The 108685-nt window shown below is 45.9% G+C and overlaps 3 protein-coding genes across 4 annotated transcripts in view; 1 reads left to right on the top strand and 2 right to left on the bottom strand.

The window, feature by feature from the left end:
• ARL6IP5 (ADP ribosylation factor like GTPase 6 interacting protein 5) overlaps window positions 1–9603 on the top strand; it is a 10141-nt gene extending 538 nt beyond the window's left edge. The window contains exons 2-3 of the mRNA XM_018068376.3: window positions 7347–7564; window positions 7876–9603. Of these exons, the coding sequence (XP_017923865.1) occupies window positions 7347–7564; window positions 7876–8048 (391 nt within the window). The 3' untranslated portion in view covers window positions 8049–9603. The remainder of the gene's footprint in view (window positions 1–7346; window positions 7565–7875) is intronic.
• A 1765-nt stretch (window positions 9604–11368) lies between these two features.
• LMOD3 (leiomodin 3) lies at window positions 11369–17106 on the bottom strand. Its single transcript, XM_008925693.3, has 3 exons — window positions 16638–17106; window positions 13514–14887; window positions 11369–11892 (listed from the first exon to the last, which is right to left on the bottom strand). The coding sequence occupies exons 1-3, from the start codon at window positions 16932–16934 to the stop codon at window positions 11866–11868; spliced, it is 1698 nt and encodes a 565-aa protein (XP_008923941.3). The 5' UTR covers window positions 16935–17106; the 3' UTR covers window positions 11369–11865.
• An 8347-nt stretch (window positions 17107–25453) lies between these two features.
• Window positions 25454–106457, bottom strand: FRMD4B (FERM domain containing 4B). Of its 2 annotated transcripts, none has more exons than XM_008925692.3 (23): window positions 106296–106457; window positions 86268–86333; window positions 85561–85655; window positions 83434–83526; window positions 79102–79186; window positions 67481–67537; window positions 66474–66496; window positions 52584–52667; window positions 51316–51381; window positions 50207–50264; window positions 49191–49277; window positions 39424–39500; window positions 38819–38957; window positions 38187–38328; window positions 37928–38061; window positions 37720–37839; window positions 36233–36461; window positions 32999–33055; window positions 31388–31535; window positions 30814–30939; window positions 29342–30147; window positions 28647–28779; window positions 25454–27058 (listed from the first exon to the last, which is right to left on the bottom strand). In XM_008925692.3, exons 1-23 carry the CDS (start codon window positions 106455–106457, stop codon window positions 26938–26940), a joined length of 3108 nt encoding a protein of 1035 aa, XP_008923940.1. In that variant the 3' UTR covers window positions 25454–26937. The 2 variants fall into 2 exon arrangements, with proteins under 2 accessions (XP_008923940.1, XP_029814230.1); XM_029958370.1 differs by lacking the exon at window positions 106296–106457 and adding an exon at window positions 96350–96414.
• Between the last annotated feature and the right edge of the window lie 2228 nt (window positions 106458–108685).

The raw sequence follows: 108685 nt of genomic DNA, 5'->3' as shown, positions 1-108685 counted from the left end.
ACTCCCCTTTCTCCCCTACTCCCCTTTCCCCCCACTTCCGCTTTCCCTCTCATTCCCTCCCCCTTTTTCTCCCCTTTACCCTCCCTATTTCCCCCTTTTCCCCTCCTGCCTTCCCTTAAAGCTCTGGTGTCTCTTAAAAATGCAGGAGGGGCTTGAGAGGAGTCGGGTTTATGACAGTTTATCGGTGCGGTCTCACTGATGTTACTGTTACCTCCCTGTTTCACGGGCTGCTCCTCAAGCCCTTTGCCCGAGGGAGAGGCAGCAGGCACCCAGCCCGGCAGAAGGCACCGATGATTTTTATGTGCAATGTGCAGGATGTCGCTGCTCGCAGAAAACGGAGCTGCATCCTGTGCAGCGACTTGTGCTTCCTCCTGCACCTGTCCAGTGAGGCTGTGCAAGCTCAGACATGCTCTGCTGTGAATTTAAAAAAAATACATAGATAAATTCTGCCTTCTTCAAGACAGGACCATCTGCCAGTATGATGTTGTCTCAGGCCCAACTTTCCTGAAGAGAATTAGAGAATAACCTTATAATCATCTTCTAAATCAAAGCCTATGTGATTCTTGAGGTATTGCTTCGGCATCTTTGGTCAGAAAGCTCTTAAGCAAGACATGCAGCAGAAGCTGATGATTAAGCTTTTAATATGGAAACTGGAATACTCCACTCTTCTCAACAAAGACTGTGCAAATGCTTAAATTGGAGGATTGCCCAGCCACTAGGCCAGAGTGGTTTTGGCTGAAGTACATCTTATCTTTTATGTTGCAGAGTCTTAAAATTATTCCTCTAAATCCATTTTTTTTGGTGTAAGCATTCTGCATCCTGTTAGGGCTTCTGAAGCTATTGACCCAGCATCTCAAGTTGGTGAAGATTCTATGGCTCACAGGGAGCTTTGGCCTGTGCTCTGTGGAAGGATAGGCTCAGAATCCTGCTTTTTCTTCTGGTTGCATATGATGGTTAAGGGTTTGGCATAGTGGCACAGGCTTTCTGCTTTTTAATTTGTTGGGGATATGCTGCAGTGAGCTTTACAGACTACAAGTCTGGTAAAATGACACTTCCATGGCCTTGCCTTTCTTATACCACCTTGCTCTAAACTTCTGTGTTCATTTGCCCCTATTTAGCAGCATGATGCTGTAGCCACCTCCCAATGAATCACAGGTGAATCACAGTGTCCCTGGAAGGCAAAGGGACAAGCTCTTCTGCCCAAGAAGGTTGGGAAAAAATGTAAACAATTTTAATATTTCTGGTCAGAAAACAAGGATAGCAGAAGCTTTTACTCACTCTCCTAAATTCCTCCTTTTGAACTCTGATTGCTTTTCTTCAGATCAAGGGAGATTCATCTCCCACTTGCTTCCCACTGATGTGCTGAGGTGGGAGGTGGAAGAGGAAGAGAGCTGCAGGAGATGCAAACTAATATCAGAACTGCAATTCCAGTACCTTAATACTGAGTGATAACCCTCTAAGTTGAAAACTTACAGATGAACAATGCCTGGAATGGAATCTTGATCTCAAATATTTTTTATAGCATGTCTTAGAGCCTTTGTGTATGATGAACCTGATCCTTCTAACACTGAAGTAAAATCAAATGGTAGAAGAACTCTAAAGGAAACGGGATAATACCTCAATAGAGAAAAAGTGTCCATTTCTTTGAATAAAAATATTTTTCATTTGACCAGACTGTAGCTTTGGGAGAAAGGTAAAGAAAGTTCTCCTGATAAATTTAAATAGATGTTGCACTTAACTCTGTACTGGGCAGGAACCTCTGAGTGATAAATGATGAATCATGGCTTTTTAGGAACTCCAGGGCTGTGTACAGGCCTAAGGGCAGGATTATTGAAACCACTAATGTAGTGGTCTTCCCGTGATCAAAACTAAACTTAGCCCATAACCAACTCTACCTGTTCTTAAACCATCTAACTGTATAGACAGACTTGTAATGTGAAGATAATATTTTTAGCTATTGCAATACTTGGCAAGTGTGGTTGTGTTGGGCTGACTCAGAAATTGTAGCCTGGGGCTTTCTTGATACTGGAGGTACAGTGCTCATTGCCACAGCTTTAGTTTACTGCCTCTCCTAGAGCAAAGGTGACCTCTCCAGCCTTTTACCCTCTCTCTTCAAGGTGTGGAAGAACCTTACCATGAACATAGTGGAATTGCAATGATCTCTACTGCATCATGTCCCTGCCTTTCTCCTTCCATGTGTCTTCTCCCAAAGCTACTGTTACATGTAAATGAAGTTCTGGGCTTTGCAGTAATGTAGATTTTACTTTCAGCCTGCAGGACTGGGTAGAAAATAATAAATCAGTGAACAAAAAACTGAAACTGATAAATTAGTGCTACTCCACAAATACAGGCTGGTGGTAGCAGCCTTGTCTCTTCCACGCTCCCTCCCTGCAAATTCCTTTAAGAATGGCTCTGGACTTGGGTGCTTTTTCTTTTCCCCCCTCTACAACTCAGTTGCAGTAGATCACTGATAAAAACAAGATCTTTACAAAATTGTGCCCTTTCACCCAGTTATAGAGGAACTGGACTCCCCATTCTTACCCTGAGCCAGGGCCTTGTCATTCTGAGTCCTATTGGGATTTTTATTAAAATTGGTGCCTTCAGTGCCTCCCACAACAGCTTGTAACTCCCCTCAAACAGTCAATTTGGTTAATAAGTGGAATTTGTCTCTTCTTCCACCTACTCCAACAAGGCCTCTCTGTCATGTAGTTCAAACTTAACTGCTTAAATTAATATAATTTCATCTAAGCTTTTGTTGCCATGTACTTGCTAAAAATTAGCTTCTAAATCTGACAGTTTTAAAAAGCGTACTGGATTTCAGAGTGCTGTATCTATGTGAACATCAGAGTGCTCATTCTCTTCTGCAATAATGTTCTCCTCGCAGCCTGAGGTTTGATGTCTCTTTTCTTTGCCACTTTTTAAAAACATCTACTGTCCATCTGCACAAACCCAGCAATCAATGACTGCCTGTCTTTTTTCTTCTTTTTTTTCCTTCCCCTGCCTGAGGTACCTGTAGTGATTCCCTCTGCTGAAACAAAAACTCCAGAGCAGCAAAATCTTGAGTTTCTCTGATGAAAGATTAAGAATGAGCGAGCAAAACACATCATTTTAAAACATATATTGCATAATGATATTAGTATATAGCTTCCTAAAGGTCTGGCAGTTCTGCAAGAAGGAATCGGTCTCCTGTTCTCAAAACAATGCAAGTAAACAACAGTAGGTACAGAGGCATTGCTAAATCCATGGATGCTGAGGGCTGTCACCTGAAATAACATGCTATTTATAGTTTTATGTGCTACATCTCATTACAGCTGTATAACCTCAGTGGAGCTCAAAGTATGGGGAGAGAGGAGGCAGAACTTCATCTTTCAAGTTATTTAATTTAATACAAATGAGGGAGGAAGCATTTTAGTGCTCTGACCTTCCCACTGCTTAGGCCGTGGTAGAGCAAAAGGCCTTCTAAAAGGGAATTTTCATGCTTATTTGGTGCAACAGCCTAACTGAGCTGCTGTAAGTAAAAAAACATGGTTCACGATGACTGCCAGTCTCCTACTCAGTGCCTTTGTTCAGACTTCCCTGGTCACAGGCAAAAGAAACAGATGTGACAGCAACTGCTGAATAATCACCCCAATACAGTCATCTAAAATGGAGCCGATTTGAGGATGGAGCTTTTGCTTTTTATGTGGCCTGTCCTATTTCTGGGCTTGTGCTGCTGGAGGCTTCTTGTCTTCCACAAAGGATGTGTCTTGCCAGGCTCTTTTCCCCTACACTACAGCTCTGTGTCCTCCCTGTCTCCTGCTGTAAGGCTGTACAAGCGTGCAGGTATGAAACAGCCTGACAAGGAGAGGTGATGTGGTAACTCACTGAAAGCAGAACTTTTTGGGCTTTCCTGAACCTGTGTGAGAGTTTTAACCTGTGATGCAGAGCCTAGAAACATGAATCTAGTTTAAAATAAGAAAGTATTTCATCTTCATCTGTTTCTGCTGGCCTGGGGTAGCTGCCAGTACTTCCTCCCACACAACTGCACCTCCAGCATTTCATCTCCCCTGAGGCTCCTTCCAGAATACAAAGTGTCCTGCGGCCCAGCTTGGCACAGGACAATACCTGTGTCTCTGCAGCCAGGCAGGATGTGTATTTTATTTATTTTCCCTGTCTCTTTACTTTGCATTGAGGTAGGTGCTCAAGGAAGCCTGGTCTTTGCAGGGCAGCAGGGGGGCAATGGCAGGTCCCACTGTGACACTGTTGAAACTGAATCCCAGTGATGGCTTTTCCTTGTCAGTTTGTCCTGGCTGTACTCGAGGTCACAGCATCCTACCAGGGCTGTACCTTGTCCACCACAGAGAACAAGTGAGGAGATCATCCACACAAGATGCTCTAGGCCATTAGCACACCCAAATGCCATTAGTCCTGCCATTCTAGCTTCTTTCAGGGTCATAGAAGTTGGTGGTTTTCATGTCCAACCCTAAAAGAGTTTTTCCTCCCCTGAGTCATCTGAGCAGTGTAAACTCAAGCCACCACACCCCTGCCATGCTGACAGTTATGTGCATTACATTTTTAGGTATTTGAGAGGTCTCATAAATCCCTGCTAAAGGGAATTATATTTAGAAAGTATCTTGTAACATACTTAATGGCTGGTCACTTACCTTGTCTCTGCAGCATTGAAAGACTTCCAGCCTCCTTGCTTGAGCACAAATTTATCATATTGTGTTCTGACCTCTGGATAAATAAGGCCAATACCAATGTTGGTGGTTCAGCTGTAAGGTGACTTCTAGGGCTGTTACACAGCTTGCTTTTTCCCCACGCCCTGGTGTTCTAAAATAACGCGTCCATTTTTTTTCCTTTCTAGTCTTTTGCTATTGTATTATTGAGAGCAGCCTGCCAACAGATCTGAGTGAAACGATAATGGAGGTCTGCCTTCTTGAAAAATGCCATTGCTGGAGAAGAATTTTCTATATATGAATTTCTAGGGTAATCTTAGTGCTGTAAATTATGCTGTGGGCGAGTCAAGCAATAAAGGGGAGCTTGGCATATGACACCCTATCCAGTACTGCAATCACCAGCAGTGAAGTCTGTGGACACATGGCTGATAACTTGAATACCAGTTTTTAGTGGCAACTGCAATCCCCATCTGTGTTCATGTGGCTCTGAATGCCTTCACTTGATACTTCTGTTCACTGTTCCCTTGTATGCGTTGGAATGCAGCCCACTTCAGAAAACATGTAATTCAAATCACTTTCCTTAGGAAAGTGGGATCTTCTGAATGCATTGTGCCTCCCCCCCACTCCTCTTTATATCCCTTACAGCCAGTCAGTTATACAGAACCTCTTTAATACCAGAAAAAAGTGTAGACCAGAGAATTATTTGGTCTCTTCCTTATAAATATGGAGGGATAGCTCTTCACCACAAGTTTCTGAAGTTGTAATAAGAGTAGAGGGAAAAGCAGGGAAGATAAGGCTTTGAGAGCATTTAGCAGGCATGTGGAAAATGTAGAGTGGAGCTCTGCCTAGCTCTTTGTTGCTTCTAGAATTATCTTGTCTGGAGATTTTTTTGGCAACAAAAAATTATTTACTGCGAGTTGTCTGAGTAAGTTTGGCCATTTCTGCTCCGAGATAGCTGTGATGTGGAGGTGACTTCTGCTTTAGGAATCTCATATGTCCAGTAGTATGTATATAAGCCAGGCACCAGTGTGGTCCAGTCATGAGTCACCCTCCTTCTCCTGCTGCAAAGGAGCACAGATGAAACCGATTTCCTTCCAGAGCAATGCTGTTCACTTTTTCCAGCCTGGAAACTTTAGATTGACAATTCAAAGCTAAATATAAACTGGCTGGCTACAGGGAGTGACTCAGATGCAACAACCAAGTCTGCCCTATCACCACTTCCAAAAAGCCCTGTTGGCTTTTCAGCGTGAGGAGCAGAAGCAGGTGGGGAACTAGTCTGAATTTTAATCTTTTTCTGTCCAGTTGTCCTGTCTCCTGTTGGCACAACTGACTTAAAGAATCAAGAGCCAGTCCTTGCTCTGAAATAATTCTTGGGGATTCTTCCTTCTCTGGGGAAGTGTTCCCTGGCACTGCAGGTGGAGTGTTGACATACCAGCCCATTTCTTGTGCCTGTGCCGGATATGAAGCACAGACCACAAACCAAACTTCCTCCTCAGCAGTGGGGAGGAGTGGTGAATCACTGTGCCTGTTAGCTTTGGAACAGCAAGATGTGCTGCAAAGTCTACAAGGGGAAATCTTGAGTATGTCTGGCTTTGTCAGGGCGGTGTTATCCTGCTGCCATAGTTGTAATAGCTCAGAGCCCTCAGCTGCTGTGTAACCAGAGCAGTGCATGTGCAGGCCAATATATCAGAATGCACATGAAGTCACATAACTTTTTACTCTATAAGTGAAATATCATAGAGCCTTGACTTTGTGTGAGTACAGAAACAAGCTCAGCTAAGCAATTGCTGAAAGCTTGACTCTGAACAAGCTCTAAATAGTTGGGAAAGTGGTTTGAGCAGGTGATGTTCTTGCACTGGTCCAAAAAAGGGACTTGCTGTTTATAGTGCAAAGCTGATCCACTTGGTGGCTTGGTTTGCTTGGAAACTCTGATAGCAATAATAGAACACAAACCTCAGCAGTGACTCTCTTCCCAGGCCTGGTTCCTCTTCCTATAAAACCTTTATCCCATACTCCAGTTCCTTCTGACTCAGGCATGCTTGCTTGGGACTGGGCTTCCATCTCTTGCGCTGATGGTGGCGAGCTCCTTCTGGAAGTTCATACAATTCTTTTGTTTGGTTGTAAACCAGTAAGAAGGTTTATTCAGAAATGAGAAAGAGTAACTTCCTTTATTGTTCTCCTACCTTTCCCATTTCCCATTTTGCAAACCTAGACAAGATACTATAAAAAGCTAGTTCATCTGAAGGCCTAGGCTGATCCTGGTTTTGCCGTGTGGAGGGAAAAGATCAGTCCCTTGGGCCATTGTTGGCTCCATCTGCTCTCTGGATATGTTAACTCTGGGTGTGATATCAAATGAGTTGATTGCAGATGTAGGAGGGGTCCTGGTGGGAAGTGCCTCTGTTATGAGGTGCTGCAGAAACTCATTATCCTGAGCTAAGCTCAAGAAGAGAACATAAAGACAAAGATTATCTAAATTCAGTGCTAAGAGTTGCTTGTTCAAGTTGCACTTGTTGCTTTATTTAGCTTCTGCTAAAGACCTTGGTAAAGGTCTTAACAGCAACAACTGCCTTCTCAATGACTTACCTCCCTGGTAACATTACTACCGAGCGAGCTGTTCCTTTGTGGACACAAGTCATGAAGGCTCTGAAATTGAACACTTTTTTTGTTGTTGTTCCTTCTTCTCTGCAGATTTCTGAGTCCCCTGAACATGGTCATTGGTGGTACCGTGGTGGTGCTGGTGTTCCTGGGGTTTGTGTGGATGTCGCACAACAAGGATATTCTCCGCAAGCTGAAGAAGCAGTATCCAACCACGTTTGTGGTGGCCATCATGCTGTCTAGCTACTTCTTGATCTCCTACCTGGGAGATGTCATGGTGTTCATGTTTGGGATCACACTTCCTCTCCTCTGTAAGTAATTTTTCTCTTCTCTGCGGGCCTAGAGGGGTCTGACTTAAGTCTGCAGATTCTAAATTGGCTGTTGCCTTCGCTATCTCTGTTTAAATGATCCCAGAGCAGAATTGTGGGGGAGTGGACATAAAACAGCACAAGCCATCTTTAATATCATTATTAAATGGATACCTGTGGTTACTTAAACAGTCATTGATACGTCATCATCTTCCACTGATGTCATGGTGCTGGAATGTGTCTTAAGATGAGTGCTGCAAGAACTATGCATTCCGTGAGCATTAACAATTAATGAGTGTGTTTGTGTCCTGCAGTGATGTTTGTCCACGCTTCTCTGAGGCTCCGGAACATACAGAACAAGCTGCAGAACAAGATGGAGGGAATAGGCTTGAAGAAGACCCCAATGGGCATCATCCTGGATGCTCTAGAACAGCAGGAGGATAGCATCAACAAAATCGCTGACTACATATCTAAAGTGAAGGAGTAAGCAGCTGCAACATGGCATTTTCACCTGTTGCAGGAGTGTAGTTGCTATTTACTATTGTTCAAGCTTGCTTTCAGTTTGTGTACAAAACAGGAAATGCATGTGGTACAGGTTAATAGTTGCAGGATACAGGTATTCCAAGGTCTTCAGGGCTCCTCTAAGAACATAAGAGCAGCAACTTTTTTCTATTGTATAGCAAAATGTTCTTGGTGTTTACACAAATACATACTAACTTAGTCATGTTTGCTTGTCTCTTCTTCTGGGGGTAGAGGAGGAAGAGATGGAAACTTATGGAATGCAGTCTCTCAAACTGTCTTGTAACAAATTTGTCTATTAAAGTAACATCCCCTTCATCTCAGTTCTAAAAGATTGCAGTTTAGCCAGGTTATGCCAGGTAGCACCTTCAGCCTGGTGATGATCAAGGTGAGCTGGAATGTATCAAAATTAGGTATCTCTTGCATCCTCCAAATCCCTCCCAGCTTAACTGGTAAGGGGTAAAACTGTGCAGTACTTGTAACAAGTCTGGGTTCTGTCCTCACCTCACACTCCTCCTTCAACAGCCATGAAAGAGTCTAAATAGATGTAAGCATGAAGGGTACACGTGGCACTGTGCCTGCCAGCTCCAGTAAAATATACCTTTGCTCTCTCCAAAATCCTGATCTGTAGAAACTGCTCCTTTCTGCAGGAGAGTCCAACTTCCCTGTGTGCCAGCTAAACTGTGGCCAAGCACAGGAGAAGAAGAAATGTGCAGATAGGTTGGATAAGCTGGGTTTCTACCCCGTTGATGTTTTTAAATACTGCTACTTAAGGACTTACCTTGTTCTGCTTTAGTCTGTATAGGCTGTTTGTAGATGGAGGTGTATGTGTGTTTTCGAGCGTGGGTCATCTTTTTCTTTCCTCTTAACCAGAATGCAAAGACATAAGTCAAACATGCATCCTTTGACTCTGTAACTTCTGGTACTCATCAAAGGAATAAACTGGGTTTCAGGTTTACAAGTAAAAGCAATAAATGTCAAGATACAGTTTTTGAAAACCCATTCCAAATTCATGAAGATATTTGCCTGTTAGAACTCTTGAAGCTGAGAACAGTGTGGGGGATTCTTTTACATATATAGATTTTAACTGCCAGCTCTGATGGAATCATCTTGATAACAGGAGCTTGCCAACAATGTGGGGGGAAGTTGTCCAGGTGACACTCCATTTCAAATAATCTTGCATTTCTCTTTTCTAACCAAGTAATTAATTTAATAAAAAAGGAAGGATCCTTGAAGTTGAAGCTTTTATGTAACTTGCCATGCTGTTTTCATAGTGAACTGCGTAGAAATCTGAACATGTCATTCCATTTAAGTGTTAAAGTGATCAGTATTTATCAGAAATGTCTGTATATTCCAGCAGAAGAGTCAATGGCCTGTTCCTCACTTGTAGCGCATGGTCTTTGTTTTTTGAAAGCTGTTTCCACACTTAAAGAACATAGTAGCCTATGACTTCATCATTACTGTAGAATTTTAAAAACTGCACAGTTACGACAAAAAATAAATTCTAAGGATTTGAAACTGAAGCTTGTGGCTGTTTCTGTGTTTGGTGGAACTCCAGGAGGGGGGGTGGGAGATCTGCTGTCACCCAGGGGGGGTGGGAGATCTGCAAGCCCGTGCAGGGGATTAAGCTCCTGGCTTTGACTGCTCCGTGTCTGTATTAGCTTTGCTGGGGCACGAGGGACCTCTGAACTGCAGTGTTATAGCCTTGCTCTTGCATCCTTAAAAAGGCTGCTCTACAGAGGTGAAATACTTAAGGTATTTGTTCATGCTGTTCCAGTCTCTTATATAACTCTACTTAACTGGGATTTCACTTTTCTTTTAATTACCTGAGAGGGATTTCTGCACCTTGGAGTACTGGGAGCTGTGCCTTGAGCAGTACTAGGAAGCCAGCTCTGCTGCAGTCAAACTGATGGTGTGATCTCTGTATCTGGCTGCCTGGCTCCTCCTGGGATCACTGGAGAGGCTGCTTGGTGGGAGAACACAGATCAGAGCAGGGCTCCACAGGTCCTGCTCTGCACACCCTGGTAAGACGTGTTTGGCAGCTTCTGGGTGTAGCAGTAATTTGTGCCTGGCAGCTCGAGCTGGAGACTGTAAAGTACTATATTATATTTTCCTTTGTGCTTCCCTGTCCCAACTGCTGAAGTCTGAGCTGCACTGGCCTGGCCCTGAAACCAGTCTGGAGAGCAGCTACTGCAAGAGCTTTTTGGGGGAGTTACTTTTTGCATTTGCTGCTGTGCTCCATGCAAGGGCTTGGTTAGAAGTCCCAAGCTCCTTCCCTTTCCTACTCTTACCCACTACAAGAAGTGGGGGCTGCAATGAAAATTACTTCAATTTTTTTTTTATATCTCTGCCATGCAGACATGACTCTTCCTTTCCCTTTACATGATACTTAAAAGCTACTTGCTCTGTCTTAGACAATAAACCAAGAGGGTTTCCCAAGTCTGGGGCATTACAGTTGCAAACAGAAGCTGAGCTGAGAAGGAGCTTTACAAGTTTGAAAGATAGAGCTTGGAAAGAGACCATTTCCATAGACCATATCTATCTAGGTGATAGATACAGAAAGGACAAGGACAAATGAAAATTTAAACTAATGATAGTAGACACTACCTTGGATTCAATGAGGTCCTGGACATTGCTGACACTACAGGACTATTATAATAAACATGGGAAGAGGGAGCAGGGGGTGGGACTGGGATTTAGGTGCCAGAGGAAGGTTGTTAAGAGTTACCACTAAGAGACTAACTCACCTTAAGGAAATCCTGCCAGGAGCTGCAAAGCTGTGCCTTTGGATCGAATATCAGCCACAGGAAGGCAGGGGAGCTGCATTTTGGCCTTTGTTCTTTCCCTAAGCCTTACAGCTTTAAAAAACGAACAAAAAACCCCCAAACTGGTATCTCATGGATGTATTTTACAAGAGTGTGACTTACCTGCAGTTGCTTTACAAAAAATGCAACAGAAAAATCTAATGTGATAGTAAAGCACAAGGAGGAAAAAATGCCCATCCTCCTGCCACAAGAACAACGTGGAAAAAAACCTGAAATGGCATTTCGGTGCACTCCAAGGTGGCTGCAATTAAGGAATACATTAAGACAGAGGTGAATCATGGGGAATGAAGATCACAGCTCTCAAAGCAGAATGTAGCAGCATCTTTTATATGCTGATCAGGTACAATACCCACTAGACTATGTTCTGAAATAGAGCTTGAAACCATCCAGGCGAGGTGTTTGTTGTGCCAGAGCAGTCCTTCTGTCTGTGAGCATCTGGTTAGTGATGGAAGTGCTGCACACATCTTACAGAGAGAGCTTTATTTCATTTCTGTTTCCTTAGCCTAAAAAATGAAGCTGTATACATGGAACCCAAAAAGATTTCTCACAGACAAGAGAATTATAAAGCAGCATGTGTGTGAAAAGAAAGATAAAGCACAGTGTGTTCCTGCAGAATCTGGCAGCAGAAGGACAACGTGGAAGCAAAGTAGTTTGCTGACAAACTAGAAAGACAAGGTTATTGATGCCTCTGAGAAAATACTCCCACAACAAACTGAAGCCTCAAATCCACTTGGCAGACAGATGGCAGCGGGATTGTTTGATACCTGGTGGAAATGCTTAGCACTGGGTTTTCCCATGCCAGCCGTTTCCACCACACTTATAAAAGTGTGTATCACAAGCTTTGTTCCCAAAGAGTTGAATATACCACCTGGGTTCTGCAGAAAACATCTGCTGAAACTGTTGTAAGCAAAACTTGAACAGTCCTTTATTCCAAGTTGTTTTCTTCAGGTCAGTCTGGTCTCACTCCAGCTGCTTTGGCAACGGCACCTGGACAAGGACAGTAAGTGTGAGGAGGAGGAAATTTCTCAGTCTTATTTCCCAGACCAGTTCAGTCTAATACAAACCTTCAGAAAACGTAAAATGATCAAAAATGTAACATCTGGTTGCTCCAGGGAGCTCTGGTTGGGAATTTCTTTTGTTTGTAATTTTCCACTTGCTGTTTGTGATGCTTTATGCTCAGGAAGTCAATTTGAAGGCATTGAGTCCCTTCATGGAGCAAACAAGCACCCAGCTTGGCTCAAGCAGTAAAACCCTATTTTAGAGATGAAGCTGAGGGTATTGAGGCAAAAAAAGATCACACAGGATGGGGACAATAACAGCCTAATGTTCCCAAATCCAAGCCACATGGCCCAATGAGAGAGAACTAGAAAAAAAAAAGAAAACCCACAAAAAAACCACCAAAAAAACCCCACCCCAAACCCCCAACACATGTATCCCCTGCTGAGGGACTTGCTGAGGGAATAATTATTTCTATGTAGGTATAAATGAAAGCAAAATGAGGCCCACTATATTAAAATGTCAATATTAAAAGAAAAATTAATTACAAAATACTACTTGACCATTTTTAATTACAAAGGATTATTTGTCCTCTTCCTCAAGCCTTAGCAACACTAAGAGGCATCAACATCACTAGCTACAAATACATCAGTCATCTTTTAGGATTTCTTGAATAATGGTACAACACAAGGAAATATAACAGATCAGGAGAGCAAAAGGTTAAATCTGGTGGCCAACATTTTCAGAAGTGGCCCTTGAATTTGATACCCAAGTAACAGCATCACCAAGAGGCAGCTTTCAGTTTTGGACTTTTGGAGCTCTCACACTGAGCTCACTTGAGTCGTGACCACTGAGCACTTTTCAGTGGCAAAGATTTACTTGGGAGCAAATATAAAAACTCCTGTGGTATCACTACTTTCTTCCTTTAGCCTTGCTCCATCTTCCCTGCTGGTGCTTCTAATTTCTTTTTTTTCCTAACAGCACTAGAATTTTGCAGCTGATTTAAATAAGGGTAAAAAAAATATTGAGTGGCAAAGGATCACTAAAATAATACACCCCTTGCTGCCGGGTGAGGCAGGCAGGAGCAGGGCTGCAAGCTGTGAGTCTAGGCTAGATTTTGTTGTGGGCCAAGTGATGGTGCTTTCCTGTGTAAAGTGAGAGCTAAGGTAAAACACAGCTATTGAAGAGAGAAACAAGGTTTTTATGGAGGACTGAGGCCAGGCTAATGTGAAAAATAATACCTCTTGCTCTCCTGAAACAAGCATCTTATAATAGCAAGTGCCTATCACAACTAATATGCTATTAGTAGTATGCTAAGGTTGAGTTTCTGTGGGTTTATTAATCTCCTGACTGAATTTCCATTCTTTTACCTTACGGATGCAGACAGGGATCTGCATCTGCATCTTGTTGCCATTTCTCTGTGCAAGCCAGACCTTAGTGCTGCTGGAAAACAACCACCTGCATCCCAGGAACAGCAGCCTGATGCAGCAGTGATGATGCAGCATGCAGGTGCACTGCCAGCCCCACGAATGCCCAGATGTTTCCAACCCCAGCTCGGAGCACGGTGGGTGGATGTGATTCCCTCCCCTCCCCAGCACAGCCCGGCACTCACCGGCCTAAGGTAGGCGACGTTGCTCTGACGGATGTCGTTGAGGAGCTGATCCCTCGGGGTTATCTCCACGAGGGGAGGAGGTCTTCTCCTGGGAATCGGTTTAAGCGTTTTGATGACGTCTTTGAGGTTGGTTTTCTCGGCGGGTTCCACGTATTCTGGCACGGCGGGTTTGCGCTGAATCTTCTTCAGCTTGACCACTTTGAAGCTGGCGGGTTTCTCTCTGCAGGGCTGCTCCGGGGCCGGCTGCCTCGTGCTCTCCTGCCTTTTGCTCAGGGACAAAGCTGCAGGGACCGGTGGTTTCGGGGCTTGTGGGGGCTCGTGCATCCTCACCTGGGGCAGAGGTCCCCCCAGCATTTCCCACATCCCGGGAGGCAACCCAAGTCCATTCTCCAGCATCGCTATCAACTCTTTCTGCTCTTTCATTTGCTGCTGCCTTTGCCCCTCTTGCCTCTTCTGCCTCTGCTTGTCCAGGTTTCTGCTGAGCAGGTTGGTCACCACCATCCTGGGCCCTGGCAGTTCGAAGTGGTAGCCCATTTTCAGGAGGGTGGTGTTGGCTTTCAGCAGCCTGGCGATCTCCATCTCTGCCTGGTGGCCCAGCATGCCCCGCTGGTTGTGAAAGCGGAGCTCCGTCAGCGTCTCGTTGTACTGGAGGCACCGCATGATGGCCACGATCCCTTTGCCAGAGATGAAGTTGGAGTCGATGTTCAGCGTGGTGATGCTCCTGTTCTCCCGCAGCATGTTGGCCAGGGCAAACGCCACGTTGTCATCGGCCCCCACGTTGGCCAAGCTGAATGTTTTTATGTTCTTATTCTTTTTCATGGCATTGACAAAGTCTATCAGCATTTCCTTGGGGACGTTTTCGATGTTGTTCAGGTTGAGCTCTTTCACATCTGGGTTGTTTTTTCGGACCTTCTCCAAACTCTCTTCTAAATTGGTTTGATTCCCTGAAGGCCTGGCACTGAGCTTCATGAAGCTGGTATCCAGAGCTAACTTTTGGGGGATGTTCAATTTTGATATTTTCTTTTCGTTTTCATTTGGCTTTTCTTTGATTTCTCCCGGTTCTGTACTTGGTTTCTTATTTATCTGATCATTGTGACAGTTCTCATTGGTGTAATTCTCAGTCTCATCTTCCTCCTCTTCTTGCTCTTCATCATCTTCCTCTTCCTCTTCCTCCTCTACTTCTTCTTTCTCATCCTCCTCCTCCCCTCTCTCTTTATCGTTTTCATCTTTCTTTGTCTCCCCAAATTGTGTTCCTGAGTTGGACACATGCTCATTTTGGTAATGTCTCTCTTTTCCCTCTGCTCCTGGCATCCTCCCGCCGGCTGCCTCGCCGCTGCTGCCGGCCTTTCCTTCCATCTCCTCTGCAGTGCTTCTCTGAGGAAGACAAAACCCCACAGCTGAAATAACTGAACACAGCTTTGTTTCAGTAACTTTCTACTCAAATAAACATGTAGCAGTTGGACTTAGATCTCTCTATGTCCACACCTTAGAGAATAATCCTTCAAAAGTGTCACTGCCTGGAAGTCCAGGCTGTGCTGGTGGACACAGGAACAACTTGTTCTTAAAGAGGCTGCAAACCAGGTTCTCTTGTTTGCTTACAAAATTAAGCCCTGACAATTAAATCCTGAACATATTTAATGATATGTTAAGATGGTCCTTGAACTCTTCTGGGGGCTGAGTCTCTGATCCGAAGTCTCTTTCTGGGTTTTGTGTAATTTGTATCTTTTCTTTGACAAGAGACAAAATTTCTCTCATATGCCACAAACCATTGGAAATCAGTGTGAACCGCTCATGGTTTGCTCAGCCCAAGGGGGAATAAAGAGGGCACATTGTGACCACAGTGGAATCACCCAGCACATGGAACAACAAGGCCGCCTATTGTGGTACTGCCAGAGCATCGCAGCCAAAGAAGCACCTCACTGAAGATAAAGTAAAATATTAGCTCAGTTTTGAGTCCAGAGATTGTTACAAGGTGTGGGGCTTCTAGCAACCAAACAAAATTAGTTGCAGATTTCTACCATCTCCAGAGACATCCCCCCGGCTGAGATTTTTTTTTTCAAGCATCTTTTTGCAAGTGTATCCTCCATCACTGAGAAATGCTAATAAAATCAAGCTGTTTTGCAGATTGGCACTACTTCAGGCAGGGCTTGTGGTGCGCCCAAAGTCTGACAAAATGGTCACAGTCACCTCTGTGGCTCCTGTCTCCTGTGGTAGTGGATGGGTTTAGTGTGGGGATCGCTTGACCAGTTGTCAGCAGCCAGCTCCACACCCAAATTCCAGATTTAACCTCAGAAACATTAAAAAAAATTTGTTTCTTTGAGGGTGAGAGTGTTACAGGAAGGGAAAACACCACAAATTTCACCAAGAAACCTGCCCAGGGAAGTCTGCAATGTACCTTGTTGGTCTGTATTAGCAGAACCATTGGTATTTAAAACAAAAATAAAATAAATCAGTTACCTCAAATTCACTTAGGTTTGGGTATGGGTGTGTTTCATCTGGCCAAGTTTCAATTCTATTAACATATTTTTAAGTGTGGTCCTCATCCTGAAAGATATCTAAGTATGACCTTAACTTTATTTCAAAGTCGTAGGGACAGTCAAATAAATTTAAGGACTGTATTGAATAAGGTTGGACTAGTTCCTGGAGTTTGCATGCTTAGTCATTAGTGAATGTTTCACCCTGTTAAAGTACAGTGGTTTGAGGTTTTTCTCCGTAGATCATTAAATTCTGTCAATTAATTAATTTAAGAAATACAATTAATGCAGTCTTTTATGGAAAAGCAACATGGTGTTGTTTCATATGCAAAGTCAAACACATTTTAGTTACATCCCCCAAACTAATCTTGCGACAATTTCTCAGTGATTTGCTTTACTGAAACAGAATTAGGATTTCCTTGAATTAAAAAGCTTAAGTAAATATTTGGGAAAAGCAATTAAAAAATTACTAACCCTGACATCAGTCCAAGCTGGATTCTGTCACTGCTGAGGCTTTTAGGATTAATCTAAATTTGTTTGTACTGTGCGTTACGTAAGGGACAGAAGCAGAGGCAGGTTAAGGTATTAAAGCTATAAAACAGATCCCACAGCAGATGCATAATAAATATTTGTGATTTTTTGCTTGTTACCTCAGAGGGCAAGAGGGTGACGGGAACTCTCTCATCCTCGAGCATGCGTCTGGATGCCTTCTGCCAGTACAGGTAGTCAACCAGGGACCTGTGGTCAAAGCTCCCCGTGGGGGGTTTCTCCGTCTGATCCTTCTGTATCATCCCAGTCGGGACTTCAGGGTCTGGGGCCATGACTTCCATCTCACTCTGCAGCTCCTTGAGCTCCTCAGGGGACAGGTTTGCCAGGATTTCATCTTCATCGATGTCCTCGGGACACACGTCTTCATCGGAGTTCTGGCCGAGTTCAGACATGTTCATTCTTCTCTCCTTCCTCTGTGACTTCTTAAACCTACAGAGAAAGCTAAATTTCAAAGAATTTTACGTTCTTTCCCCCTTCACTAGCAGTAGTTCACCCTGTTAAATCGACAACTTCATGTTTTGGTCATGAGCTGTGGCAGCTCTCGGTCTCAGTGCGGGGGACAGCCCGTGCAGCTAAGACTATATTAAGCTGCACTTGGCTGGATAAGGAGAATTTATGGCGATGCTCCATTTTCAGCAACCTGTCAGCTGTGCAAACCCTTCTGACATTTCAGTGCAGCTGGTGTGTCCCCCATTGAGGGAGGCAGGGGACAGCCATTTTCCAGAGGATTCCCAGGACACTGCGCCATTCAGTGCTTCACCCCACGCTGGAATTGCTGTAGGTGGGCAGAGCGACATTAATGGTACCTGTGAGGTGCCTGTGGGAAGAATCAGCACAAGGTCTCTGTATCTGTAGTGTCTCTGATCTATCACAAAAGGAGCAGGGACTGCAGGCTCTGCACTGCCTTTAGCCAGGTCTAAACCCTGGCTGGACATCGCAGGTGGTTTTGGTGAGAGAGCAGCCATCCACAGTGGATGACCTCTCCCAAACACCACATCCTGGTTAAGGTGAAATCCTCCAAGATGGAAAAAAGCAGCTGAACAGTTGGTACAACACATACCTTCTGCTTGGTAACAGAGGTCCATGCAAGGACCAGCTCCAGTCCTTTAAACCAGTCTGAGCAGTCCCAACAGGAGCATTTCCCACAGCACATCCATGCCTTGCTCCCATCCAGTCTGCCCAGGGACAGTCCCAATGCCCTGCTTCTCGACTGGCCTGTCTCCATCATGAACATTATTTGAACTGTCAATGCATCCTGTCTGACAGCTCATTTCAGTTTCCTCCTTTTCCTACTTTCTACCATTTTTTTCAGAATTAAGTAGAAACTACAGAGATTTACTTTGCTATAATCATAGACCTGATGTAACTACCCAAAATCCTTTCTTTCATAAGGTGTCCCTTCCATCCTCCTTCTTTGTTCAGAATATTTTGTAGGCTTCTAAATTCACGTGGCAAACAGAAAGCCACACCTTCAACACCACTGTGCTGCTTTGTAACAGCAGAGTAGGGTGCAATGAACAGTTTGGGCTGTTCATTGGATTAGCAAGATTTCCACACGTAATTTCAAATCTTCTTTGCAGGGGTGTCAAATCAAATCCTCACCTTGCAACTGCAAATGCGACTTCCATAGGAACAAAACCACAGAGGAGAGGCTGTGAAACCAAGACTCTCCAATTTTTAAGCCATATTTCTCATTGCAGTCTCAACCACGCTCTGCTGGAGTCTGCCAGCAGCAAAATAGGCTCTGCATGACGATGGTCTCTCTTTGCTGTGTTCTGTAACATGAAACATGGTGTTCAAAGCCCTGTTAACCTCTATTAAAAGGCCATTATCCAAAGGTCCTCATTTGATTCATGCTGTTACACAGCAGGGAAGAGGGCAAAAATTTAAGAACTAAGTAAGTGGTAAAGGAAAAGATAATAAAAACCCGAGCCAAGAATGTAATGGCTCCATCTGCCCCTTTGGTATTTTGGAGGGCATCCCTATCCTTGTTTTATATTATGCAGTAGCAAGCACAACAGCAGACCCACACATCAATCTATCAGCTCTAGCAGCTTTAACCCCCAGGTTTGCTGTCCATAATAGAGTCCATAAACAGTTTCCTGATGTTATCAAATAAATCCGTGCTCCATGGTAGCTGGTATGTTACTCTCCCAAACGATGCAGTTTGGGTCACAGAAGCTGTGTATTCAGTGCTTACTTACCGCTTGCTAATTTCTTGACTGGAAATAAAGCCCCATGCCACCTTCTTGGATTTCCATGCTCTTCAGCCAGGCCATCCTGGGCCATGGTCTTGTCAGATCATCTAAGTTAAGCAGGGTCAAACCCATGAAGTTCTCTTGAGAAGGAAAACAGGGATACTGAGAACCCACTACTGGGTATTTAAAAAGCAAGTTTTCTTCTGAACAGAAATAAATTACTTGTCAATACCACGATTAGGAAACATTATACTGGGAGTGATGCCTTCCCCATCAGATGCAGAGTGAGGAGCTGCCTGGTGACACCTCTCCTGGTGACACGGGCGCTAATCCCACAGATTTCCAAGGTGGGTATCACATTTTGCCTACTTTAGGTCTCTCCTCCATAAATTACATGTTCAGGCCGTACTTCCTTTCCTAACACACTGCTTAGTGTTTTGGTGTTCTGGAAACAGCACATTAGAGCAACAAACAACACCCTCCAGGCTGGGGACACGCTCACAGCAGATCTAGAAGTCTTTTTCAAGACAAAAGTCCCATCTTCTTCCCAATAACATTTGTTGGTATCCCCCCTTGGAGTTTTCCAAAATAATCACACGTTCCTCAACCTTCATTAAGACAGGAAAGGCACTTCCATCAGTGGCACTTGCTATTTTCACACCAGTTTGACACTTGCTTAGGTATCCCCAGACTAATAAGCTGCTGCACGAGCTGCCCTGTTACCAGAGGGCAGAGCTGTGCTGTGCCAGGAGCTGCACTCAAAGCCCCAGCAGAAGATGAGGTACCTGCAGCAATCACAAGCAATTCCTACAGGTAGCAGCTCAAAATTCATGCTAAGTAGGTACCCAGCAAGTGTTAAACAGAAGCACTTTAGGAGCAAACTGGTAGAAGAAGAGGTCTGCCCTTGGTAATGAACAATTCCCGCTCGCTACTCGCTGTTTCTAAGGCTCATATGGACGAGTTCTGGAATGAAACTCAGCAGGCTCTCCTGGCAGGATTGCTTCACTCCACTGATTTTTCTCATTTGCATGTTTTCTTCAAAAATTCCAGCCTCTCTCTCTTGGAAGCAAGAAGGTTGACAAGTTCTTAACTCAAATACCAAGAGTGCCTGACCCCTGTGCCACCATTTGATATGAGGCAGCCCATCATCCCATGCTTTAAGTGCCTAAAAGGGTTCTATTTTTAAGGTAATTGATGAGGCACATGCTGGTGCCAAATATTTGGGAGCAATTTCTGTAATGTTGTCTTTCACTTTTTTTGTTTATAAACCCCCCACATTTATTCCCTTCTATTACCAACCCAAGTGCCACGGACAGAGTCAGAGTGTGCCCGTGTAACATAACCTTGTGTTACTTTTAAGAAACTCACAGCCTGATGGGAGAATCTAAAATTGACAAACAGTAGCATGCACCAGGCATGTCCAGCAATGCAGTGTAATGCAATACAGGGATTATAAAGGGTCAGATGATGGGATCTTAACAATAACAACCACTAAGTAAGAGGAGCAATCATAGAGAGACACCCTGTGGGAAAAACACTAGGGGAAAAAAAACACCCACCATACCTCCAAACCCTTACAGATATAAATATATCGGATTAAGTTTGTTGTTTAAATAGGGTAAGGACATCTGACTTTTGAAGTACTTGCCCAAGTAGTTTGACAGGGAGCTGCAAAGGCAACCCCCCTCATGTGAAGCAGCAGGCACAGCAGTAGCTGGCACCAGGGCAAGATGGAGCAGCAGGGAGGGGGTATAAGCCCCTCACACCTTCCCCAGGTCAAGGAATCACCACATCTCGCTGTGTTGAGGTCTGACGATTTCCTTCGGCTCTGGAAAAGCAAGTGGAGTTTCACCTCCTGTTTCAGTGGAACCTGGATGTCTCTAATTTGGCCCCCAAAAAGAAGTTAGTGTTTTTTTTTAATTTTTTTTTTTTTTTTTTTTTTTTTACTTTCCATTTTTAGAGAAGTCAGAGCAGCTAAACCAGAACTGCAATAACACAACACCAAGGACTCTTCGAGGAGCACCACCACCTTCATAACCTTTGGAAGGAGCAATCACCTCCACATTTATATGAAACCTGAATTCAGCACAAGCCAGGTGAGATGAGAAACAGAGTCGTTTGAGGGAACAGTGTGACCCTTCACATTAAACTAAGGCATATCTTTCTTCTATAGCATCCAAAGCCATCACAGCCCCATACCTCATGTCATCCCATCACCAAAATGTGTCCACAGGCAGTGATGCTGAAAAGGCCCCGTGGCCAGCTCGTTCTGCACACACGGCCACATCCTTCCCTAACCTCAGCCCCAGAACAGGTGGAAGGATTTCTTCTAGAGTTACTCCAGCTGAGCCCGGGCTGGCTGCAAACTCTTCTCCATCTGCAGCTCTTCGATGACATCCTAATGATTAAATATAAATTGAGACTCATACCTGCTGTGAGCTGGGCAGGAGATGTCCTGGGACATGGAGCACATCCCTCTGCAGTCAAGGACTTGCTGAAGGATTTATGGTGATTCCCTTTGTGAGGGACAGGCAGGGATAACGAAGTTGGATGGATGGCAAGAAGGTGCTTCTTGGTTAAAGGTCTTGCTATTGTCACTAAGGCCCTGACATCTGTGTCATGTGTCCTTCTGGGCTGCCAGCACTGATCACAACTCACACTATCTCTTCTTCTTCCAAGGAGGAAATGTCACCTCAGATTTGACTTGCTCAGTCAGAACGCAGGGTAATTATCTTTGAGAATAAATCCTGACCTGGGAAATGATCCACGTGGTCTAACACCTTGGAGGGGAAGGGGAAGGTCCTGACAGACAGTGCAAAGGGTTGAGCACCAGACAGGGGTCTTCTTTGGGAAGCTGAGGATACACTGTCCTGGCATGCAAGGGTACCTGGCCAGTCAGTGATGGGACAGGGCAGGTGGAGGACAGAGCTGAACAGGGAAAAGAGGTGGATGCCAAGACAGCAAACATTGCCTCTACTTCCTCTGTCCAGGTCTGTGGGGGGATCAACTCTGTGGTCCCACCCAGTAGGTCACAATGCTGAGGTCAGGCTTAGAGAGCTACAAAAGTGTCCCAACCACACATCACTGTGGGCAATGACTGTCACCAGAACCACCAGCCACAACAAAATCCATTGTACAAAGTTTATACCTAAAATCAGAAACAGATGCCATGTGCAGCCCTTCCCCTGGCAACTCCATCTCTGCCAGGATGAAGGTCCATTTTCCCACTGCTTGGGTGAAGAGCAAACACCCACACATGCAGTTACCCAAATTACAGAAATCCAAGTGCTAATTGATTCTGAGGAAGGCTGCCTTAAGCGGGAATATTGGCTGTCCCCGAATTAGAGCTGTAGGTTCCCTTCCCTGGCTCTACACAAATACCATGTTCATTGCCTCCCTTGATTATCAGTCAGATTGTCCCTGACTGATCCCAGGATGGATGCTGGGCTCTCCAAGCAGTCAGTGCCAACAGCCTGGTGCCTTCAGAACAAGAACAAAGGATAAGTCAGGGAGAGACACAATGCCCAGCACAGCACAGTTAGAAGCAGCAAATAAAGCTCTACCTCTTCACACATTTGCAAAATAAAATATATTTTCCCTCCCTGCTGTATTTATCTCTAACAGCTTCAAAAAGTGACAGAAGCAATCTGAAAACCACTGCAGGAAGTTTCTGTTACCAACAAGACAGAATGTTCCTAAGGACATGGAATTTTTTCCTTAGCACAAGACCCCTAGGAAAAAAAGAAATGCAAGGAAAACAGATAACTAAAATTAATAACCAATAAATAAACACAATTAAAAGTTTGTGTGAGGCTTTGCTATAGCTGAAACTCTCACCTTTCTACCTCAGAAATTTATTAAATATGACAGAAAAGCACAAAGGAGAAGGAAGAATAGTGTAGAAAGCAGGAATCTTGCTAGTAGTGGTGTTAATTTATCCAGACAGTGCCAGCAAGCGCAGTGATGGGAGCCTCTCCCCAGGCTCCCTGCACTGATCCCAATGCCCAGGAGATGGAGCAAACCTTCAGTCTTTATAGGGTTTCCTACAAATGTTCTGGGATGGGATGGGCCATGGTGGAGGCTTCTCACCCACCCAGGAGCTGTAAACATTGCTGCTGCATTGCTCACACTTATGCTGAACAAGTTTTAAGATCACAAATGAAAAGCCAACAGAAACCTGCAAGAGTCACATCACATATTGAATCACTTTGGCCAACAAGTTTTACCTAAATATACTGGGTTGAATTTTAAAGATTTGTGATCTTTAAAGGTTTGCCTGAGCTCAGGGATGGGGATCCTGGCCTAAGCCTTGTCCCTTTCCTGGTCCCTGCACTGCAGGAATGTCCTCCCACATCTCAAGAGTATTTCTGTTCAAAACAGCAGAGAAAAACCAGACAGCAATTAAAAACATGAGGCATGGCTTATTTTAGCTTAGTGCCCTAATGCCTTTTTAAGGATTCCTGGCAAGAACTGGGTTTTATTCTTCTTCAGCCATCAACTAAAAGCACTTGGAAATGCTCCATTACACACAGATTTAAGTGGGGTTTTATTTCCCCTCCACACTCCCATCAGCAGCATCTGCCTTCTGAACAGAGAAATGCTTGTAAATTGAACCTTGTGGGTCTGGTGTTTCACCTTGTTCACCTCTTGGCTTTTTTAGATATTTCTTCACACCAGAAGAGGCAGGAAGGATTCCAGAGGAGCACCAGAGGCAGGGAGGCTCTTCTCTTCAACGCTGCGGGTCAGGCACTAGATGTCCTCAGTTATCCTGCTGAGGAAGGCTGTGGTCACACGGCAAAACACACAGATGAGGTAGGAATTCAAACAAAGCACAGGCAATTTGTATTTCAGCTGTGAACAAATAAGATAATGATTACAAGTATGTCTTTATTACCTCTTTAGCTGCATTACACACATCTGGTCTCTGGGAACACCGGTACATGTACATCAAAACATCGCTCCAGAAATGCAACAAAGCAAACTGGAGGTCTGCAAAAGGCAAAGATAAGGGTCCTGGGGAACAACTGGCACAAGTCAGGTATCACCAGATCCCTTGTTGGCAATGGGCAGGAGGTGCCAGAGGGATGTTGTGCCTTCCCTCTCCTTCCCAGTGCCACTCAAGACTGACTCTATGCAACATCTGAGAAAGAAAAGTTGGAACTTATTTATTCCTCATCTGGGCCTCCTTCACTCTGTACTTCCATCCTTCATAAAAGTTCCTAAGAACACAACTCTTGCAGGGCCAAGCATGCAGAGAATGACAAAAGGGGTTCAAGTGCTGCAGCTGCCACCACTCCACTTCCATTTCCAGCTCCTCTGCAGCTCAGCTCCTGCTTACTGGAATTTGCAATCAGGCTCTGAACTCTGGCCATAGAGGTTTTATATCCAATATCCCCAAATACAGTAAACCATCCTCAACACCCTAACCCACCTCAAACTCTCATCTTCTCAACCATATCATCCAAAATCATCCTTGTCCTGTCCCATCAATCAGGGAGGCCAGGCAAGGTGCCAGAGTTGTGCCAACACGGATGTGTCGAGCTGAGCTAAATCCTGACCACTGATGGAAAAGCCAACACAAAACTCAATGGCTACACCACTAAAATAAAGGAATGGAAACAATACTTTAAACGGGGCACAGACTTCTTTACACACCTCATTTCCTTTTTAAATGAAAAGGTTTCAAAGCAGGCTGACAAATAATTGCCAGCCTGCACTGATGCCGTGAGCTCTGCGTAGGGAACTGGACTTTGAACCACTCAGCTTCTTGCTCAAAGCCCTGACAGTTTATAGCAGCCAGGAGTACGAGTCAATGAATGAAGAATTTGCAAACAGACAAACCACAAAAACTACTTGGAGAAACAGAAAAGTATGACAACATGGGGGTATTTTTATTGGGAACACCTGCAAGTTCTTGTTAATACTTATTTTCACCAGCAACCTGGAAATAAGAATAAAGTTCAGTGGTGGTTGTGAAGTTTAAGGATGTCACAAAAAGTAAGGAATGACAATTAACTCTGGGGAGAGGAGAGCAAGACTGAATGATCTCAACTGCTGAGTGACCAGGGTGCAGAAGCAGTTGTACATCCAGAAGTCACTCTTACTGAAAGGTGGGTATCTCAGAGGGCACAAACTCAAAAGAGGACCAAGCAGATGAGCAACACAATCCCAAGAGCCATGTTCCAACGGGGAAAGGCTGTGGCAATTTTTAGGTGCAAGGATAGACAAGCAAGAAGTATTTTCAACAACATGAGGCCACCTCTGTCTCTTCTACCACTGCCAGGCTGGGGCTGGGCAGCAGGTCCCAGGGATTGTGACCCTCCCATGGGGATGCTGAGTGAGCCCAGCTTGGTTTTCCTCAGGACAGCTGATGGAGAGGCAGAAATTCTGACTTACAGATGTGTTTTGGGAGTGTCTGAAGTGTCCTGGGAAAAGCTTCCCTCAGATGAAGCCACTGACCCTCTGCACCCAATCTAACATCACAGGCCAAAAGAAATCACACCATGGGGATTTACTTTAAAGCCCTGAAATTAACACACACTGCAGTTTTCCAAGCACTCGAGGAGAAACAGGAGGAATGCTGACATGGTTTTGGTAGCACACTTTTTAGTTTATTGACCTATACAAAATAATAGGTCTAAAAAATTCAGAAGTAGTAAAAGAATAAGCAAAAAGAGCTTTTGCATTTCTAGAAGGCTATACAAATATGCAAAACCAAGGAAATAAGTTATTTTTTATTTTGTTTTGTTCGTTTAATTCCAAATCGCGACTCTAATAATACAAACGACTAAGTACCAGCTTAACAAGTGTGTCCTCCTGTATATATTACATGCTCTGGAATATTGGTAAAAAAACGTCAAAAAAGTTTATCAGAAAGTTTTCTATTCACAATATGAACAAGGAGTAACTAATCCTTTGTATAAAAGAACAAAAGAGCACCATTTCTGGAATCCTGAAGCACAGTACAGCTGAGAAACGGGAGAGATTTTACCGTTTGCAGACGAGTCATTGGGAATCTCGCAGGATAACCCATGCCAATTTGTTCCTACAGGTGGATGATGTGAGGTAGGTTTATCCCTCTTCAATCAAGACTGCAGTCACGTTTTTTTTTTCCCCCTACACAAATGGTTTTGTGAAAATGCTGTTCTGTCACTTAGTGACTTCGCAACGCACCTGGCAGTTCAGATGGCTGGCGGTACAAATCCTAATGCCCCTCGTTTTAAGGCACCCACTTGGCTGTTTGTGTTTGCATCCACCTTCAAATACTGGCCATTACTACCAAACTGTTCCCTGTGTGATCACTGGAGCTCCCCACCGTGGATCCTCAATCCACTGTGACAGAGTAACACGGAATTGTCACCCGATGAACAGGGGTCACCATGCAGCCACTGTGAAAATTTGCCTAGTTCTCCACACAGTTGTACCATGGAAAGGTCATTAAATGTGTCGTTATTAATGATGCTTTATCATAGAAAAGAGAGTTCAAAGTTTACTGCTTCTGTTTCCAAAATCCACAATCGCCTACAGTTTTACACGACATATTGTGTCAGCAAGTTTTCTTTCCAGAACTTGCTTGTGGTGCTAACAAACACTCTTAACAACACCTCAAAAATTGGATAAACTCAATCAAACCTCCATAACAAAAAAAACCCCAGCCTTCCTTCAACTCATGTTCCAATACTGATTCAGTCACCCTTTGCCTCACTCACACACACAGTATCTATCCTTCATAAGCCTATGAAAGTCCTTCCAGGTCATCATAAGCCATGGCAGAATAAATTTTCATTTTCTTCTTCTTCTTTCAGACACCAGAATTGTGCTCCTAGAATTCCTGGTTTTTCCATTACAGTCTTCTTTTCACATTTTTTTTTTTTCCTCTGAGGTTTGCCTTCCACATCTTTCAATCTTCCCAAAAAGTGCTTGCTAAATATAAATACTTCAACCAAGTGCTGCATCTAGTCACAGATGAACTGTGGCTTGCCCTGGCTCGTGTGGGCCATCCGGATTCACAAAGAAACGCCATTCACGGTAAGACTTCTGTCAGTTTGCTACAGTCCCTCTTAATGCTGATTTTAATCTTTCCCAGCAAAAACAGCCTGCTTCCTCTTTTTGTTCAGTTTGGGAGTTCCACCCGAGATCCGCCTCGGAGTCACAGCGTTTTGTGCAAGGCACGCGGGGGCAGGAATGTGGGGCCGCGGGTGGGCTACACCAGCGTCCCGGGCTTGGAGTCCTCGTGCCAGAACAACCTCTGCTCACTGCTGGGCAAGTCTCCTTCCAACCGATCCTCGTCGTCAGCACCCAGCTGGCTGGGCTCCGTGTACGTTCTGTAAGACAGACACAGCACCAGGGATCAGTTGAGGGTCTTCCCCGGCCCCCCAAATTCATGCACCTCCCTTGGGCTCAAAGCAACGTTGGTTATTGTGAGTTCACCTCGCTGTAATTTGGGTCCAAACACCAACCCGGTTTTTTGCCGTAATTAGTAAAATTTGCATGCAACAGGTACCTCAGCTGATCAACACTGTCACAGAATCACGGAGTGGCTTGGGTTGGAAGGGACCTTAAAGATCATCTTGTTCCAACCCCCTGCCCTGGGCAGGGACACCTTCCACTAGAGCAGGTTCCCAGCTCCATCCAGCCTGGCCTTGAGCACTGTCAAGACCATTGAACATACTGATTGTTTGTTTGCCATGATCACATTAAAGCAGAAAATAAAACAGATGAACAGTCAGACAAGTGGTTCAGAATATTGAAAATTAATAGCTAATAAACCTAATTTAGATCAAGCTGCCAGTATAAGTCAAATTTTCAAACCCCAATTATAGGAAATTAAGAAATTAGTAGGAACTGTATTTTTAAACACTGTTGCTGTAGATATTTTAAATCACTGCAATAAAACAGCCCATAGCATTTCACTCAGGAAAAAAAAAAAGGGATCTAGCAGCAGCTTTTACATATTCTCTTACACTTTCATTTATTTTAAAACAAACAAAATTAAAAATTCAGTATTTTCACACAAGTCTGTCTGGCAGCCAGTACAAACTGCAACCCACAAAGCAGGAGGCACACGTGGGGGTGGGGTACTTACTATGACTGGTTGCACTTTGCATAAGTGTAATTAAATGTGATGGCATTTGTGGGGGCAGAGTCACTCCCCAGGGCAGGAGCTCTCTGTCCTCACTGCCAACAGACAGCCTACTACAGTGGGGAGGGAAATATGAAAATGCCAAGTCGAAACAGCGAGAGAGTTGCAGGAATTCCTGCAAGGCCCGAGCAGACCCTGGGCTCCCTGCAGCCCTTGGGAAAGCCCTCACGAGCAGGGGGGCTCTGCAAGCAGCAGCAGGTTCCCCCAGCTCCTGGGTCCAGCTCTGCCAAGGGAGATGCACTTGGCAGAGGTGGAATTGCCTTTGAATGCAAGCACTAAGATGTGAGGCTGCAGAGAGCTGCTTCCTCTCCTTGTTTTTCCAAAAGTTCATCAGCATAAGCACTACAGCTTCAGAAACCCAGCAGGACTGTGTGCTGCCAAACTGCTGATGGGGTGCAGGAGAGACCCCCCCCAACACAAGGAGTGAGAGGGACTGGGCTCAGTGGGTGCTCTGCCCATAACATTGCTCAGAGCATCACAGTCACCAGGGAGTGTGAGATCTGTGATGGTCCAGCACCAGCCAGATGAAAAGGCTGTGCAACCAATGAGTTCATCCTTCACTATGACTGCTCCCTCCTTCCTTGAGAGTCAGTGGTACAGTTAGTGATGGTACAGCTGATCTACTCCACAGAGAAAACCTGCTCTCAAGATGCCAGTTTTACAAGTACTCTTCATCCTGGCTCTTTGAAATAAAGCTGATTTTCTCAGAAGTTTTAAGAGCCTGTGAAATGCAGGAGGAAGGGCAGAAAACCTAGATATACTCTACTCACCTGCTCTGCAAAGGAAGGTTGCCATAAACATTCCCATAACAGCTGGCATAAGAGGAATGAGACAACGTATCATAGTCTGAAAGTCCCAGTGCAACCGGGTTTCTCCAGTTCCCAGCAGTGTTTGCAGAAGATGCTGTAAGTTAAAAAAATAATTACAACAAATTAGATGTTTCTCCAGCTAAATCAGTTGAGACAAACAAGACAATTCTCATCAGTGATCTCTATGGGTTTTTGCAGGACACTCATGCAGACAATGCAAACACAAAACAGGGAGGAAAGTACAGATGGTGTCCTGAAGCCAGGGAATCTCTTTAGAAAGACTTTCTGGCCCATTCTGTGGTGTCCATTGGACTGTGTTTTGGAAGCCATCACAGCCACTGCATTTAAATGGCATGAAGTTTTGCACATTGCTTCTAGTTGGTAAACACACCTCTTTGAAACACATTTGGCTCTTTGTACCTCTCTGGATTACTGAGCTTACAAAGAGCAAAAGGCAGTTTTTACCCTTAGGAGAAGGCATCAAGACTTTCTTCCCAAGAACGGAACAAGATCTTACTCGGTTCCTCATCCACCTTTCAAGACAGAGCTCTAGCCTGGCTTTAACTCTGACTTCATTTAGGCAGCGAAGTGAGGCAGAACTGAATGCACAGCAGGGACTTACAAAAACACTCAGCACAGATGAATTCAGACATTACCTGAAGAGAACGATGACACCCGACTGCTCGGAGAGCACGGCGTCTGCAGACCAGCAAAGCCCAAACTCCTCTGAGATCCTCTGTCAGACTCAAAGCCTGCCTGCAGGCTGTGACCCTGCTCCTTCTGGCTGGAGGCACGTTGGTACCAACCACGGAGATGCTCTGCTACTAAGGCCTTGTGAATGTTTTTGGTTATGTGCTCCGTTTTGGCAACCTGCTTCCTGGGAAGCCGTAGGGTTGCGTAGGGGTTGTGTGGTACTCTGTCCACTTCGTCCTCGTGGTAAGCCCTGAATTCCCTGTAACGGTCGTATCCGTAGTGTGCCGACGAGCGGTAGGAGGGATTGACGCTGTACTGCCCCTCCGTGTCACTCTCATACACATACCCTCCGTTGTAATAGACGTCGGGCTCGGTGTACGGGGAATATCCAGAAATATAGTAATTAGAGGAAGGCTGCTCCTGATTTTTGTGGTAGACACCATTGCGGACATCCTTATGGGCGAGGTTTGGCATACTCCCTGAATTTGCGGCGGAAATATTATGTTTCTTTGACCGTCTTCGACCCCTGGTCCTGTTGTCGAGTGTCTGAGTAGTGTAATACGGGTTGGGAGTGGGTGTCACGCAGTAATACTCTGCACTTGACTGGCTAGTGTAGGATGATCCGTCGTCGAGGATCTCTGTGCTGCTGCTTCGCTGGGACTTGGAGAGGGTGAAGGCTGACTTTTCAGCGGGAGTCTCGGAGAGCAGGTGGGTTTGGGATTCCAGACTTCCGCTGCGCTGCCGGCAGTGGTGTGGGGAAACATCTGGCCTGAAACAACACAGATGTTGGTCGGCAAAAGGCAGCCACACAACCATACACACAGAGCTGGAGAGAGCATGCATGGACATGTCAGCTGCCTCCCGATCCAAGCACAGTGTGAACCCAGCCTTATCTTTCCTCATAGAATATCTGCACCGCAAGAAACTCAGTTTGGCTGAGTTTTTTTATTTGCTGCAACACTAGGAGATCTCTCACATAATAATCTGTCACAGTGAGCAAGGTTAATCTGTCACAGGGGTACACACAGCGAAGGTCACAAACACACATTTAGTAATGATTTACAGGAGGGCTCCCTCAGTTTTTAAGCAGGTAAAGCCTACACAAGTAACGAGATAGGAGGAGAACATGGAGAGGTGGGATTCCTGTGGCTCCATCTCCCAAAGCTGCATTACCCCAAACAAACCAACCCTGGGCTCTTGATAACACTGGAAGATTCATAGCATGCCTCCTTCCCCAGCGTGGATTCTCAGCTGTCTAATAACACCCGTGAGGTCACGTTGCAGCTCTCTTCCCACAGTAATGGCACTTTGAGAGCCTGACCCTATACAGCAGGGAAAGCTGTATGGCAAAGGACCCTTCACCCTGTTAACACCATTCGCTTTTATTTTTCTGCTGCCCAAGACGGACACGGCACTCAAAGCAAAGGTCCCTTACTGTAAGTGGCTGCTGCTGTAGGCATTTCGTGTGAGCACAGGGGTTGTGGGCATGCTCCTCCCCCCGTGGGGCTGGGGCGGCCGGTCCAGTGTCCGGTAAGGGCTGCTGTGGGTCGAGAGCACGTCCCTGTAACAGGAGACAACCCCGTTCAGGTTAAACACAAGTTGTACCACGCTGAGTATGAGCTCCAAAGTCTCGGAGATAAAAAAAAAAAAGAAAGGCAGAGCAAACAGGGAAGGGCATAACTGGATGTGCTTCCCTGTGTAAGGAACAAAGTTGTTAAAAAGGAAGAAAAAATTCAACCCCTTCTTGGTCCTCACGGGATGGCTGAAAGGAAAAGCTGCTGCCAAAGGGCAGAAGCATGAAGGAGAAGGGACAGAGCAGGCAACAGAGAAGCAAAGGAATCGAGTTTGAAAATGAAGCATATCACAGCTAAATGGTTACATATGGCTATAATTTGACTTTGGAACTTCCCAGGAAGGAGTGTTCTGCAGTGGTAGGGGCTGGGCAGGGGCAGGATGGAGCTCACGCCAGCAGGTTCTCCACATGCACTGCAGCAGCAAGATGTGCCTACCTGGAGTGTCTGGTTTCCAAGAGCTGCTCGTTTATGGATGACTTTCTGAGATGAATTCTCTCCACCCCAAGGGACTTTGGTGGAGGAAGTCTTGGAGAAAGCTGCGCAGAGCTGGGTCTCTGTGCTGCCACAGGAAGCGATTCACTGACTGTTGGAAAGGAATATGTATTTTGTTAGCAAAATCCTTGGTGGTTTTGCCCTGTATACAAATCCATGGCCCCTAAGGAGAAGTACTTTGCACTCCAGAGACAAGGGCAGAAGCTGTGGGTCTAGAAAGGCTCTCCTGCCTGCACTGAGCTCTCTTGCACATGGACAGGACATCGTGGAGGCTCCTACAGATCTCAGCACCACCGACTGCTACGGAGATTACACCCAGCTTGGGGCTGTGCCAGATCACAAAACGGAACTTCCTTGGAAAAACTCTGTTTGCAGAGCAATCCTTTCAAGGGCCAAGCAGGGAAGCTTAGCCTCTGCAAAGACCAGTTCCCGTCCCTCACCTTCCAACTCTTACTTGAAAATGACATTTTAAGAATTAGTTTTGAAATAAAACCTAAAAGGGACTGACTTCAAAAGTGACTGAATGAACAAAGACAACTGACAGACAAGTTTGGCTGAAGGCAACTGGGAAGATGCTGGTTTGATCCTTGTTCTCACTTTGCTTAGGGCACAACTCAGGTCCTGACAGAGCCAACAGGAAACTCCAACTAATACATATAAATGCAGGTCGAGCATCACAGAGAACATGTTCACAAGCCTGGCTCTACTTCTACTTGTACAAGCAGGAATCAGGTGTAACTCCATTTTAAAGCACCAGATGGGTTGTACCAGTGTAAAACTGGGACAAAGTGGGATCAGAATCAGGGCCCAACTGAAAAGTGAGTAATAATTTAGATAATGTTTGTCCCCAAATGATGATTAGCCAGTTTAAGGGAGAGGCAAGCCAAGATCTTTCCACCTGGTGGAACAGGGCGTGAGTATATGTCTGTGGGTGTGTGTGTGAAATGAGTAAGCTGAGCAAACACCAACCCAAGCAAGATGCAAGCTCACTAGGGAACAGATAAATGTAAACAGTGTTAATATCTGTGACTATTCTACTTTTATGTAAGTTTTATAGTAGCTGTGAGGACAGAAGGGCTGTCCCTCCAAGCTTCTAAAGTCCTTCACCTCTTATCCAGCTCTGGCCAGGTCCTAGGGATCTAGTATTTGACATCCACAGTGCCCTCGGCTTGCAGGTTGGTCATGTTAAAACCAACTTCCTTCTCTAAAGATGACTCAGATCAGCTTACAGAGCAGAAACTTTCAAGAACTAACCCATTAAGAGAAAAGACATTCCTGATAAGCTATTATTCCTCTGCTACAAAGTAATTTATCAATAAAAGCCACCAATATCACAGAATCATAGAATGACTCATGTTGGAAGGGACCTTAAAGATCATCTAGTTCCAAACCCCTGACACAGGCAGGGACACTTCCACCTAGACCAGGTCACTCAAAACCCTATCTAACCTGGCCTTGAACACTTCCAGGGATGGGAAATGCTAAAGGACATTAAGTCAAAGGAATGACTCTGAATGGACACACTCCATAGGAAGAAAAGGATAAACATCATACCATCGTCATAGGTGGTTGTGTCAGACAGGGAGCTGCTCTCAGATGGAATTATATCATCTGTGAATGAAAACAAACACTTTAAGCATAGGAGGCCCAACACCAACTTCAAAATATCCTAATACAGTTTATTTTCTACAGTTTCAGAGCCAGCTACTATCTGTAATGCTGCACTCCATATGCTTTAGCCCCACAGCCTGAAGACAGTCCTGCTTCATGTCATCCCCTCGTGTCTCTGCTGCAGCTCAGCAAGCGACCCAGGCAACTATCAAAGGAGATTTTTTTTTCATCTGCAGCAGGAATCAGGCCAAGATTTACAAGGGTGTTTTCCACCCAACTTCCAACAGATCTCACAGGGTGTTTTGGAGATCAGGAACCTACACAGACATGTAGATCTTGGCTGTTAGCATCTAATCTCCTCCAGGTACACCTGAAACCCCACCAGGTAGGTACAAAAAGGCTTTTGAAATTTGGCATTTGTTTTTGAATGTTTCATCAGCAGATTCTGTTTCAATTAAATTAATACCAATCCAGAATAATTCCACTGATTTCCACCAAGTTATTGCAAATTCCAGCAACACAGAAAGCAGGAACTGTTGCATGGACATACAAATTTTTCCTTTCTTTTACATTTTATTATTTATTCAAAGCACTTTACAAGGCACCTGCCTGTCCTCTCACCTTGATACTGCACCTCAGTGAGAAACAGCCTGTCCTTGCTAAGGTTTGGAGCAGACCAGCAGCAGCAGAGAAATTAGGCTGCACTAGAGATAATTAACCCATAGAAGAATCTGTTGCTAGGCTGTTTCTGGCAAGATTCAGCACTGGTGGGATGAACTTCCATGCATGAGAGAAAGGAAGCAACAAAAGATGACAGTGGCATGCAGTCTATGACACCTGGCTCTCCCAACAGCCATCAGGAGCCCAGGCAATGTAAGCTGCTTCCCTGCTGTCACAATTTGCTGCGAGGAAAGGTCTGGTTACAAGAATTTGGTAAAGAGAGCAGCTGTTCAAGAACAGCAAAAATCAGGGCTGGCCCCTGCCCTGGAGGGACTTGTCAGACCACCGAGGATGGGCTGCAGCTCTCTCTGCAACCTGACACTGGGAAAAAGCTTCAGGGGAGCTGATTCATGTGGATTTGACCATGGGGCGGTAAAGATGGAACTGGGCCCAGTGCAGGGAGGGAAGAAAACCTGCCCAGGAAAAAAAAAAAAGCTAAAGCCTAAAGCTACACTGCTGGTTTCAGGTGGGGTCTGCAGTGCTGACATATTCAGATATGCTGACATATCTGAGTTTAAGTCCCAAATCCGTGCAATTCCCTGCAAAAGGGGAAGAAACTCTGGGCTACAGAGGAAGTGAAGGAAAAGAGAAAGTGGAACATGGGGAGCAGTCCAGTATTTTCTTCACCTCCTATCCCTTGGGGCTGGGAGGAAAAGAGCTACTGTTTGATTCAATAAATCAATGGTACTATGTAACACATTATTTCCAACGAGTCATCCCCCAAACTCACAGACACAAGTGACTCATCACTGCTCAGCCTTCTGAAAGCTGTACCTTGAGCCTGAGAGTACCGCTGGTGATGGTGACAAGTTCACACACAAAATCAATTATTGAAGCAGACAACAGCTCTGCTTCAGGTAAACAAATACACAGTGCAAGAGCCTGGAACTGGAAGGGATGCAGCTGCTTATTGCTGGTTAAGTATTCACTGTCTTGCAGTCCCTAACTCCTGGGAGACCCTCCGAGACACAGAATCTGGTCCCTTTTGGCTGTGTCCACCTTCTCAGGGAGCAAACAAGGATGTCATGTACTAAATGATGGCATAAATGCATAAGGACCAACTCCCAAGTCGCTTGTTTGCACAACAGGACAGAAAGCTGCCAGCAAAAACAGCAGTAACCTGGATGGATACTGCCTCACTGGGCTCTCGCTGCTCACTGCCCTTCCTGCTCGTTGCCACACACCACATGTCGCAGGTAATACAGGACCTTTCACAATCAGCATCCACACTGGTGAGCAAGAGACTGGAAAAACAGATGTTTCCTTCCTCTCTGTCAATCAGGAACTAGCTGGGCCACATTAAATAGAGATCATCAGCCTTTCAGAGTAAGCACCTTGTGATGATGGGACAGCCCAGTGCTGCCACGGTGTGTGATGGGTAAGGATCCAAACTAAGCCCTCAACAAGAATGGGACATGGCAAAGGGTTCCCCAACAGACATCTGGCACAGGAGAAGGGTCTCTTCCAGGTAAAACACACACTGGGAAAAGGTCATGTCTCAAGGGCCAGTAAGAGGGTACCAACATAAACAGCAGAAAAACCTTGCATTTTCTTTCCCACCCTGTAATTCCCAGGAAAAATCTCACTGACCTCACAAAACAGCATTTCCTCTCAGACAAGGGGGGATGAAATAAATCAATTAAACATTAGCAATTATCCCTATATATTTTCCATGAATGGAAGAAGTAATACATGACCTAAAATTGTTAATAACTATATAGACTAGAAGAGTCACAATATCCCCGAGTTTCTACTACTCCCAAAATCCTTCAATTGGCTTGGATACTAGCAGGTTTCCACACATTATCCTATGAAGCAGAAAGAACCTTACCTCCCTTAGGAAAATCACATTTTCAGAATGGAGGAGCCAAGGGTATCTGCTTTCACCATGCTCATCACTGGCAAATGGATTTAGTAAAAAAATCTGTTTGCTACTATTTACATTCATCAACTCCTGAACTTCACTTATGTCTTCCAGGAAATCAGGAATCTCGAATCAAGAAACAATGTCTTTGATCCTTATTTCCTGGATCCTGCAGAAAAATTTGCCCGCTCTATTTTTGCTCAAACTGGAGTGTTGTGGGAGGGAAGGGGGAGAGATTTTGCACGTGGCAGCTCAGACGAGCAGCTGCACTCAATACACCAGGAATTCAGGCACTAGAAAAGCTTCGTCCAAGCTGTTCCTGCCAGCCTTTTCGTGTACAGCACCTTCAGTCCATACCTGGTGCTTGAACTTGTCTGCACTTGTTCCTAAAACTGTGGCTTGCTCTGCCCCCAGCCTACAGCAGTGCACTGAGCGTATCAGATGCAGCAATTGCATCTTTTATTTTCTTATCTAACTGCCTTGGAGAAGATAAAAACCATATAGAGAAGATGTAAACAAAGCTTCTAAGTAAGCCAAATTATTTCCCCCCCCCCTCCTGTTTTCATCAGAACACGGGGAATTCTCCTGCTTACCTGGTAGAGCAAGAGTTGATTTCTGGGTTGGTTTTTTGCCACACTTGATTCTATATTCATTTATGGAATTTTCTATCTCTTGCAGCTTTTTTACAGCATCAGCATACTCTTGCTTTCTTTTCTTCTTCACATTTTTGCAGAGGTCTGGCTCACTGGCAAGTTTCTTTGCAGCTTCCACCAGCTTCTGGTGTATGATAAAATTGCTCTCCAAGTCCTGCAAAGTAGGATCCTGCAAATTTGTGACATGAGTTACTTCCTCATACTCCAGGTAGAAATTATCAATGAAGGTTATTAAACAGAACATCTATTTTTGTGGTAATAAAGTGAAATCTTGAGCACAAAATACAGAAACACCAAAGTTTATACACAAGAAAAATCTCAGCATATGAAACTCTTAGATCTTATTTCTATGACTAGTGTAAGATTATGAGATCTCTTGGGCAAGATCCAAAGTTCTCAAGCCTGGATGACATAACACGGACACTTAAATTCAAGTTTAGGCTGCTAAACCTCCTGCTACGAGACCAACCCTGAAAACATCTGTTCAAAATCTCTCTCCACTTTGGAGAAAATAAAAATGGAAATTTGTATCACCATACCTACGTAACAGGGAGTTGGAGGCTTTAATTAATTGTTTGTAAACTGCTTTGAGAAGCTCAGATGAAAGGCACTGCAGAAGCGCTAAGCAACACGTTATTAAATCTGGTCAGCAGGATTTTGGTTTAATAGCATTTAAGCAGTCACATAAAATCACTTTGCTGCAGACATGGAACACACCAGCCCTGCCAGCCAGGGCAGCAAGTTTCTGGTGAAAGACAGATGCCAAGTGCCCCACACCTACTTACTGCTTGGATGATACAGCTTGTTAACAAATCTCACAAGGGATGAGGGAGAATGATGTGCATCCAGAAACTGTAAATATCTGAATTACCATATCGCCCGAGTCAGTCTCTGCCAGCAAAGTTCATTTCAGCTTCTTGAGCAACACACAGAGGTTTTACTTAGGTGGAACCTGCATTAAGCTAGAGATAAAACTCCTCCTCCTGTCACCTGTCACACAGCTATGCTCACAAACAGATGATTTTGCAAGGGGGACAGTGCACACCCCTGCCACCTTCTGGGTTCAAACACAATCCCAACACAGCGCAAGTCAATGTTCCAGAAAAGCTCAGAGCCATGGGCTGCCAAATTGCATTATGCACCTGCTCTCCTCTAATTAGCAGCAAAATGTCCATTAAAATTCATGCAGCATGGACAAATCAGAGGTTCAGGTTGGGAGAACTTAAGGCCTTTTCAAACAGCCAATTTCCTGGTCATTTCAAAGGCAAAAGAAGGGCAGTACCCATCTAAATTTCCCTCTCTATGCAAGTGACTGTCCCAGCTGCCTCCTCTTAAACACCCAGGGAAGAGCTGGATTATTTACAAGTGGCTTTGGTCACTGGTCTGGCCACCCCACCCGTGCTGTGAAAACAAAGTGCCGCTCTCACCTCTTCACTTGGCAGCAGGTTGTCATCCAGCTTGAAGGCTGTGCCAACACGTCTTCTGACCTGGGGAGGTTCCTCTCCAGCACTCAGAGGATACTCCTTGGGCATCTTGCCCGTCAGCTCCTGGGGAACAGAGAGGGTCCAGGTAAAGTCCAGCGGGAGAGAAGGGCTCCCACCCACCCGACCCCAGCGTAAGGTGCGGTTCTCTCACCGCCTCTCGCAGGCAGATTTTCTTCAGCTCCTCAACTTTCTGAAGCAGTTTTTCCTGAAGGAGTTTCTCTTTCCTCTTTAGTTCCATAATTTTCTCCTTCTTTTGTTCTTCACTGACCTCTGAATCTTGAGAGCCTAAAAAACACACTCTGTATAGGAGGATTTCCAGGTAAAAGACATTTTTATCACCTGCTAGTCTCCCTTTTAATATGCACAAGCCCCATTGTACTTGGCTACCTCACATTTGCACACAGTATTACCTGAGGAGATCAAACTGCCATTGCTGGCCATGATAAGCTGGTTCTTGGCCTCCAATGTCACCAGCTTTGAAACTTTTGGTGTTCCCATCTCTGTCAGGTCCATGGCGATATCATCCAAACTTCTGGCTGAAGGAATTTTTGCCTGAAGGAGTTAAAAAAAAAAAAAATCCAGCCTCATTGAGTTACCTCTAATTAACTTCAGAACATGGGATCATACAAGATGACGTTTCAAACCTCATCTACCGCAAAATTAAGGGCTAAAGAAACAGCATCAGTCCTGCCATCCCTCTCTCCTCTGCCCCAAAACCTGAACCAATCTCCCAGCTCAAAAATCTCTTTGCTATTTGCACAGTGTTCAAAACAAACACAGGAAGGAGACAAAAGAAAAAGCAGATTAAACACCCAGACGTGGGAATTCCCTCTTCTGTAATTATACTTCCACAGCCCTTAATTGCAGGAGGCTAAAATGGATCGAATAGCAATACTGTCACTAATAGACTGCTCAAAGAGCTGACAAAAACAATTTGTAGTTTTTCTCTGGAGAGTAGTTCATTTGTGGAAAAACATACACCAAAGTATATACAGGAAAGGTGTTGAAACTCATGTCCTCAGTAAAATGCCTTATAACTTACTTTGCTTTGCTTTCTGTCCAAGTAAAACTGGTGTTGACTGATTGCCATCACCCAGATGGACTTGATCAGGGAAGTGTTTGCATACCAGGTCTGCACTACCAGTCCACTCTGACCAAAGGTCCTTCTCGACACCGAAATTCTGAGGAGGTGAAAACAAATCCAATTTCATGACAGGTCTTTAAAGTCCCAAATGCCTCTCTCTTAACTGGGCAAGACTCAGCCTTTGGAGATGCAAAAACTCAGATTTCCTCCTCCCCATCTCCCAGTGCTGCCGTGATTTTGGCCACGACAAACAGTCCTTCCTCTGCTCCACAAACTCCCCCAGTGGACACCACAGGCAGTCTGAGAGGACACCCAGAGCTGTAACACATCAACAGTCTCTCCAGCTTGCTCGTTAGGACCGTGACCTTCCCTCTGCAACATCCCAGCACTGCTCTTTACCCACAGCCCGGATGCAGCCCCTGCCAAATGCCGGGTCAGGATCAGTCCTAAAGCCCAAAGTAAACTCAGAGACACCTCCCAGCCCATTCACCAACACCAGATGATGAATCCCCACTCTGGGTAAAGATTCATCCTGCTGGGAGAACTGCCTCCTCCAGCCTTACCTGCGGGGATCGTGTACTTCCACAGCAAACTTCTTCTCACGGAAATAGAGATTTTCCAGCTGTTTCCATTGAAATAGCTAGGAGAATTGGGAGAGAGAAGCAGAACACCATCAATAAAAAATCACCAGACTTCTCTCCCCAAGGTGATATAATCTCAGCAAATTACAATTCCTGTGTATCCTCTATGGCATGGACTGAGCAATAACAACATCCATTAAAAGAAGCACATAAATATAAATATGAAGGATGTCCCTCCAGTAATTTCACACTCTTACAGACAATGCATTGCAAATTGGGGATTCTGCCAGTGACAACACCCGTTTCCACCAGTACCACATTTAATTTCACTCCTAGAAGTTCCCAGAAGTCTTATGAGGGCAGATCAAGTCCTTTTGTCTCTGATCAAAACCGAAAATCTCTTTACAAAGTAATTGCACAGACACCTATGGTCCTTCAGTCAGAACATCCCAAGGGAATAGCAGCAGCTTGGGAAAACCAAGACCTTGCTCTTCTGAAGACAGTGTGTGAGAGATCCAGAGTGACATTCTGGAGCAGGAGTATACCATGTACAGAGAGAGAGCGGCCACAGGAGGAAGCCACCCCCCAGCACACACATTTGTTAGAAAATTACATATTTCCTGCAAAGTACCAGCTGGGAGAAGAGATCAAAGGCAGTCAGGGCTTGGCAGCTGCACCCGTGGGATCAGAATTTCATATGAATCTGCTCTCCCTTTGCACCAGCACCAGCCACCCTCTAGGGATGATCCATCAGGGGCTGCATCTTTTCAGCCCAGCCTTGGCCAAGCTGTTCCCTGGCCCCTCAGTGCAGGTCTGGGCAGCACCACCTCCTGCCCCTCTCCAGCAGTGCCAGGGTGCCTGGGCAGACACAGGGTCTGTGTGGGTGTCCCCAGGGATGTCCCCTGAGGACGATGGGGTGCACAGGTGCAGCAGCACACTATAGTTTACATCCAGCTGCTTTCCAGAGCTACAGCCCACAAGGAGGTACCGGAGGTACTTCCATCCAGACTGGGCAGGCAGGGACAACATCCAGTTACAAATCAGCCTCCAACACCAGCAATCCAGAAGAGGCACCCAGACCCTCACAGTGACTCCCCCCTTCCTCACTGGAGTTTTTCCAAAGCCTCCAAGGGTGCAGCCACCACACCAGAAAGCCCCAGGACACACAACATTACTGCTGACCTCTGCCAAAACCTGACTTGCTATGCTCCCTCCCACTACAGAAGCACTTCAAGTTTTGTAAAAAATGTGTTCCACTGTGCTGCATCTGAAACATCCTTAACACAATGAAGCATAACCCAGTGCATGTGCTTGGGGGGAAAAGTGGCTCTTTCAGCAGCCTTTCCCTCTGTTCAATGGAAGGTTTCCTTTCTAGGACTACAACTGAGTACTGAAACATGCTATAGGAAAAGTGAAGCAAGTGGAAATGCAATTTACTTAAATTAATAAATCAGGTTCCAGAGGATCGTGGAAGTTTTACTCTGCTGCTTAAGTAAGTTCGTCTTACAGCCCCTCTGCCCAATCACGCTGCTCTCGGAAGTGCCTCTTTACAATTTGGCACCAGACTTTTAAACAAATACATTTTAAAAGATACAAAAGGAAACAGCCCAAGCATTATGTCAGGACATTGAGCAACAGTGCCCGTGGGTGCTCCAGCAGGGAGGGATCCCAGCACGGCCCCGGTTGCTCCCCCCATCCCACACTCACCTCCCTGCAGGACTGATCCTGGATTCCCGGCCCCCCCGGGCAGTATCAGGGGCAACATGAGCAGAGCAGAGCTGAGGTGCCCGTGCAGTCTCTGTGTCCCTCTCGTGCTGCTCCGCTTTGGCGGCTTCACCTCCCACTGCTGACACACTCCTGACATCACCAGCTCCGCTGCAACGCCTCCCACACACCCTTTTCCCCGATAAAGGGAAAACCCAAGAGGAGGGAACAGAGGCGGCTTCTACCGAGGGGCTGCACCCCTCCGAGCACCCTGAGCCCTTGTGGGGGCCGAGGTGGGAGCGAGGCAGTGCGGGGGGCTGCCATGGGGTCTGCACGGTGCCGTGTCCCAGCCCCGCTGCCCTTGACTCACACCCCAGAGGCAACAGGTTCGACCAGAAGCATCATCGCGGCGTTCCCGGCCGATCCCGGCGCCCGCTCCCACGCCCGTAAAAGCGATGGGCGTGCTTCAAACATGACCTCTGGAAAAAAAACGCCTCTTATCGTCGCGGGTGATGACTCCTCGTCCCCTTTATCACTTCCTTTGGGTTTTTCCCCTCCGGATGCGCTCGACATTCCCGAGGGCTGCGGGAAAAGGGGCCACCTGTCCAAAGGGCAGCAGGGCGTGATGAGGGTCGCGTTTTGCAGGGCAAAATGGAGCAGCCCCACCACCTGGAGCAGCCTCCTGCCCAGACAGAGAGACATGCCAGCACTCCAAGGGTCCGGGGGGACCCTTCCATGAGCCTGTGCAAATCCAACATCACGATCATCTGCGGTGCTGAGAAGGAAAAAAACCCCAATCCTTTGCATTTTTAAGAAAACCTGCATGGAATTGCCTCAGGATGTGGGTAGAGCTTTGCCCCACTTCCTCCCCACCCTGTGAGATCCATCCCAGTCCAAAAGGAGCTGACAGGCGCCCCAAGCATTTGCAGCTGGGTACATTCAGCACAAAGACATCTGCCTTCCTGCCCAAAGACTGGGATAACTCCAGCTCCCCCCTCTGCTGCTCCTCAGCAGGAGAGATGGGGGAGCAGTATTTGTAATTCTGCACCCAGGACACATTTTTGCTTTTATGGACTGAAAAGTGCCCTGTCCTCAAACTATCCCACTTAAGAACAATATAAGCTCCTTAGCAATCAGCTCCTCTGACAAACCTTCCTAAGTCAGGTCCTTCAAAAAAAAGGCTGATGACTAAATGAGCAGCTCCAGAACAAGTTGTGAGCTAATAATATTTATACAGATGCACTTAAAAATAATCTTGAATTAAAGTGTTACAAGTTTCTGCCTAACATGCCTGGATTCATGAAGACAAGAAAAAAAAAATGGCCTCAATACAAAGGGGAAAAAAAAGTAATTAACTTCTTCCCCTAAATTTTTCTAATTTGTGGTCAAAAGGCAACACTTGGGAAACTGTCACTGCACTAGAGATATCCTGCTCCCTTCAAATACTCCCTAACCCTGTACAGACATGTTCCTAAATAATTCCTAATTTCAATCTTACCTAAACTGCATGCATATTTAAAGACAAAAGAGTTGTAAAAAAAAAAAATAAAATCTGGAAATCTGGAACTGGTTTTTGAGGGCTGGAAGAACAATTAGGAATAATTAAAATGTTTTTGTGGAAGTTTTGCAATGTATGTTCCTTTTAACCAGGTGATTAAGTCCACCTGAGCTAATTAATGTTTTCTTAATAGCCTTCCCATCCATGTAGGTTGTCAGATTCTTAAAAGCTCCCGAAAATTCCCACTGAGCATCACAGGGGTTGCCTGTCTGACTCTTTGGGAAGAATTTGGTCCGGCCATGGTTGGTTTTCTGGGTCTTCTTGGAAAAAGCGGAGGTGCAGCTCTGATCACAGCTCATTACTCAGGCACCTCTGTGTACCAGCCAGACTCCTACCACCCAGCTGCTGCTTTCCCAGCCCACGAGTTTAGGCTTCCTGCATTTCTACTGTGATCCTCTTCCAGATACTAGGGAACACTGAAAGAAAAAAAGAGATCACCCTCTTTCCCGTACAAAAAGAGCTGTAACTGTGGTCCAAGGTGACCAAGCAGACACAGACTGCCTAAATGGTGAGGCACATTGATAAAAGAAGCAGCTGGCTTTTTACCTGGCTCATCTTGCATCCAGTTTTGAATAAAATGCAAGTTTGTCTGGGCCTGACGGCAGGAGCAAACTGGCTTGGAAAAACGGCTCCATCAGGATTGCAGGCAGGAGCTGGCAGAGCCCCCTGCTTGAGAGGCGTTCAGGAGAGCTGCTCCAGGGCCTTGGCTCAATATTCCTATGAGCCTACTGGATTTTGCTTAAAAAAAAATATTCTAGGGTCTTTTTTCTGATTTTTTTTTTTCTTTTTGCAAGGAGGTGAAAATCTGAAGAGCAGCTGAGCGAGGAGCTGTGTGGCCACACACTGCTGTGCCAGGCACAGCACATGCCAAGGTTGCACCTGGGATCTTTCCAAGGCTGATGGCAAATCCTGACCAATAGCTAAATTACCCAGATCTCCGAATTTCCACCCAAGGGATCACTGGGTAAGGTCAGCATGGAAGTGCAAGCCACACTGCAGTGTTTGCAGCAGCCTTTCCCTCGAGAAGCACTTCCAAAGCACCTCATGGTACGTGCAGTGCTCGTAAGGAGGTTCTGCAACCAGCACCTCAGGAACTGGCTGGGAACAGCAATCTGCAGACAAATCTGGCAATTCAGAGCAAGGAAACATAAAAGAATTCTGCCCACAGGAATGCACCCCACCCGACGAAGGAAATTACCACCCTGCCAGCAGCCCTGGAAGGAGGGTTGTGTTTCAGCCCCTCTGCTGCACTTTGCTGTCTGGCATCCTGCCTTCAACTGGGATCTTTCTGCTTTACACTGCTATGCCTGGCTGTGGAGGGAGGCACTGGAGGAGATGGCAAGGCAGCCAAAATGCCCCACCTGCAGCAACTTCTGAGGGAAGGAGGCAGACAGCTCCCACCTGTGCCAGCATAATCTGGCAGAGCTCACCTGCAGGCATCCTTCATCTCTTAAATATTAAGCCAGTCCTCTAAAAACCTCTTCAATCACATTTTTTTTTCCTAATACATTATGATCAGTCCCTGCCTGGTCCTCACTAGCATTAGCATTAATGAGATATGTCTCAGCACCAAACTGTTCCCAAACATGTGTGTTTTGGGGCAGGTGAGCTTCAAGCAACTTTCTGCACATCTAGAAAGAACTGAATTTCAGAGCAGTCTCATAACAGCTCTGTGTTTATTTTAACTAATTATGTGAGCTTAGTATCTTCTGTCTAAACCAAAGGCTTGGTGAGAAATAAACACCATAAAAGAAATTTCTGCCTAATTAGAACTGTCTGAGAAGCCAGTGCTGCTGTGTTCTGAACCATTCAACAAAGCAGGACAGCAAATTTACATGAAGTAAACGTTCTGCAAGGGAAAACTTTCAGCATCAGCTCTTAGCATATGTTGAATTAAGAGAGATATATCATAATAACTCCTCACAGCTCAGGAGTAATGCAACCCAACAAAGAGAAAGTCAGGCAAAAACGTCAGGAGGCTTGTGTGGATGAGCAAGGAGCTCCTGAACGAACTCAGACACAAAAAGGAACCCTACAGAGGGCGGGAGGAATACACAGAAATTGTCTGAACAGCCAGGAATCTCATTAGGAAACCTAAAGCCCTGATAGGATTAAATCCAGTCAGGGAAAAGTGTTTTTTTGTGAGGGAGGTGAGGCCCTGGCACAGGTTGCCCAGAGAAGCTGCGGATAGTCTGTCTCTGGAAGTGTTCAAAGCCAGGCTGGATGGGGCTCTGAGCAACCTGGTCTAGTGAAAGGTGCCCCTGTCCATGGCAGGGGTATTGGAATTAGATTACTTTAAAGGTTCATTCCAACCCACACCATCCTGTGACAAACGTTTCCCACTTCAGACGTAGTATACACTAACAAAAACACTTCTGAGAACACAATGTATTCAAGGCATCGAGCAGCAGAACCGATTTCTTGTACATTTGAAACAATCACGTAGCAAGATTAGTTCTTCTCTTCAGATAGTGCAGTTCATTTATCACCAGGGAGTCGCCCACAGAAACACAATGAAGTGGGAGAACAAGTCAAAAAGCCAGCAAGCTGCCTTCTCCAACCCTCAGAGGATCCCCACATACTGGCTGAACGCAGAATCAACTCAACTCCTGCCCTAATTACACCCTCCATTAACAAGACACGCATTGTTTATCTGGCCAGTGAGAAGAATAGGCTAGAGATAAAGGGAGATCTATTCTGTTTTGGAACGACAAAGTCCTGGGACCTATTTTATGCTTCTCCTAATTGATTCAGAGGAGACTGGGGACAGGATCTTGGCATGCCATCCCATTGCAAGCAGGAGGCACTTCTCCAAGCAGGAGGTGCCTCTTGGTATTAACTGCAGCTGAAAGGAGAATATGTTTGCAAAGCAGCAGGACTGCAGAGATAATCCCAGGTCTGAGTTCAAATCTGAGCAAGGGTTGCCAAACTCAGTCTTTTTTAATGCCCTGTGAGACTTCAGGATGATAATCAAGTGAGCTCAGTGTAATCTCTAGCCAGTGTGGAGCCACTGCTTTTATCTAGAAAGACAGTTTCCATAAATGATCCCCAAAACACCTCTCCATTTTCAGTGTATTATGGAGCTGGAGCACAGTGCTTCCCTCAGTGCCCATCAGCTGGCAGTCCTGGGCGAGAGGGACTTGCTTCGCTAGAAACCACTTCCGAAGCAGCACAAGCTTCCAGGAGTGACTTAGAGCAATAAAACTCCCTTGTCCAAACTATCTCAGGTCAACCAGTAAAATATTAATAGCCGGAGTCAAACCTCCCCAGCCAGCTTTACACAGACAGACAGACACGGCAGGTTCTCCTGGTCCAGCCCCGAGTCACACACCGTCCTCTCCGACACCACACGCTTCCCGCTCCGATGAGTGATGGCAGATGCACTAGTGTTGGCAAGGCTGGGTGATATGGATCTGGAGATTGCTTCATCCAGGGCTGTCATGCAAGTTGCCTCCTGTAAAGAGTTCTCAGCCTTGGACTTCATGCAACAGTGTTGATCCAATAACAAAATCTTGGGATAACCACTGCGCTCCAAGGCTCGTATTTAGGTCTCTTTGCCTAAAGACCTACTTGGATAAAGTCAAAAGATTTCAGTTTTTGAGGAGGGTGGTTATATTTGCTTGGATTTAACTGCCACTGCATTAATGGGTGCAGCTAAAATACATATATATTATTATTATTTAAATTATATTCTAAGTATGGACTTGGCTCTTGCCAAGTGCCTATGATTCTACGATTAAGCAAACAGAGCTACATATGACAACAGCCATCAGCACTGCAGAAAAGACATGAGGAGCAGAATAAATCCCCCTGGTGTGAATTGAGGCACAGACACCAATTCCTGTTCAAAGCCTCCCGTCTGAAGCACAACAGCTTTCCCACCACAACCGGTATCAGAGAGGTTTGCAGACTCTGAGACCACTTACATCTTTAAAATTCGGAAAGGCCAGCTTGGTCTTCATTAGATTTGAACTCAGCCTTCCCCTTTTACTGAATTAATCAGCTGCATGTATATTCAAACATCACCAACTGGAGAAGTGGAGCACATTGAGGATGCTCTTTCCCAGATGGCTAAGGATAAACACAACAGAACTTTTGATCCACAGTATAAACAGCAGGATAACACCAGCACATGGCAGTTGTGAGTTTGGCTCCATCCCAAAAAGCAAAGCAAGAAAATTCTGCTAAATCCAGCAAGGATAGCACCTCTGCTCCACAAGACATGAATAGTTTACATGCCTACTGCTACAGAGAGGAGTGTGCTTGCTGAGTCCTAGGAGATTTAGGTAAGCTGTACATACTCTTCTCTCTGTGAAATAAATTCTGATACATTCATAAATATGAGCAAACAATAATACTGATGAAAAGGAAACTTCTGCCTGCCACATCACAGACAGCAAGGCTACAGCTACACCAAAACAAACAGTAGTATCTCAGCATTTTAATTCCAACCCCAAATCTGGACACGGGTGCCTCTCTAGCCCTTTGGTTTTCCTACAAAAAATGATCTGATTCCAATCACTTCCATGGATCATATCAGAAGTGCATTTTTATTTCAAGCCCTGAAACACACTTGCTATAAAGAACCTGTTTGCATACTTAGACACATGTTAAAAGCAGCCGTGGCTCAGGACAAGCTGTGGCTTAAATCATTTTTGTCCCCTCACACTGACACCAGACACAAATCCTTAAAGATACTACAGCCATATCCATCACCACACTTTCAAATGAGCTTACTGGCATTAAACCTTCCATCTGCATTTAGGTTCCTCTCTCACCTTCCCTTTTAATCTCCATCTTCTGCTGTATAATTATAATTTCAGTAAAGCCAACAACCATTGCAATTTCCATTGTAACACTTCCACTACAGAGGTGACCTCTGGTTTTCATTTATTTTTTTTAAACACAGCTCCTGCTGCATTCAAAGACAACGCCTTATAACTAACTGTAGCAGGGTGTGACTTGGTATCTGGGCCCTGCTGACCTTAAAAAAATTTTCTTAATCTGCCTGGTTGATGTTGTAAACTTGAAATCCCACAAGCATAAAAACTGCTTGGCAAAGCAATGCTTCCAGCCAGGCTGGCTCCATTTTCTTGGAGACTGTTCCTGGTCACAGCTGGACATCTTGGCTGGAGAATGATCCTTTCCTGACCGGAAAACCTTATAGATGCTGCCTAAAAACAGGGAAGTACTCAGGGGCAAGAGGAGCTCCTTGATGTTCTCCTTTGACCATCAATGGCTGCATTAACATAACTTGATTTCCTGGGGTTCCTCCTGTGTCACTGTCATTTAGTGCAGGCAGGCAAAGAGAGACCAGGGAAGAAACTCTGCTTTGCTATAGAAAGCACAGAAAAGACATGAGACATCACCTTGGACACACAGGTATATAAATATAGCGAGAGAAACCAAGTCACAGCCTTCTCTGGAAAAAAGAGAAGATCAAGTTGGAAGCTCAAAGGGGAATTACTCTTAACAACGAAGTTTTGTTAAGCTCCGTTTTTTGGCACAAATACACTAAACAATATCATTTTGAAAACGTAAAATTCCCTGGCAGGGAGCACAACTTCATGTGAACTCCTGCCCAGACCATTTCTGAGGAAGGAGAACAGCAAAACCCCAGACTTGGATGTTTCAACAAAGACATGACCAGAAACACCCCCCACCCCCCAGTCCAGCAGCATGGCACATGCAGCCCTGGCTTGCCCCCAACCCAGGGAGTTAAATCACCCTTCAAAGATTTTTCAGGGCTCTGTCCTGTCACAAGGAGACACACAGCAGCTACAGGATGGGGCAAGATCCCAATATCCTGTGTGCTGGGTGTGTGATGGGTTTCCAAAGCTGCTGGCAGAAGAGCCTGCCTGGGCTCACTGCCGGGGGCTCTGAGGGAGCCAGCAGAGCAATGCAGGACCCTCTGCCCTGTTCAAACAACAAGGGATGTTGTTGGCAGAGCTACTCTGCAGGAGACACACTGGGGAGCAGCGAGGTGAAAAAGGAGAAGTATGACCTCCAATCCCCCCTTTACTCTCAATCCCCCCTTTAAATTCACGGGAACACACGGTCACCTCAACAAGCCTGCAATTTCACACAGCTCCCCTCGTATTCCACTGGTATCAGTGGAGCCTGTCACACCTCACACACAAAACAAGTGCAGAAGCCAAGTGAAAACACTGCTCGAGTAAAAGGCCTTGCAGAAACCCAAATGCTTCGTATTTCTGTAGTTATCCCTGGAGGCTGCCAAAATTCCCGTCCTGAGACCATGAAACTCCAGACATGCAAGCCAAAGTTCCCAAAGGGAGTTTCCACTATCTGTGTGAGAGGGAGACATTCACTGCCTCAGTGCCAGAACAATTTTTCTTCTGCCTCCAACCCTTGGTCTTCTGCCCATCAGTGTACTAAGCAACGGCTTAAAGAAGTATATTCTGACATGTAACACCATCCTGTGTTCCACCCCCCCCAAAAAAAAATATCAGATGCAAAAGAAACTTACTTTTCTGGGCTTAACTTTGTCTTGCAAGTCGTACTGGCCGATTCCCTTGTAACTTATTCCAAGCCACCATGGGATTCCTTGTTTATCCTAAAAAATGGATGTCCTTGTAAACAAAGAGCCACTTAAGAATTAGGCAATTCCAAGATTACAGCCCTTTTTACTCCGTGACAAGTACGAGTAGGTACGGAACAAAGATTTTCTGGCAAACAAATTGATGTGAAGTGCATTGCTGGGGTGAATGCGGAAATTTTCTGCCCCGGCCTTCCCAGGCAGAGGCACAAAACCAGGTGGTGGCTGTGCAAAGTGGCCACAAAAGCAACAGTGCTGCTGAAACAACGGGGTGTCACCATTTGCAGGAGTGGCTGTGAAGGGGGGAAGGATATGGGACAGAAAAAACTGTGGCCAGTGACTGCATTCACTGAATTCAGACATGGGCAGTCACAGATGGAGAGAACAGCACAAAACATCAGCTTCTCAGGTACCACAGTCATGGCCATGACTCAAAGTAAGGAGATACCATCTCTGCTGAGCTCTTCGGCACAAAACACTGCGGCCCAGGCTCTGCTCTACAAATGGGAATAAATGGTGTATTTCCATCACTCTCCAAAAGTATTTCTCAGCATTTCCCCACTCCAAGCATGCACCACTAATCACCTGCCACATAGAAATAAATTTTTTCCCCACTGTATTTTTTCTAATCTTGATTAATGTCTCTGGGGAAACTATTAATTGCTTTGGATCTCGAAGTGATATCTAGTTTAATTAAGGTGATAGGAATTTAGGTCCTGATAGGATTACAGAAGGTTTTACAAAGATTCCTTTCTGTCTCCTGTAGCACGTAATGCTGCACTCTGGAAACAATTTTTAAAGTATATTGAATGGGGGAAAATTACAGAGGTTGAAAAATGTGGGCTTTAATACTGATAGAATAGTACTGAATCATCCAACTGCTCCTAAAGGAATGTAATCACACATAATAAGCTCAGCAATCACATTATCTATAGGCAGTTACTAACCTTTACTCCATAGTAATGAACTCCATATGTTGGCAAAGCTTCTACCACTTTCATGTACCTGCAGATAGATTTATAGCATATCAGATGATTTTCTCTGGAGGGAGTAATATCTATTAACATATTTTTTTCACACATACGTCCAGGACACGTCATTTATCATTTGCATATTTTGAAGGCCTTAATAATTGAAGACCTATGTTTTCAGAAAAAAACAACTTAGCAGCCTGGCTTGGGGAAAGATGGGATATTTTGGCCCAGCTAAAGCAAATGGAAAATCTCTCACATAACAGAATATTCAGTATCTTATCAGAAGATCACAGAACTGTAAGTAAAAATTCTGAACTGAACAAGTGAGCCTTTTGGGAAATGCTGGCGGTAAAGATCTGCCTGTAATTATTCCATTATGGAGCTCTGGTTACAATGGAGAGGCTCCAAATGAAAGTGTTGATGCCATTGTATGACTGTTTCATGAGGCAATTCAGACAAACACTGAACAGACCATTTTTCCCTTGTTCCTATTGAAAAAAGCCCTTGAAATATTGAGACAGTTACAGGCATTGAGGTATGTGAGGAAAAACTACAAGTTGTCTACATTGTGCAGCCATGGGCATTATCTCAAACATCTTGTAACACATTCTACTGCGTTTCCTTGTGGAAGTACAGTAATATTAATGGTAAATGGAAATTACAATTCCACAGGCTCTGTGTGCATCTTGGAAGACCTTGGTTGTTTTGAAAACCAAATGCTGAACACTGCAGAATTTTTTACAGGACTCAGGTAAAACTCACTCTAAGAGTTTGCTGGGAAAACTGATAGCAAGCAAGCAAGGAGTAGAGTCTTCCAACAGAGAAAGGTCCAAATTATTTCTTTTGTATTTGAGGTATATGAATGAGAACATATGCTGAAAGTGCAAGCCTGTGATATGTGAAACTTAAAAAAAATTCAACTCTGAAATATAACTCAGTGAAAAGAATCTGACAGACATAAATGGTATCGTTTGCGGGCAATAATGACCACAACAGCCTGCCTTGCCACCTCTCAACAAAAAAAGAAGAACAGAAGAAAAGTGAAAAGATAATCTTCACAAATTAACAAGTGTCATACTCACTGAACGATGGCTTGTCCTCTGGTCAGACCTTTAATTTGTGTATAATGCTCAATTACTCTGTCCTCACTGCAAAGCAAGCACAAAACCCAATTTAGAGGCTCAGTGACTTTGTTCATGTGATGGCATCTGTGGGAGCTCAGCCACCTGCTCAGCCAGCAGAGCAGTGTCCCTCTGTACGCTCCTTGCTCTGGTTTACATTCTGGTTCTTACTGATTTCTTTCCCACCCTTCATTAGGCAGCATGGAGCTGCCTGGCTGATCCCACCGTTGCATCCTGCCTTCCAGACTAATTAAAGAATCGTTTCGGATCAGCCTGTTCTGCTGCAGATGCTGCTGCAGAATAATGGTGCTAATTGTATAAATTCATTTTAACGTTCTAAGGGACCCAAATTTCAAAGGCTGGTTAATGCTGAATATGTAAAGAAGAAGTTAAACCAGAACTGTATTCATTCCAGTTTATTTTTTTTCCCCCTGACATTTCATAGGTGAAAAAAACCACAGATTTGTCAGCAGTGACCTTTTTGTGTTTTTTTTCTGTTATAGATTTCAACACTTTGTTTTGGTGGAATGCAAAATAAAATATGCATTTATGTGTCAGACACTTGAAAGCAAAGAAAAACCCGGCAGCATTCATCCTGAGAGAAACAAATCATAAGCAAGCACTGGTATACTTGAAAATCTATCACGTACACATCAAGCCAAAAAAAAGTGAAACAAATGAGGGAGTTAAACTTGCACAAATGGCATCAACTCCAAGGAAACAATATCACTGATTCATCCTAAATGCTGTGCTTCTCTACAGCAGGTTCAAGCCCCAATATTGCATATGCCTTTCTGTTTCCAGCTTTTCTAAATTATTTTCTCCCCCTGTCCCCGTTGAGAGGAACTGGGTGGGCATCTGGCAGCCAGCAAAGGTCACCCCACCACAGAGGCTCCACTGTGTGACAGATGAAGATCAAGGTGCTCTCTGCAAACCCAGGCTTGGCTGGAGTTCAGATTTCAGCTCCTTCTAATGCGTGGTCCCCACATATTCTGATCCAGCACTTTCTAATCCAACAATTTAATTTGAACTTTCAAGGAGGAATTTGCATTGGATCTTGCATAATTTATAACCTTCTAAAAAACTGGAAATGCTTGAACACGAGCAATTAACTCCAAGTCCTGCATCACACAGGCTGAAAACTTTTTAAAAGAGTTTGCAAAACTGTTTTAGTGATCTTGCCATTATCAATCATAGCAATGATTTACATTTTAAATTAAACATCTCACCAGTAAGCGAGTGATGGATGCTCCTGCAGCGTCTTGGTAGGAAAGACAGGCAGCGTCTTCAAGTCTTTTCTAGTGTTTTCATCACTAAAAAAAAACAACCAAACAATAAAAAATGGCACAGAGTCACTGCTGGTGAATCAGAGGAGGACTCATTAGTTTGGGCAGAAGGAAGGGCTGTATTTGCTGCCCAAGAACATGGCACGTTGCCCCATATCAGGCTGTCATAGCAACGTAACTCTATAGGCCCTCTCACATGACAGTGATGTATATGGTGTCATGCAGACTCAAGTTGTAACTCATTATACAGACACGTGATGCTCAGGCCACCATGGCGGGAGCACCATATCAATATTTATTTTGCACACCCTCACTCTATTTGCTGAGAGCAGAATGAGCCCTGAAACAGCTGCAGAAAGCAAGCCTCTGCCCAAGAGGAAGGCTTGTAGTGCTAAGTTTTGCTCTGCCTTTATCTAAAACCCTAACTCTAGACAACAAATTTCATGAAGCTGCATGGTATTTGTCAAATGTCAGAGTTTAACAGTGATCTGATTCAAAACAAAAGGTTTCAGTTCATATCCTTTAAAATATTTTCACTGAAAATAGTTTTTCTGGACTGCCCATCTTACAGAAAGTTCAAATATTTTGGACTCCAGGCCCAGCCTGGAACGACATAAAGGGAAGGCTGAAGTACATGAATGCAATTTATCACAAAGAAAAATCCCAGTAGAACACTTAAAAACCTGTTTACAGGCATCAGTAAAATGGTTAATATTTTCTCCTTGCACGCTCCATTAATTAATCAGCTGAAACCTGCACGCCTCATTTCGTCCAGGTTTCTGCGTGCCTTTGCAGCAGGGCCAGCAAGCACCAACACGACTCTTGTATGGAAAGAATGCACCAGCCACGTCCATCAGCATCGCTTTAGCTTCTGCATCCAGACTTTCCTTGAAGGTGCTTTTCTCTGTCTTCAACAGATTCCACTATAAAGAGTTTTAACCTGAGCTACGTCCCCCCTCCTCCCTCAAAATCCACACCCTGAGCATCACTGGAGTGGACCAGAGCACTGAAACCTGCTCTGTGGGCACCAGAGGAGGCAGCAAACCCCCACCACGACTCCAGCTCCCAGAAGCCACATGGAAAGTGCGGGAGATGAAAGGTTTCTCTGTTCCCCTAATCGCTCTGCAAGCTTCTTCCCCAGCCCTGACAATGTGCCTCAGCCCCGGGACCACCTCTGGGGACGAGGAAACAGTTCAATCAACAGCCTATTTATTCTTCAACGTCTTTGATGAAGTTGCCAAGAAAGGGTCAATTAGCGCCGAGGAGCGCTGGTTGCTGCACTCTTCTGCCAGAAATATCCATTTTTCTTTGCAAGCTGGCCAGCACCCAAGTGCCACAAACAGGGACAGCTGGGTAGAAAATCAGGATCTCTCCTACCAGCACTCAAATACAGCCAATGCTCACAAAAGCTGAGGGTTTTATTCATCCCTTACAAGCTCATTTTGATGGGATCAAAAGGCTGCAGGACATCTTGGCTTGCAGAGAGAAGGTAGATTACCAGGGTTTCATAGGGTCACACGAAAACACAGTCACAGAGGACACTTTCCTGAGGCCTCAGAAACCAGAGCAAAAAATAAAAAATGCCCCAAACCAAAAAACCAGGCCCTCAGTAACCTGGCCTGAACTCCCTGTTGGAGCAGGAGGTTCAGCCTGATGACTTCCTAAGGTCCCTTCCAGCTTCAGTCATAACCTCACAGGACAACTGATTATTAAAATACAAATTTCCTCCTATTTTTAAGCCTGACTCATTCCTGCAATGGCTGCTGTAGCAGGCAGGGTTGGCAGGGAAATAGAGTGAAGTAGGAGAGGTTTTGAAAGAAAGCAATAACAAAATAGCTCATTTTGACCAAACAAAAGGGCTGTTCCTCTCAATGTAGATTCTCAGCCTGCAGTATTCATAATCTGAGGGTTAATGCCTGGTCATTAAACCTCTATTTAGAAAGCTCATTGCAAGGGCTGAGGCAATAAGGAGGTTCATGCTGGGAAGCCAGGGCTGAGCTCTGGCAGAAGCAACTGGGATGGGGGGACAGGTGACTCCCCAGTTGTCACCAACATGGATGGGTGGAGAGGTCCCAAATTCTGTTTTGCCAGCCCTTATAGGGCCAGGAGCCCCCCCATCACCAAGACTCTGCAGAAATGCTGCAAATCCTGGCAGCTGTGTCTCCTATGCTATGTAATGCCACCTTTTGCACCATTCGTGGCCTCCAACAGTGCTACTTGCTTTCCTGTTTGTTTTTGAGCCTCTTGCCTCTCTGGATCTGGTTGAGTAGCAACTCCATCCTCATCAGTGCCAAAACAAGGGTCCCAGTTGAGCTTGAGTGACAAGCAGCAGCTCATCAATATGGAAACGTCTATCGCTGAATTTAAACTGAGGGCCAGCCAGCACACCCCCCCTCCTGACAAGGCTTGTGGGTCTGAGCTGGGTAACACAGAGATCAAAGGGCTGTAACCATGTCTGTGCCATGACAGGGGGCACATCCCTCCAGCACTGACCCAGAGCCTCAGGCCCTGCTGCAGTCTGCCAGCAGGCAGAGTCCACAGAGCTGCGACAACTTACAGGAGAGTTGGATCTACTCTGTCTTCTGCCAACCTACAAACCCACCCAACTTCTTCCAACAGTAGAGAATACACTTATTTTACGAGGCAAAGTTGGCCCCCGGGACTTGCCTTCCTGAAGGGACCCAACCTCACACCCTGAGGTTCAGACACACCATCCCATCCATGTGCTCCAGGAGGAGTCCATCTAAATGGACTTATAAGGTCTGAAAGTCCCTGAGAAGCCACATGAGGATTTTTGCCCTGCATAATTGTAAAATCAAGCGTGAAACAACCCTAGAAAAAATGTAAAAGACCTGGGAGAAACAGGGCACAGCTCCTTGCAGGCTGGATGCCTTCAGACAGTGCAGGCTGGCACAGCAACAGCCTGGATCTGCTGACTGCACGCCCAAGGATTAGCTTTTCGGATGATTCACGGCTTCAGGGATAATAAAAGCCTCAAATGGTCCCCCCCTCCCCTTCCACAGAGTCCATTATCACTTCATCTGCACCAAGCACGTCTCCCCTTGACCTTCAGGATCACTTTCCCAAGCCCTTTGAGACCCAGCCGCTCCCCAGAGGGGACAACTCCAGATAGCAGGAGCGGCGGTTTGAATTATTACCTGTTCCTGTTTGGTTTCACAACGACCACAAGACGATACAGCAATCTCAGGGCAGACAGCCCTGGCTCCAGATGTCCAACCATCCATGATATCTGCCAGCCAAACACACCAGTGTTGTATCTGGCATGTCCACGGTGGGTTCCCATCAGGAGGAGGACGCGGCTGTCGGGACGGGGAGGCCTCCTTGCATTTAATCTGACCTCTGCTACAGAGGGGGTTTTCTTGACTGGTGGTTCTTGGCATAATTTCAATACATAAAGTTAAACAGCCCAGAGTCAACAGGACTGAACATTTTTTTGGCAAAAGGTTTGTTTATTCCCCAAGAGGGGAATATAGGAAACTCTCATCTCAAGTATTTTTCCACTATGGAGAAGAATTAAAGAAAACCGTCAGACAGATCCTTTCCTTCCTATTCCACCCTCCAAAGGGGTGTTTTCTCTCTGGCAGATATGAAGCAGAACATGAATCAATCTGGGCAATGCAACTGCAAATAATGAAAATCTGAATCAGATCCTCCTCACGCTAAACCTCAGTTTTCATTCCCAGTACTGCCCATAATTAATTTTCTGTCCCAACACGATCAAACACTGGGCAGGACGATGTCCCCAGCAGCACACCCTGCTCATCAGTGCCAGGTCTATGGAGAGGGAAGGCACTTTGACTCTAAAATAAGCAATACTAATATTTAATCATGTAACATACTATCAATAGGACTTCCCACTTCCAACTCCTATCCCTAGCAGCAAACCTGGACCAATCCCCCATGTTTCCTACAACCTGCTGACATTACAGTGAAATTTTAGGCATTTTGCTAAAACCCTACCAGAAATCCGTGAAGGAACCAAGCCAGGTTGTTGTGGCATGCTCTGCCTAAAGCATGTCACTGAAAATTAAAACAGACTTACATATTTACGGCCCCAGAAAGTGCATCTTGACAGCTTGTAATGGAGTGATACAACACTCCCTGCTAGGCAAAGATTTACAGAACTGTGCTCATTAGGACCATTTGTCAATGGGTGTCCAGGCGTTTCCCTGTGCCCACCGTCAAAAACCAGCTCACGCCTGTTGCTAATGCAGGTAAGAGCTTAGATGGAGTAAGATGTGGTTAATGAGATTAACAAAACGTGAAGAGCAAGTGACACACCCAGCAGCAAAAGCAATATATTGGACTACAGCATAGAAGTTTATCAGCCCACAGATTCTTTGTAAATATTAACAACTCGATGAGGACAAGACTTCAGACAACTTTTAAGTGACTAAAGGGATGGCAGGTGTGTCTGCCTCTGCTGAATTGTGTTGGTAACACTTCATAAAGTAAGAATTTATCACTGGGAAAAGTGCTTTGTATAGTGACTTTCCTCTATTCTTGATGCCTCTTGACCTCACATAAATACTTTCTCTTGTGTTGCTACGGGATCATTGGAATAAGTCACCTCTGGGTCCTTCTGAATGTCATTATTTTATATTAAGTCAATTCTTGAAATAAATTTTAGGCATACCACAGATAGAATTTAGAGTGGCCTTACTTTTAGAAAATATCAACCAGCCTCTCAAGTTAACCTGAAAGTTATTTCATGGACACAAAAATATCAACAAATACTTCTTAGAATTTCAGGTGAGATACAAGAAAATGTGGAGCTTCACAGCTAAAGTATGATACGTTATTACCCTGCATTGCAAAGATGCTTCAAAACATTTCCATTAGGATTTCCCATCTTATTCTCTTCAAGATATTTAGAGCCAGAAAAATAAATACACTGAAACAGCACACAAATAGAGTAGATACTTGAAAGCTTGACAGTCAGGGGTTTCAGAGGGCTCGTCAGGTTACTCAGGTGATGTCAGTAACAGTCCTATTTCCTGAAAATAACCACTGAATTCTGAATTGCAATTCTGCAACAGTACAAAAACATCCTGTGCTGCTGCTCACAACCCAGCCTGATCCTAAGGCAACTTTCTAAAGTGATCAGACTTAGGGAAGCATCACCAAAGTCTCCAAGGTGCTCCCATTCCTTACATTCACACATGAGAACCGGCAACACAGACCATCCTGCTGCAGCTGGACTTTTCTGTACAGGTGCCTTTTCTGTAGACTTTGGGTTTGTTTTAAAATAAACAGAAGGGCAGAATGTGGCAACCTCAGGCTCTCATGGAGGCCAGTCTGCCTTTCGAGGTGCCACAAGAAACAGGTGTGAGGAGGAAGCAGCAAGCCAATGGAGGGGAAAAATATGAGTGGGGTTAAAAGTGCAAGACAAAAAAAAAGGGGGGAAGGAAGAGAGAGCAGGGGAGGTACAGGGAGAGACGATGGATTTAGCAGCTTTTGAGTATGCCAGAGCAGCAGGATCTTGGCAGCAGAATTTTGAAATGTGCTCTCTGACAAATCCTCTTTTGTGACGAATGCCAGACGCTTCCCATCATTTCCCAACCTTTCAGTTTATGGTCTGCTGGCACACTCAAGAAAGTTTTTTTCTATTGAAGGAAGACCAGGATGCGGAAAGGCCACGAACAAGGGGCTCCCCCTGGCACAGGACAGCCAGAGCCTGACCTTCCCCCACAGCCAGCAGGGAGCTTTGCTGGGAGCAGGGCTGCAGAGTCTGCCACTTGAGTGCCAGATAGCAGCCGCCTGCTCTGAGAGGTATTTGAAGGAGCATTATAAGAGCCTTCCAAACCCCATACGTGAAAAGGAACGTGATAAGCAGTGCAGATGGCTTTTTCAACTCCAGCTTCTTGTACACGTATGCTGTGGCTGTGCTGTGGGTTCCCACCCTGCGCTGCTGCACAACAGCTTTAGTTTCACAGCTCAAGAGGGACCTGCACCAAACACGAAGTGTGGTAGGGACTGGCTAACCATTCCCCACACGTGGATCAGACTTGGAGTCCCAGGCCTGACCTCCAGCTCCAACCCTGCTCCCTGAGACTAATTTCTCTGCTTCCTGAGCACAGTCTGACTGTTGAGAAGAGGAGCAACAATGCCTACTGATCTCCTGGGGTTTGGTGATCCCACACGTCAGCTTGTCAAAGATGGACCAAGAGCACCAAGGAAAATGCAACATTTCTCATATCAGCTATATCCCCACACCTCTCTATCTGAGGACATGGTGACCAGACAAATGGGAACGTGAGCTGCTCCCAGAGTCACCCCTGTAGATTAGGCACTGTTAGAATTTCCACTTTGAAGACAAGGAACGGGGTGCTGAGGAAGCAGCTCTCCATGGCTAGAGAAAATCTGCAATCTGAAGCTGCCCTAAATCCTCAGGTCTTATTTTACAGCTCTTGATGTGAAATATGAATATTTTGAAGACAAACCTTTTTGCTCCTTGAACCTACAATGGGTGATGGCTCACATCCCATGTACATGTTTAAAGAGCTGCTTGGCCATACCCACAGCACACATTAGCAGTGCTTCCCCAACAGACCAGACAGAAGCAGAATGGCTCTGCTTTACCTGGGGATTTACTGTCGAGCAAAAGATGGGTATTCACAGTTGATACAACGCTTGAAGGATCCCAAACCCTTCCTCGCAACAACAGACTGTTATTTCTAACACCCACACTTTCTTCCTGTTCACACAAAAGTCAGCTTAGCCATATTAGTTGTGGGGTTTTAGCATGTCTGAGTACAGCAGCGAAGTTTAAAGCTTGTTATCACAGCCTGGCATGCTGATACAGAGATACATTGAACCACAAGAAAAATAAAGTATCCAAATAACGACAAAGACCTGACAAATCTGCAAAAGCAAAAAAGCTGAGGCTAAAAAGTTGTCATTCCATTTCCTCAAAACACAAAATACACCTCACACGACAGATCCCAACACACATGAGAAGGAAAAGCAAAAGACTTATTTTTGCTTTACTAAAGTGAGGATGCTGTTAGGAGTCAGACCAGAGCCCAAACTCCTGCTCACAGCTGATGGTGCAAGACTGGAGAAACTCCCCGTAGACCTCACAAAGTTTTTCAGATATTCAACAAAAAGAAAGGCAATATAACACATAAACCATGAAATGTGATTTTTACAGTAGGAAAAGGGAATATGTTTTAATGCTGAATCTGTACTTGAGGGAAGGGGAGAGCATCTTTTACCTACAGCTGTGGCTGCCATGATGCTACTCCAAGCCTAACAGCTCTGACAACTTGTCCCCTGTGTGGGAGACAACTTTGGGGACAATGAATTTCCTGGCACCACGCTTGACTTGTCTCCCATCTGTTTTGTGTGTGCAGAGCACACACAAAACACCTCTTTAGGTGGCTGGGTTGTACTCACTATAGCACTGCTCTCTGAGTTAAAAGTAACTTGAAAAAAAAGAGAAGAACCAAAGAAAAGAAAAGAAAGTACTGTGGAGAGACAAAGTGGACAAAACACAACAACCCACTTGCTGGTCCTCAGGAACCTGTATGAACATCATGCACATGAAACAAAAAATTACTGTTCCTTACTGAACTGCCAAAATTATGTGTGAATATTAACAGTTACACTGCTATATAGAAGCAGTAAATCCCATGAGATCGTATTATTAAATTACTGGAAACATCTTTTTTTTCCTCTTCATCTAATCCTTTTTGCTCGTTTCACCCACAGTGCTTCCACCTAATTAATCTGCTACATAATAAGCATTCTATAAGAATTCCTGAGAGCCCTTACAGCACTGCTTTAAAATAGGGAATTGTAAAAAACCCATTAAAATTACATCATTGCAGAGACTATACACACTAGTCTGCCATGAACTGGATGAATCTAAAGCAGCACCAGTGGAAAAAAACCTCTTGCTGTTAAAAGTCTATCCAAAAAACGGAGTCTTAAGTTTTGTGTTTTTTTTTTTTTTTTTGTAATTACACTTGGTTTACATGGTGAATTTCCACTTTTTATTGAAAAATAAAACACCAGGAGAAAACAATGTTTTTATCTCAGAATTGCTGCCTCAGTGCTCTGGGAGATGGAGCTCAGCAGATCCCTGCCTGGTTCCCCTCTACCTGTGGCCTTCCCTCGGCTCCCATTCCTCGTGGCACACCAGGGGCATATAACCCCAAAACCAAACTGCAGGAAAGCAAGATTTGCATGCTTTTAGAGAAAAAAGCATCTTTTTCGAAGCAATCTTCGACCAGTTTTCTTTGAAGAGGGTATAAAATTCAATTAAGCAGAGAGCTCTTTGGGAAAGTGGATATTTGATACCTGTAAGTAGGGGAATCATAACGATTGCATGAAATAGATAAACATGACTTTCCCTAAACTTGCTCATTTACTACCTTGGTTCATCAGACAATCCCAAATAAAGTGAAATAAATAATAAACCCCCTCAACAAACAGGCTTTAAGTTAGTAGATCTCGGTTATCTTGCCTCAAATTAACAGTTTATTGAAAAAGAGGGAGCTGAGGAAAGCACTCAGCTGGGTTTGACTGAGACAGAGTTAATGGTTCAGAGAGTGCCTCGCAAGGTATTTAAAGAAAAAATGTTCAGAGTCGAAGCTGAAAGGCAGAACACACAATGACTCACTTGGCAAACAAGGCTGAGGAGCACAAGGGGCACAACGGCAGCGCCAGTGCCCAGCACTGATTTACAGCCAGGCAGACACAGCCCATGGGGAGCTGGGGTCCTGCTGGGAAAAGATTCCGAGGTTATCAGTGCATGGGCACTTAAAAAGTACACTTGGCATGGACAACAAAATAAAAAATTGAACTACGGTGCTGCCTGTGACAGGCACCAGATGGATGCCCTGAGAGTGAATCCTCTGGTGACCCACCATCTCTTTTGTACCACCCACTGATACAGGTGTAAGAAAATCTCTGGGGGATGAAAGAGGCACCCAGATTGGGCTCCCATCTCTGGCTGCTGCATGAGACCAACATGGATGTCCCCTTGTAACTCATCTCCAATCCCAATGGCCCTGGAAAGGATCTTCCAGTGAACAGTTCACAACAGGTCTCCTTCCCCAACAGGAAGGAGCAGCCTAAAGGAGCAGGAGGATTTGTGCTGGGGACACAACAGCCACACCGTGCCCATTCCAGGGCTGTCCTCAGGCAAGCTCCAGCCTGGCTCCACAGCCTGAGCTCCTGTTAGTGGCTGCATCCATGAGATGGGCTCCACTCCTGCCACACAGACCCACTTTGAGCCCTGAGACCTCTCCAGGATGCCAGCCTGAGAGAGGAGAGTAGGAATGACCAGGAGATTTAGTCCAAACTTGTCTTCCTGCTCCAGCTCCAGTCCTGGACATGGCCACACCTGGAGTTTTGGTCACATGAACCTGGTGAGATTTCCAAAAACAGGCTGGACAAGCTGCCTCCAACAAATCTCAGGTGTGTCCTGTCCTGAAGGTACCTTAATCTCGGAGTTAGCAGTAGAGTGAGCAGGTGCTTTGCTATCGGACAATTATTAACTTCTTTCCAACAGCTATTTTCTAGCACTGCCCACATTATCATTTCCACATTCTTTTCTACCAAGAGATTTTCCAGTTTGTCTGGCAGAACAGCAAACTTCCCAAGAAAACACTACCCAAAAATCTAACAGTGGGCACTCACTCTTAGGATAAAACTGTTAATATGGGCTTTCTGCACCTAGACCAAGAACTTCATTTTTCCTCAGCAGAATTTTTAAATTCAGGGGTTTCTGAACCAATTACTCCACAGCCTCAGTTGCAGGGCTATCTCTCACACCAACCTCTTCCTTTTACAAACTGCCTTTATCACCCACATAACGATAAACCCCGGTGCCTCGCACATGTCAGCTATCAGGAATTCATTATTTTGTCTGTGTTATGTTATACCAGTCGGGAGTTATCTTTGCAGCCCACAGGCCAGAACCAAAATCAAATGCGTCAGCTATTTAAAGAAAATAGAAGCCCTCCTCCAGCAACTTAATTAACTTTCAGGGAGCATGGCTGGGTTTCAGTCCTGGAAATGGTATTGGGGAAAATACAGTCCAGGATTATCAGTCAGGCAATAAACTTCTTTTTTTAAAGTTACTTTCCTTATATAGTCCCTGCAGCTAATCTGATTTTAATAAATGTTTTTCCAATGTTAAAAGGACAGTATTTAGGACTTCTCAGTTAAAAACTTTTTCATCAAGCTACAAAGGAAAATAACACTCTATACTATTGTACAGCATTTTTGAGAGTAGATGCTTAGTCTACTATTAAATTAAATACAAGGAGGTAAGACTTTATATGTTGCAAATTTACACGATGAATAATTACCAGATTGCCAAGACATTAGGTTTTTTTTAAACTTAAATAAAATTCCTATCATGAACAGAATACGGACTTTTTTCCCCCAAAACTGAGCCATGCCAGAAGCTGTAACTTGAATCACATTCTTTTTTTTAAACCCTTTCATAGAGTTTAAAAGCCAAGATTTTGCAAAACCAGGCTTGCAGATTTTTGTTTCATTTGTCAATAGGAGAGTGGAGGAGTGCAATTAACTCAGTCAGAGTTTCAAAACTCCAATCAATGACTAATACTTGCTCAGGGTTCTTATTGCAGGAGCTGGACAAAAAGTGCTGGGAACTCAGCTGAGAAGCAGTCAACTGGAAGCCATCAGCCATGAAAACCAAACACCAGCAAGTATTACATCCTTCCTCTTGAGAAAAGTGTGCCCAGCACTGCACAGGAAAGCAGAGGGGCAGGAATCTGGAACATCCCAGCCTTGCTGGGAACAGCAGAGCTGCAGGACCCTGTGGAGGAACCATCCTGCCCCTGGCAGCCCTGACACTGTCCCATGTAAGGGGGAGAGGAATGGCTCACTGAGCTCTTCATCACACACAGCAGGGAATTATCTTGGCTGGAATCACCAGTTGGGTAAACAGGAAAAGGAAACGGGCACATGGTGAGCTACACCAGCCATGGTCCACTGCCACCTTTATTCCTCATTCCTCCTGCATCCCGAAGCCAGTCTGGACTGCCTCTGAGAATCCAGAGTTGCCCAAAGGAGGCACAAGTGCATGGACATGCTGTGGGTACAATTTTGAAGCATGCTTTTAAGTTTTATCAAGGTGTCTTAAAAACCAGAGTCCTCTCAAAAGTGGGACTGGGGTTGCTTGTCTTACATAAAGCTTCCCTCCAAACAATAATGCACAAAATAAATGGTTCTTTAAGGTCCCTTCCAACCCAATCCATTTTATGATTCTATGAAACCCTTGTCCTGTGACAGCCCAACTTGGGACCTCAGGGTCCTACTGCAAACTACCTTAAGGGGCAAACCCCAAAGACCCTGATACTTCCATGCTATCAGTGGTACCAGACTGTAAAGCCTCTCAAGTGACCTTTCTGGTGTAGAAATTGAAAGTTTTTACTTTCTCCAAGTGCCCACGTGTCAGAGTTGCTCACTGAAAATAAACAGATTTCCAAGGAATGCGCTCACCCACTCAGCTCAGGCCAAGGGAGGGTGTTTCTTGGGAAGCTGCTGCTCCCTGCCATCAAGGTGTTATCTGAGAATTAGAGCAGTGGATTGGGAAAGGGGTTCCTGCAGAACCACAGGAGTGTGAAGTATTTGGGCCCTGGTACTGAGCTGCCAGTCAATGGTAATGCCACATGGTGACCCCACCATGGAAAAGCTCCCTGTGAGATGTGTCAAAAATCAGCCAAGCACAGATCCCCAGCATTGCCTGGACTGCTCCAATCCTCACTTCCAGAAAGCTAATCTCTAGGACTTCAGGCAATTCCTGTATTTACCCACATTCATCCAGCACTAATCCAATACAAAAAAAATTAACCTGCGTGTTCTCACGTAAGCAAAAATAGTGCAAGAGCCACATTCCAGAAGGTGATTCAAAGCAGAATGGACAAATGACAGCGAACAGAGAACACACCAAACCCAAGGAACTGCAAAGGGAGGCAAATCACACTGCACAGGAGCACCACTGCAAGGACACAGTGCTTGAACTACAGCAAGTTGGGCAGTGGAGGCCAATCCTTCAGTATCGTCGTGAAGATATGCTGGTAATTAAGCTAGTGCTTTATCAGCACTGGTCCAAAGGACCACTTGTGATATGTGGCATGGAATTCCTTCACTTCTGGCGTGCTCACTGGGCCTGGGACAGCTGGCCATGCTCATTTGCTACAGGGGCATAACATATGCTCCGTTTAACAGAGGAAACAATTGTTGCAGCTATTTTCATGCAACTCCTAGGGGAAGAGCTGTACTTGGAAATCACTCTTGTAGCCGAGTGTTCTTCCCTCCAATTTTCCTAAAATACTTCTGAAGGCAACCACAGGCAATCCACTCCTTGCAATGTGTCCAGGGAAGCACAGAAAACCACCTCAGACACAGTTCTTGGGCACGTGAAGCCCCACGTACAAACCTATTTATGGCAAATGATAACGAGTCGGCGTTGTTTAAACCATGTCAGGGAGGTTTTCACTGCAAAGGTAGTTTTTAACCTTAATCCCTTTTCCTCATTATCAAGAGCATGTGCCACCAGTTGCTACAGCTTAACAAATTACTTCTTGTTGAGTCAGCAGTGGTTTTCTGGTTATCTGTGCATCTGTGCCTAAACTGAGCTAAGCTTAGGGTGTCTTCAGGTGTCCCCTGTGAGATCAGGCAGGATAAGGGGTTTTTCTAGAGAAAAATGCAGCACACTGAAGGTACAAGCAATACAGTGTGGGTCTACAGCATGCACAGGAACAGAAATGGTCTGCACTGCCAGCCCACCCAACCGATCCGAGTCCCAAGGACGTCTTTTCCTCCCTGCAGGTGTGACAGCACACCAACAAAAAGGAGGAGGAGGTTTGATGGACTTCACAGACTGCGTCCTTCAGCAGAGAAGGGATCTTGGGCAGCAGCACTGGCACTTAATTGACAGCTGCACACTGAGGGGAAAGCAGAGTATGTCACTCTGGCAGTCAGACGTGACTTGCTCCCTGCATTTGAGCAGACAGCTCTTCACTGAGCGTCTTCATGGCTCTCCGAAGCTGTTGTAGCTAAAGTGTGAAACACACCTCTCTTTCCATATGGAAACTCAGCAAGTAGTAAAATATTAACGTGACCAAAGCCAACCTTCTGATCTCTATTTGCTTAGTGAGCTGTTTCTAATGGAAGGTCGTTCCCCCAGGCTCCAACAGGTCCGACTGTGACCCCACTTCCCCCCCACAGCCCCTTATCACAATCAGTGCAGGGTAAGAAGCACCTCCAAAGGGAAGCCCAGTCTGATGATGCAGCTTCAGACAGCTCAAGCCCAGCACATGAGGCACAACACAACTGTTGGGTCAAGTGTGGGGAGGTGGAGCTCTGGGGCAGCTGCAGGAGAACAGGCTCATTGATCCCAGTGCGGGCAGCTGACAGGCCCCTCACCCCTGCATGGGCAGGGCTGTGGGCAAGGTCACCCAGATGGACCCAAACCACAGTTCTGCAGAAGCACAGGCAAAAGTCTGCCTTCCAAAGTTTTGCAAAGCACAGGTTTTCTGGCAAGGAACTGTGGGAGCTTCCCCTTTCTTCCACTTCAGCACTCCCATTTGGGAGGGGAGCAAAGTGTGATGGTCTGAAACACTGTTTTGACTCAGAGCTTGCTCACAAAAGGCATTACTCACCCTGCAGACTCAGATTTTATCCAGCCCAGAAGCACATTTCACTTTCTTCAGGCACTGCTCACAGCTGGACTTTACCCCCATTTGTGATTGTTTGCAATACAATGCCAACACAGAAAAACACATCCATCAACCACACTAGTATTAGAAAGGAAAATGTTATTACCTGGAATAGTCCCCTTTAGCTTCCTACAATTGAAAAACAGTGACAGAATTAAAACATGATCTCTTCAAAAGCCCTCGATTTTCCCAGCATTGTTCACTTCCCCACTCCCACAGCTCTGCAGCCAGATCTGACCCCCCATCAGACTCCCTGCAACCTGCAAAACACGGAGCCTGCCTGCATGTGTTCAAGAGCTGAACTTGGCCCCTTTTAAGCTTCCAGCTGTAGATAATCCACCTACAGCATAAATAAAACTGCTTCCAAAACGGGGATGAATTTCACATTGCAAATCAAATGTCGCTTTTACTGCACAAAAAGCGAAATACAATTCTCTCCCCTGGCCGACCACATCCAGCCAAAGGTCGGCTGTACAGGCAGGTCAGCAGTTGGGAGGAATTGTGCTCACTGGAGATGAAAACAACCGTTCAGGCAGATCAAGTCGCTGCAGCTTTGCTGTGGCACTTTGTCAATGAGAATGCAACGGGGGAAAATACCCCCAATATTTTGAAGGCAGAATTTTATTCCACAGAAAGCAGCACATAATCAGAGTTTAAGTCTGAGTACAACGAAACTTGATTAACGAGAGGGAAAACTGACACTGTATATTTCAACATAACAGAGGTATCAAAACCATATGCTCTGAAAGGAAGATTCACAGGCATAATGTAGCAGATTTAGCTACAGCAATTACTCTTTTCTTCCCGGATCTCTGGAATGTATTTAAATTAGAATAAGTGATAAATTGAATGGAAACCTGCCCAAATAAACGAGTTCCCTTGCTGAGTTCTTCCTCTTTCAATGTAAAATTCCTCAGATAAATATTTCCCTCACTTGCCTACGAGAAAAAAAACAACTCCCAAGTATTCCAGTTTTCCCCCCACGGCTGCAGAGGCCATAAACAATCCTGCGGGGTCTCGTCCGCATGGAGAGGACAAGGAAAACACAAGGCAGGAGGAATGCGCTGATCCAAAGGCAGCCCGAGGGAGCGGTCCAGGGGCAGAGACACTCACCTGCAGCACCAGGGCGGCCAACTTGAAGACGGTCTCGCTCTCCACTTCGATCTGCCCCTGTGCGGAGAGAGCAGAGCGTGAGCCGGGAGCGCCCGCACCGCCCCGGGGAGGGAGCAGGGGAGGAGGGGGCACGGCGGAGGCGGTGCCGGCTCTCGGTGCCAGACCGGCCCCGGCACGGCCGCTCCCTCCCCGTGTCCCCTCCGCCGCCACCGCGATACAGCCCGTCCTCCCCAGCCCTGCCCTCGGCGCGTTTGCTTTACACATCTTGCCCTCACTGCATTTCGCCGGATGCTGCTCCGTGTTGCTGCATCCGACCTCGGCAGGGTCCCACACACTGCCAACCCCTGCCACGCAGCAACGAAGGTATTTTAAGGGCTCGAAGTATACACACCCGCCTCAGGGTAAGGTCCACAGTTCACGAAATCACAGAATGGTTTTGGAAGGGACCCTAAAAGCTCATCTTGTTCCAACCCCCCTGATACGGGCAGGGACACCTTCCACTAGACCAGGTTGCTCAAAGCCCCACCCAAACTGGCCTCAGACATGTCCAGGGATGGGACATGGCAAATAAATGGTTGGATGGCACCCAGAAGCACACATCAGCTTGACAGGTATCAGTATTTGACAAGATCTAAACCCCTCACTTGGTCTAGAAGAAAAGGCACTTCCCAGCTCAATGCTCTCCAAATCGTGGCAGTTGGGCTTGGGTGTAGCACAGCTATCCAGTGTGACAGCCATGTGCCAGCCAGGAGAACACCAAAAAACTGCATCCACTTCTTGGTAAAGAGTTTTATTGCTTATAGTTTTAGGACAATTAATTTTTTTGTTGTGATGGTGGTACACAGCCCTCCGATGCTGACTAAGCATAACTAAGCTTCCTTTGCCCCACTCAATCTGGATCTGACAGCCTTCAGTTCTTCCAAGTCCACTGGAGTTGTAAAGCAATGTTCCAGCGTGGACCCTCATGCTGGAAATCTCCTGTGCCTTGACCCTGCTCCAACACCAGTCCTGCCCTGACAGCACCATGCACTCAATACCACCAGAAGTGCCAAAACATCAAAACTACACAGGGATCCTTTTTTTTTTTTTAACTGCTTGCAAGCTTAAGTGCAAGCTTTCAAACTTAGTTTCTTACCAGCAAAAACCTGGGTGTTGGTTCTATTCTGGGACCAGCAATAACACTGGAAGGCTAAAGGAGATGCACTGGCAGTTGGACTTGGGTTGTCAAAGCCACCCTTTACACTCCTACATCCTGCAAATGGTGCGTGAAGAACAAAACTGACCCCACACACACAGATTTTTCTTATTGACCTTCTGCAAGTGAAGATAGTGTCATGATGCCTGTCTCCTGCCACTGAGATCCCAACACATCCTTTGTCCCCAGGATCCGTTTGCTGTATGAGGAGACAAAGCAGACTGAAAGTTGAAATAATGCCAAAACCAGGGTAGCAGGAAGATCTACAGAATTACATACAGATACACGAAATGACATCTCAAAATATATTGGGGCACATCTGGAGTTGAGCTAATTTACCACAGCTGCAGGTCTGGCCCACAGAGACTAAATTCAAGAGCGAACAAACAAATAATTCAATTTTCATGGAAAGGAAGTTTTTTTGCCAGCTTTGTCAATAAAACATTCCAGCAGCAGTGCTCCCCCAGGCTTCTCCAACAGGCAGACCAAGAGCAATTTCCCCTTCCCAACAGGTGTGGCAACAGCTATGCAGGAGTAACCTCCAAAGCATTCCCAGACATATTGTATTAGAAGAGAAGGAGGGGCACATCACAAGTTAAGAGAAAAAGGAATAGCTTGAAGTTCATCCTTCCTTCAGATCTCTTTCATGTTGATGCTTAAGAAAAGAGGCAAGATCTCTTCACATAGGTGCAATTTTAAGGCACTTTGCTACTTCCAGGTCTGTATCAGGTTAGTCTTTGTCATGCACATCTGAGCTGGCTTTTTTAAAGCTTCTCCTCAAACAGCCTCTGAAGCCAACTATGGGGGGGGAAGGATGACAGGAGATCAGGTCATCCAGGCACCGTGTGCTCCTGCACCAGCAGGCAGGGAACTCAGACATGACAAAATGCCATCACAGGGAACCTCAGCTCAGCAGGAAAGATGGGATCTGGCTCAGTAAAGCTATCTGTGGAACCACAAAATCAGGGAAAACAGGGCCAGAAGGGACCTTAAAAGCTGATCAAGACCATCTCCCTGCCCCAAGGCAGAATCAGCTACATGTGGCTCATCACATTCTAAGCCTACAAGAAACTCAAGGAGATTTAACTCCAAAGCCCTCTCCGATTTGTTGCTGGCTCCCAGATAACCTTGGTGGCACTCGACGAGCTGCTGCAGCAGTGAGTCCCTGCTGACCCACAGCAACAGCTCCTGCTGGCCTTACTGGGCTGTTTGGGACTTAATAACCAAGCACCTCCTTACTTTTCATCTTCAAAGCACCTCACAGCCATTATCTAATTAGCAATAGTAATTACGAGGCTGCTCTTTACTCCTTCCTAGATACCAGGGTTAAGAAACTCTGGTCACTTTACTGGCTGCTATGGCATTGCTAGAAGTGTTACAGTGATCCCACAAACCACTTCATACAGGGTTTTAGGAGACCAAAGGGAGGCTGAAGGGGGACTGACTTCTCCAGGTGGTGAAGTTTCAGTCTTTGCTGTCAGAGTGAGGGATTTGTTGTGCCAAAGCAGTTTTGAAGGCATTTGCTTAGAAGCTGTAGAGGAGTGAACAGGTAAGTGGGTCCTCCCTAACATGACCTCTTTCAAGGATGCTGCAGGTGTCTTGACCAAGCAAAGGAGACAAACAGGATGCCCCAGGTGCAGGGCTGCCACCATGTCTCTCCAGCTGTTGCAAACCTCAGAACAGGGTGGACCAGCTCTAATTGTTATCCTGTATCACCATACCATAATAGTGGCTAGAGACTGGGGCCGCTCTTGAGTGAGGCTCAGTGCCAAAAAAAAACCCCAAAGAGCAATAAGGAGAACATCTGCCCTTTGAAGGGGCTAAAAATCACAGAAGAAAGGATGCAGGGAGACAAAGGGATTGCCCTGAAGTCCCACAGTAGCTAAGTAGCAAAGCAAGGATTTGAAGCAAAGGATCCAAAGCCCAGCTCAGCCTTTATCTGACAGACTAATGCTTTACAAGTGACAGTCTCTTGGACAATTCCCTCTGAGCCTGGAATTATTTTTCATCATAATATAACGTTATTTGCCATCTGGCTCCCCAATTGGCCATTGCTCTAATATAATCCAGCCCTGCCCTGGGCTCTCACGGAGTTTGGACAGCCCTTGGCTTGACACAAATCCATGCAGCTATACATGTCACTCTGGAGTGCAGGACCATGACTCTTCCCACTCAGGCAATATTTTGATTTTATAATCATCCTCCAGCCTGGAGGCTGGCAGATGGGGGTTTCTGTTTTAGTATCACTTTATCAGCAAGGTCAGATTTCAAAAATAGATGAGGAAAATGGCTGTAAGAAGATTCATTTGCAATCCCTGCAATCACCAGGGTAATTCAAGCAGAGACTTCAGTGAGCAAGTGGGGGGCCCTGAGAGCCAGGGCAGTGAGTGCTCCCATGGCTGTGTGTCAAGACTGAAGATGGAAGGTTTTCCTAGATTTATCCCAAGTGGGAACAAGGTCACTAGCATGAGGTTAAGTAGATGCATGTAATTCAGATAATGGAATCTGAGTCTTCTACATTTGAGATGTAAATAAGTTTAAACAGACTAGCGGGTGCAGCTCCAGGGAGGGGATGAAACTGATATTTTTCAATTAGAGTTTGCACAGGGACCAATCATTTTAACCAGAGAGACAGATTCAGCCCCCTGTGTAGCTCCTCCAAAAAGCCACTGGCTTATCTAAACACTGCATTTGGTCCAGCAGATTCAAGTGGTGGCTTTTGTCATGCTGACAAACAGCAGACTAATAAAAGGTTGTAGCAGGTGTCCAAACTGGGTGGCAATTACTGTAGAGCAGGAGTAGGTCACTATCTCAGCAGCTGGTAAAGACCAACTCACCCTTCAGGGCCCACAGGCAGAATTTAGTCCCCAGTTCAGAGAGGAGCTCAAGTCTTTTGCTGCACAGACACAGACTTAGAATGTGATAAAAATCACAAGCTTGGTCATGAATAGAGCAGTGAATCCTCATTACACACAGCAACAACACTAGAATTTACTGCCATAGAGATACAGGTCTGAAATACTGATGAAAACTCAGATCAAGAGTGACAATAGTCAGATGAGCATTAACTGTGCTAAGCAAATCTTTAGGCTTTAAACTCAGATTAAAGCAGATTTAAAAAAATAAGCAACACACAGGAACTGTCAACTTTAACCCTTTACAGCCAGAGCAAGAAGTGAAAGTGGATGTGGTTTATTCAGACCACACATAACCTCCACAGGTTAAAAGAGTGACAACAAAAACATTTCACAGGAAGATTTGAGAACTGAGATACCAACACACCTGTTCCCTCAAACCAATCCCTTTAAAAATTTCTATTAACCAAAGACACCCCCAAATATGCACGTACTATGATTGAATAGCCTCGAGACAGCCACAATATTGAATACAATTACCTGTGATTACTGGGAGGTGATTTAAAAAAAAGCTGAAAGAAGGGTGCAATTAGTCAGAGGGAAAAGAAAGGACCCAAATGTCTGCAAGGAGGTGTTCAAATGGAGGGAGGCAATTAGCTGGGTGTGGACCCAGCACAAGTGAACAAAGCCATGCCAGCACCGCGTGCCCTTGCCCAGCACGGTGGCGACCTCCCAGCAGGCATCCAGTATCCCTGTGTGTGCTGGCAGCCGGAGGATGGGAGGGCAGGTCCCAGCAGTGCAGGAAGCTTAGCAGCTGTTCGGTGTTTAAGGTTTTCTTTGACAGGCTGGAGCGGGGAGTGGGTGTTGGCCACAACCTGTTACACGGCACAAGCCGAGCAGCTCAGGAGGAACTAGATCAGGCAGATCCAACAACTCGCCCTGTCAGAGTGGCTGTGCCGGGTAATTACCGTACAGAGACAAACACTGGCTGCACATGGATAACCTCCAACCTTAAACTGCCTGTCCTAATTACTGGCATTCACACCTACGTCTCAGTCCTGGTGGTGTCACCTGCTGTTCACAACCCATTCCCTCCTCCAAGCTTTGCTGAGCATCTTAACTGGGACTCATTTCCCAAGAGCAGAAACACCGGGCTGAGAAAAAGCACAGCAAAGAAAGTGTCTGCTTCCAAACCCATAGGGAAGTAAAGCAAAGCACTAAACCAGCAGGAGATGTGGAATATGAGCTGTTACAGAAGCAAACTGAAGCCTGAAGGGCACTTCAGATTTCCACTCGTGCTGCATTTCCCCTATGGACACTGCAGCCTGGGTGGCTCAGGAGCCTTCACAGCTGCTTCACAGCATTTAGATGGTCCATGATGTCTGAATTTCGTCCATGGAATCCCACAGCCCTTCCTACCCAAAACAAGTGAGTGCAGCCTGAGACCGAATGCAGCTCAGTTCATGTGCAGTGACCGACACAGCTCTTTCCTGGCAGGACCTGCTGCTCCCAACTCAGAGGCTTGGGCCAACCCCCTCCCCCCCAAAAAAAATAGCTGTTAGTGCCTCATGGTGAGGAGCAGCTTCAGGTTTCTCTGTTACACCCTTTATTTTGCTGTCTCTGCCAGCCATCTCATCCATCTCCCTTTGCCTTTTGTGCCTCAGCCAACACTTAGGTGAAACTCCAGAGACAGCAGCAGCTACTTCGAGAGTCGTCTGCACAGTTCAGTGCAACAGGAACACATTTACTGCCACTTTTTTTCATTAATGTAAGAGTAAAAGCAGAGAATGGGGAAAGACATAAAGACTTCCCTGTTTGCCAGCCAGGGGATATAGCAAGTGTCATTAGACTTAACATTTAATCAGTCTTTTGCTTTCCTACTCCAACACACACCAAAACAGAACTGGCTGAGCTGTCACAGCATCTTTAGTCTGTGGCCAAGAGATCAAAGGTGCAGAACTTTCCATGGCAATTAACCCAGTAGTTAGACCCAGGAGGAGGTGACTACATAAGAGACGTGAGGTACAAAACCTTGGCTGCAAACCAACTGAATCTTCATATGCAATGGGCCAGCTGGGACACAACATACACCTCCCTCAACAAGAGCCTCACAGGTCCCTGGGACACCATCACCCTTTACAGCAGGCAGCCTTGGACCAACCTCAGCCCCTCTCAGGAGTCCCTTCACTGTACCCACACCACAGCCAAGTCCCTCCCCGAGCCACCAGCACAGCCCCATGTGAGGTCTCTTGGGGTAATGAGTGGGGAGTTCCATGGAGATCTGCCAGTTCACATCAGCATGGGGTCCTGCCTCCTCCTCCTGTCACGTTCTGTACACAGGCACAACCACACTCCATCTTTCTCATCCGCTGACAAGCTGCTGGGGAGGTTGGGCCAAGGAGGTGGCTGCCATGCCAGCATTCATGGGAGATGACAGCCCTGAAGGAGCAGAAGCCAACTGGTCCTGCTGAACCTCATCCTGGGCTTTACATGTGCTGAACAGTACATTCAGGCAATGGACAGCACCTATTTAATAGCCTTGGCTAGGATCAGCCCCATGTTACAGGGCTGAATGGGAACGTTCCCCTCTCCCATGAGATGGGGGAGAATTAGGAAATATCTGTTATAAAGCTTTCGGGAGCTCTCTGATATATGACCACTTCGCTTCCCACGAGCTGGAAACCAGCCAGACTTTATGCTCACACCAGGGGTCTGTTTCAACAGCTCTTCTTGGTAAGCACTGGTCTTTAGGCTGCCAAGTGCTCACAAGCATTGCTGTTCATGGAGCTATCACATTTACAGACTCCTCCAAAAACTTCCAAACTTCCATTTCCTTTAACGTTTCTCTTTTTTTTTTTTTTTCCAAAGCCATTCTTACAAGTCCTTGAAACAAATGGGAAATTAAATAAACCCCCCAACACCCAGATATACAGAGGAAAAGGGGAACACAGCCAACTTGACCAAGATCTTCGTTTACAGAACATATTTTAAGGACTGGCAAAGAGTCAACTGCAGAGCTATAAGGAGGTTAGCTCTAATGCATAATAAACTTGACAGTGCTTTGCTGGCCAAGTAGGGTGTTATTTTTCCAAACTTGGCTGTTTCAAAAGAAGAAAAGGCTAATTTATCTTTCCAAATTTATCATCAACATGTGCGTGACCAGTTCTGACCCACCTCCTTTAAAGTATCCCAGCTATGGTCATGGGCTGTGCAATAACACACTGAACACGTTACAAAGCTCCCTGTGCAAACACATCCATTCTGAGATACCCATTTCACATGGAACCAAGCGCCAGGCTTTCACTCCTTTAAATTCCAGGTTTCAGATAGCTATAAATCTTAACCCAGCTTCTTCGAGTCAGTGACAGAGGAGAAAGCTTTTCAGTTGAAGTTGTCACCACTGAAGGTTTTTGGGCAGTGGTTTTCAAAGCCTTGGAAAAGAGAGGCGTGTAAGAAAACAGAGCCCAGACATACACAAAGCTTACTTCTAGCCTTTCCCTTCTCCCAAAATACACCTGACAAATGAGTTTTTAACTAAGTCACTGGGAGGCCCTTCCACAGACCTGGAGATCTAATTTTCACCAGCTCCCACCTCCTGCTCGGTGGCCCAGGCTTTTCCTGGCACTCCTGAGCACGGATGCTGGAGACCAGGAGCAGGCAGCTGGCTGGACCACACAGGACAGAGAGCCTGGGGGACTGCAGCACCAGACCAGGGGAAAAAAAATGGGCAGCTCAATATAAAAGAAGGCAGGGCAAGAGCTGTGGCAGCATTTGCAGTGTTGGCTGCAGGCCAAGTCTGTGCACGCACCAGTGGTGAGGAGGCACCGGGTGCTCTGCAAGTGCAACAGCAAGCGCTGCATTCAGTTCACACAGAAGGAGACTTCACAAAAGTAAAAATGAGGTCTCAGCCCTCTTGTGCCTTCAGCACAGGGGTCTCCCTCGGCTCCTCAGCTGCTTGCAGGCAGAGGAGACCACACTGAGAACAGCACAGGTCACAGTGGATGCACAAACCTGGCACGTGCCAGCAAAGGTCCCAGAGGCACAAAGGAGCTTTGACTGTATGGAAGAGCACGGAGGTGGGGGAGTGGGTGGGGAGTAGAAAGAAATACATTTTTGGCAGCTGAGATTTTATTGTCTATCTTGTCCCTTCCTTGCCAAAATGTCTACAGAGATTGCAAAATGCACAAGTCCCAGATTCCTTTAAGTCCTGGCAGAGTAAAGCAGTACCTGATTCGCAGAAAGGAGCAGAGAGATTTGCAAGAAGGAATGTGGGGTTGAAAGGTGAGGAAGAGGAGTGTGGCTGTGCACTGTGGCTTTCACCCTTGTCAGAACTGTCATGCAGATTTTTATTCATATTTTGTAATATATTATATAATTGATAATACTGTTAATATGGTATACTATTTATTCTAAATTTGTATTCATCTGGGAGCAAAACCTCTCTGGAGTCATCTGGGGCAAGATGGCCAGCACACACTGCCCAGCAGCTCCAGCCTAACCCGAGAGATGCCCAACTTCCAGTAGGGAGATGCCATTCTCTTTGATTAGATAGAGTCACTTACAGGATTTCAACCTTGTAAGGCATGGATAAATCCCCTCCACAGGAGGGACTGGCATGGAGCTTCACCAACGTGCTGGTTGTGCTCCCCCAAGCCTTCATCTGGCTCTCCTGGTGTGTCCTGTGTGCCAGCAGGAGCACTGACAGGATGCCCATGTCACATGCAGGGCATCATCACCCTGCCCCCCCTCTGCTCAGAAAAACATCATTGTCCTTTAAAGCACAGAAGCCATGGAAGCACAGGTACCCACACACTGCTGTGCTGTCAACACGTGCCAGCACTCAGGAATGTCAGAAGAGCACTCAAGCATCAGGCATTTGCACCACCCTGGATTTGGGCTTCCCCTATGGGGGAAAGCTGCTGTGAAAACTTTGGAAACACCTTTGTGAAAGCAGAAAACATGACTGACTTTTAAGCAATCTTATCCACGCAGGTCTTAGCACACCCCAGGTATTGCAGCATCTATCCTGAGCCACATTCCTGGCCCACACGGAGCAGAGGCTTTGTGCAGAGATCCAGGTTAGGATATTGCCCTGGCAGAGCATCCTCCAGCACTGCCAGTAAACTGGGGGGCACTCCCAAGCACAGGGTTGGGTGTGGGTTCCTGCTTTTTGACACTCTGGGGTTTCCTCACTCCATGAATGCAGCAAGGAAAAGAGAGAGAGGGGAAAAAAAAAGAAAATAAAGCCAAGCTGAGGCAGGTCTACCCTCATGGAGCTGGATTAATGACTGAGAAATGCCAGGGAACATTACTTGCTGTCATCAGTGAGCATCAGCCACCGGCTCCATGGAGCTGGGCATCTGCTCATTTTCGGACACTGCTCATCCTGTGGCTCCTTCCCTGCAGCACAAGGGAGTTGGCAGCACCACAGGAGAGGACACACTGTGCAAGCACATCTGAGGGGCCTTTGTGTATCCTCTTGCCCACATCCCATGGCTTAAGGATGAGGACTGCTCCCATGTGCTCTTCGTGCACTACTTGAAACCTAGAGACTGACAGTAAGTTTGACAAGTAGGAGAGAATATCTTTATGAGACCTAATTTGAAGGTTAAAAGCCACTGAACCAAATGTATCTTGGAAGTAGACGAACTGGATTCTGCTGAAGGAGCCACAGGCTTAAGCACAGCCACCCAGCACAGAGAGGACTGCAGGCAGAGCCAGGGCTCCCAGCTTTCCCTACGTGCTGAGTCACCTGGCACTGCCCACAGAGCTCCTTCTCTCAGGAGGAAGTGATGCTCCTCATCCCTATGCTGCCCACAGAAACTGGACACAAGAGTAAACCCTCCATTTCTGGCAGTTTTGCTTGCAGGAATGGGGAAGTCACACTTAGGGTTGCTACAATTAGAGCTTGTACCTTGCAAGCCATGGGGGGAAACATGAGCCAGCCTTCCTTCAAACCACTCCCAGATCCCAAAGCCATGAACTCCACTGGATGATGCACAGTCTGCTGACTGCCTTACTCAGTGCACCATCAGTGCTTCAGGTGCTATCAGCATTTCAGTGCAGTGATATGAGGTTATGCTGCCTGAATAATCATATTTACCCATCCCAAAAGTGATTTCTCATTGGTTGGATGACATACTTGTCTATGAGCAGTGAGAGCAATTTTTTTAATGCTTCTCTTCTCCTTTGCTCTCTCTTATGCTTTATGTATACACATAAACACTTAATATTTTTCAATATTAAATGCAGTATTGGTATTCAACAGCAATGGAATTTTTCACATTCTATCCCCAAACCAGAGCCATTTTCCAATTCCAGAATCATTTGTGCTGTCTGTCTAGTTAAACTTCCCCGGTTTTCCCTGAAAGGATGCCTACAAGTTGCCAAACCCCTTCATTTTAAGTGGCAGATATGTCAAGTGGAAATTTGCTTTTTAATAACCTTAACCAGTGAGGCCCCAAGTTCTTGGAGCACCTTTAAAACTTTAGCATGTTGTAAAAAGGCACCAATTTCCTCCACTCTTCCAGAAAGCAATTCCTGTACAAAGCACAGTCACAACTTTGCCATTAACCACTTTCACATCAGGTTTCTGGCCTCACCGTAAAATAATAAATACTGGATACTGAATAAGAATCCTCTAAAACATGAAGCATATTAAAGGTGAAAACTTTGGCTGGCTACATCGAGCTCCACCACCAGCCAGTGATACAGGATTGCTTTCCAAGGAAAGGTTGTAAGAACCAAGTGACCCTTTTAGACTGATTGAACCATGAGTGAAATAAAAAAAAAAAAAGAAGGGTACCAGATGCTTGAGTTTGACATTAACTGAAAAATCGTGGAGTAAAGTTCATTGAACTGCAGCTGTAGGGGCATGGCAAAGGTGGCTGCCACACCACTCTTTTTTCAGACCAAGATGTATCTGCAGCAAATCAACCTTATTTTTTAAGATTTTGCTTGCCATATCATGAGGTAACTAATAAAAATATGTTTTTTACCAATTTGAACATTTTAAGAAACAGGGGAAGATTCTTAACCAGAGAGTAAATACAGAAAGTATTTTAATAACTAGTTGTGATTGCTACTTCACAGGATTTACTATTACTTTACTACCTAACTGAATTAAGGCAGGAAATAAGGGACCAAATCCACAACATAGGACGTTCCTCATGGGTTTTTTCTTCTTAAGACAAGTTTGACTCTAGATCAGTAGAGAGATGCTTGACTTGAGTGTTTGCTATGCAGGGTGTAGGAGGATGTGCCACTGAGCAGAGCCTACCTGCAAAGTTACAACTCAGATTTCAAGCAACTTAAAAATTTTTGAGTGTTTAAGACTCATTCTAGTGCAGTGAGCAAACAGTGGGGGGGCTGTGAAAACAGGACCAGGAAATCATCATCATCCTTATCCATTTGCTTGAATCAGTGTTTAAGTGAAAGAGGAGAGTCAGCACACTATTTTAATACTTCAGTAAGATCTATAAATCAAACACAGTTCCTACCAAGTGTAGGTGGTGGAGGAGCAATGAAAGGGAGACGCACAACAAGGAGTTCTGAAGGACACTCAGCCTTACCTGGTGTACACATGACTTGGCATTCAGAAAAAACAGCTCTACTGTAGTTTTGTCCTTGAGAAAGGAAATGCTTTCAATGTAGAACCTGAAAATTAAAAACAAAACAAAAGAGAAACCAACTCTCAGTTGCTTTCTTGAATAGGTTTCATCTTCCTCCCAAGTCACTTTATTTCCTCAGTGTTTTGTTCTCTAGCAATAAAATAGCACAGAGGAACTATGAGCTACTGCACTTAATTTCCGGCCTGTTAGGAGAGAAGAGCAGAAAATCACAGGCTGATAGCACACAGGGAACAGCAACTCCTGGTTCAGTAGATCCTGGATATCTGATGACTTTTCAAATGAGATGAGAGCTCTGTCTAACACTAAAGGAGCAAAGCCCATCCCTCCTATGCAGATAAAGCCACAGCAGTGGAAAAGATTAACTCCAAACAGGTGGGAAAGCCAGCCCGGCACTTTGCTGGAGGAGAGGGGCTGGTATCCTTGCAGGACCATCTTCCTTTCAGGAGGAAAGAGCAGAGATGTTAATGAGAGCCATTAACCTTGCTCCAAGCAAGCAGGGAAAGGCAAAAAAATCACGAGGAATGCTTTTGGGTCAGCTTGATCCATCCTACTGGCAATGGGAGCCCCAAAACCAGGGGCTTACATGGAAGGGCTGCAACTGGCTCAGCCTTAAAGACACTGCTCTGCTCAGCACTCACTGCCTTGGTGCTCACTGCCCTCCTCCCAGCCACAGCTTCCTCTTTCCAGATCATGGGTCAATCACAGAAGCACAAACCAAAGTGATCCCAACCAAACTGCTGGTTACTCTGGCCTAGCCAAGGTTGGCAAATGGGTCCCCAGTTTGTTACAGAGCTACACCAAACATCACCTATTTTGCTGCTGGCAAAATCGCACACAACCTGCCCGTGTGCTTCTGTGACTCACTCGGGGCATCAAACCCAGCAGTGCTGAGGTGCATTAAATGGCGCAGAGAAAACACATCTATAATTTGAGGAGCATGGAACTGCCAAGTCAGTTTAAAGAGAGACAAATTTGTGTGAAGGTGGTCCTGTCAATCCTCCACCCCAAGGCTTTTCAATGCCTTGCCCTTAATAGCAGGAGGGTTGGATGGCCAACACAGGGCACACAGCCCACTGTGTGAATCAGAAGCAGGTCAAACCCTCCTGCAGCCCCGTGGTGCTCTTAAGGCTCCTCACAGCCTCAGGCTCCAGCCACTGATCTCCTGGCATGGATGATTTGCAAGACATTGGAAGAAGCCCACAGCAGCAGCAGGGAGCATGTGGTAGGGAGCAGTGAAGCTGGGACCTGCCACATGTGTTAGGAATGTTTGCAGTGTTTATGCTGTGGCTTGAGAAGAGTGATACAATAGTAATTGTTTTAATGTTTCACATTCCTACAACATGTTCCATCTAATTAATTTTAAAGCACTTTCCAGAATGCCTCTGAAGATAATTTACCCATTTTACAGGCATGCAGCCTGTCCAAGGGGCAGACCTGAGGCCAGCAGCCTGCCTCAGACATTTGAAAGGCTACTTTACCTTTCCATGACTCACCTTTCCACATGAACTCTTGGAGCCTCAGGTATTTCCACCCTCTCTTGATCACACCTGATATATTTTTTTCCAACAGCTTTGCTAAATTTTACTTTAAACACCCTTGAGTGTTCCTCTCCAGAAATGCAGAGCAGAGGGCAGGATCCTCACCCTTCATCCTTTCCCATCCTGCTGCCAGACCAGCCCTTCACAGTGTGGACCTTCCTCAGCCTGCTAAAGCCTCTCTCCCTCCACTGCACCAGAACGTGATTTTCCTCAACTAACGACCTCATTTGCACTTGCAGTTTCTTTCAAACAGAGTCAGACATGGCTGATTTACCCTCAGAAGCAGGACAGTACCCCTGGCTCTGAAGAGAGGCAGCTCCCAGTCACTGCTGGTACAGAGTAAGAGCCTGTAGGATCTATGGATTTAGGAAGAGGGCCGTGGGGGGCACTGCCCCCTGCCCCAACCATGTCCCTGTGCTCTATTTCCTCCATGGTACAAGCTGTACATTCTTATCACCCAATACAGATGGGGAACACTGGACCACAGAGATAAGGATGTTCAGGGGATGACAGGCATGTTTGGGAACACCATAAAGCGTACGTCCTGCTTTTATTTCCAAAGCTGTCAGCATCCTTGAAACTAGAATGACGCTTCTGTAAGTCCTACATCTGCATTACAGAGCCCTTCAGCTGTGTGTACCATAGGACAGCTTCCGTGACTGGATTGAGTTTCTGCCAGCTGACAATAATTAAAAGCCTCAAAGGATTATCACATAGTTCCTCATGAAACAGCAAAAGCTCAGGGATGAGAAGTGATGAAGAAAAAGAGGGTCATAACCAGGAATCTGGGGATTCCCCTATTTCCAGTTATGCTCTGGAAACTGTCCAGTGCAGTGTCAAAAGATGCTGGGAACTGATGCTGCTGCACATTTGCCACCGGTCAGGAGAACAGCAGCTCAGTGCCCTGCCTCATTACAGTTGTGTCTCAAACTGAAGCAGTATTCAGTATTTATTCTACTCATGGTTGAGCCGATTTCAGACACTCAGAAGGAATGGATGGCACAGGAGGGCTTGCCCAGGCCAGGGGACACCCTGCCCCTGCAGCAGCACCCACTGGGGTCACGTCGTGCAGGGCTGGAGCTGATCCAGCCCAGGGAACATGTGCCAAGTTCTGGGGCTTCTGCCCACACCCTCCATGCCATTCATCCCACACCCAGCCTTGCTTTTCCGCTCAAGACATGGGCACATTCAGCTGTAAGTGTGTACTTTCAGCTGCTCTCATGGGAGTTTAATTAAGGAATAGGCTATGACAAGGTAAATGTGTTCACACAAGATAAGTGTCTGAACTAACCACCCAGAGCCTTTGCTGAGGAGCAAAGGCCTGGAGTTGCTTCCTTAACCAAAAAGTTGTAATAGAGCAGAGAGCTGCAGGTTTTGAAGTGGCTTTTCTGCTGGAATATCAATTTTCTACTGATCAGGCAGTTTCTGTAGTGCTAATTATTTCTACATCCTCCTTCTCTTTCTGCTCTGCATCTCACTCACTGCTCACCTCCTCGGCTCCTAATTGCTTGGTTTGTATCTCATGACCCCAGAGTAGTCAGGCTTAAAATTTAGCTTCTGGAAGTTGATCTTTCCAAGCCCACTCCTCACACGTGAACTCTTGCCCAGGTCCCTGTACACCCTGTCCTGTCGAGGACCACTGTGCAATAGAGAGGGCCAAAATAAACTCCATCAGCCAACAGCGTGAATCCCAAACAAAGAAGTGCTCAGGTCACAGGATTGCCTTCACAGCTCTCTTGGGCAGCCACAGGCTTTAGCCTCCCAGATCCTCATCTAACAGTGAATATAGTGAAGAGCCCATCATCCCTTTTAAAATGTTTGTGTTTTTTTTTCTTTCTGTTAGAAGGGTGGAGGGGAAGAGGAGCTCTGAATGCCATCACAAATCAGCACGTATTCAGCCAAAACAAAGTGCCACTTGTTTGCCCTGTTCCCTCGATGACCAGGGCATGGGGGATGTGATGAGACAATCTGCCAATCTGCCTTGGAAGTGCTTCACATAATTAAGCACACAAGGCATAAATTTACCGAGATCTGCAAAGCAAATGAGGTCAGTCTGCTCTCATTTTCCTCATAGACTATAAGGAAAACCAAAAACTCCAACAATATTAAGAATATGATTCTTTTCTGCCTGCACAGCTCTGTTTCATAGGACATGGGTTTTTTTCAGGCCCTTAACCAGCAGAGCTTTGCCAGCAACAGCCTTAAAGTAATGCAATTACATTGGCCAACATCATCATTTTGTCAGGGATTTCATTCTCTCCTGAGGACTGGTTAAGCTGTGAAAGCAAAGAGCCATCAGCAATCCCTTTCAAGTACAGACAACCCCTAAGTAAATAGAAGGAAAAAACTAAGTATGATTGTTTAAATAAACTGTATTACAATTTAGCACACTTAAAGACAAGTCAAGCAAAGAAGGTATTTGAACAAAACAAAACCAACAACAACCAAAAAAAAAAAAAAACCAACAAAAAAACCCCACCAAAAAAAACAACAAAACTCTTGTAATAATGTCCTAGTAACAGTTTAAAAAGTAGCAGGTTCCAACCTACTTTATTTAATAGTTAAATACAAAAGAGAGCAGCACTTATCCAGGACCTAATCTCCTTCTAAAAATAACACTTAGTTTTGACATTTATTTCCTTTATCAAATCTGTAATCAGTTCTTTTAAACAAAAGCCCCTGGTGATAAATAAACCCAAGTGGTAATGTTTTCTTGGTGGAAACAATTACTCACCTAACAGCAAAATACAAAGTTGCCGGCCCTGGTTTCTTGGGCAAGTCATGGTCCAGGACACGATGATCCAGCTGCAGCCAGACACTCTGACCTCTGTGGAAACAGGTTGGGGAGAAGGTGAAAAATTAGGATGGGTGAAACACAGAAATGGGTTCTTAGTGCTCATGTTTACTCCAGGTGTTACTTTTAAAAGTTCAAGATTCAGCTCCAAAGAAGACAAACAGGTCATTAAATTATTTCCTTTTTTTTCTCCTAATCTTCAGATTTTCATACAATTCACTTTTGTTCACCAATGCTCTTTGACTCTCAGTGACTTCCACTGACTTTCTACGTCTAGTGGCAGAAATGGGTCTGATCCTTCTGTTGCATGGAGATGGCTCAGCTCTGCAGTTCCATCCCCACCTCCTCCTATTCTGCCCCTGCCCAACAAACCCCTGTTTCAGGGCAGAGGAGTTTACCAGAGGCACACTCCTTAAACCAGGCAGTTCTCTCTGCAGTGGCTTCTCTGATTGAAATGGGAATCAGCCAGAAAGAAAACAAAAAATCCCCCAAAGGCATTGCCAAGCTGTGGCTGCCCCATCCTTAGAAGTGTTCAAGGTCAGGTTGGACGGGGCTTGGAACAACCTCGTCAAGTGGAAGGTGTCCCTGCCCATGGCTGGATTGGAACAAGATGAGCTTTAAGGTCCCTTCCACCTCAAACCAGACTATGATTCAAACCCAAATAACCTCCCTGAGGACTCTGGGGAGCACAGAAACCTGTGGCTGCCCCGAAAGGCTGGCCATGGGTGCCCTCCAGAGGCCACATGCTCCCTTCCAAGCACCCAGCCCTGTGCCATACACCCAAGGCAGACTCTGGAATCCCACTGGTGTTTCTGGGGAAGCCAACAGCTTTTAGGTAATGCCCTGGGCAGCACTTTAAAGCTCACTGGGAAGGAGTGCCAGCAACCAAAAAACTTTTAGAAAAACTTCATGGCAGTTCTTCCAGGGGAAAAAATAAGCCAAGTGCCAACAGCATCCTCAAGGGATTTACAGAAGATCTGGAAGAAAATATTTTCCAAGAAGTGAAGGGACAAGGATGTGGCAAAAATATTCCAGGGATAGCTCAAGATGAGAGTGGCTGGTAAAAATAACACAGTGTGGGGTCAGGGGCCCAGAGTGAGCAGCTCCCACCAGCTCCAGGAACACCAGCCCTGTCCTCAGGGCCAGTCCTGCACCTGCACGTGGGATCTGCCTTGGCAGGGTGGCCCCAAACATGGCTCTAACATGATCTTTAGGGAAGGCTTTCATCCAGGACTCCAGAAAAAGCAGCAACGGAGAGCAGCAAGAACTAATGTTATTCCCATTAGAGAAGAAGAGGTTTATTTATTTATTAGTGCACAACTCCATGTCCCCACTGCCCAAGCAGCTCTGCTCCAGCTTTTTTGGGGGGAGTCGAAGGTAACTCCTCTGGAGACACTGGCCCTGGGGAGCAGACTCCTGCCTGTGGGTTTTGGTCCTGCACCCAGCAGATGTGGGGAAGCCACGTTTCAGTGCCATGCTGACAGATGAGCCTAAACACCAGCTGGGATTTCAATTAACCCAGCTGACTCTGGGTTCATGCCATGGAAGCAGATCTCCCACAGCACTCTGGAGCAGAGCATCACACCTAGCCCCAGCCAGAGGAAAGCTGTTTATGGGAAGGACTAACATCATATTTTGCTGCTGCTTGGGAAATTTGGGTTTAAAAGACTCAATAAGACATTTGAAATTCAAGTGCAAAGCAAGAGGAGCAATTAATTTTGAAAAATCAATGCAAAACTTTTTTGTTGTTACAAAAAGTGAAGAGGAGGAAAGCTGGGGGTGCTCACAAGGGAAATTACCACTGAATCAGTTTTTTCAGTTGTGAGACAAATATGAAAAGTGAAAGCATCAGGAAAATATTTTGCAAGTATTCTCTGGTTTGTGCCCAGAAGATATTTTCCAAATATTTTCTATTTCATGCCTTCCCCTTTCCTCAGCCAAGCACAAGGTAGGAAAATCTTTTTCAAAAAAGTCATTCTTCCATCACACCAAACTGCCGTGCTGTCAGAGATAAGATTTCACATGGCAATAATCACACAGCTGTCTAAAATAAACGAACATACTTACGTATCATCGATAAAGGTTATCCCAAAATACTCCTTTTCTTTCAGGTTGAAGTGTGAGGCCACCAGATCCAGTAACTCCCTAGACAAAAGTTTGGGCTATTGAAAGAATAAAATTCATTTCAGTCCAGGTTTTTCACGTAAAATAAAATTTTTCTCTGCAAATACTGACATTTAAGTACACATGGCCACGTTAAAACCCTGTTGGACAATTCAATACAGAAGTGGCTCCATCAGACTCAGGGTGTCTCTGTGGAGCTGTGTGGAGTACGGAGAGGCAATTCTGTACTTAATCCATGACATTAAACTGAAGGGCACAGGTTTTCCTTTACCTGGGGGAGAAGGCAGCAGCCCAGGCTTTCCTGCACTTACAGCAGGAGAGATTTTTCAATTGAGAAAATACTCTGTATTTGAGAATCGCATGTTTTGCGTTCTGTTATGGGAATAAAACATCCTCAAACCCACAGACTTTTCTTCCCATCTAAATGACCAAAAAAAACCACCATCACCACAAGGGGTGTGTTTAACACACTTTATGAATTTTGGTGAAAGCAAAAACTGAATGCAGAACTGATGGCAGATTATTTGTTCACCATGCACAGGGAAACCCTCCTGCTAGTCCAAGTCTGAGGAAGGGCCCATGTGCCTGAGCATGCCTGTTTATTGCACTTCTGTGACTTACTCTAGTACCCTAAAGAGTGAGGTCTGTACCTGAACCAGCAGCTCCAAGTTCCTGTCATCGAGGAGATGCACCTGGCAGTGCCGGCCCTCTGTCATCTGCAAAAACAACAACACAGTCCTGTCAGGAAGGATTCCTGGCTGGCACCAGAACACACACAGCTTGGGGACAAGGACGGTGTGGAGCAAGTGTGTAATCTGCAGGGATAAGGGAATTGACTCTGTACTTGAGCCAAGCATCCTTCTCCAAGGACTCAGTCTGGGGAGCTGCCTCAGCACTCTCAGCTCCTCTCAGCTTCAAGCTGGAATTAAGGGTGCTTAGCAGCACTCAGGATCAGATAAAAACAACACAAATGCTGTGAGAATTAAACCTGAGGATGAACCAGCCTGGCCAATACCACAGCTACAAGCAGCAGCCACGGTTGTTTGCTCTGGTGAGGAGCAGATGACCAGGGACCCATGAAACCAAATCTATCCAGGCCTCCCTGCAAATGTATCAGCCCACATTTGGTCCATTGACCTCGTGTCTAGTTGAGATGGAGTCTCAACCAGCACGTTAACATTTTCCCCTGGATAACTTCCATGAAGCCTTAGAAGTCATTGCCTCCATAAAATTCCTATATAGGTGCTGCACACGTCCAGAAGGTGCTTGAACTGCATGATTACGAATGAGCTTTGAACCTCTGATGCTATATCTGAACCACCTATTTTGTGTCCCATTTATCTCTTGCAAACAAAGTCTCTTTCTCTCTTTAAGAGGTGAGCAATTCAGAAATAGCTGCACATTATACCCTCTTAATATCTGCCCTTTGAAATCTAATACATTACGATGAAAGCTTCTACATTATTTAATATCTGTTCTAATTCTGGGCCTTTCAGCAGCTTCACTGAGGACCAGCTTTGCAGTGAGGACCAGTCTCTGGGTGAGAGCTGGTGAAGGAAATCTGGCTTTTATATTTATTCTCCCAGTCTCAAAGTAACTCATTTTCCCGACAGCACAAGTTTCTCGTGGATTACAAATTGTGAGCTGCGAGCAGAGGCTGGGGCTGGTTTGCTTAGACAGGGGCTCCCAGAGGGATTTAACAGCACTGTGAATGGTTTCTCCTTTCACATCCCTCTGGCTCGGCAGGGACAGGGCTGAGCTCTAGTGCCACCAGAACCTCTCGTCACCTCCCGCCCTGGCATGGTGCACACCCAAAGCTTACAGAGACTTAAAAATAAATGCAATTTATACATGACTGCAGTATAACTGAGGAGACCTCCCACCTCCCCCCTGCGCTGCCCCCGTTTGATCGCACGGCCGTTTGTGCAGGGCGGGCTGCTGAGACACAGCCGCCTCTGTCACCAGCCAGCCCATCAGCCCCAAGAACCCAAATTAACAAAGCTTCATTGTTTCAACTAATCGAGTTCATTTAGACCAAAAGCCGAGAGGGAGTGCCCTCCTGAGGAGCTCTGCAAACAGGTCAGAGACGACCCATTTGTGGGCACAACTCTCTCTAGTGTCTGGGAAAAACTGGGCTGCAGCATCTGTGGCACCAGCACTGGCCACGTACAGCACTACTAAATATCACATCACTCACCAGAACAGCAATACTGGTACAAGGACAGTTTGCAGAGCAAGTCTAGTGGAAAGAAATTCCTTCCTTTCCTTTTCTCCCACTGCTATGAACAGGAATTATTACAGAAGTGCCAGATGCAGAGCAACACGTTCTGCACGCAGGAGTGCAGAGCACAGGCTGCATCATCCCGGGACAGCAGTGATGATCTCCATGCAAAAACACAGCTGCACCCCTCGGTGCTGCACCCCTCGGTGCTGCACCCCGCAGAGGATTCACCCCCCTCATGCCCTGCACTCCCAGCGCTTCATCCTTCAGGTTCGGGAAGCAAAGCTGCACCATCCCAATTCCAGCTTTCCAGCACGCTCCCTGACACTTGTCAGCTCTCCAAACACACCACCTAGAGCCCCTAAATCCATTATGATCCGATCACAGGTCCATTTGTTCCCAGAGCTGAAGGTTTGTCATCACACGCTCATAACTAAGTCGCACGTTACCATCAATTAATCATTTCATCAGCGCACCCTTCAAGGTGGAGCATATTTCTGGCTCTGACACACTGTTACCAATCTGCCCCTGTTGCGAAGTGTCTGATCCAATAGTGTTTTTAAATCGTTCCCCATCTGTTGCTCTGAGATAGCACGAGGGTTGCCATTATTTAATTGCGAGCTGCTTTAGCTTTCAGCCAGTGAAATCACATTAATCACTTCTGACTGTTTTAATTGCCTCAGTTGTCTGTTGTTAAGTAAAAAAGGTTTCTATTATAGCAAACACATCCACAAAGCCTTGTGCTGAGAAGAAAGGAAGGTAGCTGGGAGGATTAAAACAAAAGAAATATCAAGTATAGTCTCTGCTTCTATTCAGCTGTCCAAGGTAATTGCAAAGCAACTCAAAAGTAATTAAAACTTATGACACCCCTGAAGATAGGCAAGATATAATTATCCCTGATTTTATTGATGACAAAACATAAGGAAACAGCTTAGAAGTCTGATTTACAGATATAGATACAGACAACACTTAGTACCTGGGACTCCAGGAATCTCATCTCAGAGATCATACAGCCACTTCCCAGAGTACTGGAAAGCTCAGCCAAGAAGAGCAGAAGATGTCAGAGTGCTCAGTGACAAAGTGCCCTGAAATGCCATTGCTGTGACAAACTACCAGCTCCCACCTGTATCCCCAGAGCTCTGTGTGGCCAGAGGCTCGTGTCACCCCAGGAACACTTCGTCACATGGTGGACATGACAGCAATGTCCAGGGCCATGAAATGCCTGTTGCTGGCTGTAGCCCCAAGAAGAGAGGGGGGGCTCTGGAGCTCCTTACCCTTGCTGCTTGCATCCCTCTGCCCCCCCCCCCCAGCCTATGCCTGCACACCTGAGAGCTACATCCCTACTCAGATGCCTTCACCTGGGCTGAGGCACAACGTGGGTACTCACTGTGTGGCACCACAGCCTGGCCAAGGGACGCCAATCTGCCAACGTGGTGACCAGCTTTGCATCTGCAGGCTGCAGGCTCCAATCCCTAAGTAAAGTGGTGTTAACCCAGACAGTCCAAGCCCTTATCCTCCATCCTGCTGACCCAAGACTTCAGCAACCAGCACCCTGGTTCCTGCAGCTGTGCAGGAGCTCACTCCAACTATCCACACCCCATTCCTGATGGGGCAGAGAGCACTTCACTTGGCTTACTCCATTCTTACAAACACAGAAGCAAATCACTCCCAATTTCCATCGCAGAGCAGCACAAGCCCATCCCACATCAGGAATGTCGCCCACCAGAGAGGTCCAGGAGACAGCTCTCCCCCCACATGGACCTGCCCCCCTGTGCAGACAGGGCTCTGATACACAAGGCAGCACTCACATTTCACAAGCCTTTTTTGTACAGGAGGCAGAACCAAAAGCTTCAGAGGCTGTTGCAGCTCCAAGCCCACCTCACAAGCTTTGGAGTGTCAATCCCCTTCCACCAGCCCTGGATGGTCCCAGCACAGTGACACAGAGGTGTGACATGACTGCAGTGCAGCAACACCACACACTCCAGCACAGGTATCAACAGTCAGATCCCCTCCTCTCACCTGAAGAAGAGCTGGAGAGCTTCATAAAGAGAACTTCATAACCATGGATGCATAAGGATTTTGGCCCTGGAAGAGTGCCTCCAGCTCAGTGACTGCAGACCCTGAGCTCTTGAAGCCAAAGCAGCAAAGGACTCGTTTTTAACTCCCCCAGTGACAGTGATGTGATTTATTTCCCCTCAGCACATCCGCTCACAGGCCCGTTTCCTCAGGCTCTGGAAGGGACTCATCCTGGCTCTCAGGGCACTGGGCTCCTCAAAGACCCAACACCCTGGATGGAGCCCTTGCTGATACATTTTCTTTCATCTTTAATTCAGGACGCCTTGCTAATCTGAACAATGTAATTGATTTTCTATGTGGCTGGACCAATCCATCACTGTCTGGCTCAGTCAAGAGCTGGTGTGAGCAGTCTTGAGATATATACACACACACACACACACACACACATCTGTTTTCAGCTTATTCTCATTGATTTTGCATTGTCTGTACAAATGAATTTTGCTATATTTTAGCAACATGCCCCCAAATTGGTCTTCCTAGCAGTTATTTTTAAAAGCTTTGCTAATACTTAAGCAATTATCCAGTAAAAGAAGCAGCAGCACAAAATTCATGAAGCATCCCTGTATCTCATCTCATTCCCAGTATGAAATTAGCAGAGAGGCATATTTTTGGCAAAACAGCCCTATTTTTGGCAAAACCATACTGGATACTGGGTACTTATTGCTTCCCAAAGTCACTTTCGTGCTCTGCACACAAGTAAGTAATAAAAACTCAAAAATGGAGAGGACTGGAAAGGAGACAAACACTGTCCAATGCAGAAGAAGTTACATCAGAATACTACAGCTCTCCTAACTCACAGGCAGTGGGCTGTCAGCAAGAATCTGATTTACCCAAATCTTCAGTAAAAAAGGCAGATAGTGAAGGAAAAGAAACACACAATTCTCAGAATATCCATGTGTGGAAATTAAAGCATAGGTTGAGACTGTGATTCTACACTGCAAATTAACATTATCATAAAGGTTTCATATAGCTGGAAGAAGCAACATTTTGCCCTCCATTTTTTGTGACAAAAAATAAGAAATCCTCCATCTAAAATCATCGAGGTGGATTTTCTAAAACATCCATCCTTTAAAAAGAAATCAAAAAGGCAGAGAGAAAAAACCTACTTCTTGGCTACTTAAACCAATTCCCTATGATATCCTGAGCCTGAATGTTTATTTGGGAAATAAACCATATGCAGGATATTTATGCTATTTTTCTTGGACAGAAACATCCTCCCTATTCGAAGCTGGTTGTTACATGCAATATTTTTAGACATCCATGTGTGTCATCAAGTTAGGGAAAAAATAAGAAAAAGAAAAGAGTAATTAGACAGGGTGTAAACAGGAAATCTCAAAAAAAAACTTGAGCCAAAAAAAAAAAAGCTGTCAGAATAGCACATCTCATGAAGGGCAGCTTAGGAATGGGAATCATGAAGGGTTCAAGTCAGAAGCAAACCCTCTAATGTGTTGCTTTTCCCTCCAGGCCAGATTTCTCCTCCCAGAACTGGGCAAGCTACAGAGAAGTCGCTTGGCCATATCTGTCACTGACTTCTATTTTTAAGCCTTTTTTGTTCTAAGAAGGTCTGGAGTCTTCATTCCCAGGGAAAGCCAAAGAAAAACAAAAAAAACAACAACAACAACCCAAAAAAAACCCCAAACAAAACAAAAAACAACAACAAAAAAAAACCCACAAAAAACAAACAAACAAACAAAAAAACCAAAAACAAACCCCCCAAACTCTCACAACTCTTTGGACAAAGAAGGAAGGATTATACATAAGTTGCACATAATTAAGACAAAACTGGGAACTATTTCTACCACTGAAATGCTCAGAGGTCTGTCTATGCCTCCCAGCTGTTCTCAACTGGGGACATGCCATGATTTGGGCTCAGCAGCCCACGATGCACTGATGGGTACAACCAGCTAGCTTAGGTCTGGCCCCTGAACATGCACAGCCTGATCAAAATATGAAATCAGATGCAAGAATGTATTCCAGCATGGAGCTTGCCCTAACTAGGCACATCTCAAGAAAATAAAAGCCTTAGCTTTTCCTTCTGGAAGGAAGGGGCCTGCATGCAGCTGGGGGGAAGAGGGAAAAAGTTAAAATGGTTTAAATGACCTCAGAGTTTCCTGGTGTGTCTGTTGGGAGAGCAAAGCTTCATCATATTCCAGCACTTGGAATCGCTCAAAACTTTAAGGAACAAGCAGAAAAATAACAAACAGAAGTTTGGGTTTATACCAGCATTTCTAAGGAAGCTCTTTAAAGGATCTGCAAAGGTTTCCAAAAACACCATGATGCACATTTTGTGGAGCCTGTCTGCAGCTCACAGACCCTCCTTGACCAATGTAGGTGCCTGTCACCCAGTGTCCCAGGGTGGGAGGTGCTCAGGGGGAAACAGATGAGGATTAGAAATGCTCCCCTGTCCCACAGGTGAAGATCTGGGAAGCACACCCCCATCCCACCCCACTGTGTGCTTCTCCACCACCTGCAAGAGCTCCCAAGTGATGCCTCTTCTGCATGGCTGCCCTCCCCTTACAGTGTCCTGGACTCACAACACCTCCTGCAAAACACCACAAGTCACTCAGGGCCCAAAAACTCAGGTTTTCCCAGCCTCTGCTCACACCAGCCCAGGCAGCCAGTGGGTTCCTGCCAAGGCACAGAGACACAATAAATCCACTGTGATGGCAATGGCAGTACTACCAGCTTTACAGGGACAGACCATGTCTCCAGACATACTGCCTCTCCTTCCTAATCTTTAAGTAATAAGGAAATCCTGGCTTCAGTGTAGTCAATTAATTTTGCCATTAATTTTAATAGGGTCAAGATTTTGCCTTAAATCATTTGTTATCTTACTATTACCCTTTAACAGAAGCCAGTATCTGCTTAATGTTAAATAGCCAGCGATGCACTGAAGTGGTTGGCTCCATCTTTCACCCTTTGTGCTATGGCACAATTGCCCAGAGAAGCTGTGGATGCCCCATTCCTGGAACTGTTCAAGGCCAGGTTGGATGGAGCTCTAAGCAACCCGGTCAAAAGGTGCCCCTGCCTGTGGCAGGGGGGTTGGACCTGGATGATCTTTAAGGTCACTCCCAACCCAGGCCCATTCTATTGCATCTCATCAGGGTGACTCCAAGTGCCACCCTCATCATTCCAAAGTGCTGCAGAGCCCACCCTGGCTCTTCACATTCCCATCCCTGCTTTACCCACAGCAATTGCAGGGACTGTACAGAGCCATTCCCAGCCTTGGTGTTCTTTCTCAGGACCAGCCAGGCAGGGACAGATGACTGAATGACACGTACAGAAACGATGTTTTATTTCTCTCCAGCCTGCCTCATCTTAAGTGCAAGTTTTGCACTTTGATGCCCCTTTGATGATGCTTTACATGGAAATGTTGGCTCTGCTGAAGTTTGGCAGAGAGTTAGAGATAAAACACAGCGTCTGGAACAGGGGGCTGAGAGGCTCCCCGGGTTGCATGGCACCTTCCTAAAATAGCCATGTGAACTGGAGATACGATGAAAAAACTGGCTCCTGCAGAGCATCAACTGACTTTCATGTAAGCCCCACCAGCTGAGCCAGTGAAAAAGTCTGGCAAACAAGCAGCTCAAGTGCTCTCCCTCACCGCAGGCACTCTGGCTTGGCAGGGCCAAGTGCCAGCACACTTTCCATGCAGTTCTGCTTTTTCCCATTTATTCTATTATTTCCTCATTGCAGGGGATGGCAAATCTAAGGGACTTAATTTTCTCTATTGATGGTTTGTACAGGATGACAGACACAGCCTCTTGTGGTCATCAGAAAGATCCCACTCATCGGAGCAGGTCGTGCAGCTCTAAATCTCCTCCTCCTCTCCCAAAGTTCTCAGAAATAATGATGAGCACATTGCAATAAAAAATCCCCAAAACTAAAGAGCAGTGATAAATTAAAATCCAGGGAATCAATTAATTCAATCATCCTCAAAATGATAAATCCAATATTCCAGCCAGGAGATAAAGCCCTTTGCCAAGAGCAAAATATAAGCAGGAGAGTTGCTGCTTCCTGCTCTCTACCAGAAGCAGTCAATGTAAAAAACTCACCCCTCTCCTCCCCACAAGGAAATGTTGCAGGGTAGATGCTCTTCCTGATGCTACCCATGGTTGTTTCCTGTACTTGCTGTTGCTCCAGCCCACGTGGGGCTGCAGGAGATGTTCACCCATGACCTGTGCACGCTCAAGTGCACAGGCAGCACTGGCTCCCATGGCAGGAGGCAGAGGGACAAACTGCTGCAGAAAAGCCTTCCCTGGCTATGCTGGCCCCAGACTTTCCAGCTGACAATCAGCATTCAGGCAGCATTTCACCTCTCCTGACACTGTCAAAGGCCACAGGATCTCACTGGCAGTGTTATCACAGATGCTGAGTCCCTCTGACAGAGGGGGAGAGGTTAGCCATCCTCTTGAAGGAACAGTCCCCTTGCTGCATGAGTATTCTCCTTAAAGGTGTCTCATGCTGAAAACTGAAGTGTTTCTCGAACATTTCACAAGTGTTGATGTACCATTCCTATCACTTTGCAATGTATTTAAAACAACAACAAGAAAAGAAAAAGCAGGCAACTCTAAAGCTACAAAAAAAAAAAAAGAGGAAAATTAATAGGAAACAATCAGTACAAATATCAAGTCAATGAAATCCAACATCTGCTTTCCTTGGCAGAACACAGCTAATAAATTTGTGTCTGGTGGAGACATACTTATCACCAGCAGTGCTGAGACACTGCAGGCAGGTCATTACCGCACACAAGCCCATGGTGATGTTTTGTTCCAGTGCAATCTCCTGGGAATTCAGAGGAAAAAAAGATCCTGTGGGATCAGAGAGTTTTCCTGATGTTCCCTGACAGAACAAATGCACCAGCAGCCTGGGGAAGGACACTGTGTGGAGGCAGCAGCACCCTCTGTCCCTGGACGAGCAGTGCCCACCGTGGGGCAGGACTGGACATCTGCCCTCCCGTGACCTGTTCTGACCTTCACTCCTCAGCCAGGAGGCAAAGCAGTTAAGAAGCTCCTGCTTCTTTGCTTAAGTCTCTACAACATGAATCTCGGGAGATATTCTGCGTAGAGCTTCTGGCAACTTTTTCTGTGTTCTACCCCACCCCAGAAGCCATGCCTGACCCACTTGAACAAACTCTGCTTTTCCTGTAATGGGAATAGTTACAGAAAACTAAAAATCACCCTTACAGAGGGGTTTCCCATCTCAAGAGACCTGCATCCTACCCTTGATGCCTCTCTGCCTCTCCTGAACCCTGAAGATTTCCCCCATCTCTGGTGGCTTCTCACAGGATGCTCCTCTGTCCCCCCCACACCACCTCCAGCTCATCCCCCTGGGTTGGGTTTTTGAGGGAAGGTTCCCGAGGCAGGAGACACAGGCAAAGCAAGCTCTGACCAAATATCTGCCATCCTCTCCAGGCTTGTGCTTATCCTACTCCTGGCCTTTTCCAGCCACTCACACTTGGCAGCAGACCCTCAGGAAACCCAGATGCCAATCTTGAAAAGACATTAGATGAGAAGGAGATGAAAAATAATTTTAAAAAAGGCTATAGCTCAAGTCCACCTGCATTGCCTTTGAATCTATAACTTTAAAAATCCTGAGCCTTCTGTAAGAAGTCAAAATAGCAGGCAGTGGGCTGGAGCAGGCAGGGAGCAGGGCTTCTGTGTGGTGAGGAGAAAGCAAGCCCAGTGCCAGCACCTTGCCAGGCACTCAGGGGGGCTGATCTGGGAGGCTCCACACTCCACTTTTAAAGCAAAACAAGTGTCTTGGATCACAGACTCTTTCTCAGCAGCCGTTACCCAGCTCCATGTGCACTGCTGCACCTCCAGCCAACCTCTTCACAAGGCTTTTTTGGGGGGTGAGAGGGGTGGGGACCTTCTGAGGAGACATTTAATAGTTGCATGCTGAAAGGAGTTACTGTACCAGGCTCCGACTGCCTTTTCTTGGGACTCATGAATCTGTGCTTTGTTCGGGTTAAGTCATATCTCAGAGCAGCCTATAAGAGTAATCTCTGAAAAGAGGTTCTCTATAACAAGAAGTTATAGACCTGCTCTCCAGCTACAGCAAAGTTACCAGAATCCAGCATGGATTTAGCCCTTTCCTAAAGCAGCCAAGGCAGCACTTACAACAAAGGCAGGAAAAAGCAGCTGTAAATGCTGGGATAAACAAACAGCCCCTTATCTCCACAATGGAGTGCAAAATAAATTTTTATGGAGTGATCCTTCAAGGCAAAGAGAAGAGCAAGCAGAAAGGTTTCAGCCTGTACCACCCAAGTACCCCAAAACAAACTCTCTTTGCTCCGTGTTGCTTTCTGGCTGCCGGTTCTCCTGCGCTCACAGCCCCGAGTTCTGCACAAGGTTTAACTCGGGGGCACACTTGAACAACACTAAACAACATTATCCGCCACTGCTAAACATCAAAAATTAAAATATAGCCTCTTACCTCCACGTCACACACCCTGCTGGTTTAAAAGGACTGAAGAAACTCAAGAAGTACTCACAGCGTGCATGTGCTAAGCCTTCATGTTTTCTGTACATTCAAGCTGGGGGAAGAAGGGAGACACGATCCCGGGCTTCTTCCGTTGCCATATAATCTGAAGGAAGTGACCTCTGCATTTGTTGCTTTGATTACAGATTCAGAAACAAAAGCCCTTCCACTGTGAGTCAGGGGACACAAGGGGTTGAAATGTGATTGTTAAAAATGGAGGCGAGCTGAGAAAGCGTTACAATTGCGGGTTTTTTTCCTTTGTAATATTAACCCCTTTAATGGTGAAACAAAACCAAGTTAAAAACCAGCAGCTACCAACTGAAGGCACATCACAGATGCCAGTCCTGAGGCAGTGACACCTTGGTCCCTGCCAGCCCCTGCACCCCAGCACACAGCTGAGGAGTCCCACACCAACAGCTCTGTGCTCACTGGGGGCTGCCATCACTCCTCCAGCTCTTCCACCCCACTCATCCAGGAGACAGAAGGGGCCTTTTCGTTAAAATTTAGCACAGTGAGAACTTCAAGTCACTCCCACTTTCAATCCCTTGGAGCAAGGCTGAGCCCTGCGGCAGCAGGAGCCTCTCTGACCCATCTGAAGGGATAGAGGAATGGAGATAACCAGAGCCTGTCTTCTCAGCACATCCACCCTCACTTCACACACACACCTCCACAGACCCTCCCTGCAACAGACACCCCCAGGTACAGCGTTTCACTGGATTTCTCCCAAACTCCTTTCCAAAGCATGGATTTGCTGTCTCTGATGTGGGTGCTGCCCTCTGGAGAGGGAACCAGGAGTGCAGACACAGTTTATGCCCTTGGCCATCAATCTGAATTTGTCCTGGGATCAGGGCTGGGCTCCACGAGTTTACTTTGCTACTGGTAGAGATGTAAGAGCAAATCATCTACCTGCTGTTCTGCTGCTCCCTTTGCAGGCTGTTCTCTGTGTGCAGAACACCGAGCTGCACTTCGTCTCCCCGATTTCTTCTCCTCTGACACATCAACCTGCAAGGCTTCACACACCTCTAGGCTCTGACACAGCAGCACTAACTGTGTAATTGTGCCAGGCAAACAACTATGTAACACTGCTTTTACTGCAGACAGAAAGAACAGAGAACTGTGCACCCAAATTCAGGAGGCTGCAACCTCCAGAGCCCCAATGTGACCTACAAGCCTGGTACACAAGAGGCACTCGATCTCACATCTACACTATTACATGCAGCTACTTCAAAATCTAAAACACAAATCTGTTCCTCTTTTACAAGCACAGCCCAGGATCATTAATTTCCTTTTATGTGCTGTTAGGACGGGTACCCAAGGTTTTAAATAACACCACTGACTCACATCCTCTGGCCACACAAATTACAGTAGGAAAACTGATGCCAACAGAACAACCCACCCCAGGACCACAGCATCCAACATGGGCTGGGAGATACAGGCTGGGGGAGCATCACAGAACATCAACAGAGCACAGGAGCACCAAAACAACCTCACCTGAGAGCAAGAACAATCTCTTTTGTTTAGTTGGATGCTCTTATTCAGTTATTTATGCTCCTAGCTGAGTAGTCACTATGAACACAGAGGACAGACTATGAAGACCTTTCCACCCCAACTTTTATAATCCAGGGATCTGTTTTAATAGAAAAAAAATAAGTTCAACACCTGGAACAAACTAATTTGCTTGTGTTAGAATGGAAAGCAAGAACCTCAGAGTCAAACTTCTGAAAGCAACACTTTAGAGGCACAGCTCCTACTTCTTAGAGGTTCCAAGCCCTCTTGGTCCAAATAAAGTCCCCCAGACAGGAGGCTCTGTGTACTGAGTGTTTGAGGCCAACAAGGGGCTCCACGAAGCTGCAGAGCACTGTGTAAATCAAGAGCCTTCCCAACCCTGCTAGGGAGGGAAGCAGGGCTGGTCCACCTGATCACACAGTGATTCATCCCAGATCCCCTCACCTGGGGCTGCCTTTCTGAATTACCATCAACCCAGACACCTCCAGAGGGCAACTTGCCCTAGTTACCCCAGACACCTGGGATGCAGTGAGATGCCAGAGGTGTCTCGCTCTCCTTGTTTAATTCAGAAGAACTAGCTTTGATCAAACATCCACCTTTTAAATAGCTGCAGACAGAGAGTTGTCTCTTTTTTCCCCAAAGTTACTTTGTAAAAGCCAACGTTCTCATAGTCATGAGACTACAAAAGCTTTCCAAGCAATGCTCAATATCACAGGTTTCATAAAAAAAACATAAGCTGGCCCCACATCAGGCAGGAGGGTGCCAAGTCAGGTCCAGCCAGCTGGTCCAGACTGCACCAGCAACCTAAGGGGTGGCAGCCCAGACAGTTTTGGGAAAGGATTTCAGAGCAACAAACTTGCATTTGTCTCCAAAACACAGACTCCAAAGCCCCAAAAATAAGATGGAAAACAGACAGTGAGTCATGTTTCCTTAGAGAAATGACGTGAAGGTTACCTGGGTGGTGCCAACTTCTGCCCTGCTGGGATAACCACAGGGACAGGAATAGCTGGAGGAGAAGAGCACGGCTGCTCAGGGGATCCAGGGCTCCCAAACAAACACAGACCTGAGCTGTGTAATTCAGCTGTACAGAAAACTTGTCTAAATGAATAAAATTAAAAGTTTAAAAGAAATACATTGCACCCAAAGGAGGTGGGAAGCTGTTGGGAGTTGAGCAGGGGGAAGTCCCTGCAACTCTGAGGCCCCAGAACAGCTCCGAGCTGGGTTTGGGGATGGCAGTGCCAAACCTCAAAGGGTACACGACCCTACAGCAAATGCAGCACACCCCAGCCTCTCTGATAAGGTGAACAGATGCAGTGTGCTTGATATGAGAGAGGAATTACTGCCACTTTCCCTATGGCTTAGCAAACACCACCGTTCACACCTGCTAAGTGTGCCTGCCCAACCAGATTCCCCGTGGGCTTCATCTCCTCCAACATACTTGCCTTCCCTAAACAACTGTGGCAACCAAGCACGTCCAGTCCAGCAGCAGCCAAACAACTCAGCATGACAGGGTCCTCTTTGCCTAGGGAAGCCACCTTTCTAGAAACACTGTTCCCCTCATTCTTTTTCCCACCTATCTCCAGCCTCAGTTTTCCTCTCCCACTGCACTTCTGCTGCCTTTTTTTCCTACCTGTTCACTTTCCCATACTTTTTCAAGTTTGTGCTCAGTTTGGAGCATTGGGGGTTTTGACATAGATCTGAATGGGGTCAGGATTATTATTTTTTTATTCCTTGGTCTCTCCCCTCTCTTTCCTTGCTCGCACAGCATGTGCTTCTCATGCTACGTAATTCTTGCACTACTCTCTCCCACTCTTCCAGCTTAACTCCCATCCTCTAGCCCTTTGCCTCCCTTGCCCATGCACAAGCCAGTAAGCTGCCTGCATGAGACACCAACAAGCATGGCTCTCTCCAAACCACACACCCTGTGCCCAGCCCACCTCACCCTACCCAAAAACCACCAGCCCCACAAAAGGTAAAGCCAGGATGCTCAGAAAACAGCACGTAGCCAGCAGTGCCATGGGCATAAGTGCTGTGTGCAGTGACTTCACCATCACTATTCCCTGCTCTGCCACCACCTGTGCACAACAGCAAGTGGGGAGATGCACAGTGGGGCACCCATCACTTGGACACCCATCACCAGCACAGCACCTACTCCACCTCAGCTGGAAAAGCAATCACAAATGTCACAGTCTTAATCCTAATGTTGCTTGGACTTTCAGTGATAGCTTTTAATGGCTAAAACCAGCACATTTGGGCTCTTCTCAGCATTTTGATGACCCTTACTCTCCTCATCTCCTTCCCCAATACACCACTGATGCATGTTTAAATGAATGATAGATCAATTAGTGGGGAAAAGTGTACATGTGTATTTGTGTGTGGGAGGGTATTTAAGCTAATATATTCCAGCACTGATAGCTTTATCCTCTTTGCAGTCCCTGAGAATGAACTGGCCTCCATCTGTACAGAAGATTAGTAGAATTACTAATCACTAATTATGACTCAGAGGTTTTAAGAGCAATGCAGACTGTACAAGCATGGCCTGATTTTTAGAAAATGAGGAGACAAAGATAGCACAGCGTTATTTTAAGCACATGGACAGTCCATCCAAGATCACAAAGCACTGCACTGACAGCGCTTGCAAAAGGAGTGACAGAGAGCTAAACACTCAGAAGGACAAAAATTAAGCATGTGCCTGAAACACTTTCAATTTACCTTTTCACATGGTTCTTGTCCAGTCAGAGAGAGCTCACCAGCCTCTCTGCACAAGACCAAACTGGAGATTTATCCAGGCAAGCTCATACAGTGATACCTTTGTACAGGACTCTGCTTCTGAGAAGTGGTGCCAGCGACATTTGAAATCTAACGTATTTGTGAGCTGCGTCAGATCGAAGAAAAAAAATATTTATACAGGCCCAAGTGGCTCATGAATAGAAGGCACTGTTTGAAACTGGCACTGCGACACCCTGAAGGAAATGAGATGAAGTTCACAGTCTGGTTGTGAAGTTTGTCTGTGAGAGAACAGGGAGAAGCGGTACAAAAATCATAATTTTTTTTGAATAAACTCTCTCAAACAGCAAACGCTGTATCATGAGCTCAGATGAAAATATGTCTGGCAGAGTGCTTTGGAAAGCTGCTGTTGGAAGCACATAGAGCCAAGATTAACTCTAAGCTGTCAAGAGGCAGTGCCCAGAGCCAGTCCTTCCTCAGCTCTGCTGGAGGCTCCCCCAAAGTCCCAACCACAGGGACACCTCCACGTGTCCTGTTTGGACATGATGGGGGTTTTAGCAGAGTCAAAGCTCTGCAGGTGACGTATGAGCAGCATCAGAGCATTAGATCAGATCCTGTAAAAAGGAAAACATCTGGATGAAAGCAGTCAGAGCAAAGCTTTTCCAGGACAACCGGTAATCCCCAGTGCGCAAGTTTAAATCGTTGGAGGGACACAGGCACATATTCTGTGTCCTCTAAAAAGGACTTCAAGCTCCCTTTGGAAAGTTCTGATCCATCAGGATGCTACAGATCTTTCTGCTGAGCATCACTCCTGAGGTCTGTCTGGTGTGGAAGAAGGAAAGCTCTGCCCTGACAATGCAGCCCCCACTCCATCCTCCCCCTCACTGCTCCAGCACTGCTTTTTATCACTGTGAAAAGAAAAGGAAAAAAGGCACCTCGACTTGATGTCAGCATTTTTTATAATGAAAAGTTAAGGTGTGGTAGCAGAGGAAACGTGGTGCTCACTATCCAAACCAACTACGTTAGCACCAGAGGAAACAGAAGTCAGCCACTTCCTCTCTCGCTCCTCCACCCCAGGTACTTATGGGCCAGACACACGTACAAAGCTGATTTATTGTGCTTCATCAGCAAAATTTTTTCACTTCACACAGTGGAAGTGACCTTTCAGAGGCTAAAAAGCACTTTGTCCAAAGGCCCACACGAAAAGTTCACACTTTTACACCAGAATTTATTAGCCAAATTACTAGTGTAACTGGTAATCACAGTTATTTGTAAACTGCTTAGTCACAGAGATGCACTCACACTTGATTTCACATCCAGCAGATCAATCACAACATGCCATTGTATTCTGCAGGGAGTCTGGAGACAGTTTGCCTGGTTTCTCTTCCACTTTGTGTAGAGCAGACTGACTGACACACATTTAACCCTGACACTAAAGCATTCACTTGACCAGTTTTTAATTTATAGAGTTAGTTGCATATAGACTTTGATGCAAAGTTTCATTCATGCTTAGAACATAATGAGGAATCATTGTGCTGTGGGATGTATAGGTGGAAACTGGCATTGACACCTCAGGGGAAGACTTGCACCAAGATCTGTTAGTGTTGACATCCTAATGAAAATCAGGCCAGTGGTAATACAGCTGACTGAACACGGGATAGATGTCGATCCTCAAAGTTTTTGGCTTTGCCACTGTTTATTAACCTCATTTATATAAAAGTTTCACTTTGTTTTACTGCTCTATAATTAAATCTAAGACAGGTGGCCTATAAAACTAGCATGTGGAGAGCCCTGCAGAAAGCTTTCTTTTGGGAGAGCATCAGAACACCTAGAAATGCCATGCTGTCCCATCTTGGACAACAAGAGGGGCTCTGGGATGACCCCCAAAGCCCAGCTGCAGGCCACAGCCCCACAACAAAAAACAGCCCAAACTCCTTTCTCTGGCAGGAAACAGGAACCCTTGTGTGAAGGCTTTATGCTGAGTTGTCACCCAGGACTTTTTCCAAGCCCTAACAGCCCCAATAACTCATATTAACTTGCTGCTGTTAGACAGAAGACTTGCGCCAGCTTTTCCATCAGCTGTCTCTGTGAATCTGTTATTTCTAGGACAGGTTTCAAATGCTCCCTGCCACGGACAAGACAATGTTCCCTGGCACACAACCCAAGCTCTCAGAGGATAAACTCACAAACTGTACAGCCCCCTCACCCTGCCTGGGTTCAGGGGTTATTTCAGAGTGAAACAGGACACCCAACAGTGCTCTGGCTCACAGGCTCCTCCAGATGAATAGGCTGTGGGCAAACAGGACATCTGTTCTCTTCTGGCAAGCACCCTGGAGCAGGGACCAGGGAAGCACCTGAGCTTGGCTTGCAGGGCTGGGGCTGAAGTCCCTGCACCAGTGATCAGGTAAGACCTTGGAAGGTGTTTCCCACACATATATGCCAGAAACACAAAGGGTAAGGAGAAGGTGACTGGCAGAGGCTGGTTTGTTCATGTTGGGGTGGGTTTTAGCTGTACTTAAAGCTGCTAAGGCAGGTAAGGGTTTTATGCTGGCAGAGAGGATTTCAGCCTCCCCTGGCCAGACGGTGCAGCCCCGTGACCACCTCTGCACCTGCTGGCTTCAAAAGGCAGAGGTGGGAGCCTTGCACAGGCACATGAAGGTGTTAGTGGCTTCTCCAGCTGGGACTTTAGCTCAGATCTCCCATGAGGCTAGGAAGTATTTTATATATTTTAAAATAGCAGAAAAAAAAAAAAAACCTCACCAGAACAACAGATGTAGCAGCCTGGGGAGAAGGAATTCTGCTGGCTTTCCTTTCACCACAGTAATGTACTGATGATTAAACAGAGTTCTGCTAGCAGTGTCCAACTCACCCGAAAATAGCCACTTGCCCACAAAACAACATGAACTCCAAATACAGATCAAAGCCATCTGAAGTCTCCAGGGCTGAGCAGCAGCACAAGCACCTGTCACCTCACCCTTCCCTGCTCATCGCTTGTATGTGATGAGTAAAGCTCAGTGACCAAGTTCTGCCCTGTTTCCTGATCAGTTATACCATGTGCAGCCCAAGGAGTCCTCAGAGAGGGCAAAAGTGTAATTTTAGTCAGAAGAGCCTGCATATAAAACCAGTGTTATTTTTCACATCTGGAATAGGAATGCCAAGGAGTTACAGAAATATAAGTGGTCTTCAAGAAGCCAGGCTGGGAAAGGACTTGGTTAACCACCTATCCAGGTGTCAATTTTAATAAGAACACAGGGCAAAAAGGTGCTTTCATGTGGCTGCACTAAGTACAGGACTTGTAGCAAATATCTGAGAGGACAAAGAACATCCCTGGCAGGTAGAATAGTGCTGTTACACCCATTATACAAAGAACAGGGGCACAGAGGAGGAAGACAGTCTGCCCAAGACAATGCAGAATCTATGGTAATGATGGGACACAATCCCATGCCCAAGATTAGAGCTGAGTCCCAGAGACACTACAAAATCCACCTCCTCAGAGAAACAACCCCACAGAGAGCTCTGCACTGCACGTTTTGCTCCTGCATTGCTCCACTGAGCCCAAGGTGAGCAAGTGTAACCCAGAACAGCTGTATGTAAAGGCCACTCAGCTACAATCTCTAGCTGTTTCCATAGCTTAAAGTGCCTAAAAAAAATTGAAAAAAATATATTTGATTCAACTTCTTGCAGGGCTCTGGTATCTAACCAGTTGGGTGACATTTAATGCTGTGTACTCAGTCCTGCACTGGCTGGATTCAGCCAGAGGTTTGAGTAGCCAAGACTCCAGCACAAAAAGTCAAGAGTTACGCAACCCAGCAAGGAAGAGCTGCAGGGCATTCTTTCAGCCATCTCACTTTAATACATCCCAAATTACCACTAGGAAATTCCTGATGTTAAAATGTGAGATTTGCCTTGTTCCTGCTGGGTTTCATCTCCCGGGGATGACCCTTGGAGCAGTGAGTGTGGAGCAACAGGTCCCTGTATGTCCCCAGCAACCTGGTTGTGACAAGCTGTGGGCAGAGGGGAGAGGGGAAGAGGCACTCCCTGTCCACTCCCTTGGCTCAAGGTCTGCCTGGAAAGATGACAGAAAGACCAACCTCCTCTCTTTACCTATTTTCACTTTTGGACACATGCACAAGTCAGTGATGCTTTTCACAAAGACAAGATTAACCTACAAACAGCAACTAGGACACAGTAAGTTTGGGCAGAGACACAGTCACACTTTGTTTTTGAAAAAATCTCTTTTCACTTCAAGCCAACTATCGGAGAATGGCAGCTGAACAGGCTGAATACAGCTGTTGTCAGAGCTGGTCCTCACCAAGCCCTTATTCCAGCCTGGGAGGGATGGAGTTTGCCTCCATGGGGATGCACTGGAGAGCAAAGGCAGTCTGAGCTCCACACTCTTTATGTGATGGACTCCAAAAATAAACACCCATGAAGTACAGGTGTAGCTGTGTTTTATTTATAGAGAAAGCAGAGCACCAGGACTTCATCCCACCACATTTCTTCAGCTCAGTAAAGATGGGCAAATGAGGAACAATGATGCCTTTACTCCTGCATTCCCTAACTAGTCATGATCCATATTCCTCAACTGACACCCGTGTCAGACACATCACAAAGTGTTTACATCCATCACCTGTACAAAAATGCCAAGATGCATTCCAGCACTTGGAAGCAGTTCTGTCACTGTAAAGCTGTTCTCCCATTCCTGAGCATACCTTAAAGCTAAATAGCAGCAGATCCCTTCAGGATTAAATAGGCACAGATGTCTTGTTAGCATGACTTTCCCATGGAAGTTAAATCTTGATGCTTCTGGAGAGCTGTCTGTTTGCTACGAGCTGTGTCATTCTCTGTATTGCAACACACCAGGAGGAGGGAAGAAGTTGTTTTGAAACATTCAAGTAATGTAGCAAACACGCACACTGACACTGGGACCCTGCACGCAGCACTAGTTTACACGTGAGACAGATATAGAGACACACAGAAATAAACAACTGCCAGCAAGAACAGACTCCAAGAAGAGTGGCACCACCCTCACTGCAACTGGATACCAGTCACTGCAAGTATGGGTTGTGTTTCCTGCCTGCAGGAAGGGGAGCCCCCCAACTGCTGTTCCAGGACTCATTGCAGCCCCCCCAGGCAGAACCACTTTGCAATGCAAAAGACTATCACGTTACAAGTTGCCACTATTCAGTGACACAAACACAGCAGAAAAGGCTACAGCCAGTCTCTCCCATGGTGGGGGGGGCATTGTGCTCCCAGTGCCCGATGGCAGCACAGCCAGAGCTGAGCTCTGTCCCCCAGATCTTAGTGCAAGGATGGTGACAGCAGCAAGAGGGGCTCCGAGGGGCTGTGATACAAGGGGGCAGCTGGCTGCCAAAACCCACTTTTAGATAAACTGACTTATAAAACGTATTTGGCACAGAAAACATCTCTCCCAAACCCTGAATTCAGGCACGGCAATACCGGACATCAGCATCAGCTCAGACCCAGGTTAGGAAAGCTGAGTACTTTCCCAGCTCTTGCCTCGATGCTCTTCACCCCATCCCGTCCCCGCCTCACCGCGGGGTGCGCACCGAGGTACCGCTCTGGAGGGCGAGCACGCACCCGTCAGGTGCCGCGATGCTTTTCCAAACAAAACCTGGGGCGATGACCAGGGTGGGGTTTTTTTTACCTGGTAGACATCCCGGAGGCCACACCACGCTCGCAGGGCTTGCCGGCACGCCCGCAGCCGGGCCGCGTACCATCGTCTAAGCGCTGCCACCGTCACCGTCCACACGAAGCGGCTCCCGCTGAACAGCAGATCCTCCACCCCGCACATGAACACCGAAGCCATGAGCTGCTCCGCCGGGAAAACAAACCCCCCGTCCCGGCTGGCTCCCGCTGCCTCGCTCAGACGCCTGGCATGACGGCAGCCTGGCTTTATACGGCGGGCGGCGGGCAGGGGTGTTGCACAGAGCCAGGGTCAAGCCTTAAAACAAACTCCTCTTTCACGGCGCTTCCTGGGCAGATTCCCAGGCATGCCCCGGCGCCTGACGCCCAGCCAGCGGCTGCAGTAGCTCAGCCCTACCAGCAGCTCACACAGCAGCCTTGTCCTTCTTAGCAGCTTATATAAAGCTCTGTTAAGCTCCAGTAGCTACCACTATGTTTTCTAATTAAATTTTAACCCTTTTGCCATGTGCCCTGACAACAACCCCATTTAGGCGCTGCGGGAGGAGAGGAAGCCGCTCGCCGGCGTTAAGCGCTGCCGCACTTGAGTGAGCTGGGCAGGCGCTGCACACACACACCCGGCGCTATCTGCCTCCGACACCTCATTATCTGCCATACAGGGAACAAAGCTGTCATCGTTTTCTCCCGGCTGAGCCCGTGATCAAATTATACACTAGAAATCCTACTTGAAAAAAAAGCACCTCTGGGAGCCAGCAAGTGGAGGAAAGAGGGAAATAAAAAGAGCTCAGAATAGTCCTGCAGAAACAGAATCATAGAATACACCTTGGAAGGGACATTAAAGAAAATCTCGTTCCAACCCCGTGCCCCGGGCAGGGACACCTTCCACTAGACCAGGTTGCTCCAACCTGGCTTTGAACACCTCCAGGGATGGGGCAGCCACAACTTCTCTCGGGCTCCTATGCCAGAGCCTCATCACCCTCACATCACCTCTCAGAAGCACTAACTTCTCTTCCAGCTCAGAATGTGGCAAATACCCACAGCTCAGAGCCATCTCTGTTCAACACTTCCCTCTCAGTTGTTGCATCGTAAGGGTTAAACACCCAACACCTGCTAAAGTGATGATTTTGCTCTATGCTCAAACTAACTCCATTAACACAGCACTTGCTGCATGAGAAAAACAAAGCTGCATGTTCTAGTTGAGCTTTTTGAAAGCAGCCTACAGCAAATAAACACTGAAATAATAACCCACAAGAGACTCCAGCCTTGCCTCAAGTCAGTTTAAAATTAAGCAGCACCCTGCCCTTCTGGGGCTTAAACTGTTAAATGCTGCCAAGCCGCACCTTTCATTTGTGAGCTCCTTCCTAGCACAAGCTAAGGGAGGGTGGAAGTCAAAGCGTGATTAATCTTTTTTAAGACCCTCTCAGAGGATTTGACACTTCCTAAGCTTTTTGGGACAGAAGCCATGGGGAGCCCACATGCCACCATCAGCACCTTGCTGAAGAAACTACTCAAAGAGCAGATTTTTGGCTAAAAACATCAGCAAGACAAACCTGTAAGAGTAAACTCTCTTATGCAACGAAATGATCGGAAAGGGGCAGGAACAGCTTGTATAAAGGCTGGATGGGAGAGGTAAATCCCACAGCACTGCTGGTACTGCTTCCCCAAGGGCACTGCCTGCCTGTCCCAAATGCTCCTCCTGGAAGGAAGACACCTGCATGCCTGTAGCACAGTGCAAGTATTCACAAATCCCATTTCATTCCTTATTAATCAACCTTCTCCGTACTGCAGGAGCCGACGCTCATGCACAGTGAGCTCCGGTGCCGTAGCTGGGTGATGTAATTCTGCAGACAGAATGAAAGCTTGTTTCATTCAGGCTTTAGACCTGTGTCTACAAGATCACACGTTTTACTTTCACGCATAACGGAGCAAAAGCAACTCTGCCCCTCTTGGTGCTGGTATCCCTTGGCTATGCTGTTGCCAGGTAGGTTCAATCCCTCCGAGCCTTACTTTCACATGGGGAAAACAACAACTATATTTCAAATGTTATTAGAAGCTGTTACAAAGTGACCTGGTGCAGAGAAGGGTATGGCTTCTTATAACAAGAAACGAGTAAGAATTTGGGCTCTACAATGAAATCCAGCACCAATATTCCCACCCCAAGGGTTTTATCACCTTTTGGAATTACTTAGAGCCTGTAGCCACAAGGAAATCCTCCTCCTCCAGTGTTGCCCAACACTGCTCTGTGTTTGGAGGACTTCGACATCAACCCATGTACGAAATAGAAAAAATTTCCATCTTCCACTGGGAGAGAGTGGTGACAAATATCCACAGGGTTATTCCACTAACCTAAGCCAGTACCAGCTTAGCAGTGGGTCATTGCCATTCCCTCACAAA

The sequence above is a fragment of the Manacus vitellinus genome, unplaced genomic scaffold, assembly GCF_001715985.3.
Source record: "Manacus vitellinus isolate BGI_N305 unplaced genomic scaffold, ASM171598v3 scaffold_14_pilon, whole genome shotgun sequence".
Taxonomy (NCBI): Eukaryota; Metazoa; Chordata; class Aves; order Passeriformes; family Pipridae; genus Manacus; species Manacus vitellinus.
This window is presented reverse-complemented; position numbering and strand designations above follow the sequence as displayed.

What these genes read in the sequence shown, in the direction of transcription:
- FRMD4B (XM_008925692.3), bottom strand. Translation starts at nt 106,457, where the DNA reads ATGGCTTCGGTGTTCATGTGCGGGGTGGAGGATCTGCTGTTCAGCGGG. An exon ending in ACTTGGAGCTGCTGGTTCAG is followed by an intron (nt 85,656 to 86,267) that starts GTACAGACCTCA and finishes TTCTTTCAATAG; the next exon opens with CCCAAACTTTTGTCTAGGGA. An exon ending in GCTAAAGGGGACTATTCCAG is followed by an intron (nt 52,668 to 66,473) that starts GTAATAACATTT and finishes GTTTTTTTTTAG; the next exon opens with TGATGAAAACACTAGAAAAG.
- LMOD3 (XM_008925693.3), bottom strand. Translation starts at nt 16,934, where the DNA reads ATGAACATGTCTGAACTCGGCCAGAACTCCGATGAAGACGTGTGTCCC. An exon ending in TCACCCTCTTGCCCTCTGAG is followed by an intron (nt 14,888 to 16,637) that starts GTAACAAGCAAA and finishes TGTCTTCCTCAG; the next exon opens with AGAAGCACTGCAGAGGAGAT. An exon ending in ACGTCGCCTACCTTAGGCCG is followed by an intron (nt 11,893 to 13,513) that starts GTGAGTGCCGGG and finishes GTCCTTGTCCAG; the next exon opens with GTGCCGTTGCCAAAGCAGCT.